General features: G+C 36.7%; 4 protein-coding genes across 7 annotated transcripts in view; all 4 read left to right on the top strand.

Moving 5' to 3' along the window:
- Positions 1-1668: 1668 nt before the first annotated feature.
- LOC137403849 (rab-3A-interacting protein-like) lies at positions 1669-16894 on the top strand. 4 transcript variants are annotated; one of them, XM_068089925.1, is made up of 12 exons: positions 1669-1746; positions 3472-3609; positions 4696-4808; positions 6526-6605; positions 7316-7393; positions 8743-8833; positions 10133-10287; positions 11359-11487; positions 11818-11894; positions 13844-13946; positions 14824-14893; positions 16053-16894. In XM_068089925.1, exons 2-12 carry the CDS (start codon positions 3557-3559, stop codon positions 16118-16120), a joined length of 1017 nt encoding a protein of 338 aa, XP_067946026.1. In that variant the 5' UTR covers positions 1669-1746; positions 3472-3556; the 3' UTR covers positions 16121-16894. The 4 variants fall into 4 exon arrangements, with proteins under 4 accessions (XP_067946026.1, XP_067946025.1, XP_067946024.1 ...); XM_068089924.1 differs by having other exon boundaries at positions 1682-1746; positions 2993-3609; XM_068089923.1 differs by lacking the exon at positions 1669-1746 and having other exon boundaries at positions 2149-3609.
- A 5297-nt stretch (positions 16895-22191) lies between these two features.
- LOC137405147 (serine-rich adhesin for platelets-like) lies at positions 22192-33104 on the top strand. Its single transcript, XM_068091372.1, has 7 exons — positions 22192-22282; positions 24044-24096; positions 26103-26189; positions 27154-29502; positions 31303-31365; positions 31823-31984; positions 33039-33104. Exons 1-7 carry the CDS (start codon positions 22192-22194, stop codon positions 33102-33104), a joined length of 2871 nt encoding a protein of 956 aa, XP_067947473.1.
- Positions 33105-33128: 24 nt separating this feature from the next.
- LOC137403587 (dynein axonemal heavy chain 5-like) lies at positions 33129-105440 on the top strand. The gene is made up of 76 exons (XM_068089547.1): positions 33129-33244; positions 33730-33913; positions 35170-35335; positions 35677-35869; positions 36165-36346; positions 36739-36947; positions 38659-38867; positions 40390-40653; positions 40967-41262; positions 42630-42781; positions 43415-43622; positions 44144-44358; positions 45052-45149; positions 45543-45698; positions 47442-47645; positions 48187-48267; positions 49354-49613; positions 50015-50159; positions 50843-50961; positions 51320-51481; positions 51572-51709; positions 52091-52331; positions 52576-52775; positions 54408-54561; positions 54941-55104; positions 55595-55796; positions 56143-56310; positions 56645-56869; positions 57344-57516; positions 58348-58526; positions 59061-59248; positions 59708-59902; positions 60256-60390; positions 60855-61074; positions 61438-61625; positions 62665-62811; positions 66374-66583; positions 67218-67385; positions 68188-68316; positions 68792-68932; positions 69834-69978; positions 70779-70988; positions 71604-71730; positions 72626-72773; positions 73861-74095; positions 75340-75488; positions 75798-75952; positions 77141-77294; positions 77835-78022; positions 78442-78607; positions 79119-79275; positions 79913-80058; positions 80451-80613; positions 81450-81637; positions 81787-81926; positions 82320-82485; positions 83696-83815; positions 84376-84632; positions 86127-86358; positions 86520-86702; positions 88026-88281; positions 90115-90254; positions 93160-93313; positions 94135-94277; positions 95053-95217; positions 95588-95723; positions 96933-97072; positions 97483-97647; positions 98937-99131; positions 99693-99843; positions 100190-100301; positions 100694-100850; positions 101750-101962; positions 103865-103993; positions 104229-104355; positions 104765-105440. Exons 1-76 carry the CDS (start codon positions 33131-33133, stop codon positions 105046-105048), a joined length of 13278 nt encoding a protein of 4425 aa, XP_067945648.1. The 5' UTR covers positions 33129-33130; the 3' UTR covers positions 105049-105440.
- Positions 105441-108494: 3054 nt separating this feature from the next.
- The window catches only part of LOC137405146 (excitatory amino acid transporter-like), a 23208-nt gene continuing 12650 nt past the window's right edge, over positions 108495-119052 (top strand). The window contains exon 1 of the mRNA XM_068091371.1: positions 108495-108580. The gene's annotated coding sequence lies outside the window, so the exon portion shown is untranslated. The remainder of the gene's footprint in view (positions 108581-119052) is intronic.

The raw sequence follows: 119052 nt of genomic DNA, 5'->3' as shown, positions 1-119052 counted from the left end.
GCATCCAATGTTATTAATACTAGTACAGTTGTCAGTCCTGTGCACTGAGATATAGTCATGAGTAATCAGTATATAGAGAATTATCACATGAAGCGGTGGTGCCCTAGGAGTGTAGTGGTAGTGTGCTCGCCTTTGAATCTAATGCCTTGGGTTTGATTCCCGTGCGAGGTAATGTTTTTCCTAAACGCTCTTAGCATGGTTTTGGATGGACAGATACTCTAATCATAGTAGAGATTATTGCTGGTTGATGGCTCAGTTTGCCTGATATTTATGGACCGCTATAATGACTTTCAGTACACAGATGCTCGACTGGAAATTCTAATTGGCAGTTTTAGATTTTATTGAAGTTATCTTTTCCTGTCTAAAATTAGTTTAATAAAATCGAGTGGTTACAATAATCAACCAAAGTAAAGATATTTGGTGTAATCACCTTGATGAACGATTAACAAAGGTAAAGCTATCATTTTATAGGCTAGTATCTATAATATCCGACTACTCGCATACTGCAGTATCACAGGACTTGAGGAACTTAGTGTTGTAATGCTGATGGAAGCTTAAAATAGCAGATTAATATATGACTTCTTATTACATGTACTGTTGTCAGTCTTGCCATCTCAATGGCTGGCTTGGCTGTGTGAACTTTACATACATACCCATACTATATCTCTATTAAAAGGTTACTCATATCCTTTCAAGAGAAGCGTATAGAAGTATTAGGAATAACTAGTTCTCACCTGGCCCATGTATTTGTCTCCCCACGCATTTGTCTCCCCATGCATTCGTCTCTCCATGTATTTGTCTCCTCATGCATTTGTCTCCCCATGCATTTGTCTCTTACTCATCTGATCAGCTTCTTTATTCCTCAATACATTTTTTAGTAATTTAATGTTTGCTTGATCCTAACTTACAAGTAGAATTTCTTGAGCTCTATCCAAATTCTTGTCTGTAATATCGTAGGTCTATACAATTGTTGGAGTTGTCAGTATTATTAGCTTGAAGGGAAAGGGAAGACTAATTCAATTGCATTCATCTGGTAGATCACAGGATATGTAGATAGTTCTTTACGCGTGAATCAGATACAGCACCTGTGCCTGACCTAAAAAAGTTGAGTTTTTTTTCTCATTTCTCATGGGAAACATATGTTTGTCATTTGTCGTATCTGCTCTTTTGTCATATCCGCCCTTTTGTCATATCCGCCCTCTTGTTGTATCTGCCTTCTTGTCTTATCTGCCCTCTTGTCATATCTACCCTCTTGTCATATCTGCCCTCCCGTCGCGCTTGCCCATGCGAAGGGTCTGCCTATCTGGCATGTCGGCTCATCTTGTAAATTGCCTGTAATTATTTTGTTCCCATCTAAAATACTAAGGCTAGCCCGCTATCTAACCGATTGTGTAGCTTTTTTCTATCACAAAACACATGGTTAAGTTTGACACCATTGATGAATCATTGACTCACCACTCCATTATGCGCCCAGTGAACGAATGTTTACTCGCTCTCCGGTCTCTCTGAAGTTAAAGGTGAATATCACACTCCCTTTTGCCACGCATAGGCATATGCGCTGACATCTAGTATTAGCTTTTGGCAGCAGTAGCAAAGGTCAAAGGTTAGGTCAAGTTGTGCGTAGAGGCTGACAGCATCCTATAGTAGTTGAGGTAGTTAAGGTTGAATATTCTCTATCGCTGTTACTTTACACTGTCACCGAAATCTAATAGGTATGCACTGAGCTTGGCAATGGCTTCATGAGAGGTTTGGTTTTATCGTTTCATGTACTTGTAGTTTCTAAAGTTGTCTCACCATGCAAGAAACTTTAGTTTGTGCCCTTGGTTGTTCTTTTTTTCAACGAATTGGTTTTGATAACCGTGCCACATGAGAATGTATACAGGAGGCTAGAATCGTATGCCTATGCTGACTCTCATTTATACACTAGGTAACCCAGCTAACTGTTGACACCTGTCATACTGTTATTAGTTTATCTTATCCCAGCGTGCAACTACAGAGCATTATGCCGCAAATTTAACTTGAATTTTATTTTGATTAGTTTCGAGAAGCTTGTCATACATAAAAGTTCTGACTAGGCATTGATAGCTTTGTACAAGTATAGCAAAATATACTAGCCATGTCTAGTATTGGTCAAAGGGTGAAGTAGCATCGGAGAAGCTTTGTCCACTTGCCTATCAGTATTGACAAGGATTGTTGGCTACATGCCAGTACTTAACCTTGCCAGTGCTGGAGAAGTAATGTTAGCTATGTCCACAATGGTATCCGCTGTTTGGCCCTGGTTTTGAGTTTTTAGTGATTTGGTGACTCAAAATTTGTGAAGACCATCAAAAAGCTGGATTAACATTTTTATGATTTTAAGCTTCGATCGTTTAACACTACTGGCTGCGAAACATACTCACTTGTTACAGGAGTTAAAGGGTACCATCAGATTCTCTAGCTGTAGAGGGTACATGTTCGCAAACACGTGAGACCTTCGGTTTTCTATTGTTCAACTCTCACAATTTGTAAAGAAATATGATAGTTTTTACTTTGGTTGGTTAGGCCTTTGTAATGTCTTTACGATAACCAATTTTTGCCTTAAAATGAATACCTTTATTGTATGATAAAAAAGATAAAAAGATTCATTGCATTTGCTCGCTTTTTAAACACGCTATGTAGAGGGTAACATCAAGTTTATGGATACGTATATGCCTAAATCACCGCTCCTCTATTCGTTTTCATCGCTGTACCTCCTACAACGGATGAGGGCAACCTCACACCCCTTGTTTTGAGTGAAACAGAAAAGGCTCAAAACAATGAAAAACTTACATATTCGGAATCTATGAAATCAAAATGTTATTGGAAGGTAATTCTAGGGAGAGTAATGTTCTCACACATAAAAAACAGCTCACTTAATGTTCATTGACTGTTTTCGTGCTTCTATGTGATTATGTGATCCAAATGTTATTATTAGGTTCCTTGTGGGTGAGTGAAATTTGCAAACAATTTTCAGGATTGACGGGGCTACGATATTTATTTTTGATGTACAGAAAAGATAAAAATGAATTCCTGCATCTCCTCAAGTAGCACTATGGGTGCGGGCACCCCTAATCAAGTCGCCCTGGCCTAAACGAATACTTTGATATACCGTATCTTGAATTGTGTTCAACTGATGCTATTTTGAGATTACCATTCTTAATTTATGCAATTGCCCTGATAGCCCGTAGTCATTGTCAAATTTTATACCAAGTTTATCCCATCAAACACTGCTGATTTTATGGACAAGGTTAGTTACCTCTTAGTAATTTCTTTTATGTAGTGTTTTTCATTAACACACAATAGTGAAGAGACTGGAATCTTCATGTCGGGATGGGTGTACACGCACTGACAGATATGTAATCTGCTGGTATTACGATAGCAGATAAGATATTTGAAGGGTCCCCCCTATAGACATAGTTTTTGGCTCTTGGTCTTATCTTTCAATATCACCAGCGGGTGAACTCATCACCGCTGCACTAGTTACTCTAGTAGCGGCCGGATTGGACCAGAGCTGTGTAATGTTACTACTTCATCAGTGATGTCATCCGTACCAGAGACACTGCTGAGAGGTTGGAGTTTATCTAATTCTGGGTGAGTGGCTTTAGCTATAAATAGCATTAGATTTTAGTAAGTCGTTGCTTGTTTCAATTTGGTGTTTGTCTAGTTTTTAACAGTTTAGATATATTCCCTTTAAAAAATTATCTAGTTATCCCAAATGCGAATGATCTTATAAATGGCTGGATAACTAAAACTTCAGTTTGGTATTTTTATGCATAAAAGCCTCGTTACAGTTGAGTGCTTTTGTGAGGTTGTTTACCATTGATACTACAGGCATGCACCTATAGCTTTTGAGAGACTGTGTACCATACTACAGGTATGCACCTATAGGTTTTGAGAGACTGTACCATACTACAGGCATGCACCTATAACTTTTGAGAGACTGTGTACCATACTATCGGCACACACCTATAGCTTTTGAGAGACTGTGTACCATGCTATAGGCATGCACCTATAACTTTTGAGAGACTGTACCATACTACAGGCATGCACCTATAACTTTTGAGAGGTTGTGTACCATACTACAGGCATGCACCTATAGCTTTTGAGAGGTTGTGTACCATACTACAGGCGCGCAACTACGGCTTTTGAGATACTGTGTACCATACTACGGGCATGCACCTATAGGTTTTGAGAGACTGTACCATACTACAGGCATGCACCTATAACTTTTGAGAGACTGTGTACCATACTATCGGCACACACCTATAGCTTTTGAGAGACTGTGTACCATACCATAGGCATGCACCTATAACTGTTGAGAGACTGTACCATACTACAGGCATGCACCTATAACTTTTGAGAGGTTGTGTACCATACTACAGGCATGCACCTATAGCTTTTGAGAGGTTGTGTACCATACTACAGGCATGCACCTATAGCTTTTGAGAGGTTGTGTACCATACTACAGGCATGCACCTGTAACTTTTGAGAAACTGTACCATACTACAGGCATGCACCTATAGCTTTTGAGAGACTGTACCATACTACAGGCATGCACCTATAATATTTTCCTACCAAAATGAATATTGTGTAGTTAAGATCTGACCGTTCTCCTCAGCACGAGTATACAAAATTAATAAACAAATTTTGATTTTAGTTTTTCTATTTTGAGGACAGTGAGCGTTATGGCTGGACGAGGCGAAGTGCCTCATTTGTGGAAGTTAAAGATCAAGCTATTCAGAAGCTACAGGATCAGCTCCGTCAAGTTGGGCAAGAGCTCAGGCTAAAAGGTCAGGGCAGCTTCTTCAGCAAAACCACTTTTCTAGTATTTATATTTATTTGTGTTGGCTAACAAAGTTTCTGTTTCACTCCAGTTAATTGTTTTATTTTATTTTTTGCAATTTGTGGTAGAAACTTGTTTGTAAATGCTTACATCATTTCTAAACCTTCATTGTTTGTTTGCTAAAAGGCTTTCAGGTTTTGCATCTGCTGGGGCTTTCTCTTGCGTTGTCTTTACACACCAACTGTATCTACTCTTCTTTCGTATGTGGTTGCTTTTCATATCTGCTTTTTTGTCATATCTGCCCTCCTGTCATATCTGCTCTCCTGTCATATCGGCCCTCCTGTCATTTCGGCCCTCCTTTCATTTCGGCCCTCCTGTCATATCGGCCCTCCTGTCATATCGGCCCTCCTGTCATAGCTGCCCTCCTGTCATAGTTGTCCTCCTGTCATAGCTGCCCTCCTGTCATAGCTGCCCTCCTGTCATAGCTGCCCTCCTGTCATAGCTGCCCTCCTGTCATAGCTGCCCTCCTGTCACATCTGCTCTGTCATATCTGCTCTGTCATATCTGTTTTCTTGTCATATCTGTTCTCTTGTCATATCTGCCCTCTTGTCATATCTGCCCTCTTGTCATATCTGCCCTCTTGTCATATCTGCCCTCTTGTCATATCTGCCCTCTTGTCATATCTGCCCTCTTGTCATATCTGCCCTCTTGTCATATCTGCCCTCTTGTCATATCTGCCCTCTTGTCATATTTGCCCTCTTGTCATATTTGCCCTCCTGTCATATTTGCTCTCCTGTCATATTTGCTCTCCTGTCATATCTGCCCTCCTGTCATATCTGCCCTCCTGTCATATCTGCCCTCCTGTCATATCTGCCCTCCTGTCATATCTGCCCTCCTGTCATATCTGCCCTCCTGTCATATCTGCCCTCCTGTCATATCTGCCCTCCTGTCATATCTGCCCTCCTGTCATATCTGCCCTCCTGTCATATCTGCCCTCCTGTCATATCTGCCCTTCTGTCATATCTGCCCTCCTGTCATAACTGCCCTCCTGTCATATCTGCCCTCCTGTCATATCTGTCCTCCTGTCATATCTGCTCTGTCATATCTGCTCTGCCATATCTGCTCTGTCATATCTGCTCTGTCATTCCTGCTCTGTCATATCTGCTCTCTCTCATGTTTGCTATCTTGTCATATCAGGTTACATTTACCCATCTGACACATCTACCCATCTGACACATCTACCCATCTGACACATCTACCCATCTGACACATCTACCCATCTGACACATCTACCCATCTGACACATCTACCCATCTGACACATCTACCCATCTGACACATCTACCCATCTGACACATCTACCCATCTGACACATCTACCCATCTGACACATCTACCCATCTGACACATCTACCCATCTGACACATCTACCCATCTGACACATCTACCCATCTGACACATCTACACATCTACCCATCTGACACATCTACCCATCTGACACATCTACCCATCTGACATGTCCACTCACCATCCAAATACTTATACTTATTATTTTGCTTACTGCTCACCTGTTGTATCTACTCAAATATTAGGCCTACTCGCTTATGTGTCTACATGAACTTTTTACGTCTTGTCTTCTTATCTCACCACTGCCGCTGACTTGGCCTGTCTACTCTCCATTATTCATTCTCATTTGCCTGTAGTAGTAGATCCACTCTTTGTTTAGGAAAGGAACAGAAACAATTGGAGTCACTTAGAGATCAGCTGGAGTGTCAAATAGATGATCTTACAGCCAACCTTTTTGAGGTATAACAGTTGCAGACATTGTTGAACTCTTGAACTATGTTTTGTGGTGGCTGATGTCTTTTTCTTGTAGCTTATCGATCGAAAGGGCTTGACATAAAACTGGTCACAACTCATTTGTAGCATGTTAGTCGAAACCTTTCATTAATTAGAAAAGCGCTCAACATCAGATGAATAAGTTTTGGGTCACGTGTCGTCCTAAGCTAAAGGCTAGTTCACACTATATTGCCGTATCTTGGCGTTGATGTCACAATACTTCGGTGATCTTTCGATGATAACCATGTTCACACGATCACAAACCCATCCGCGTTCACATCAGCAAATACTCCGTGACGTAGTGTTCTCATTTTTTTTTTTTTTTTTTTTGCGAAGGAACATCTTTGCTTTCGCGTGCTCGAATCAAATACCAGCCTCACAGCAACTATCATGAACAGAAATAAATAAATCTATCAGCAACCACGAATAACATCGCCAAAATGGTTCACATTTTACAGGCTGTCATCGATGCTTGGCGAAATATCGGGAAAGTTTTACAGCTGCAAACTTTTCTGACATATCCGCGTTGCTCCGTCGATGCCATCAGTTTATGGTTCACATCGTCGACGATAAACGCCGAAAAGAGAACGCCGACATACGGCAATATAGTGTAAACCAGCCCTAACTTTTTATGCGTTAACATAGAACAAGCCCCACAGTGTTATGTTCCTTTGTAGAAAGCTAATAAGATGGTGGTAGATGCCAATGTCACAAGAATGGATGCGGAAGAAGAGTTGAAGCAAGCTCAATCAAAGGTTTGATAAATCTCTCGTGGGTTTTTCTTCTGTGGTTGAGCATAGGTTGATCTGTTTGTTTTTTAAAGCATCTTTCTAGACCGAGTTATGCAGTATCAGAGTGATTCACTAGAACTGTTTACTAGTAGAGATTGTCACTGCTAGAAATACTCGAGAGTCATTTGGTTATTAGTGAAACTGGTCATGAACAAAACTAGTTAGCAGGCGAGTTGGTCATTATTAAGACTGCGAATAAACACTGAGAGCTATGCACTAGTAAAACTATCTATTGGTAGATGTATATGGAGAAGGGAAGGATGGCATAGAGAAAGGTCATAGAGAAAGGTCATAGAGAAAGGTCATATGCTAGCAGAGATCAAGTAGTAGAGTAGAATATTTGTCTTGGAAGCTCTAAGCTAGTATCTTTTTTGTATAGTAAGATTTGTCAGAATGCTTTTATATTTAGTCAGTACAGAAAATCCTAAGAACATGAAAAAAGAATTTTACTCTTAGGCTTCTTATGGTTATTTGAAAATTCTACTAGCTGTTGGCTGGAACTATGTATTAGCCCATAGCAGCTACTGTAAGTGCTAATCAGCTACCCATTATAGCTACAGGTGCTGTTATGGCCCTCTAGCTATAATTAAATATGGTTACCGTATTTGATATTTATATTCACTGAGTTACACAGGATAAAAATTGGTTCGGTGCAACCAACACACGAGAGCTATGAAACTTTCTTTTGGAAAAAGTAAGAAACCTCCTTTCGCTCCAAAAACCTCTTTTTTAGTGGAAAAAGGTTTTTGGAGCTATTGTGAAAATTTAAATTTAGATGAATACAAAAACCTTCACTTATTTCTTGTTGTAAAATACTTAGTGGCTCACAATATACCAAATTGTGTTGACAGCTCACTCTCTGTAAGCCATGCAATACCAAACTGTGGTGGTTAATCAGTTTGTTTTTCATCACCACCAAGCTCTACCCCCAACAAATCAATTTGCACAAATTGCCATAGATCAGTATTGATTGAATGATCTAGGATCAAAATGGGCATAATAAATATAATATATACATGCACTGTGAATTTAGCTAACTCTCTCAGCCAACTAAGTATGGAGTTAAGGAATGTATGAATTAACTAAGAAGAATTAACTACAGAACTTACTTCAAAACCAGAAGACTGCCACGATGTTTCTAGTACAACCTGCGCATGCTGCCAAAGCGCATCATGATGGCTCTCTCAGGGAACTAACACCTTGATATGAAAATTATTTCGTTCTGCATTTATGACCAGTAACTTTTAAGATGTTCTTTTTTCACATATGGAAATGGTAGTGCTTTCTATTGTAAGTTGACATGTTGTTAACAGGTGCTGCAGCTACAGACTGACATCCTGGCCCTGAAAACTCTCATCAGCTGCAATACTGAGCCGGAAGTTCAAGAGGCCACATGTAAACCCCGTAGGTGTTATTATTCCTCTTACAAAAGTTACCCACTCTCTTCAATCCCATATTTGTTCATATCTGGATTCAGGTCTGAAACTTTTAGATAGATATTTCGATTTGGATGTTTTTATTATTTTAGTAGGCTTTTGGCTTCTTATTTTCCTGCTCTCGATGAAAATATCCTTAGATAGCTCTTTTGAAGTGGAGACCTTTTATTTGAAATCTTTTAGGTATAATTCTTGAAATTTGTATTGTCCAAGTCATGTGTTTAAAAGTAGCCTCTGAACATGAAATCTCATTAACATCTTGCAATTCTGGGAAGTTCATCAGCTGTTCCCCCCAAAAGCTCAAATTAAATGACTTCGAAAATCATGGTTTCGGGCAATTGTGAACTGGTATGAGCTAGGTGAACTGCTGTTTATGATGTAGAATGTAGTTACACAGTCACTCTACATAGCTGTTTATATAGCAAGTCTTGTGTCCTGTCCAACAAACCAGGATAGCTGGATGCATATGACGATTAGGAAAGCTTGCCTTTACAAATCCGTCACAATCATTTAGTTCTTGTCAATTGCTTAAAAGGCAGTGGTGGGACTTGAAATATGCTCTCTACTCTTGTTGGATGTTTTACAAGTGGAGGTTGAAATGTTATTGGTGTAATTCAGTGTCATCTACCAACTAATATTTGTTTACTGTCATGCCTTGAAAGCCTAGGTTGTATATAAACTTTATCATTACAAAATGTGCCATAACCTTTCAGGCAGCACTGATTCTATTTGCTACTAATTTTACCATCTGTCGATCTTGCCAGCTACTCATCTTACTAGTTACCGACCTTACTAGCTACCGATGCTCCAAGCTACCGATCTTGCTAGCTATCGTTCATGCTAGCAACCATGCTACTAGCTACCAATACTATTAGCTACCAATCTTGCTAGCTACCCATCTTCCTTGCTACCGATGCTACTAGCTACTGATCATTCCAGCTATTAATCTCGGTAGTTACCAATGCTTCTAGCTACCCATCTTGCTAGCTACCTATTTTACTAGCTACGATGCTTCTAGCAACCAATCGTTCTAGCTACAGATCTTGCTAGCTACCAATGCTACTAGCTACTGATCCTGTTAGTGCTGATCGCACTAGGTACTAATCTGACTAGCTGCAGTTTCCTCGAGCTCCTTGTAATTGCTGGCTGCCATTCCTACTTGCTATAGATTATGTTAATTCCTAATTTTGTCAGCTATTGATGTTAAGAGCTATCATTCGTACTAGTCACTTATGTTATTAGATACCTTCATATGTTACTTTTCTAGGCTCATCATCTTCAGTGAAAAAGAAGTTTAGTTTTAAGAACATGACCAGGTTCCCAAAAAACAAGAGCCAACCAAACATGTCCCTTGACTCTCCTAGCTCTGATGGCGAGAGTATGGGTTTACCTTGCTCACCCTATAGTCAGCCCAGTCTTCTTGTTAGTATTTACCTTGTTAGTATTTACCTTGTTAGTATTTACCTTGTTAGTATTTACCTTGCTAGTATTTACCTTGCTAGTATTTACCTTGTTAGTATTTACCTTGTTAGTATTTACCTTGTTAGTATTTACCTTGCTAGTATTTACCTTGTTAGTATTTACCTTGTTAGTATTTACCTTGTTAGTATTTACCTTGTTAGTATTTACCTTGTTAGTATTTACCGTGTTAGTATTTATCTTGTTAGTATTTATCTTGTTAGTATTTATCTTGTTAGTATTTATCTTGTTAGTATTTACCTTGTTAGTATTTACCTTGTTAGTATTTACCTTGTTAGTATTTACCTTGTTAGTATTTACCTTGCTAGTATTTACCTTGCTAGTATTTACCTTGTTATTATTTACCTTGTTATTATTTACCTTGTTAGTATTTACCTTGTTAGTATTTACCTTGTTAGTATTTACCTTGTTAGTATTTACCTTGTTAGTATTTACCTTGTTAGTATTTACCTAGCTAGTATTTACCTAGCTAGTGTTTACCTAGCTAGTATTTACCTAGCTAGTATTTACCTTGTTAGTAATTACCTTGTTAGTAATTACCTTGTTAGTAATTACCTTGTTAGTAATTACCTTGTTAGTATTTACCTTGTCAGTATTTATCTCGCTAGTATTTACCTTGCTAGTATTTACCTTGCTAGTATTTACCTTGTCAGTATTTACCTTGTCAGTATTTACCCTGTCAGTAATTACCTTGTCAGTATTTACCTTGTCAGTATTTACCTTGTCAGTATTTACCTTGTCAGTATTTACCTTGTCAGTATTTATCTCGCTAGTATTTACCTCGCTAGTATTTACCTCGCTGGTATTTACCTCGCTGGTATTTACCTCGCTGGTATTTACCTCGCTGGTATTTACCTCGCTGGTATTTACCTCGCTGGTATTTACCTCGCTAGTATTTACCTTGTCAATGTATAGTTGCAGCTTATAGTTAGTCATTTTTAATTTACCAATTTAGATACAGACGATGCATAGAAGGTAAATGAACTTGAATTATGACTTGTTTTGCATTGCTAGGAAAACATGGAGGGCTTGGATGAGTTTAAAATGTGGAGAGAGTGTCCAGAACTGAATGAAAGCTGTACATTTATTGCTCATCTCATAGCCAATGATGTGCAACCTTGTCTCAATTTTATATCATCAGAGGTACTTGCTATAGTTTATATGGTCCCTTCAGTTACATAAGATGAATGCAGTTGTCTGAGCAACCATTCTGCATATTTGCATTTTGTTAACAAGTGACTGTATTGAACTGACTTGAATACCCCCTCGTCATTGACTCATTGTTGTTGATGTACATTATACCTTTTCCCTAAAGACATTGAGGAATTTTCAAATATACAGACTGTAAATTTAGCAACTTGTGATATCTCTGAACATGAAAGCTTCAGTTGCTTTTAGATTTTTTTATAGATTTCACAGTTCTCTTTTGAATGTCATCAAACATCTTTACATGGTTATTTTATAATCTTTTAGCTGCAAGAGATCGTTCTAAAAGATGTAGTTTCAAACAGTCTTTCTATTGAGCCTGTTAAGGGTGAAGGTCGCCAAAGGTCAGTCATCAATTATTTGCTAAAAACAGTTTATTGCGCATCATCATGCACATCGTGAACAATGCAACTGGTCGCTCGGTATGACTTTATTACTCAAGCTCATGATGTTCACGGTGTAGAATGTACTTACACGTTTATATATAACTGTAGGCTATAACTGTATATATAGTGAGTCTTGTGTCCTGTCCAGCAAACCAGGATAGCCGGATGTATATGACGATTAAGAAACCTGGCCTTTACAAATCCATCCGTCACAATAATTTCTCGTGTTCAAAGTAGCCGGTTGCTATCTTTTATTTAATGTGTTGCTCTTTTAAAACAGGTTTCAAGCCTTGTCCAAAATGCTTAAATTCTAGCCTAATTTACAAAATTTTAATTTTAATCACGCGTATTCACAGCATTCAAAAGTAAAATGGTTTATTTGAAGTAGTACTATTGTATTTACCTGTAGGCCTAAATGTTTTCCTGAAAAACTGGGCACTGAAATGAAAATCATGAATCCATCGTTAGGTTTGGAGTAGATTTTACCAACAATTTTTTATTATTCTATCAATTTCATAAAGTGAATTTACATCTTTTTTAATTTCCAGATTTAAATAAATCTCAGACGCTAGGTCTAAATAACCTATGTACTAATCAACACAAAAAGCATATTTTCTGAATGATGATCTGCTGTGATCACTAAGATCACTTCCTTGCGGGTTGTTTTAACTGTTTTTGCCAAATGCCGATGTAATAGTGGTCTAACTACCTGACGTTCACAGAATGAGTCTGAAATTACATCTAGCAACTGTAACAGGCTAGTGGCTACATTTTGGAATGTATTTAGATTTTGTGATGGTGACTCTTTGAAGACTCTGAGAAGATATTAGCTTCCAGTGTTGCGAGCTCCAGTGGGCAGTCAAACTGTAACATCTTTTTGGTTCACCCGCTTTCACCCACCGTTGGAGAATTTACACTTTGAAGATAAACTTACATAAAATTTCAGTAGATTCCATCTGAAAATACCCATATTTTCAATTTCATTGCCAATTTTTTTAATGTTTGAGGTGTTCTGACTGTTAGGATGTTTGAAGATTAAAATCTGCAAAACCTCATTGCGGTTAAAAAGCTTAGGAAACGGTATAGTTGAAATGATGTCGCTAGCTGCGATCGTTGCTATAGCTGATATTGGCTATTGCGTTCGAGTTGCAGCGTTATGCATCTCTATTTGAAGCATTACGTGTCTCTATTCTGTCAATCTCTTTGCAACTATAGATGTCCTTGTCTCTATTTCGCTTGATCTGAGTGTTTTAATCACAATCAAGTTCAAGGCAGATCAACTTTTCAAACAATTGGAAATGATGGAAAAGTACCGATACTATCTGATAAACCTACTAAAACTTGTGGAAGTTCATCCTTGAGACAAAACAAAAATGGTTTGACATTGATTTTTAAAGTGTGGTAATATGACCTTTGCTCTTTTACTTTTGTGACAGTTTTTAGCTTGAACTCTTCTCTGATTCTACTGATAACAAATAAAGTTAATACAGCCTCGGTTACTCTGGCTCCTTACTGCATAAAACTATGCTTCAAGCCTAAGGTTGCAATATGTTGTTCTAAAAATAGTGCAGCTATCGGTATTCGTACATTATAAACTGTCAGCTATCCTTTCACAATTTTTCACAAAAATGTTTTTGATAGTTGTATTTTATTAAATCTAAAAACATTTGCTTAGCATTCTGCTGTCTACATGGAATTGCTGCTTTTAGAGGCTTTTATAGCAGAATACGGATATTTATACTTAGAAGTGGAAAACAAAAGTTTTAAATAAGTGACGGCTTCTTTTTATTTCATGACTTTTATAGCTCTGTTTAATTGCGTGTGATTTATGTCTGAACCAGTATGAGACCACTCAGTGATGTTTTGGCAAGCTTTTCTTTTCATCTCGCTTATTGTTTGATATACAGTAGATACTGTGAACTGATCAAAGCTGAAGTGGATTGCTCTCATGTTGTGAAAGTGAGTGGTCTGGAAAACTCCCTATATATAAATCAAGGCATGCGTGACAAGGTAAAAGCACAGTATCGTTAGTCAAACTCTTGTGACATCACTTTTTTATAATTTCTGAGATTTTTTTATATATGAACTGCTCGCTACTCTGCACATATTACTAATATGTCACTTTTAATTGATTAAACTTGTTGGTGTCAGGACATGCAGCTGTTTAAAACTTCTGTGGTGGTTCCATAACTGACATAATTTATATATTGAGTAATTCTAACTTTTGCACAGTTATTGTTGTGTTCCTTATTTGATATCATTAATTTTTGCGCATGGCTGCTACCCAAGCGCTGCACAAGCACCTGTTCAAACGGCACTGCAATACTGTATGAGCACCCGCATGTATGACACGACACAAACACCTGTTCACATAGCACTCCACAAACTGCACACAATCAAATTGAAACAGACACGTTATCTTTCATTTTTACTTGCTGCGTATAATACATTTGTTTGAATGCTAAATGTAATCACCTGAACTATAGATCATCAGTTTTACCTTAAAATGATTGAAATAAATAATGTATGTTGTTATTTGCTCCGACACGCAGTGAGTTTGACATACAAATAGAATATCTGAATGGATTAACTTTGAATGTTGAAGATAAACTACAATTTAGAGCTACATGTCTAATCATTATCTGCATACATTTGCATAAATTCAATTTTTCTAGCTTATCTTATGTCAACTTCTGATGGTCATTTGCATCATCACTTGTAAATATCTACCTGCTGTTGTTGTAAAGTTAAATTTCTTTTATTACTTTTAAATGGTTTGGTTAGTTTCCTAGATTTAAAAATAAAGTAAAACTCTGTTCCTAAGTCATTGTGAGATCAATCTTGTAAATACTCAAGTACAAGATAACTCCTCAATTCCTTTTTGTAGCTGATATCCGTCTGTGAGCTCTTCTTCTACTTGAGCTATGTAAAACAGGGGCTTATTAGGAGCAGCAATGGTAAGTGAAAGCGTAGACCGACGTACTACAGAGCATGCATTATACAGAATATACCGCAGAGAAAACGATTAGTTTCATGAGATGTATTTCTAACACCAGCTGGCGCTGGCTTCCAATGAAAGCAACTACACTTGTAGATTCTGGAAAGCATACTTGAAGATTAATTGTCAGAATTTTAAGATTACATCTAGTAATATCAATATAAGCATGGTATTTCGTTTTTCAGCAATGATTTTTAGGGTACAAAATCAAACAACCAGTTTTGGAGACAAAAATGTTTGCGATGCAAGCTTCAAGCTGTGCCATAAGCAGGTCATTTTTTTGGCAAAATTGTTGTATGGTATTCGATGACAATGTCGATGATTAGCCCTTCTGTTGGCTGCCATTCTAAGACAACGCCATCTTGTCACCTTCCTACATATTTTAGTTACACAAAATGGCGGATAATTATAACCCAAGGTCGAAGCAGATTGCACAAATACTAAAAATGTTTGTGTCATACATGTATTTATACGTTCCTTATGAACTTTACACCTGCTGTTGTAAATTACATCAAATACATCCATCAGCTTGTGCTTAGATCTTATGGAATGCACTAATAAGAAATTCTTACTTCACACAAATAGGAAATTTGATTGTTCGTAAAAATCAACAATATCAGTCAATATCTTTTACGCATGCTCCACTTTTATGAATAAGAATTGTGAATAACCAATTTTTAAACAATGTAGTCCAAAAATGTGCGATTTTAATATAATTATGTTGCAATGCAGGTGTTTTGAGTTGATATTTTGCAAAGAATGCGATTCTTTCTCTCCATTTTTGCATGTTGATAAAATGATGGAATTTGGTTGGAATTATACAAAAAGATTATTGAAACCCCAATCTGAAATGTTATATGCTACTGTTAATAGATTAAGATTTGTGCTTTCAGTTGAAATTTAATAATGGTTAAAAAGTAATGACTTTTCAGGAGTTTGCTGCAATCTGACTTTTTAGATACTTGCTGTATAGCCTGACATTTCAGATGTTGACTGTAAACACTCAGTTTGCACCACCAGGCGCTAAGATTTTTGACATCAACACAGTTCTTCTTCTCTCTACTATGTCACCTTTCGACTTTCATGTCAACGGAGTCTTGTTTGATTTGTCTTTACAGATTTGGAGATATTCGAACAAGTTCAGCTGTTGAGGAGACATATGGTTGTAAAACGACTGGGTTTTTAAACCTCTTAAATTCACAAAAGCTTCCGAGTTCCCAAGCCTATTTATGCCAGAAAGCCTTCGAGATCTGGACATCTCTGTAGTTCCCAAGCCTATTTATGCCAGAAAGCCTTCGAGATCTGGACATCTCTGTAGTTCCCAAGCCTATTTATGCCAGAAAGCCTCCCGGGCTCTAGACATCTTTGGAAGCCTATGAGCTGTGGAAAACTTATACTTTGTAGCTAATAGGTGCTCATAGCTTTCAGATTTTGTGAAGCTCTATTTTGGCTCAGGGTATTTCTGGTCTGCATTCCGAGGCGCAGCTATTTGTAGAACAAACTGCAATTAATTAGATAATCTATAAATCTTATGTAGTAAATCTTATCCTTCAGGTTAGAACAATATCCTGTTTCAGATTTGAATGACTTTTTGACTAGAGGTGATCTAGTGGTGTTGCCTGTAGATGAATAAGGACGAAACATAAAGCATGTGGCCACAAGTTCAAAGTTGTAGACAAGAAATAGGAGGTAGTTGTAGTAATTTGTAGCGCTCATTCAAGCCATTTGTACAGTATTAATCAGAATAGGATTTATTCTGGTCTGGCTTGTCCTGAGGTCATCGGCAAACAAACTTGTATGCAAACTATAGTGCAGCTCACTACTATAAAGTAATATCTAACTTATGATATCATTTACCTGTTTATCTTCCTATTTACTATTTATTGGACTATCCGTGTCATTTAATTTTGATGATTAACCTGTTAATTTACAATACTGCTTATTAAATAAAATATATGGTTAAAATTATCTACATGTTAGATTGTTTGTTTTCATGTCTACACATGGGAATTGGGAGTTGCTTGCCCATACTTATTAGGCTGCCGAGATATAATATAGCAAAATACTAGCTTTTAAGCATTCATGCTTATACCAGATTTATGCACAAGTTTGCGGTCTTTAGAGACTAGCATGTCCCTTAGAGACCTGTCAACAGTGCTAGAAACGCGCCTACAATCTACAAAGATGTCTGACTCGACTGATTCCTAGTTGCATCCCACTGACAGGTTAGCAACATGACTTGAAGAGTTTGTTTGGCAGATATGTCAGGTGTTTAATCATGTTTTGTGTGGTAGCAGAAAAGTCCAATTTATGATAAAGTGGCAAGGGAAAATTTTTAAGCATATTTTTATTATTGTTCTATCAATCGTCTGAAATAAAATTAGATTGTTCTCAATTTTTCATTCATTGTAAAGAATCGCTGAAGGTGGGTTCAAAATGCTTTTCTAATAATCATAAGAAAATGTGTATAGTTTACAGTGGTGTCAGTGCAAATTGTGGTGGCTGTTCATACACTAATCTAAGGATCGTTCTCTTCTTTCACAAGAGAAAATAACTCGCATGCAATCATTATTCCATATACATGTAATGTAGTTGACTAATCTGCAGATTTTGAGAGCTAGCCATTATCATATTCTAATGTCATAGCTATGAGCCCTCCTTAGAAGTAGTACATCTTTGCTAACTTGATCTAATAGTAGTGAGATCCCGCTTGCACAATATTGACAAATTTGTTTTGCCAATTTAGTGAATTTATACTAATCAATGCTTTCCACCCTGCTGATCAAAAACTCCCATTTGTAAAATAATTGTTATATACAGTATATCAGCTGGGTAGAAGATATGTGGTCTAGCATCACCTGTTAGACGCATTAGCTAGCCTCTTCAACTCACTGACTGGCACATGCCTCAGGGCTGCCGTAACTATAGGCACAAGTTTATTTCTGCTCAGGTAATTATTTGATTTGGATTAGGTTGTGTCATGTTATTGTTTGATTGATTCATTACAGGTTTACTGTTACCTTAATGGCCTGATCAATGCCGCAATCGATTTTAACTTGAGATTCTTTGCAAGCCATTGATATGTCAAACCAATAACGGAAGACCAGTATAGTCAAACGTGAACATTTCTTATTAGCGCTCACAATACACCCACCAGATGCTAAGTTATTCTCAAACATCTCAAAATATAGGTAAGTCACGTATATAGGTAAGTCACGTATATAGGTAAGTCACGTATATTTCTAACCGTTTTAAACTTATACTTTTTCTTTCTAATTTCTAAATCTGTTTTTTCTTATCAGCTAATCAAGCGTATGGGCTGGTGGAGCGATTAGACATGTTGTTTATAAACAGATACTTGGTTGGCGGCTTGACATCCATCATTTTTATTGGATGGAATAGAGGATGAAAAGATACCAGGGAGATTCAAAGATCGTATTATAAAATTAGGAAACGAACCGAAAGATTTTTTAAATTTTAATTCGATTCCTAAATACATATAGCAAGACAAAGAGAAATATTGTGTCATTTAGAAATGTTATGTGAATCAGAGTATTCTTTATTCTGTATAGTTTTATTTTTACAAATAAAGTTGAGAAAGCGAATGTTAGGTGACCTTTGCGCTCAAAACAACACAGATGTATTACTATGATTGCATAGCTAGTCGAGTAATGTCTGGTGAGCAGCCTTCATTCTAAGAAAGCCCAGTTTATGACTTGCAATTATTCAACATTGCAGGTGCTATAGTTAACACTTTCCACCAGTTATTGTACTTTCTTGTTAGTTTTCTACTCTTTCCTTCCATCCCCATCTTCAAGTTGTTCTGCTGATAGTATGAAATCAAACCTAGTTCAAGAATTATTTGATAGTTTCCCTGAGTAAGTTGGGCTCATCCAGGATCTTTGTTTCACTACTTTAGGGCTTTTAATGCGATGCGTAAAGCTAACTCTATGTTCAACATTTTCTAAAGTTGTGCCTCCATCTCCTTGTATCATATGAAACAATTCATCGTTTTTTGACGTCATCACCCTGTTTGCACATGTGCTCGTCCACGAAAAAGCCGCCATCTTTGTAGAAAAAGATTGTCATTCTCTTGATTAATAGTATTTTTCGGTGTTGTTTTGATACTGAAATTAAAAATTTGCAAACAAAAGCATTGTTTGCAATAATTAATTGCAGAAGCTTCATGTTTTTAATAATAAAAGTTGTCCATAAAGATGGCAGAGAACGATAGAATGACGTCACGAAAAAACGAAGGATAATGCAATAAATGAATGTGTCACTTTGTTTCTTATACGATTGGACTAAATTTTTATCAGTTTGTCAAGTAATACTATACGATCTTCACCAGGTTTCCATGGTAACAGAGTTTAATTGCTGAAGACATAATTGTCTCTAACTCTATATTAAGTTTTTACACTATAGGTCATTAATGACAACATTAGCTGAAAGAGCCCCCTGTCTTCTTATGAGTCTATTTGTGTGCTAAACTCTATAATGGGTTGCCACTCTTCATAGTCCAGTTAATGTCAATTTAGCCCAACTGAGCAATGGCTGTCCAAAATCCCTGCTATATTTTATTCAGCTTTACTTTTGTCTAATTACATGGCATAAGCTAGTACGAGACATGTTGCTAGACAGTGGGACATGCAGGCTGCGAGACGATGGCTGTATGCACCCAAGTAGTCTCACCGATTAGCTCCATTGTTTGCATTCTCTGTGTTGCCGTTCCTTTTTGCATGGCACTGATTATAGCTTTCGAGTCTATTGATTGAGACCAGAGGCGTATTATTACCTCTACAATGCCGTTATGTTTGTATAATCTTGTGTACGTACACAACTCGCCAACTCACTGAAAGAAAATATAATTTTTAATTAGTCCACAATTTTAATCGTTTACGTTTTTAGGTTTTTCATGCATCTCAAGGTTTATGTGGTTTCAGTATTCCGAGTCAACACTCTCAACTAAATTAGAAGGATCACTACCCTTTGTGTGTAATAACACTATATATTATCTAAATTATTTTATGTCAAACAACAGATGATTATATGTTATCAAAATATTTATTTCCTATTTGCTATATGTCATTATATTTTTGTTGTATATGGTTATATATTGTTATATATATGAATATAAATTATTAAAATGTGCCATTTAAAAAAGATCTCAATTTAACCTCTAAGTTTGTTTAAATAGCTTTCTTCTCAAGAATAAAACCAAGCCTGGCTCGATTTTGTCGGAAAACCATGTAATTTGTTGACGCAATTAGTGTTTTTATTTGCATGTTTACACCACAGTGGTTCAAAATCACTCAATTGCTCAATTCTATGGAGCTCACGTTCACATGAAGTGAGTGAGCTTTTGTATCTCGACTTACACAACATTGCTGGCTAATCTCCTTAATCAGTCTGTAGCTGATCCCATTATCATCCTTTGGTCAATGCTATATGCAGATATCAGCAATCCGGTTAAAATAATAATTTTTCCATTACTTTAAAAAGGGATAATTTTTAACAATAGATTACTTATCTTACAAACTTATCACTTCAAGAACTTTTTGTATGTTCATATTGTTTTAGCGTTACATTATCTTGCTTCAAGACAGACTTCATCATACTTGAACAATTTTCTTTCACTTGGACACTTGGAGAGTGAAATGTATTGGGGCAACATTTTTATAAACGTTACCTCTATTGAATTCATTCAATTTAATCAACTTACTCCATTATTAACGAGTATGTATAAAGCTTTTAAAATTATTATTAAAATATTGTATGGAGTCAAATTGTGTTCCTTTCAGAGTGCTTAGTTTGAGTGTGCCCATAGCAACGATGCATATGTCTGACTCGTGAAGGCCAGCAAACACACACAACAGCTCTTGACAGGCTGTGTACTACTTCTTCACTTCAATTTCTAGGTAGGTTTTACATGTTGTTCAGTATCTAGCACTGTCTAGGTAGGTTTTACATGTTGTTCAGTATCTAGCATTGCCTAGGTAAGTTCTATCGGCTGTTTGTCTGTATACAGCGTCTGCTATATAAGCATGTAAGAGCTATTAGGGTATCGGCTGCCTGTATGTACCCAAATCCGGGCATATTTGTAACGCGGTCGACAATAGTTACACGTTTAAGAAGGAACTTTCGTTGTCTCTCTCACAGTCGGTTGTTTTGACAATGACTGTCTATGGTTTTGGTTTTATCACTGACTTCCATGCAGCTCTGTTTTCTGCCTTCTCTTTCCAACTGTTTGTGTCTAGTTCCTTCAACTTCACGTTACGCTTCACTACATAATCATTACACATAAAGTAGAAGTATTGCTCTAAAATGCTTTATTATAAAGTTGTGTGAGTTCAGATTCAGAATAAAAATTCCGCAAGCATTAGATAGTGCTACTGATTATGACAGTGGCAGATTATATTCACGCAAATTTTCCACAACCTTGAATTTAGTGACCTAATCGACAAGAGTTGCTGCCTTGTTCGACACAAGGGCTTTTGAAACGTGCGCCACCAATGCATATTTCTATTCACTCTGCTCAACTAAGGGTCAATTTTGTCTTGGTCTTTCGTATAGCAATTACCTGTTCTGGTGATTGATTGCTGCGGTGTGCGCAAATATTTCTTAAAAACCTTACACGATGGTCTCTCCGCAAGCAGATGTCTAAAGTTAAAAGCCATGTGCTACTAGCGCTGGAATACATGTATTAAAAAGATTGTAATATAGATGTCTCAATCTTTAGTGTCCTTCATTTTCTTCATCCATATTTACGAGGGCTATTATAGCCCCACCCTGGTATGTGAACTGTTCTTCTCTAGGTGTCACTCTAATAGTCTGCAGTTTATTATTAGAAGGCAGTCGATGAGTTTGCTCAGTAATAATATTTGTTTTATACTATTTTCCATATCAGTGTGGGTAGAATCAGCTGTCAGATTCATCATAGTGGAAAAGCTTTCTGAGGCATTTGCTATCCACTATCTACAAAAATAAGGCACTGAAAACAAATTTATTGAATTGCAGTGGGATTTTAGTAACTGTGAAATAGAGAAACTTTTTCGGTCAGAACTAAATCAATGAATTGTCTGTTAACGGTTTTCAAATACAAAACTCAATAGACGATGTAATCAGCTAGCAGTTTCATGTTTCACTTTTAAATACGTATACATCTGAGGCATTGTGAATCAGTTTTTGAACTTCCGCAGACAGAGGCACTGCACACTGGCAAAATACTACGGGAGAAGAGGAGGTAGATAAAACAAAATGGCTGACTCGGAGGGTCAGACTAAGGAAGAGACGAAAGGAGGTTCACCGAAACCTGACACAGACGTAGCGCCACCTCTAATATCTAAACGTAAGACATATAGCGTATCATTAGTATGCACAATGCATAGCTCTACTGTTAGACTTCTTGAGAAAAATAAAAGCTGCTAACTAAATCTTTTTACATAATTATTAATTGTTTTATTATTTAATATAATTTTTTTTGTTTTCAAACTGTTAATGAGGTAATTCTGGATAGGAGTAATGTTCCCATAGCCTTTTCGGTAATAATGGTACTACAATGTCTCATCTCTATGCCTGCCAGCTTTCAATAAAAGAAGCCTTATCCTGTCACTTTGCAGACCTTTCATTTTATAGAAAGCCTAACATGCTAACATTTACCCGCTGTATCGCTTGTGTTTGCTGTTCTCGCAGTGAAAACAGCGTAAGTAGAATTACACATAACTGACTAGCAAGCGTAATGTATCTTCCAATCTCGGTGAACTTTCGGCACTCCTGAGTTTTCTGGATGTTCGAGATGCTGTCATAGGGAAGTTGTTATATTTTTGCTAAAGCTGGAGTACTAGCTGGAGTACTGTTAGCCTCAGTGATGAAGTTTTACTTGTAATTGTGGTGCAGCATAACTTAGCAAATGGTAAAACATCAGACAAGAGGCTTAAGAGTTTAAAAATTTTTAAATGAAATCAAACTCAGATATTTTTGAACTGAGCATTTAAAGCCAGAGCTGTGCTAAGTTTAGGGGAGATTATTCTATTATTTGATGTGACTGGTCTCTCGCATTTTCCTTCAGTGAATTTTGTGTTCCACATTTACCAGTTTTGTATAAACACTGACAGATGCATTGAAGAACACACAAGAAAAGTACGTCAGAACTAATATTTCAAAATATTGATTTAGTCAAGGGCGATAGGAAATATCAGTTGTTCGATGGTGTTTTCAGACATAAAACATTCTTTTTTTCTTCTGAATGTTATATATGCAACCTTTTATTGAGCTATTCATAATTATTTTTATAGAAAAATGTTTTACATATGGTGCCAAGAAAAAAGATCAATAAATAAAAAAGTATTGTCATATGTTGTCATAAATGCAAAAATAAGATTTATACAAGGAAGAATTGAAACCACTAAGTTTTGGTATACATCTTATTTCTTTCGACAGAAGATCCAAAGTATGAGCAATACAATTGTTGAGATGCGATACGATGTTGATTTGCAATATAAATATAACTAGTCTACGCACATTTACAGATCTTTCACTGTATTGATTTCCTTGCTACATACTCATGTCCGATGCAGTACAATAAAAGTTTGTACCTAGATATATATATATATATATTTAAGAACAGAAAACTTTTAAAACTGTTTACTAATTAAAGTTTCATGGTTGTTACCATTCATCAGGTGAAATTAAAATGATATATATATATGTACATACATACATATATATGTATATTTATGTATATGTATATATATTCACTTACAAGCCTTCTTGCTTGTCTATAAGGAACCAACATAAAGATAAGGTTTTATGTTTGCTGTAGATATGTGCACACGCATATCAGTTGCAGAGCAGGATGCATTCCCTAGTGATATTATCTTTGTGTCAGGTGGAGAGTTCACTACCCTCATAATGTACAACTCAAAGATATTTTAGTATTATTACTTATTTTTTGATTGTGTATTATGCAGTGTGCATCCATGACATTGGTGATGATCTTGCTTACCTCACATCAATCCTATACAATATACGAGAGACAGACAGTTATCCATCTCTTACCATTAATGCAGTTTGAAATTATTCAACCTTGACATATATTTGGTGTTTGTAGAAGAGGATGGAACAAAAAAGAAGGCCGGCGCTAAACCAGTTCAGTCCAAGGCTGTAAGTGTAGTAAGCGTGACCATTTTTCTAGCATCTGCTCTTCGTTTAAGTTTGGAAGGTCCACTAGCGTATTCTAGCATACAACAATGCCCGTGCGCAAATGCTAATTATTGGATGTTTCTTGCTCAGAGAATTTCTTGTAATACCAGGTGTAATACCGGGTGTAATACCGGGTGTAATGCCAGGTGTAATACCGGGTGTAATACCGGGTGTAATACTGGGTGTAATACAGGGTGTAATACCGGGTGTAATACCAGGTGTAATACCGGGTGTGAGCTTGTTCAAAGTAAACCTATAAGTACTGGGGCTGGCCTATGCTTATCATGGACATGTGGTAGCAATGAACACCTGGTGTGTCTCTGTACTACAGTCTCAGTAGTTGATGGAAGATTAAAGATGAACTTGCACCAAACTTGTAGTAGATTTTATTCGAAAGTACCATTATTTTACTATCATTTGCGATTGTTTTTGATGTTTGAGGTTGACGGATTGTCAAGATGTTTCAAGATTGAAATCGACACAACCTGATCATGGTTAATGCTCTCGGAAGAGAAATATGTGCGAAATGACGTCACTAGTTGCTCTCCTTGCTATAGTTGATTTCGGCTATTGCTCAAATCAAAACAATCGCAAATGATTGAAAAATGCTAATGCTTTCTGATAAAATTTGCAAAGATTTTGTACAAGTTTATCTTTAAGGGCTGTAAAGGCTTTAAGCCCTAGTTCTACTTGTCTAGAAGTGATATGAAAGTGCTAGACATTTCCCCTAATTATCTAGCATTAGCTAGTATTCTCTATACCAACCAGCTACATCCTGCCACATAAATTTGCTACTCAACTCTCTCTCCGAACAGCCAGTTGAAAGAGGCTAGCTCGAGAGAATTTCGATGTCAAGTTAGTTCACCAGAGTCATCCAGCTGACCTGCTGGCTTGTTAGAACTTTACAGTCATTAGCCATTTAGCAAGTCAAGTATGTGCTTTAAAATTGAAACCATTTGATGTAAAGTTTGCTTTTGTTCTAGGTTTGTTTAGCTAAGAGCTGGGGCTAATGGTCTATTGTAACAGAGGCCTGTGTGGGTCTGCTTATTTAGCATAGTCATTTCACCTTACTCGGAGAGTTCATAACTTTGTGCTGCTGTAATGATGTAACAGCTGCCGTCTGACTAGCCGCCATTTCTCTTTTCTTCCTACTTGATATTCAAGATTCTAAGCATTCACATCAGCTATACTTGCTGCACCGGGTAGAGCTGGTCAGCGGGCTGCTGCCATGCTAAAATTAGCTGACTCATTGAGAGTAAAAATGAGATTTTATGAATGTCAATCTATGAGCTTTGCATGCACACGTTGCCACAAAGTCAAAGCATAAAGTATTATCTTTATGGGTATGGCACTGAGGTGCCATTTTGTATGAACACAGCAATTAAACGCCATTTTCTATGGACTCTTCCCTAAAATCCAGTTTGGTGAAGCACCCATAGAACCTTTACCGCATCTTATATATTATCTTATATGTTATATTGGTACAGCATTAAAATACAGTTTTGTATGGGCACTGCACTAAAATTGTTTTTTATGGACACACCCAAAATACCATTTCCAGTTTCTTGTAACTGGCAAATATTTAGGCTATTACCTTAGCACTTTGTAACTTATTAAAATCATTTGCTATCTGCCAGCAGGGAAAGCCTGAGGCACTTTTTGAGCAGCGGTGTTCATTTCAGCTTTGAAGTTGTGCCATTTTCATATTATCTATCAGCTCAGGTTTACGCTGTTAGCTCATTCTAAAGTTGGCTGTTTTGTTGGAGCTCGCTGTTTGATGTATTTCCAACTTATACAGTAGGAAATTTTTTTTTCTGCTTTATATATATTTTAAAACAACTCATTTTATGTAGATATTTGCTGCACACGCTGAACTTCCTCTAACATATATGTACAAACTATAAACGTATACACATAGGCATAGACATATAGACGTACAAACTAGCCGTCATATATGTTTATTGCAGCCACCAAAGAAAAATGTGCTCACAGGAGAAGCGATGAAAGAACTACAGGCAAAGGCCAAACAAGAAAAAGAAGATCGAAAGCGAATGGTAAGATTGCATTGCGCTTGATTGAGCTTGCTAGTAGGTTAGTCTGAACAGTACTGATGCTGCGGCATGTCATAACGTAAAGTCTTTCATTATCACCTTCATACAAGTGCTAGATACTGAGTGGCAGGTCATTCAATATTGATAAACTTATTGAGCTCTGCTCGCTGGATGTATTTTTTGTCAGATATTAGTTGAGTTGCTAACGAGAACTGTCATTCTTAATCTCTGTTGCTATATTGCTATAAGCACTAGGTCTAACTAGGAACTTGCCTATCTGAGAAATAATAAACAAACATAAATGATGTTGACATACAGTTATTGAGACACAGTCCTTAAGGCAGTTAATCAATAGCTCTTTTGCGTTTCTTGTTACTCGTTGTAGAATCACATGCAGTTATCATGTTGCAATGATGATCAGTTAATGAACGATTAGATACCTTTCTTTAATCCTAATTTGTGTTGGCAAAGCCCTGATTTTGTTACTTTTTAACTGCTTAGCTACATGTACATGCTCTTCGTGCTTACATTCTCTGTATGCTTCCGGTTAGTTATGTTGTGTATATGTAGCGGTGTGCTAATATTACTGCATGATTCACAGGATACAAGCGAATGTTTTCATATGTTAATGATATTTACCTTCTTTAAAGAGAATTGAGATACTAAACCTTTTGTAAAGCATATAACTGGACAGTTGAATCAGTTACAATCAAATGCAAAATGGCGAGTTTCAAATGACATATTTCTTCACTACTTTATAAATTTGCTATAGTAATAATAGGCTACATACAACTCATTGATTTCCTGTGTAATCCTTTGCAACTAGCAGGTGTTGCAGTATATGAGCTTTAATAATCCGAGTCAGGTATGGATTCTTAGTCTTGCATACCTTTATTATAATTGTAAGATATTGTGTGCCATCTAATCTAATTGGCTAGTTAATATAATTTCAAATTCTTGTACGGAGTCTCCATTTTACAATCAATACAAGATATTCAGCAATGAACAAGAGAACACTTCATTTCTAGCCGCGATAGCGAAATGTAGTGAACAGGACAAAATGGCTTCTCAAAAAACTGAACTAAACTTGGAAAAACCTTTTAATAGTCATGATGGAGATGGTATCATGCATAATCTTGAAGATGCAGAGACAGGAAATCAGAGTTTGAGTGGAATCGATGAAAGTGAGCCCGAGAGGGATAGAAGAGACGTTATCCTAAATGGAGGCGAGGTCTTCATAGAAAATACGAACTATTCAACGTTAAACCGAACATGTTCAGCTGATTATGGAAAACTAGAAGTTAGCAGAGACAAAGATTCTCAAGAAACAGACCTGCAAGTAGTGGATGGTCAGCCTTTGGAAGATGAAGCAGTTGATATTGCTTTAGAATACTCTAATACATCTAAAGAAGTCCCTACTTCGTCAGAAATATTGAATGCACCGTCAAATGGTAAAACCGACAAAACAGCATCAATAGATATTGCATTGGTCAGTGCTCAGAACTGTCCTATTGATCTCAAAAGTTCTGATACTCCAGTGCATGACAGTGTTTCTTCAAATGCAGATGATCAAGAACACCTGATTTGTAGTCAGAATGATGTTGATGCCTGTCTTCTCAGAATGGATAGCGTCGGAGAATCAATAGAAGATGCTGCTCGGTTGGAGAACCTAAACAGTATGTGTGCTTCTGAAAGTAAACTAAGCCAGATTAATGAAGATGTTGGAGCTTATCATAAAAGTTTGAACAATGCTGACGGAATATATGAAACTTTGGAGTGCAAGGAAATAGACAGTCCAGATGCAGTAGGAGGAGCCTTCGAAATAAAAAGCTCAGAAAGTATACATAGTTTTCCAGAAAGTCTTTCTGGGGTTCAGAAAGACATTGATGAAACAAGACCAAGTGAAAAAGATGGTACTGAAACAGCTGTAGCTTTAAACCATATTACATCTTTTGATCAGAGCTTAAATTCTGATACTAGCTCGAACCAACTACTTACCTCTGAACTTATCGAATCTCAAAGCGATGCTGGACAAAACTCACAATCATTTGTTGAGAATGCAGACACATCGAAGGCAATGGATGACAAAAATGAAGAAATGCAGAAAAATAGTAACAGCTACCCAAACATCTCTTCTAATACTGAGACCAGTAGCCCAGTAAACTCAAAATTATTCATCCGAAAAGATGCCACTTTGTTAGAAGCAAATGTAAAAATACACTGTATAGCTAGTGTGCATGCCGAATTTGGACCTGATGAAAATTGTAGTTCAGAAGGGGACGGAGAAGACAGTGAGCTTGATAGTACGAATGCTTGTTTAGCTTTAGAACCAGAGCAAAACTTTAACCACGGTGATAAAGATCAGGATTCACCGATAAGCAGCAACCAAGTGGAAAAAGAGCCCAAAATTTTAGACGATTCAGCCGCAGAACTTATACCTACAACTCTACAAAGTGAATCATTTGAGTACTTGAATGGCTCTGGCTTTTCAGAAACAACACAATCGCCTAACAGTTTCTCATCAGATTTTGCTGAACAAGGTAACTCGAATATTGACGGCGGTTCATCTGCTCATATTCCAGATATTGAAAGAGCGGAAAGTCAAAAAAGTATAAAAGGCGCTCATTCTTTTGATAGTCAAGATTTCACCAATAACCAAACTCTGTCAACAAATAGAGGAGAATTAATTGATAATGATCACATAGTGAAGAAGGCCGTATCTGAAGATGATACTGATACTGAAGAATCCGCGGTCGAAGAAATGGGTTCTATTGCAAGCATGCATGACATCTACCGCTCAGTTGATGACATAAATAAATCTATGACCTCAAGGCTAAAGTCTGCATCTAGTCAAAGCCTCTCCACGCTTTCATCATCGCTTACCGAGCAAAACCTGAGTTCTGAAGTTGCTGAAACTTCAAACACTGCGAACATTCTAACATTTGAAGAAAGATTCAAGAAAATTAGTTTTAGTTTGCAAGACTCAAACAATAAAATTATAGAGTCCAAACAGGAGGCTTCCACGGTAGAGTGTAATATTGAGACAAAAAAGAAATTCAGTTGTGAAGTCCCCGCTATCAAACCAGTTTTGCTTACTAAGCCACACTTGTGCAACCGGCGTAGAATAAAAGGTTCTGTGACTCTCGGTACTAAGCCAAACGAATCGTCTCCAAACTGTGCAAAAATGTATCGGTCTTTGATTTCATTTAAAAAAACACAGCAGGAAAGTTCCTTTCAACATGTCAGTTCTTCTAAAGACACTGAGCTTGCTACTGTTTCATCTGTTCAAGCCATGAAAATCAGCAATCGAGTTAAAGTAAGCATAGACATCCAAAGCACCTATCTGTGATAAAACACAGCGGTTTAGTATGAATCAAAAAGTCAGTGTACCTAAGAGTTAACGATACGTTTGGTGTTTATGTGTACATTTAGCACTACATAAATCAATGAGTTTTATAGATGGTCATTTAGTGAATGCAAACACAACGCTTCTGATATATTGACTTGGGTATAGCTAATTATTGTGTCATGCTTGTGACTTGTAAATTAATCATTGCATATTCTAAGCATCTCATCACTATTCTGAACATACATTACCACAAGACGCATAGCGCTGCTCTCGTCTGTTTTTGTCTTTCATATTATCAAGTTTATCGCAGGTGTCATTGTTTGTTTTAGGTTGATGAACGATACAAATTCTTATTTGGAATTGTAAGTATTACTAGCTATCTTATTCAAGCTGTTAATAGTAGTTGGTCAGGCAACACTAATTATAGGATATTAACTCATTGACTTACAGTTTAATTCTACTTAGATGTGTAGATAGATATTTATATTTTACTCATACCCATAGAGTAGTAACATACAGTATGAGAGAGAAAATGCTGTTCTCTGAGAGTCCATAGTTGGGACACCTTAATTTCTTTTCTGTAGGCAGAGCTAGAAATAAGGTTTTTTCTTATGTTAGCATTGAAGGGAATTGAGTAAGTCATTTAAAAAAAAAACTTAACACTTCATAGTAAGTCATGTGTTAGTAGGCAAGTTGTTACAGACCCTCTCAGTACGTTATATGGTCTGTGTGGGTTTCCTAATAATTGAGAGAGCAGAAGTGGGTATAAAAGTTGATCATTCTAGAATCTAGAGCATAGATAGGGCCTGATAAGTAGTACCTGTAGAATTAATGAAGACCAAACATTGGCATCAAAAAACCATAGAGCTGATGGGCTGCCTAAACATTGTTAAGCTAAAATTATGAACAAAACAACAACAAGATGGTCCACATAGTATAATTTTTTGTAAACAGACATTTTTTAAAAATCAATATTTTATTCCAATGAATATTTATTTACTGCACTTGCTTAAACTTCAATAAAAGTTTTTTACTGTTACACGATTATAATAATCAGAATTAAGAAAAAAACCAATATACATTAACATCCTTATGTCTATAAGAAAATCTCCAAATTGTGATTCAGTTTGTCCAGCTATAGCTATTAAAATCTTGGAATGGAGAATGTGTATCGCAGAAGATTAGATTTCGGAGCCTCCCCTTCTTCAGACAATATTTTAAACCATTGGGCTACACGAAATTGATGGATTCATTGGGCGAAATATGTCGCTATGTGGGTGAAAATTCCTATGTCGCTCTGCGTTATGGTGCAACGTCATTTTATGCTTGCTCACGGCTCTAATTTGTAACTTTTGCAATACTAGTTTACTCAAATCAACAATTGGCATTGTACCAGGCTAATGGTGAGTGGCATGCAACTGCATTACCTGTCACCGTTTATTAGTTGATTTTAATACCCATGCAATGCCGGACATTCCGCTAGTATGTACATAAGACTAGCAAAGTAGCTCAGAGGGTTAGTACTAGCTTTTTTAAATAAATGATTGTTTTAGTAGAATGCTTAAAACTAACCTGGTCGCTTCAGCTCTCTCAATAAAACATTGAATGCCTTCAAAAAGTTTGAGCTGCTGAGTGTTGGCAATTCTGCTGGAATTTTGTAAGGTAAAGCCCATGATTAAAATAAAGCTCTTATAATACGAGCCTTGTGAACTACTTTTGTTATTTTATTTAGATGATATTTATGATATTTTGATATATTTATTACAGATTGCTGGATATCTCAAATTAGACATTTCTGTCGTGGAGGATCAAATTGCGTCATGTGATACGGTGAGTATATACCATTGTAAATTTCATGGTACTTTTTACGCAGATGCCATGCAAGTATAGCTTAGAGCAACAATGTAAAAATATGTTTTATTTAGAACATAATGTAAAGTCAGCTAACTATAATTAACAAGGCATACAAGCATTTAGTTTGTGAGAAAACAATTCAGTTGTCATTCATTGAATGCTTTTTACAAAGCATATGAAATTGGGAGGTAAAATCATTGCATTTACTAACATGCCATACAAGTAGTATTTTTGTTGAATGCTACTCCCTAATATTGTGTTAAGGATACTCTAACTTCTCTCCATAGATGTGTACATTGAGCTGTATTTGTCAAATAATAGAGCGTTGCAGCTCTCTGGTCTTCAACTAATACTATCAGTACCAGTAACACTAATAATTAAGAATGCTGCTCTCTCTTTTAAAGGCAGATTATATTAATTGATATTGTTACAGTTTGATCTGATCGAGAAATTTCTGTGCGCCAAAGGTACAAGGACTTTGCAGTTTTATTACCAAGAGCCACCCGCAAGGGAGCCGACACATCGGTCTGATTCATCCAGTATTGCCACCACCTCCATGTCAAAACGCATCATAGTGACAGACGGTTCCCATGAGGTGAGCTTTATGTTTAGTAATTATGACTCACTAACTAACAAAATAATGTATTGTTTATCAGTAATTGGCCAGCTGATAACCACTTAGTATTCTACTAAAAACGAACAGGATACATACCAGGACAGGTTTTCTAAAGAACTCTTTATGTATAGATGATAGCTTGTGGTCTTGGTTTTGAATTTAAACAACTAGTTAAGTTTAGAGGCTGTTAAACAGTATACCTCGCTCATAGTATATTTAGATTATATCTATATCTACCGCACTCACGGTATGTCTGAGTTATATTTAGATCTACAGCATTCAAAGTTTATTTAGATACAATCTAGATCTACCGCACTCACATTATATCTAGATTATATCTAGATATAATGTGAGAGTGGTATAATTTATAATTGTTTACATGCTTAATATCGTTCATAACTTCGAAACAGTGTAAATTGGGACCGTCGTAACTGAAGGACTCCCTGTATATACATACGGCGAATAATACGCAATCTAGAACTTTTTACATGTCTCTTTTCCATATTTTCAAATGGCAAAGCTACTAAGACTTTTTATCAATTAACTTTTTGTTCTTTTCCGGGGCTAAAAACTTCTGCTTGGCATAACCATTTCATATTTCTTAAGATAGGTCTATTCTAGTAGTCTCCTGGTTGAAGGATCAACTACATGTAATTTATCTCTCATAGTCTTCAAACTTGTTGTCTTTTACTTTATCTTTTGCTCAAAATGACTGTCTTTAGTTGATCATTTTATCAACACCTCAAAGGATGACCTTTGATTCATACTTCCATATTTGCTGTAGCTGTTACTGTGTTAAAACTAGAGTACTTGATAATAAGGTAACTCCATGATGCCCTAGGGTTCTAGCTGACTACTTCTACCCTGTTGTAGTCATATGAGCTCACTCGTATTAATGAAATTTATTATAATGGAGCGTTGTTGGTGTTGGCAGCATAGACCAGGTTTATAGGCAAAAACAGCTAACTCAGCATGTGCTGGTGCACAGTCGCTGTTTAGGCGCAAACATCTATTGTGTATATTTACCGTATAGTCTAAAGCAAAAGTCCTGCACTCTTTTAGTCTCTGCATGGAATCTGTGTTTGGTTCTGCCGAGTGAATGTCGAAAAAGCCATTACACCCAACATGCTTGGCAATGAGATTAACTTTGGCTACATGGATTGCTCAAGCGGAAAGATTCTCAATGGCTTGGAGAAGTCATTGGCTACTGTTATGCTTCCAGTTCTGCAGAACCAAGAGGTAAAATTTGTTTTACTCTGGTTTGACACTTAGCCTCTCCATCACATTTGTCGAGAGACACAAATTGAAACAGTTTTTGTTGGTCTTTTAAAAAACTTCATCTTTTTTATACTGTTTACTTATATGTAATGTTCTAGTCTTTGCTGCATGAGTTCAGCATACACTGAACAGTCCATTGTCCTAGGTATGTTAGCTAGTAATGTGTACGAAACAAGGAAGACAACCGAGTGCCAGTATAATCTATTGTAAAATTTAGTGACTTACTACCACAAAACGTTGAGCAGTACCATTCATTTGAAAACGAATCTATTTTCTGTTTTGAATGAATTGAATGTAATAAAAAACTTTGCGGGCAACACAAACGTGCGAGTTAAACATTATACTAAACTAATCAGATAAACAGATGCCATTACATCAGAAGCTCATTGTGACAGGCAATATTAGATAATCAGGTTTTTAATTGATCCTTGCATCTCCCACTGCAGTCCTGGGGAGCGCTCGCTGGCTCAGGAAACAGACAGGTAACAGACTTTCTTGAACAGATAAGCAACTTCATAAATCAGCTTACCTCAGCTCAGGGCAGCCTTGATGATCAGATATATCTGCATGAGTGTGATGTGGAAGCAGCATTATCCAAGATGAAGACCCTTGCTGACTATCAAGAGTGGGGTGAGCTAGCCAGCATGTGATATTGACTGATTTTATCCCATGAATAATGTTATATTAACTGATTCTATCCCATGAATTATGTGATATTAACTGAGTCTATCTCATGAATAATGTGATATTAACTAAGTCTATCCCATGAATAATGTGGTATTAACTGAGTCTATCTCATGAATAATATTATATTAACTGATTCTATCCCATGAATAATGTGATATTAACTGAGTCTATCTCATGAATAATGTGATATTAACTAAGTCTATCCCATGAATAATATTATATTAACTGATTCTATCCCATGAATAATATGATATTAACTGAATCTATCCCATGAATAATGTTATATTAACTGAGTCTATTCCATGAATAATATTATATTAACTGAGTCTATTCCATGAATAATATTATATTAACTGATTCTATCCCATGAATAATGTTATATTAACTGATTCTATCCCATGAATTATGTGATATTAACTGAGTCTATCTCATGAATAATGTGATATTAACTGAGTCTATCTCATGAATAATATTATATTAACTGATTCTATCCCATGAATAATGTTATATTAACTGATTCTATCCCATGAATTATGTGATATTAACTGAGTCTATCTCATGAATAATGTGATATTAACTGAGTCTATCTCATGAATAATATTATATTAACTGATTCTATCCCATGAATAATATGATATTAACTGAATCTATCCCATGAATAATGTTATATTAACTGAGTCTATTCCATGAATAATATTATATTAACTGAGTCTATCCCATGAATAATATTATATTAACTGAGTCTATCCCATGAATAATGTTATATTAACTGAGTCTATCCCATGAATAATGTTATATTAACTGAGTCTATCCCATGAATAATGTTATATTAACTGATTCTATCTCATGAATAATATTATATTAACTGAGTCTATCCCATGAATAATGTTATATTAACTGAGTCTATCCCATGAATAATGTGATATTTACTGAGTCTATCCCATGAATTATGTGGTGTTAACAGATTCTATCCCATGAATAGTGTGAACATTCATGCAACTAGGCAATCCTTTTAGAATAAGATGGTTCTCTAAAGCTGCATGTATAATGTATGCCTTCCATTATTTGGTTTGCACTACAGCATGCTACCGCTAATGTTAGCTGGCTCTTCCATACTCTCCTTCTACTACTCAATTGAAGATACACTCTGTCTTGTTACTAAGTACTCCTGTTAATGTTAAGGTTCAAACATTTTTTAGCGATGAATGGCGACTTTGTTGAAAAACTTGAGGAAATTCTGGCATCTTGGGCAAAACAGATAGAACAGGTTCTTACTGAGAGTGAGCAAATGAGGAGGGAGGCTGATGACATCGGCCCGTCTGCTGAGCTAACCTACTGGAAAAGCAGGATGGCTAAATTTAACAAGTAAGAAACAAGCAGTGCTCGTCGGCAATCAATAGATATAAGCTTTGAAACTAGACCACGTTGTATATGTAGACTCGCTCCGAGTAGCTCTATAGGCAGTTCATATGACTAGCTATGGTTTGACTGTGTTCATATTCAAACCTTATGTTCATCTATTATTCATAAAGTTACGTTTGTCACATTTAATGTGAAATGGATAGCTCTGTCACTTATTGTTACTATGTAATGTGTACTTTCTTATTTGTATTATTTTTATATCGAGTCGTTTCTCCATTAGTAACTCAATGTAGGGAGGAACTTATAATGTCACACAGTCAGCCTTAGATGTTTTCTATATTCAGCTTGCTGGAGCAGATAAAGAGCCAGAAATGCAAAGCAGTCGTTGGGGTCCTACAGGTGGCCAAATCAAAGTCGCTGCTGAACTGGCGTCAGCTCGACATCCGTATTACAGATGCTGCCAATGAGGCCAAGGACAACGTCAAATATCTTTATACACTAGATAAATTCTTTGGACCTCTCGTTAAGTGCAGCCCAGTAAGTAACCTTTGGTTAACTAAAATTTTGTGTAGGAATTGCTTGCTCACATTAGCAAAACGAACTGTCCATAGTGTTTTTGTTTCACTGTCACCAATGAACTCATGTTGTCATGCTACTATATTTGCATTAGGCACCCTTTTATGTTCTTGAAATTTTTATTCAATTTATACCTTGAACAAGTTTTTCTGGTCAATATGGTAAACAATATTTCAGTTCTTCAACCTCCATGTATGTCACATAAAATTGTGTGAAACTACAATTTCCAAGTTTATATATATCATTTATTTGATAGGGTGATTTGACGGATCAGGTGCCAGGGCTAATGAATGCCATCCGTATGATATACAGTATCTCAGGTTACTACAACACATCTGAGCGAATGACCTCCCTCTTTGTCAAGGTCACCAATCAGATGATCACCACATGCAAGGCCTACATCAAGCGAGATGTTTCTAGAATCTGGGATCTCCCAAGGTTGCTCTATACTTTTTGCTCCTATTAACTCATTCAGGAACACTTTCAAATTTGTAGTTGTCAAACCATGTTTGCTCAATAACAGAAGTTTACATACTGGTGCGAAAACTCACCGTGAGGCTCTGTAAATTTGTTTCTTCTAATTTAAAGTTAAAGGGTGTTTGTACAGTAGTAATTTTTACAATATATAGGTATTAGGTTAGCGATAGTTTGTTTATTCGATTGCCCTGAAATCATATGTCTGGAAAAATAATTCTAGTATAATACGCTGGGGGAACATTCGGATTTAAAAAGGTATAAAGATCTTGGTGAATGAAGACTGCTATCGCTACCCATTGCCAGTTTCTGCTTACCTAGTCACAGGGAAACTAGTTAGTACACTCTGTTTGTAGGCCGGTGCTCTTGGAGAGGATCCGTGACTGCATGAAACTGAACACCGCTTATCAGAACTGCTTCCAAAGAACAAAGGAGAGACTGCAGGAGAATCCGAATGAAAGACAGTTTGAATTTTCAGAGAACTACATCTTTGGAAAGTTTGACACATTCTGCAGACGACTAGAAAAAATCAGAGACATGATGAACACTATTGAGGCATTTTCTGGTAAACATATCTACTTAGTGTATTTTCATTTCTTTTTGCTGGTTTTGGGTGTGTTCAGCCACAGTGGGCAGTACAGGGCTTAGAAATTTACAATATCAATCACTCTCAAAACGTTGTGTAAGGCGAATGTTGGTGCAAGTCAGAATATCATAAAGAAATTATTCTGTATTGTATTATAGTAAAATGTAACAATCAATATTAAAAAGTACATTATCATAAACAAGAAAACGATTCCTTACCACATGAATTATAGTAAATTTTAATAAGATGGTGGAGAATCTAGAGTAATAGAGTCATAATGAAGGTCAAAAAGTATAGACGATGATGAAATATGTGAGGGAGAGAACCAGTGTACACAACCAAAATGGCATTTCATGGAAAATTTTTGACACAACCAGAACATCTGCTGAGGGAGAAACTAGTTTGCAGCTGTTTACATTGCTTACGAAACAAGTAATAGGATGATAATATCATTCATAACCTCAAAACAGTGTAAATCGGGATCATCGCAGCTGAAAGACTCCCTGTATATACATACAGCATATAGTACACAATCGCCTCTCAGAATAGACCTATAGTCATAAGCAATCATTTATATGCATAGCAAACAATCTATAGAGTACATATCGTACTATGAAAATACTTACAGTTGACCATAAACAACTGCAGTTGTCGATCACGGGCAAACTACAGCTAAAAGTTATTAAATTGTAAAGTAATTCTATAAAGATAAATGTATAGGATGTTTTCATATCTTCTATATAATATTCTATTTGATACTGGCAAAACTTTTTGGATTAAAGGGTCTCCGCATGTAATAAAGGGTCTCCACATGTAATAAAGGGTCTCCACATGTAATAAAGGGTCTCCACATGTAATAAAGGGTCTCCGCATGTAATAAAGGGTCTCCACATGTAATAAAGGGTCTCCACATGTAATAAAGGGTCTTCACATGTAATTAAAGGTTTTCACATGTAATAAAGGGTCTCCACATGTGATAAAGGGTCTCCACGTGTAATAAAGTGTGTCCACATGTAATTAAGAGTCTCCACTTGTAATAAAGGTTTCCACATGTAATAAAGGGTTTCCACATGTAATAAAAGGTCTCCACATGTAATAAAGGATCTTCACATGTAATAAAGGATCTTCACATGTAATAAAGGGTCTCCACATGTAATAAAGGGTCTCCACATGTAATAAAGAGTCTCCACATGTAATAAAGGGTCTCCACATGTAATAAAGGGTCTCCACATGTAATAAAGGGTCTCCACATGTAATAAAGGGTCTCCACATGTAATAAAGGGTCTCCACGTGTAATAAAGGGTCTCCATGTGTAATAAAGGGTCTCCACATGTAATAAAGGGTCTCCATGTGTAATAAAGGGTCTCCACATGTAATAAAGGGTCTCCACATGTAATAAAGGGTCTCCATGTGTAATAAAGGGTCTCCACATGTAATAAAGGGTCTCCACATGTAATAAAGTGTCTCCACATGTAATAAAGGGTCTCCACATGTAATAAAGGGTCTCCATGTGTAATCTTTTGATAAGCTAAAATGCTAATTGATGGTATGCTGTAGATGGTCATCAATTTGTTATGTTTTTTTAACTAAATATTTTGGCTGAGCTAAAGTAGTAAATACTTTACTAAGAGATTAAGCTGTAATTCACCGTTTTATACCAGCTATTGCAGACAGCTGTTTGTGTATGCAGGCCTCGCTGATGTGCGTATCGAAGGAATCGATGCCATTGCCATGCGTTACAAAACGATGGTTGACACATTCAAGAAAAAGAACTATGATTTGCTCGACCACAGAAAGCAGGACTATGACAATGATTATGTTGACTTCCGCACACAGATTGAGTCACTCCAACAGAGCCTCCAGGGCTTCATGGACTCATGGTTCACCAGAAATCTATCAGTAAGTTTATAGCTGAGATGCAGTTAGCATTCCACCAGAATTTATACAGCTAAAATGGTAAAATTTGAAGAGGGTTTTGGTCACGTTATCTAAATATGTTCTTAGTGAACAAAGTCACTATGTCAAACTGAATTTTGCAATTTTAAAATACTTTGTTTTCGTATCAAATGTTGCTTGAATATTCTACATACGTTCATGACCATTTGAATTACTTGCCTGTCCATTCAATGATACTCAATTTTTATGCCAACATTGGCTTCCGGAGCAAGTACTTACATGTACTTACATATCCTTAATCCATGGTAAATCTTACAAACTCTTCATTGCTCATTGTGTTTCAATCATCTAGTTAGCTAAACCTAGCACACTCCTACTTGTATCAGAATGCTAGGAGAAGGCAACTACCTAAAAGAACACTTGGTTGCGTGTTTCAGCATAATACAGTGAGTGGAAGTACTAGTAACCCCGATGCAATAGTGCTGTATCCTTAGCTTCTTAGTCTTCCTATGTATGTGAATCTTTTCATCTTTCTTTGCAGAGAAGTTCTTTCAAAGTTGGTCACTTCACTTGCTGTAGTAGTTAGACTGATTATAGTTTCAACTTTTTGGCTTTTATCATCTTTCACAAAAACTGGAATGTATTTGCACGGGCTGACTGCTTTACACTTTTTCTAAAGCATTGAATAATGTCCTGTAGTATTTTATTAATATGTTACCGATTCTATAAAATAAGTTTAATTTTTAAAAGGCAAACGGTGCGCGAATAGTTTTTGTTTACTATTGGTTGCCCTTGGTTTTCATTGGTCAGCTTGCGTTGTCGTTGGTTGTTCATCACTTTTGGTCACTATTAATGGCAAGTAGTGTTATTGGCTACAATCAGTTACTGTATGAAAATGGTTGATAATCATTGGTTATCTCTGATTATCTTTGGTGATCACCAGTTGCCATTGAACAAAATATTTTTCTCTCGGTAGCTTTTTATGCACATTAAATTGTTTCTAGAAACCTGTGCAAGCAAGCATTCCAGTTTGAAGCTTTCAAACTTTGTATACGCCAGCCATCGGTAATGCTTGTGTCTTGTTTAATGGCTATGATCGATATCAGATTTTGTTCTATCTGCAAACCAGAGTATATAGATCACTATCGCTGCCATCTGCTTGTGATATACTAGTTGTAGCTGCTCTTCATTCTGTTTCTATTGTTTGCTCTTTACTTGTTCTTGGTATGCCAGACAGATCAAAACTGTCTGGACAAATAAAACAGGTGCTGCCCTAGCTGCGAGTTTTACCTTTGATAGTTTCTTAACCAAAACAATCAGTGAAAGAAAAAGATATATATACACATAATAATCTATTGCACATTACATTATTGCATTTCATCAATGTATTTATTACAACATTGCGTCAGTTCTGCATTTAGTTTTGCGTTGCATCAGTGGTAATTGTAAATGTGCCGTTGCAATAGTAAAGCTACATTAAACTACTAAATTCCTGTACATAACTCATGTTGCTCTGGTTCTTCAGACTGAAAAAGCGCTCATTCTGCTTGGAAAGTTTGAGCGTATCGAAGGAGCTCAGCTCAATATTACCGAGAAGTATCAGAAGCTGCTTGGCAGCTATGGCAGAGACCTCGAGGCTGTCAGAAAGCTTTACCAAAAACTTAAGAATGAGCCGCCATCAGCTAGGAACCTGCCTCCTGTTGCCGGGCGCATCGCGTGGGCCAGACAGCTCTACCGGCGCATTGATGGGCCAATGAGAGTCTTCAAGCAGCACAAGGAGATTCTGAATGTGAGATCATTTTGTCAACTTTCAGAGCTCGTACTAATTTGGTTCACCTTTTTAAACGTTAAAGATATTTTGTTGAAGCTGTTTGCTGTGCGGAATTTATAGGGTTTTGCTCTTGCTTTTCCTGTTCTAGTTATTGATAAGCTAGTATTTAGAACATTACATGTAAAAACTGCTGAGTAATATGATGGTAGCCAAATGAGTTTGTTTTACTTGTTCTTAATTCTTGGTGAGAGTATACTGATCTTGGTACAAGCCATATCAACACTTTGCTAGTTTTATGGACTAATCGACCGCTTATGACTTTTTTCTGTAGACTCCAGATGCTAAGAAGGTGGTTCGCAACTTTAACAAGATGGCTTCTGTTCTCATGGAGTATGAGATGTTGTACCACAGGTCCTGGTGTAGGGCTGTTGACACTGTCAAGTCTGGCATGCATGCTGCCCTTCTTGTTAAGCATCCAGAGACCAAAGAACTCTTTGTTAACCTTGACCCTGCCATTCTAGAGCTCATACAAGAGGCCAAGTATATTCAGAAATTGAGTCTGGAAGTCCCGGCTACGGCTGCCAGTCTCTGCTTGCAGGAAGCGAAGCTTATTGACACCCGCAGCAGGTGAGTGAAACATTGAGACAAGCATAAAAACTTAGTCGCAAGTTTTAGGCTCCATTATGGTGTTTTATAATATATATACATGTATATATATATATGATTCTAGTAGTTTGCATGTCTACACCACTAAAGTCTAAACTTTAGCTGAACCTTCAAGTGCTGTTAGATGATTATTTGAACACATGTTAAAACAATGTCTATATGTATATGTCTATACTAGTTGCCTTACAGCAAAATATCACCTGAGTTATTGTAGGACTTGAGTGATTAAACGGAGTTGAAAGTTTATCTACCCGTAGTTACTAAACCTTCGTCCGTTTTCGTAGGGTTGTAACAAACATTTAGAAATATATTCTAGTTCTCTCATCATCATACCATATTTTTTACTCATGATTATCTGCTAGCCATATGCTACAACACTATCAGTACATGTTTATGTTACAACACTAATAGTACATGTTTATGTTGCAACACTGTCAGTACATGTTTATGTTACAACACTGTCAGTACATGTTTATGTTACAACACTGATAGTACATGTTTATGTTGCAACACTATCAGTACATGTTTATGTTACAACACTGATAGTACATGTTTATGTTGCAACACTGTCAGTACATGTTTATGTTGCAACACTGGCAGTACATGTTTATGTTACAACACTGACAGCACATGTTTGTGTTACAACACTGACAGTACATGTTAATGTTACAACACTGGCAGTACATGTTTATATTACAACACTGTCAGTACATGTTTATGTTACAACTACAACACTGACAGTACATGTTTATGTTACAACTGCAACACTGACAGTACATGTTTATGTTACAACTGCAACACTGATAGTACATGTTTATGTTGCAACACTATCAGTACATGTTTATGTTACAACACTGATAGTACATGTTTGTGTTACAACACTGACAGTACATGTTAATGTTACAACACTGGCAGTACATGTTTATGTTACAACACTGATAGTACATGTTTATGTTGCAACACTGTCAGTACATGTTTATGTTGCAACACTGGCAGTACATGTTTATGTTACAACACTGATAGTACATGTTTATGTTGCAACACTGTCAGTACATGTTTATGTTGCAACACTATCAGTACATGTTTATGTTACAACACTGATAGTACATGTTTATGTTGCAACACTATCAGTACATGTTTATGTTACAACACTGATAGTACATGTTTATGTTACAACATTGGCAGTACATGTTTATGTTAGCATGGTATATAATTCTAGGCAGAAATTTAAGACTTCCACACTTCCAGTCAAGAAGACTTGAAGTCTTCTCAACGAGAAGCCCAAGAAGTGTGTAAGCCTTTAGCTATAGCATGTGTTCACTTTGCAGACTCACCAATATGCTTGAGGAATACAGACGGATGGTTGCACCAATCCCTGTGGCTGTAGCCCCCATGTTCCGGCCCTTCACTGACAGAGTTGACGAGTTTATCAAGCCAGGCCTCGTCTCCCTTACCTGGACCTCTATCAAGATACCCGAATGTATGCAATCGTATCATACAGATAATAATACTAGCTATTTATATTTCTTTTGGAAAATCAACTTGCAAAAAATTATAGTAGATTTTATCAGAAAGTATCTGTATTTTTCTATCATTTGTAATTGTTTTTGATGCTTGAGGTGATCTGACTGCCAGGATGTTTCTAGATTAAAATTGACAAAACTTAATTGCGGTTAAAATGCTCAGATCAAAGAAAAGTCTGATTATAACAACTCTAGTTGTAAAGAGACTGATGGAATAGAGATGCGTAGCGTTGCAATTTGAATGCAACAGCTGATATCAACTATAGCGACTAGTAACATCATTTTGGTGCATATTTATCATCTGAGCGTTTTAACCGTGATCAAGTTTTGTTGATTTTAATCTTGAAGCTCCCTGACAGTCAAATTAACATAAACATAAAAAAAAATCGCAAATAATAGAAAAATACCAATACTTTCTGATAAAATCTACTATAATTGTGTGTAAGTTCATCTCTAGGTATTTTCTATAAAAATAGAATTTGATAATCTTTGTTCAATATGTTTTGATTCATGTTTTATGAACGCACTCATTGCAGGTTTGTTTCAGAAATATATGATGTTTCTAAGTTTTACTGATTTTTGTGTCTCAGATCTGACTGGCATCAAGAAATCACTAACAGAGCTGTTTAACCTCATCAAGGCTGTCTCAGACATCTGGGATTGCCGCATTGAAGCTGTGCTTGAAGAGATGTCTGTGATTCCTCTGTGTGACCTACCGGATGAGGATCCTCTCACCGTCACACAGTTCTTGGAGAATACTCAGTCTAGATGCAAGCAGAGCTCTCAGACACTCGCAAAGTATGCGATGCGTTACTTTTTGCTCATGTTATGTGTCACCAGGATCTTCTACGACCTGTTTATAGGTTTAAGTAGTTCAGCAGATTGTCTGGAAATACCATGTCATTCGGTAGCTTTTGACAATGAATATTTTTATAAAACTGTGTTCTGTCAGCGAACTGAACAGCACTTTACATAACAGTTACTTGTAAAGCTGTAGCCAGAGTGAATAGCATGGTATAATGGAATATAATCTTTATCTTTTGTTACTACATTAAATGGTGCAGATGAACAATATCACTGCGAAACAACCTTCAACAAAAGCAACGCAGCATTTCATAGCAGTCAAGTTTCTTTTAAACTCTAGAATGCAGATTAACTTGTTTGAAGTTTACATGTATTTTCTATCCACTAAGCAATTTTGTTTTATGCGTTCTAGAGAGTTCTAATAAAATTGGTCTGTAGCTTTTTTGTTTTCTGTGAATTTGGATACTATGCTGTAAAACGGCTTATTTCACTGTAAAAGCTATGTACCTTTGCAGACAAAGCGCCCTCGTAGAGTCGGCCATGTATGACCTAGTAAATCTTCTAAAGGGCAATTTACTGGAGGAAGAGAAGGTTGGGCTAAGCCCTGAGGAGCACTACACCTGCAACAACCCTGATGCCAAGAAACAGAGATGTCAGGAGTGCCAGCCTTGCTCATACTATGCCATGCTCAACATGGTCACTCAGAAAAACACAGAGGCTCTTGTCAAATGTGGGTAGCCTTAACAGGTGTCTAACTGATCTAAACAGGTGTCTGATCGTGTTACTCATGGACAAACACCTGTTGGTAATAGAGCTCTGTCACATGTTACTTTGTATTAGTAAAGCACAAATTAAGGAAGTCCTACCAAAATATTAAAATAAATAAATAGTGGTGTGTGAAATAAGCTGGACCCTTTTATTGGAAAATGAAAATTCTCTTTTATAACAGTGCTACTCATGGCAAATTGATATGAATAGCCACATATTATATATTACACTAGTCTTCATTTTGTCTTGATTTCAAATATGTAAACCAAACAACGTCACAATAATGTTTTGAAATGATTATGTAGGCTAAATTCTGAACATTTCATTGTTTTTAATGGTTGAATATAGCAATCTGTGAAGAAATGATTACGCCATATGCTTTTCATTTGCGTGTTTCAAGTCATATACATGTATTTAAGTTTCACTTCGCCTCCAGTCTTTGCTATAGAATGGCTACTGGCACTCATGCCTTCGACCAGACACCTGGGAGTTTCATCACTCGACTCAAAAGATATTTTTCATTGCAAATGTGCACTAAAGCAACTGATTGATAGACTGATAATCTGATGGTTTGGTGTTACCGCCCCCAATCCTCTTATGAACACTGGTTTAACTGATATTATTCTGAAGTTGTCTGACTTCTCTATAAATACAGGTACCAGGCTGTCACTAGATGCACTGAAGAGAAGGCTATATATAGTAAAGGCGTATACTAACCAAGATGTACAGGAAGAGTCACCGCCATTCTTCAAGGTACAGTGATTATCCATATGGTAGAGTAGATTATCTTATGGCAGAATAGATTATCCATATCGTAGATTAGATTATCTTATGGTAGAGTAGATTATCCATATGGTAGAGTAGATTATCCTTATGGTAGAGTAGATTATCTTATGGTAGGGCAGATTATCTTATGGTAGGGCAGATGCTTCAACCTAGTTTTCTAAATAGCTTATTCTTTTCACTTCTTTAAATGCTGTTACCACCCTTCCTTGTAACACGGAACTAAAGCTTCTTAAGTTTGCTGATTCTTCTATTAATGCATTAGTACTAGTATCAAATACATGGAGCTAAAAATATCTACGAGTCGCTAACTTTAGTCAATCCCAATGAGAGATATTTTTAAAAGTAGCCCTGGCGTTGTAGGCGGACATAGTTCTTGAGATTCCAAATGTGACATTGAAGCCTTCAATAGATGACATTCAGGGAGCCATAAACAAGGGCACTCAAATCATCCTCTCAATGACTTCCGACATTTCTCAGTGGGAGCACCAACTGCTGCACCAGCGACTCCAGCATAAGGTAACAACAGCCTATCCCGTCTCTTTTTAACCTTTTTCAAAGCTCTCTTCAACATTTTTAATCTCTTTTTAGTTTAACAATTTATTGAACAAGAATGCTTTCAATGTCAGTATTTAAGGTTTAGTAAATATAACTCAACAATATTAATCTTATTATTATGCAGCTTGTCTATTCCTAGCCTAATATCACTTGAGGGTTTGAAGTTGTCTTCTCGATTCTCTTAGCAAACGTTATTTGCATAACGTTTGTACTAAAAAAAAGTTTTTGATGCCAACTAAAAGTGGTCTGATTACGAGACTATCTCATGTATGTGGTTGATCTTTAATCCTGCAATGAACTTTTATACTGTATTTTTAGACTATTCTAAACTTGCGATTAAACTTAGACTCATCTTGTTTGAATTCAGTCGCATCGTTTGTTTTGCCAGGAAACGCGAGCTTTTGAGTTGATGATGGGTTTAAGATTGGTAATCTTCATCAGAAATTTTATTACTAGTTTTTATACATTTTATTCTGCATGTCAACTATTCCATCGCTTAAGCTCTCCATTGAATCATTATAACACGCATCGAGTGTTCAAAGCACCATTTTTTGAACGATTGAGATATTTGCCTTTTAGCCCAAAAAGATGGTAAGCATACATATTGTTGGACGCATATTACAGTATTAGGAGCCCTACCTGTCATGATTTTGCGTGACAAAATTATCTCTTGTGTTCCTACAATGAGCATGCTTCATCTTCGCTCATGTGTTTGCCTATTTCATCTCTCCATAAATACATATCTGGTTAAATCTGACTTGTTTTGTCTCTCTTTTGGTACATCTATGCTTATATCTGGGCTCTTTCTTCTCTTTATGGACATAACCTAGTATTCGTGTTTTTATATCGATGTATGGTATAGTCTGGTCTGTCTTGTTATGCTTTGATTGCTGTTTCCTTAATTATGGTAAACGGAGCAAGTCTAGGACAATAGCGTAGTAGATTTCATATGAATCCACAGTAAGAGCCTGCTATTAGATAGCCTGAAAGCACGTAGACACCCCTGTCTACTCAGGCATGGTAAATACAGTAGTTATGCATATAAGACTGGTGATTATTTTCCATGCTATGGTTCAGGCTGTGAGAACAAGCTAACCATAAATTCTTGACCTTTTATACCAAGAACTTCCTATTCAATTATAGTTTTTGATGAATTTTTATGTTAGTATGATGCTCGAGGTTTCGAACAAGCATCGCAAAACCATAGCTTCAACATTGCATCGCTTGTTCATTCGAGAACAGTAGATATCAGCAAGTGTCTCAAGTGTTTCAAGTGTCTCAAGTGTTTCATGTATCTCAGCATGAGTTAATAATGTTGTTGCTGGGCGTGAAGTGGAATGGTATTGTTATTACATTGCTGCCGTTTTTACAGAGTCAATAAAGATACAAATCTGAGATAAATCAAACAAAAGAAACTTTATATCAAACAAGATTTTGTTTCAATTGCGGAAAATGCTCAAAGATGGTAAACCACGCTACCAATTTCAGGGCTTTTAATTGTTGCTTCTAAATTGTTAAATAAATAATTAAATGATGAATTATTATAGTAGTTATTAATAATAAATATAGTAAGTTAGCTAGAGACATTAGTCAAGTGAGCTCTCGATACCTGAGTATTTGAAATAGTTTTTTTTTAATTCTTACTCTATTTTAATTATTATTAATTATTATTATTATTGTTTCATGCGAGTGGATGCATTTCAGGAGCATCATGATACGGCGACGGATGAGAAAGCTGATGACAAGGCCATGCTTGGAGTTGTTGCTAAACCACTGCACAAGCAAATAGCCGAGCATAAAGACGTGACTAAAATTGTCATACAGCTCAACGGTATTCTATCTGGCATGAAACCAGATGTTACAGAAGTGCTCAAGGAGTTCAAGTGCTTTGAGGAGTTGTGGGCGTCTGTAAGTTCCTTAGCTAACCTTTATGTAATGTTTCTAAAGCTGGTGAGAAGGGCATGTCTCGCGGTTATCCTTAAGTGATTTGTAAAGTTGCACAAAACATGTAGAGCTCATCAGCAAGTTTTTCAGATAACCGGTTAAAAGTAACTACATACAACAATGGATAAAATTCAACCATCATTTATAAACAACTTTTTGACAAATGTCTTAAAATTTTGCTCATGCGCGGGAAATGTTGATATTTAGATGACCTTGTAGGATTGTGCACAGACCAAAGTTGGTTGTGTCATAGAATTGTGTCATAGAATTGTGTCATAAAATTGTGTCATAGAATTATGCCATAAAGTTGCTAACCCAATTTTGTCCAAGTATTTGCTTTGATGTCATACGCAAGCAGGTTTAGTTTTGTCTCATTAGGTGGAATTTCCTTATTTCTGCTTAGAGCCAAATCCATTGGTAATTTCTTATCTTATAATTGTATGTGGTATAAGTATTTTTATTTTTATTTGCAAAACTAGCCTAAGTTTTCATAATTGCTTTCTAGGATCCACAAGAGAAGGTGACAGAGTTCATGGCTGCCAAGCCTATCCTTTCTGAGGTCGAGGCACAGATTCGGCATTATGTGGTAGGCTGTATTCATTGAAGGCTAATTTTACCCTAGTCCCTTTTGCTGAATTTGTATTTTTAACCTTTGGCTGCCGGTCGTTCTGGCTGGCACCATAGTGCTTGTTCTGCCATTGACCTAAGTTAGCAACAAGGAGCAATAAAAACTCACTTAAAATTTCAAAGTTTTAGTTTTATTCATCATGTATTAAAGTTTATTACAAACTAGTGGACTTATTCATGAGAACAGAGCATGTATTGAAGTTTATTACAAACTAGTGGACTTATTCATGAGAACAGAGCATGCATTAATAGGCTTTTAACAGATGAATTCTGAGGTTATGTAATTTTTGTGACAATTATTTAATTTCTCTATTTTTATAAAGGAAGAAATATGATACTATTGCACTCTAAAAGATGCATGCATGACCCGATTAGTGTGACTCTATAAGAAGTTATAGAGTTGCACTAATCCGGTCCAACATTAACTCTATGAAAGTTAATGTTGGGCGTATAAATATGGTGCATTTTTGGTATTCGGTATCTGTGGAATCTGCTTTGGCCATCAGCTATAATTTTCTGCCATGTTGGACAATAAATACGTGGCCTGGCGACTAGATGGGAAAAATTATTGAAATGGCGGCCAACAAAAGCACTTCTGTCTCATGTTCTGCATTGACATCGTCTATCATATGTCTATGTTTTGCCACAGAAACGACCTCCTTACCACCTTATCCTTACCTCCTTCCCTCCTTATCACAGTCTAAAGCTTGCATCACGAGGGCTCTTGTTTTAAAAACTGTTTTTTGTTGTTTAACATCAAAATCATTGCTAAAACTGAATTATCATGATTATATTGGTATAAATAGATGCAGTTTTAAAATTCTGTCAGTTAACCTTAAAAGTTGTTCTTTAATATTCCATGATAGTAAAATGTTTTTTAGTCTTACCATTGATGTGCTATTTGGCCTTTATGGTGGTAGTTTATACTTCTAAACAATTTATAAATATATTCAAATGCTATGGTGTAATTTCTTAACTGGTTTAAAACAGTTTTACAGCAATGATAGCTCACTTTCTGGCAGTTTCTGACAAAATGGTTTTGTAGCAAATGGAGACAACCATCGAGGAATTTCAACCGTCGTACCATGTAGGACCCGTATTATTTGTGACGGCTGCGCTAAAGAGAGCCCTCATCACTGAGGCTCAAACATGGAAGTTTGCCTACGGCAAGGCTCTCAATGAGAAATGTGCCAAGGAGATGGATGAGCTACTCGAGTACATGGATAGCCTTCTCAAAAAGCTCTTGCGTCCCACATCTGACCTTGATGATGTCCGAGCTCATATGGGCTCTCTCGCTGACATTAGGTGACATATGCGAGCACAAATATTTTCGGTTATGGCTATTTCAGCCATAATATTTGAAAATTCTATTTCACCGTGTTATAGCAGTTCTAAAATGATATGATCGATTTTTGTTAACCAATATCGTACAAGGATATACCACTTCCTATTTGCCAGGAAATTTCTAACGAGATATAATTTCAAATATCAATAGCCAATGTCAAAAAATATTTGTTTTGCCATGTTTGTATTTAGGCGATACCACCTTCTGAACTAAATAGATGCACCGCCACTACTGTGTGCTGTGCTGACTTCTTATCTATTGGGCCCAGAAAACAGCTTAGCTGTTCGTGTGATTTGACAATATATTCAATCGCTGTGGCGAATGGTCAGTCGTTACCAACACTCTCTCTTATGTAATGCAGAGAGAATCAGATAAGGATAGAGTTCACCATGCAGCCAATAGAAGAAAGCTACGCTGCCCTTAACAAATATAATCTCATCTTTAATGATGGCAACGCTGAGAGGGTGGACTCGCTGAGCTACGGTTGGAAGAAAGTGACTTCTCAGGTAAGGCTGCGCAATAATTTAAAGTTCCACACGCTTCCCTATTACTAAGTTTCCATTCAGCGATGGCGTAGTGAGACACTCCCATATGGCACTGAAATACTATCATGGAAACAACTGTGTCACTCACACTTTGTTATAATTCATTGTCGCTGTTTGGAAGTGGAACAATCGCGCGCTGCGCCATTTTTGTGTCGTGGAAATAGCATTAGCGACCAATGGCGTCAAATTTGTGCGTGCGCATAGGTTTTGCTTTACTGTGGCTTCATAAGGCGTCTACTATGTGCCATATGGAAACATTATCTGCTTGTCAACCCAGTGTAGCGCTTCGGCTCTGGTGCACCGAGGTGTCACTACAGTATCGCTGTATGGGAACTTAGTATGTGCCTAAACCATGAGAGCCACACACTGTAATGGTATCAGGTGAGCTGGCTATAGCTTTTCTACAGCTATCACTCAAAATATAAAATAGTGATTGAAACATTTTCTTAGGCGCTTCAGCAATAAATATTTGTCTCCTTATGTAAGACATTTTCTGAACTCTTAAATTTGGAGTTATGATCTCCTGAAAGTAAGACAGGCCTAAACGCTAGTGATAGTGTAAGACAGCTGTTAAGGTTGTGATATTAATACTCTTGGTTTAGTCACTCTTTATCACTCATTGACGTCCTTCATGTGATTCACAGGGCAGGGAGGTGCAAGATCACTTGCTCAAGATCCAACCAACCTTCAAGTCTGACCTTGTCAGCGGAGTCACGCAGTTCATCACAGATGTTAACAACTACGTCGCTGACTACGATGAAAAGTAAGCTCAGTTCTTGTATCCTCTTGTCAGTGTTAGAATGATCTTGTGACCAACATGCCTTATATACACAGTATGTTTACCTCTGTCATTCTATGAGCTGTTCTTTCCTTGAACAAAACTGATCTGAGTGTCCCGGTAGTCTTAAAATAGTAACTGCATGCAATGAGAGCACAACTCCTATTTCATAGTTGGTATTGTCCAGTGGCAATCCTCCTTAATTTTGTTGCTCAGAAAACGTGAACTATATTTTGGTTCTCTGACACAGTTTAATCAAATTAAGAAACAGCAGATTTGTTTGCATTACACAATATATATCCACATGGTACTGTGTGGTTTGAGAAATCTGTTCTATTTGCAGGGGTCCTATGGTAGATGGTATTGCACCGAGAGAGGCCTCGGACAGGCTCACCATATACCAAGCACAGTTTGATGAACTTTGGAGAAAGTTCCAAACATACTCTGGGGGTGAAGAGCTGTTTGGTCTCAGTGTGACCGACTACCCTGACCTCCATAGAATTAGGTAAATACAGGTTTATCTCTACTTTTGATAGCCTGTTCTAGGTCCTGGCTTTGCTAGTTGTTAATAAAAAATTTAAACGTCATATTACAGAAAAGAGTTGAACCTCCTCCAGAAGTTGTACAGTCTTTACAACGCTGTCTTGGAGACTGTCAATGGCTACTACGACATTCCCTGGACAGATATCGATATTGAGGCCATCAACACACAGCTTCTCGACTTCCAGAACAAGTGAGTACTAAACTTGATCGTACATGTTGTTGTATTGTAGCATTAGAGGTGGAATCGGGGTTGCTAATGATGTAGCAAGCATCAATTTTTGTTTCTGTGCTTGAGCCTTCTTGTTTTTATTTTTAGGCGTTTGGTTTTTATGTTTAGGGCAGTTGTAGATAAAATATAGTTTTTGTTGCAGTGTTGATAAATTTTCGCACGCAGCTATTAATTTTTATTGATAATTATTATTGATCATCAGCTGAAAGCTTAAGCTACTAGGCTATGAGAATAAAATCATCAACCATGTGTTTCAGTTAGATTTTGTTTTTAAGTGAAATTTAGTTGCCTAGAGTATTAGAGTATTCATTTGTTATTGTTAACTGTTACCTTACTTTTCAGGTGCCGCAAGTTACCCAAAGCACTCAAAGAGTGGCAAGCGTTTGAGGAGCTGCGGAAGACGATTGATGATTTCAATGAGACATGTCCTCTACTCGAGCAAATGGCCAACAAGGCGATGATGGCGCGTCACTGGGAAAGGATTGCGACTACAACCAGTCACACGTTTGATGTAGAGAATGAAGGCTTCCTCCTTCGGAACATTATGGAGGCTCCACTGCTAGAGTTTAAGGAAGACATTGAGGTAGCTACCTCTACTTTATCTTATTTTTATTTTTTAATCTTTTCTGTAACATGTTATTACTGGTCTCAAAGTAAAAGGCACAATGTTTTGTCATATATAGAAATGCCCTCATTCTCAGTGAATTGATTGCTTTAGTATTGCAAGAAAACACTTTTATTTTTTTTGCATGAATGTTGGCCAGTCAGTGTCAGTGAGTAAAAAGTCTGTGTTAGAAAGTGCTCTACTCCCTGCGTACCGTTTGCAGGATATCTGTATATCAGCTGTCAAGGAGAAAGATATCGAGGCTAAACTAAAGACAGTCATCAATGACTGGAGCGCCTCCAACTTCAACTTCAGTCAGTTCAAAAATAGAGGAGAGCTTCTGCTCAAGGGTGACACAACTTCTGAAACTGTGGCGCTCATGGAAGACAGTCTCATGGTGCTGGGAGGTCTTATGAGCAACAGGTGACTGCGAGTGCTCATCCGTCGGTGATCTAATCACATGTTTTAAAAAGATTAAAGCATAGCTGTTCAAGTGGTAAAACAGCTTGCTAATGCGTTTTATTATTTTCTAGCAGTTTGAAAAAAAATCAGTTTACAAAATGCTATTTTTTGATCTTAAGTAAGATAAGTAAGAACCTAGACCATTTATATGCCTTGAATATGTCTCTTTTAGTTTTATGACTACCTAGAGTGTGTTCAAATAGATTACCACGGGTTTTATGACTCTACCTAGAGTGTGTTCAAATAGATTACCACGGGTTTTATGACTCTACCTAAAGTGTGTTCAAATAGATTACCACGGGTTTTATGACTCTACCTAAAGTGTGTTCAAATAGATTACCACGGGTTTTATGACTTTACCTAAAGTGTGTTCAAATAGATTACCACGGGTTTTATGACTCTACCTAGAGTATGTTCAAATAGATTATCACGGGTTTTATGAATCTACCTAGAGTGTGTTCAAATAGATTACCATGGGTTTTATGAATCTACCTAGAGTGTGTTCAAATAGATTACCACGGGTTTTATGACTTTACCTAAAGTGTGTTCAAATAGATTATCACGGGTTTTATGACTCTACCTAGAGTGTGTTCAAATAGATTACCACGGGTTTTATGACTACCTAGAGTGTGTTCAAATAGATTACCACGGGTTTTATGACTCTACCTAAAGTGTGTTCAAATAGATTACCACTGGTTTTATGACTACCTAGAGTGTGTTCAAATAGATTACCACTGGTTTTATGAATCTACCTAGAGTGTGTTCAAATAGATAACCACGGGTTTTATGACTCTACCTAGAGCGTGTTCAAATAGATTACCACGGGTTTTATGACTCTACCTAGAGTGTGTTCAAATAGATTACCACGGGTTTTATGAATCTACCTAGAGTGTATTCAAATAGATTACCACGGGTTTTATGACTCTACCTAAAGTGTGTTCAAATAGATTACCACGGGTTTTATGACTCTACCTAGAGTATGTTCAAATAGATTACCACGGGTTTTATGAATCTACCTAGAGTGTGTTCAAATAGATTACCACGGGTTTTATGACTCTACCTAGAGTATGTTCAAATAGATTACCACGGGTTTTATGACTCTACCTAAAGTGTGTTCAAATAGATTACCACGGGTTTTATGACTCTACCTAGAGTGTATTCAAATAGATTACCACGGGTTTTATGACTCTACCTAAAGTGTGTTCAAATAGATTACCACGGGTTTTATGACTCTACCTAGAGTATGTTCAAATAGATTACCACGGGTTTTATGAATCTACCTAGAGTGTGTTCAAATAGATTACCACGGGTTTTATGACTCTACCTAGAGTATGTTCAAATAGATTACCACGGGTTTTATGACTCTACCTAGAGTATGTTCAAATAGATTACCACGGGTTTTATGACTCTACCTAGAGTATGTTCAAATAGATTACCACGGGTTTTATGAATCTACCTAGAGTGTGTTCAAATAGATAACCACGGGTTTTATGAATCTACCTAGAGTGTGTTCAAATAGATTACCACGGGTTTTTGAAATTACTGTAACAACTCTAATTTCTTGATACGAATGATTCAGTTTATGATTGACAGGTACAATGCCCCATTCAAACCTAAAATTCAAGAGTGGGTACAGAAGCTTACTGGCACGACAGAGATCATAGAAAACTGGCTTGTGGTGCAGAATCTCTGGATCTATTTGGAGGCTGTGTTCGTTGGTGGAGATATTGCCAAGCAGCTTCCACAGGTATTCCTTATTTTATCCTGTCTTAGTCATCCATTTGCGAGTAGCTTTGCTGATTGAGCTCTGAAAGTGTTTTATTTATTTAGTCATTTGATGTGATTTGTAGTCTGTGAGCATGAAATTGAGAGCAACAGCAAACTACAAATTTACTCATTCATTGATTTTGTTCAGAACAAACTTGCTATTATCATTCTATATTCTCCACAAGAGTCACTGTGTCTGAATTGTCTGATTATAAAAGTAATGTGCTCTGATTCTCTCCTTTTTATTCAGCGGCAACCATGTTTGTAAAATCCAGCTTAGCCTTTGCTCCACTAGAATAAAAATTGTAAACATTTTACTAATGCACAAAAGTGAACAAAACATTTGGTTCTAATTTCAGGAAGCAAAGAGGTTCAGCAACATCGACAAATCATGGCTAAAAATAATGCAGAAGGCCCATGAAAACCCTAACGTGGTCATCTGCTGCATGGGAGATGACACTCTTTCACAGCTCTTACCCCATCTGCTTGAGCAACTTGAAATATGTCAGAAGTCTCTTACCGGGTAAGAATATTTCTTTTATTTCTTTGACCTTTTAAGCATAGGCTGCCACGGCATCGTCTTGGCATATGCCGAGTTGGCAGCCATGAAATCTATTTGAATAGGTTTCAGTTGAATCATGCTGATATTCCTAGCTGTTCTATTTCATTACTTTCAACTAGTAAGCCACAGGCATGCAGCTCGTAGTTTTTAAGATTCTATGCCGTTAGTATTTTATACTAATTCTGTACTAATTTTATACTAACTCTGTACTAACTTTGCCAACTCTACCAACTTTGTACTGACTCTAGGCTAACTCTGTACTGACTCTTTACTAACTCTGGACTAACTCTGTACTAACTCTGGACTAGCTCTATACCAACTCTGTACTGACTATTTACTAACTCTGTATTAACTCTGTAGTTGAGTTTTTACTCTTAGAACCCTTTTAAGGCATAGAATAACCTTCACAGGACTGCCCTCCTTTAAACCTCGTTAATAATATTCGTAACAGATACCTAGAGAAGAAGAGACTCGTCTTCCCACGATTCTTCTTCGTGTCTGACCCAGCTCTGCTTGAGATTCTTGGACAGGCAAGTGACTCACACACCATCCAAGCTCACCTCCTCTCTGTGTTTGACAACACCAAGACAGTCACCTTTGACGAAAAACAGTATGATAAGATCCTAGCAGTCAACTCTCAAGAGGGTGAACAGGTACTTGATAGTACTATTGTGCAGATGGTCTTGTAAAATAGTTAATTGTGAATTGTCTTATCTTGGTCACATATTTGTCAGTTTTTCAGCATTCTATTGAGTATTTCTAAGTTCGGTTTTGATCTGAAAAAGTCATAGTTTTCGTCTTTTGAAAATAATCTCCCTTCTTGCATAATTGACTCACTTAATATTTCAAGTGTCATTTTCATTAAGTGCATTGCTTTTAATCAGCCATGCAATGTAATAAGCCTGCAGTACAACAGGGTATTATTAATGCTTTTTCGTACAACTCATACAATATTATATTATTTGTTTATTCTTTAAAATCAATCTGCTGACTACTTAGATCATGCTGGATGACCCTGTGATTGCGAGCGGAGGTGTAGAGATTTGGTTGGGAGACTTGCTGAGGACAAGCAAGAAGTCTGTACATTCTGTCATAAGGACAGCTGCTGTCGCCATCGATGACCCACAGTTCAAGCTTATCGAGTTTGAAAATACATTCGCATCTCAGGTCAGACAAGGACCACGTTTGCTTTGGAAATCATAGCTTTTCTTTTTTGTTTTTTAAATGTTGCAGCTGAAAATACGTACACACAACAACCCTATCTTATCGCCTATTTTATGGCAGTTTAAACAAAACTTTAAGCGAATGTCCTGCAAATTTGGTATAGTGTATAAATAGCGAGTTTGAAATTATGAGCTCAAATGGATCAATACTGTCTAATTAACATTGCTGACATCACAATAAAATATCACTATTATGCATAATATTACTACTATCTTTAGCATTCCGATAATGTAGATCTGGCTGATTTCATCGATCAGCAACATTTTATTTTGCACAGATCGGTCTTCTCGGCATTCAAATGCTTTGGACACGTGATGCTGAGGGAGCGCTGACCCAGGCCCGCTCTGATAAAAAGATTATGGCCAACACAAACCAGAAGTTTCTTGACATCCTCAACACACTCATTGAGATGACAACAACCGAGCTCACAAAGATGGACAGAACCAAGTACGAGACACTCGTCACAATTCATGTGCATCAAAGAGATATCTTTGATGATTTGGTAAGATATATTTTCTTTTTTTATCGCTTGAAATCTCACACCGAGGCTGTGTCAATGGTTAGTCATTTGTTCTAAAGTTTAGCTGTTAGCCGCACTGTATAACACTGGAATGACAGGAAGTGCATTACTAACTTATTCACTCATCTACTTGCATTAGGACAAGACAAGTCATGGCTTAATTCTTATAAAACGTAATTTTTACACCATGGAAGATTTTACTACACTTTTGCAATTTTAAAATCCAAAATGTAGTGAATTGTTCAAACAAGTAAAAAGTTTTCATCTATAGGCCTATTCAATGCCATAGATGCCTATTCAATGCCTGTTCAGAAGCTTTCTCCACTGTCCCTCCAGTTTTATCTAGTTAGGACGAGCTTACTTTGCTCACTTGGTTAGAAATCTTTTTTGTTTTGCCTGCAAGTTATTGTTTGTACATTGCTTAATATGTTAAAGTTAACTTGCTGTTTGTTGTAGTGCAAGATGCACATCAAAACACCAGGAGATTTTGAATGGCTGAAGCAGTCACGATTTTACTTCAAAGAAGATGAGGACAAATGTCTCATCTCCATCACCGACGTAGACTTCTCTTACCAGAACGAGTTTCTCGGCTGCACTGAAAGACTTGTAATCACACCACTGACTGACAGGTGAGGGAATGTCGGTTAAATTGGCAGATTATTTTGAGGTGAAAGAAGAATTCGGTGAAAAGTAAAGTGTGTCTAGATATTATTAGGTGTTAATCAGTTGGTGTACTGGCTGCTAACATGATACCAGTGTTATTATATGTCACATGCTTTTAGGACAGCACAAAGAGGCAAATGAAAAATTTTTTATTTATGAAGCTGTACAGAAAGTTGATGTGATTAGCTTATCTGCCTTATTAATTTTAAATACATGAAATTTTTAAAGAAAATCAGTAAGTTTTTTCAAACCAGAACTCATGGAATGTATCCTTTTAGTGTAAAAATTTAATTACTGCATTGGCTTTGCACAGAAAACCATTCTGATCTCTTATAAATCGAACAAAGATCATGAATATCTTTATAAATATCTCTACATCTTCAGTATCACTTTCTATCGGAGAGCTTCATCCAATTTTTCTTACATTTGTTTGTTAGTTTTGTTCTATTGAAAAAGTATATAGCAGTTAGAAATACCAGATAAAAGGTGCAATGAGAACCCACATGCTCAGTAGCATAGCTAGTCATGGTGCTCTACTCTGGTTAGAACTTAGTTAATTAATTAGATGGGAAATTAAGGCACAGCGACTACTTGAGTGCATCAAGGCAGCGTTGCTTGACACATGATTTGAATCATCCAAAATTGCTTATCTGGCGAAGGCCAGTTGACAAGAAGTTCCCTAATGTCAACACCTGAAACTAACATAGTACTGAATATGTTCGCTCAAGACCTAGTATCCTTGCAATAGGTTTAGGATTCTAGAAGTGCTATTTTTCTTACATAATACTCTTCTGTAGGTGCTACATCACCTTAGCCCAGGCTTTGGGTATGGCTCTGGGAGGAGCCCCCGCCGGACCAGCCGGAACAGGCAAAACTGAGACAACAAAAGATATGGGACGTTGCCTTGGAAAGTTTGTGGTTGTGTTTAACTGCTCTGATCAGATGGACTTCCGTGGTCTGGGTCGTATCTATAAGGGTAAGTGTAGAGTGCAGACGTATCTATAGTCAGCACTACATATGCTGATATAGACATATAGTCGTAGGCATATTGACATGCATCTAGCCAATACCAAATATGCTCACTATTATTTATGCTGATACTAGATAGAGTTGTAATAGGAATAATAAGAGTGGCAAGTACGTTATAATAGAACTGTATGGGCTCTCCTCTAATGATAATAATAAAGTGCGAGTTCTGATACTTTGTTTTGCCTTTTATATGTCACAGTCAATGTGTAAACTCAGTCACTTTGTAAAACGAATAAAATTTTCAGTCAATTTACAAATTGCCTGATTCACTTAGTCATTTTACAAAATGGCTGAGTGAGTCAGTCATTTTAGGGAGCAGCTTAATATGTCTGTCTGTATTTTTATTTTCAAATTACAGTTTCAAGCGATAACCTAAAAAAGTTTGAGTTTATTGAATTTCTAGAAAATGATTCCAGGCAACACCAATAAATGAATCTTTAAACTATTATTTGGGTGTTGAATTTAGTGTTTGTCTTCACAGGTTTGGCTCAATCAGGATCCTGGGGATGTTTTGACGAGTTCAACAGAATCGAGTTGCCTGTACTGTCTGTCGCGGCTCAGCAGATCGCTATTGTTCTCTTGTGTAAAAAGGAAAGAAAAGCTAGTTTCATATTCACGGACGGTGACAATGTGGATTTGGATCCAGAGTTTGGTCTCTTTTTGACGATGGTGAGCAGCTTACTTCTGCTTCATTTAACATTTGTATGTTATGTATGTATGTAGTCTCAAACCTTATGCTTTTAGAGTTCTCAGTAAAAAGGAACTGCATATGTTGAACAGTTACTAAAGGAATCGCTTGCTGTGAATTACTTTGACAAAGCCAAGTTTTCTATCACAGGCACTTAGTTTTAAAAATAACTCTTGTTGGTGGATAGAATTAGGTCAGAGATGTTCAACACTGTTGATATTTTTTTGCATTCGACAAGATCTTATCTAACCAGGTGCGAGTATGAAACTTTAGACATAGTTAATGTCAAGGACTGACAGAATATGACTTAAATTATCCTTTGCGTTTTTTATTGCCATTTGCATTATTTTGCCTGTGTACATGAAAAGAGGGAAGTTTAGGTTGGTGTAGCTCATTTATTAGATGTCTGAATGTAAGTGGGGATGTCACTGATATTGTAGAATCCCGGTTATGCCGGACGACAGGAATTGCCTGAGAACCTGAAAATTAACTTCCGTACGGTAGCTATGATGGTGCCCGACAGACAGATCATCATGAGAGTCAAGTTGGCCGCTTGTGGTTTCCAGACTAACGTTCCGCTCTCAAAGAAGTTTTTCACTCTCTACAAGCTCTGTGAGGAGCAGCTCACTAAACAGGTTATTGTCTTACATCTGCTTCTCTAAAAGCTTTAAAAATACTGAAAATCCATACAGCGATGAATCAGTTTTGTTTTCAAGTTTTCGATCAGTTTATAAACAAGATTTCGAAACAGAACATTATTGATACTACCTATTAAAATTTGAAAAAAACTATATTTTGTCGTACCAGGTATATTTGTAAATTCTCAAATACTGTGAAGGTGAGAACTGTACTTCCTGCTAAACATGGAGAAATTCAGTAACAGAACCCTTAACTCACTAGTCGGGTGCAGAGTAAAACTAGACATGACTGACTCACTTGTACTTAACATGAAGTAGCATGTATCATACGTGATTCTACTGTTTCTTAGGTGCATTATGATTTTGGACTCCGTAACATTCTGTCCGTACTCAGAACCCTCGGAGCGTTCAAGAGGTCGAATCCTCAGGATGCTGAGCAAGTGATTGTGATGAGAGTTCTGCGAGACATGAACCTCTCCAAGCTGGTAGGTAGAGACATCCGCTCTTCTACTCTAAGATTTGTGGAAGCTTCTTTTTTAAAGCTATTCCGACTTGCTATAACTCATTGGTGAACTTATTTATCCCTCCTTGGCAGCTGGATGTTATTGCTGGAAAAATTGAATTTCATTTTAAGTTGAAGTTCATTAGCTGCTTGAAGTTTAGCGTCCTTCTGGTTAGAACTGAAAGTTATGTTGTAATTTCGTGATTGTGGTAACGCCAGCATTAACAGCTAATGAAAATAGCTTGTGTGTTAATACATGTCAGGATTATTTTGAAAACACGGACCACCATGACAGTGCAACATGTACTCTAGTATACACTGTCAATCTGTAGATACAAACAAAAAGTAAAAAAGCTGTCATTTTGGCATAAAAAGAACAGGATAAAAGTGCTATATGCAAACTTGGTATATAGAGGAAGTCAAAGCTGGTAATATGTGTGTCAACAGGTAGATGAAGACGAGCCGTTGTTCATGTCTCTCATTGATGACTTGTTCCCTGGAATCACCCTCGACAAGGCTGGCTACCCTGAAATGGAAGCTGCCATTGAGAAACAAGTGAGAGAAGGGGGTCTTATCAACCACCCGCCATGGATTCTCAAGCTTATCCAGCTGTTTGAGACACAAAGAGTAAGGCATGGCATGATGGCCTTAGGTCCATCAGGTGCAGGTTGGTATATAACGAACATTCCAAATCCTGTGTTATTAGTAAGAACTGTAAAATAGTTCACAGATAAAATTAAACATGGTACTTCCATTGCGTAAATATATCGAGTCAACTTTGAGAATCTGCGGTTAAAATGTTATGTTGTATTATTATATTGTACTGACTCATTTCATCAACCAGCCCACCAAAATTTACTTTTATCGTTGTTGATGTTAAGTGTTATATGACAGCAGATTGGCACATTATAGCAGGTGATCCAATATCAGGAACAATTATATCAAGTTATATCAATAGAAATGTAGAAATATACTTTGGCATCAGTGAATACCAAAAGGTACTGCAATATCACTGGGGATTTCTATACAGGCAAGACTAAGTGCATAGGAATGCTATTGAGAGCTATGACTGAATGCGGACAGCCCCACAAAGAGCTGAGAATGAACCCTAAGGCTATAACAGCTCCACAGATGTTTGGTAGACTCGATGTGGCTACTAATGATTGGACTGATGGAATCTTCTCTACACTCTGGAGGAAGACACTTAAAACCAAAAAGGTTGCTATATCTCAGTGTTGAAGGCTTCCAGGCATTCTAGTCATTGCAGCTTCAACCAGTTAAATACTGCATTACTTTATGAGATTGCTGCAGCCAAATCCAATAATTTTTATGATAGCGCTTTCTTAGATGTCATACAGCTTGGGTACAAAGGCAAGGTTGCAACAGTGCCGATGGTCATGCTCATGAGTAAACTGGTAAAATTATAGCTTAAAATCAATTCAGGGAAGTAAATCATGAAAGTTGTCTTGCTGCACCCATGTATCTTATTATTTTAGCTGCAAAGTAGATAGCCTTTTGTGAACTATTAAAGTGGGCTCCTCCGGTAATAGCTCTATTAAAGTGGGCTCCTCCGGTAATAGCTTTATTAAAGTGGGCTCCTCCGGTAATAGCTTTATTAAAGTGGGCTCCTCTGGTAATAGCTCTATTAAAGTGGGCTCCTTTGGTAATAGCTCTATTAAAGTGGGCTCCTCTGGTAATAGCTCTATTAAAGTGGGCTCCTCTGGTAATAGCTCTATTAATGTGGGCTCCTTTGGTAATAGCTCTATTAAAGTGGGCTCCTCTGGTAATAGCTCTATTAAAGTGGGCTCCTTTGGTAATAGCTCTATTAGAGCGGGCTCCTTTGGTAATAGCTCTATTAAAGTGGGCTCCTCTGGTAATAGCTCTATTAGAGTGGGCTCCTTTGGTAATAGCTCTATTAAAGTGAGCTCCTTTCATAATAGCTCTATTAAAGTGAGCTCCTTTCATAATAGCTCTGCTCATAAAGACTGCAATTATCTCAAAACTAGTTCTGCATTACTAAAATTATATACTCGTTGTTATTATAATCTAGAAATTTTATTACTAGAAATCAGAGTTTTGAAAGTGGCACACTAATAATATATTTAAGAAATTGTACCTCCACGTTTGTATCTTAGTAAATAGTCCTAAAACCTACTCGCAGGGTAACTATATACGTGTACTAGTAAATAGCTTTAAAACCTACCTGCAGGGTGACCATGCATGTGTACTAGTGAATAGCCCTAAAATCTACTCATAGGGTGACCATGTCTGGCTAATTCTCGATGGACCAGTCGACGCCATCTGGATTGAGAATCTTAACTCGGTGCTGGATGACAACAAAACACTGACTCTGGCTAATGGAGACAGAATCCCCATGTCTCCCAACTGTAAGATCCTCTTTGAGGTGAGGCCACTTATTAACACATGTCTCCCAACTGTAAGATCCTCTTTGAGGTGAGGCCACTTATTAACACATGTCTCCCAACTGTAAGATCCTCTTTGAGGTGAGTCTACTTATTAACACATGTCTCCCAACTGTAAGATCCTCTTTGAGGTGAGGCTACTTATTAACACATGTCTCCCAACTGTAAGATCCTCTTTGAGGTGAGTCCACTTATTAACACATGTCTCCCAACTGTAAGATCCTCTTTGAGGTGAGTCCACTTATTAACACATGTCTCCCAACTGTAAGATCCTCTTTGAGGTGAGGCTACTTATTAACACATGTCTCCCAACTGTAAGATCCTCTTTGAGGTGAGGCTACTTATTAACACATGTCTCCCAACTGTAAGATCCTCTTTGAGGTGAGTCCACTTATTAACACATGTCTCCCAACTGTAAGATCCTCTTTGAGGTGAGTCTACTTATTAACACATGTCTCCCAACTGTAAGATCCTCTTTGAGGTGAGTCCACTTATTAACACATGTCTTCCAACTGTAAGATCCTCTTTGAGGTGAGTCCACTTATTAACACATGTCTTCCAACTGTAAGATCCTCTTTGAGGTGAGTCCACTTATTAACACATGTCTCCCAACTGTAAGATCCTCTTTGAGGTGAGTCCACTTATTAACACATGTCTCCCAACTGTAAGATCCTCTTTGAGGTGAGTCTACTTATTAACACATGTCTCCCAACTGTAAGATCCTCTTTGAGGTGAGTCCACTTATTAACACATGTCTCCCAACTGTAAGATCCTCTTTGAGGTGAGGCCACTTATTAACACATGTCTTCCAACTGTAAGATCCTCTTTGAGGTGAGTCCACTTATTAACACATGTCTTCCAACTGTAAGATCCTCTTTGAGGTGAGTCCACTTATTAACACATGTCTTCCAACTGTAAGATCCTCTTTGAGGTGAGTCCACTTATTAACACATGTCTCCCAACTGTAAGATCCTCTTTGAGGTGAGTCCACTTATTAACACATGTCTCCCAACTGTAAGATCCTCTTTGAGGTGAGTCTACTTATTAACACATGTCTCCCAACTGTAAGATCCTCTTTGAGGTGAGTCCACTTATTAACACATGTCTCCCAACTGTAAGATCCTCTTTGAGGTGAGGCCACTTATTAACACATGTCTCCCAACTGTAAGATCCTCTTTGAGGTGAGGCTACTTATTAACACATGTCTCCCAACTGTAAGATCCTCTTTGAGGTGAGGCTACTTATTAACACATGTCTCCCAACTGTAAGATCCTCTTTGAGGTGAGGCCACTTATTAACACATGTCTCCCAACTGTAAGATCCTCTTTGAGGTGAGTCTACTTATTAACACATGTCTCCCAACTGTAAGATCCTCTTTGAGGTGAGTCCACTTATTAACACATGTCTCCCAACTGTAAGATCCTCTTTGAGGTGAGTCCACTTATTAACACATGTCTCCCAACTGTAAGATCCTCTTTGAGGTGAGGCTACTTATTAACACATGTCTCCCAACTGTAAGATCCTCTTTGAGGTGAGTCTACTTATTAACACATGTCTCCCAACTGTAAGATCCTCTTTGAGGTGAGGCCACTTATTAACACATGTCTCCCAACTGTAAGATCCTCTTTGAGGTGAGTCTACTTATTAACACATGTCTCCCAACTGTAAGATCCTCTTTGAGGTGAGGCTACTTATTAACACATGTCTCCCAACTGTAAGATCCTCTTTGAGGTGAGTCCACTTATTAACACATGTCTTCCAACTGTAAGATCCTCTTTGAGGTGAGTCCACTTATTAACACATGTCTCCCAACTGTAAGATCCTCTTTGAGGTGAGTCCACTTATTAACACATGTCTCCCAACTGTAAGATCCTCTTTGAGGTGAGGCCACTTATTAACACATGTCTCCCAACTGTAAGATCCTCTTTGAGGTGAGGCCACTTATTAACACATGTCTCCCAACTGTAAGATCCTCTTTGAGGTGAGTCTACTTATTAACACATGTCTCCCAACTGTAAGATCCTCTTTGAGGTGAGTCCACTTATTAACACATGTCTCCCAACTGTAAGATCCTCTTTGAGGTGAGTCCACTTATTAACACATGTCTCCCAACTGTAAGATCCTCTTTGAGGTGAGGCTACTTATTAACACATGTCTCCCAACTGTAAGATCCTCTTTGAGGTGAGTCTACTTATTAACACATGTCTCCCAACTGTAAGATCCTCTTTGAGGTGAGGCCACTTATTAACACATGTCTCCCAACTGTAAGATCCTCTTTGAGGTGAGTCTACTTATTAACACATGTCTCCCAACTGTAAGATCCTCTTTGAGGTGAGGCTACTTATTAACACATGTCTCCCAACTGTAAGATCCTCTTTGAGGTGAGTCCACTTATTAACACATGTCTTCCAACTGTAAGATCCTCTTTGAGGTGAGTCCACTTATTAACACATGTCTCCCAACTGTAAGATCCTCTTTGAGGTGAGTCCACTTATTAACACATGTCTCCCAACTGTAAGATCCTCTTTGAGGTGAGTCTACTTATTAACACATGTCTCCCAACTGTAAGATCCTCTTTGAGGTGAGTCCACTTATTAACACATGTCTCCCAACTGTAAGATCCTCTTTGAGGTGAGTCCACTTATTAACACATGTCTCCCAACTGTAAGATCCTCTTTGAGGTGAGGCTACTTATTAACACATGTCTCCCAACTGTAAGATCCTCTTTGAGGTGAGGCCACTTATTAACACATGTCTCCCAACTGTAAGATCCTCTTTGAGGTGAGGCTACTTATTAACACATGTCTCCCAACTGTAAGATCCTCTTTGAGGTGAGTCCACTTATTAACACATGTCTCCCAACTGTAAGATCCTCTTTGAGGTGAGTCTACTTATTAACACATGTCTCCCAACTGTAAGATCCTCTTTGAGGTGAGCCCACTTATTAACACCCGCTGTAAATACATTTATATTGTTCTTTATCTGAGAAGTTGTCCTGTTTTTGCATAGTTTTTAAATCGTCAATCAGTTTCACTTCACTCAGCAAATTCTTTTGATAGCTCATTCAAAATTTTATTTAAGTAATGACGGAACAAAGAAATATTTACACTATAACACCAGATTTTTAGAAACCAATCTACGTTTACCGTTATTTTATACTGCTTCAGGTCAAAAGACAATCGAATACAGTGTACCATCACAATGGAACAGTCTTCCAATAGACATACGCAAAACGTCTGCATTTACTAGTTTTAGAGTTAATGTTAATAGCCATTTGTTAATCCTAGATTAATTCAGACCGGCTATTTGAGTTTGCCAATTCCATGTGGGCCTCATCATGCCTTAACAAGTAGGAACTAAGCTTTCATTTATCTTGTTTAACTTAATAATATAACTATATCTTCATTTTGCTTAATGTTATATTTCTACTAATTGATGAAATAAAATACACACACACACTTAGTGCAGCCGTAATAGTAATTGTTTTCTCTTAGCCAAACCGGATGAGTTTGTTGTTTCAGACGCGTTGTGTGGCTGTTGTAGGTACATAACATCGACAATGCCTCTCCAGCCACTGTATCTCGTAATGGCATGGTTTTCATGTCAAGTTCAGTTCTAGATTGGCATCCTATTTTGGAAGGTTGGCTGTTGACCCGTCCCCCACAGCAGCAAGACATTATCTTGCAGTCTTTTGAGTCTGTTTTTGGACAGCTCTACACATTCATGATACAATCACTAGAACCAAAGATGGATGTAAGTTATATTGATGCATCGTATTCATTATCATCCATAAAGTTTTGTATAGAAAATTGAAGGACTCACTCAACTCTAGTTCACACTGTTTTAATTAGTGTACAAGTCGGTGTTCCTTATTGAAATAAATATGGCCAAAATAAAACATTATATTTCGGCACAGATCTTTGTTTCTGAACCAAATTACTGTAGGTTTATATATATTGCTTATGTATGCGTTGGTGTTGCATTATCTCATGATTTCTAACACTGCCAATGAACCCAATTGGTTGAAAGTCAGATATGCTGAAATAAAATTAATCGCCATTACTTCAGATCATTTGCTGAATTCAGTTTAGAGATGTCAAAACTACCTGTTACATCCTGCCAGTCACATCTTAACTTGTTAGGAATGCCAAAACTGACTATCCTAGCCCATCAGCCACGTCATAACCTGCTAGGTATACTATAACTGTCTTAGCCTGCCAATCATATGAACACTTGCTAATCATATCAGAACTGACTGTCATAATCTACCAGCCAAGCCATAGCCTGTAGTCCTATACTATAATTTTTTAGCTTGGCCACATAGTTGCAGTTATTCGTCTATCCAGGACTTCCAGTTTTGCTGTAACATGTTTCTAAATTATTGCAGCTGCTACAGTGCAACTATATCAGACAGGCAACTGACCTCTTGGAAGGCCTCATTCCCATGTCTGATGATGGAAAGAGTGATGTGCAGAGGGAGCACCTGCTCAAAATCATTGTCATGGCTATCATGTGGTCCCTTGGTGCCATACTTGAGTTGCATGACAGGAAAAAGGTAACAATTACAGAAACTCTATTTTAATACAGAGTTGTCGTCTCTTTGCATTTATAGCTGTTTAAGCTTTGATGTGTAATAAATTTAACTTTGACATATATTCACGTATTGCTACAGCGCTTTAACAAGAATGGTATCATTAATAGAGGCCAACAACATCCTGTTTTACATAACAATTATGGTACCTTCTACAATGGCTTTAATTCATAAAGATTATATTCTGTGTTGTTTTTACCCATCGGCCAATAGTATTGGTAGTAGTTGCCAGTTCAGCAAGGTATTCTATTAGCATACTAGAGTGTTTGCTAAAGTGTGGCTGAAACTGGTCACCAGTCAAATTCCGTAGAAACTTTACTGCTTTTTATGTCTTGGAAAGTTATATTTTCACACGCATATAGAGTTTCTTTTGGCTGTCTTGATTCAGCACTCGTCTAAACCTTACTTCTACTTTCTTACCAACATTCACAGACTAAGAAATTTTCACATTAATTCTTTTAAATGTTCATGATCAGAACTTTCATGTATAATGTACTACTCAAATACTATTACTACTCAAATACTAGTACTACTCAAATACTATTACTACTCAAATACTAGTATTACTCAAATACTATTACTACTCGAATACTATCACTACTCAAATACTAGTACTACTCAAATACTAGTACTACTCAAATACTATTACTACTCAAATACTATTACTACTCAAATACTAGTACTACTCAAATACTATTACTACTCAAATACTAGTACTACTCATAATACTTAGCCAATTCCATACATAAAATTTTTGTTTTGTCAGTTGGAGGAAAAACTGATTGAGCTTGCCAAGGCTGCCAGCCTTCCCATGCCGACCATGCAAAATCCTGACGACACCATCTTTGAGTTTGTCGTCAATGAAAAAGGACAGTGGGAACACTGGGCTGACAGAGTATGTTCAGTTTTCATTATTTCAATAATTTACTTTTGCAATTGATTTCTGTCGACAATAGCAACTGCTTCTATTTTGTAATGTGTTGGTTTGATAACCCTAATACTGATAGTAAGTGCAGTTCATGGGCGAACAACTACTTAGAAGCACTTCATGTGAACAATCAAGAGGGTTACATGTTTCAGTTTTAGATACCAGAAACCAGTTATTGACAAATTGTAAGAAGGCTATAGGTAGCGTGTGAAATGCATAGAGGTATGCATAAATGCATAGAAGTAGAAAAGGAGAATATTTTATGTTTCTTTTGTAGGTTCTGTTTAGTTTTTTGTGTTTTTATAGTTGTTGTACACGTAGCCTTGCACAACTGCTAGCTTTTGGTTCATTATTTCTTATCACTCACAATATAATTAAATATAAAATATGTTTGTTTACATGGCGAAGTTTCTGTACAGATCTTACAAATGCTTTTGTGCAGGTGCCGTCATACGAATACCCTGCTGATAGCATACCAGAGTACACATCCATTCTCGTACCCAATGTTGATAACACCAGAACAGAGTTCCTAATGAATGCAATTGCTAAGCAGAGCAAGTCTGTTCTGCTCATCGGTGAACCTGTAAGTTGTAAAGTTAAACCTGTGCTCACCCGAAGTCTTGCTAGCACTAGTGTATTTATCATCTAACACACACGTTTTCAGCTAGAATTTGTAAAGGTTTCAACTGAGGCAGTTGCCACAGCTTGAATGGTGTTAGACACGATAAAGCTGTGAGCCTGTATTCATTAATAAGATATTATCAGCTTTTCTAGTGTAAGACAGTTCCTTTCTAAAAGCTTCTATGATATTAAAATAAGCAAGTTACCATCTCCATACGAAGCACTAAGTGTGCGTATATAGACAGCCTTAGCTATAACAGAGTTTATTTTTTGCCACTTCACAGGTCTTTTGCATGATAATTGTACTGAATCCTAATTTTTATAAAAGATAATTAACTTAACACGAGTTTAATTTAAAACCAAAGCCATAAAAACTGTCTACTATTAAAACCTGAGATATAAATAGCCTTTGAATCACTGGCTCTGTATATTGATGACAGAAAAATAAAAAACCTTTTCAACTGTGCTCACCAGTTTTTTTTAGTTCGTGAACTTACATTGGATTTGAAGTATCAATGAAAGTTAACTAAAATATGTGAAATTTATCTAGCTTTTTGTTCACATCCGCCGACAAGTATAGCTAAGTGGTTCTCAATTTAAATGCTGATGCATGTACTTACAACTATTTGATAATGTTGTATTGTCCATCTGAATGACTTCCATTGTTACTAGTTATTATAGTCAATCAACAATTTACAAAGTTTACTAAATAATATTTTAAAAATTTAATAAAAATGTATGTTGCTGTAGTCCTATTGACTGGCCTGATAACATACAGTAAACATCTTTTAAGCGCTGACTGGTGCTCTGCTCTGCTGCCATGTCAGTAGCTATCAGCTAATAACTGTCTGGATGTTGTTTAGGGTACAGCCAAGACCGTCATGGTGCAAGGCTACTGTGGCAAGTATGATCCAGAGGCCCACATGTTTAAGTCGTTTTCGTTCTCATCTGCCACAATTCCCACGATGGTGCAGAGGACAATAGAGAGCTATGTGGACAAGAGAATGGGTACGGCTTTTCATACTGCTGCTCATGGTGTTAACACTTGCTGTTGTTGTATTAACATTTGCTGTTATCATGTTAACACTTGCTGTTATTGTGTTAGCATTTGCATTTATTGCGTTAACACTTGCTGTTATTGCATTAATACTTGCTGTTATCGTGTTAACATTTACTGCTATTGTTTTAGTGCTTGCTGGTATTGCATTAACACTTGTGGTTATTGTGTTAACATTTGCTGTTATTGTGTTAGCACTTGTTATTGTGTTAACATTTGCTGTTATTGTGTTAACACTTGCTGTTATCGTGTTAACATTTGATGCTACTGTGTTAACACTTGCTGTTATTGCATTAATACTTGCTGTTATTGCGCTATGGTCTCTCTATAATTTGGTTTTTCTTATCTGGAACATTACTTTTTTTTCACTCTCTGAGCATGGCTTCATTTTTAGATATAATTATAGTCTATCTGTTTTGTTAACTTATCAAGTTTGATATAAATATTAATGAAGATCTATAGAACCGATGTTGACTTAGTTAGGATTTGATAGTTTTTGCCTCAAACGTGTTGCTCGCTGCTGCTTTTTATCTCTAACAACTTCCAGCCTGACTAGTTTAGTATTTTTATCTGGAGATATTAATAGAAATTTAGATGGAAATTTGTTAGATGTATATCATTAACAGTTACCCAGCAGCATTTACTGATTAGGCAGACGGCATTCTAGTCACTTTCTATATCCTAGTACTAACATTTCTTTTATATAGGTTCTTATAGACTGAGCATCAGCATTAACATCTCCACTTTTTAGGTACGACATATGGACCCCCGGCTGGCAGAAAGATGACAGTCTTCATTGATGACATCAACATGCCCATCATCAACGAGTGGGGAGACCAGATCACCAACGAGATCACAAGGCAGCTTATGGAGACTCATGGTTTCTACAATCTTGAGAAACCAGGAGAGTTTACTAATGTGGTGGATATACAGTTTGTGGCAGCTATGATGCACCCAGGAGGTAAGTTTGCTCTCTTAGTATTCCATAGCAAATATAACTTCTTTTTAATGCTGCCAATTTGCTTCAAGTGTTTTAAGTGCCCCAAAATTAGAGTTACTTTTGCACTAACTCTAGTAAAAATCTATACTACATTCAAATCTCTAGTTATGATTGGCTACTACATTCAAATCTCTAGTTACGATTGGCTACTACATTCAAATCTCTAGTTATGATTGGCATATAAATTTGGCAAATGTATAATTGATCTGTTATACGATCTGATATTTGGTCTGATATTTGATATGATATTTGATCTGGTATATGTATATGACATTCAAAGTAGATCAAATTTATTGAATTCCTAAAGTTCACTCCAAGAGGTTTACCTGTATGTTTAGGTTGAAGCACTGCATGAGACATAAGGAAGTATAAATCTGGTATAGGCAGCTTTTTAAAACATAGTCCACTGTAAATAAAATAATTCTTACCAATTGTTGCAAGGTTCGTGTATAATCTTTTGCTCTTGAGCACTATTTCCTGTAGTCATCTATTGCTGTTGTTGTAACTGCTACTAGGATACCAAGTTTAAGAATGTGCAACTACAACTGCATGCCTATCAAAAACTCTTTATTGCAGGAGGCAGAAATGACATTCCTCAACGTCTCAAGAGACAGTTTAATGTGTTCAACTGTACTCTACCCTCCAATGCGTCAATTGACAAGGTCTTCCGAGTCATTGGCTGCGGATATTTCATTGAGAAGAGGTACCCAGTGTATTCAGTTGTCTAATATTACCCTGCTTTTGAGTCTGCACATATGACATATGACAGTAGGGTCGTGGTGCTTCAATAGTGCTTCTACAGTCTCCTACCACTGATAGAATTGTATATGGTCATTATTCTTATTTCTTTGTTTTTATGATTCTTATATATATATGAGCAATTTTTATTGGTGTAAAGCATTAGCCATATTTACAATACATTTTTCACAAAGTACTTCAGCAAGTAAATTAAATATCAATATACAAAATTTAAAAAAATTAATGAGTATATAGTAATATAATATAATAATGAAGGAATTAAAAGCATAAAATATGTTAAAAGCAAGCTTTAGGATTGATATGAGTATTGTTTAAACAAAAAGTGGCCAAGTATAAGCTCTGGTAATATAGCTATCCCCATCTATTACAGCATATTTCTAGTTATAAAAACAAAAATATAATGCAGAAATGTTAAATTAGGTGAGGCTATACGGTGAATGCTATTATTAGTCACTCAAAGGATAGTAGGTGTAGTTGGAGTTTGTGTTTTTTTCTTAAGGGTTCTTTGTGTTCAGCATATTTATTATATTTACTAGGTTGAGCCAGTAGCTTAGCAAACAACATTAAGATCACATCTAACATGATATTGTTATGTTGCGATGAGATTGGGTAGTTTATGTTGTTACTTGGATATGTGAGTAGTGTGTGAATAATTTTAATGTGATAACACGTGTTATACTAGTGTGTAAAGTTATTGTATTGCTCAGCGAGTTTTACTGCATAAATTAATTGTTTATTTGCATAGTGATATATTCTATACACTTGATGTCAGTTGTCCTCTCTCTACTGATAACTAGACTGAGAGCTAACAAGTAGCAGCATGTAAAATACTGTTACAGAGGATTCAGTGCTGATGTAGTTGAGGTGGTAGGCAAGCTGATATCAGCCTGCAGACGTCTCTGGCAGAAAACAAAGAATAAAATGTTGCCCACACCAGCAAAGTTCCACTATGTCTTCAACTTGAGAGATCTGTCTAGAATCTGGCAGGTAAAAACTATGACATATGACTAGACCCGCTGTGCAGTAGAATTATTTTAGCACAGCTGACTATTAAATTACAAGTAAATTAGTTGGTGAAATTTTAATTTGCATTAATTTTAAAAGTTTCTGGAATATAACACTGTTTTTCAATGACTTCAACAACCATGCGGACACCTCATGTTTTCAGTTTGCTATCATGGTAATTGATTAGTCTATGCGGTGAACTGGCTGACAGGTTTCTTCTTTTTTAAGAATTATTTACGGTGCATTTTGAGATGAAACCTTTTTTATCAGCCTTAACATTTGTGATAGTACTTACACCAGGGGCTCCCAACCTTTTCATTCAGTTCCCCCTTATGCCTTTTCATAAATTTGATTCCCCACCCACTTTTAACTCACATGACTAAAAATAACCGATACAAATTATAATACCATTAAATTGTACATTTCTAAACATATTATTAATTTTTATACAGCACGCATACAACACACAACAATACATGACCTTCGGCATGGTGGTGAAATGGTTTATGACTAGGTTCACTTAGTATCCAATCAAAATCTCGATGGATTTGTTCACATATATCTTGGTTCTGACTAGTACCTCATTATTAGCAACTAGTGATATAAATAAAACCAAAATGTTAAATGATGAAATCCAAACTCACATGGCACTCCAGGACATAAATTAAAAATTTAACAAATCAGGCACTTCTCTGTTCCCCCTTGTATATTCAAAATTCCCCCTAGGGGGATATTCCTCCCTGGTTGGGAACCCCTGACTTACACCTAGAGCAATTACTATCTGCATTTAGCGACTTCCATTGATTTAGTAGCATGGCTTGTAAGACAATCTACAGATTAAGTATTGGAGCAATTGTAATAGGTTTTTTAAGACCATTCTGATTTTTCTGAACTCTGGAGCTCTCACCTGTACAACTGTCAGTCAAACACACAGCTAAAGTTGTTCCTTAGTAGCAAATCTGTCCAAGATATTATCCTCATCTAAAGTGTGTTTGTTTGTCAAAGTCTGTTTTGTTATGGTGTTGAATCTATATATACTAAGTGTTAATGGTCAGCCGGTTGCTTGAAGGGGATGCTCATCTCGACAGCAGAGGTAATACCTGACCCCGGCATACTCTTAGCTCTCTGGAAGCATGAGTGCTTCAGAGTCATAGCTGATAGGTTCACGACTATGGAGGACAAGGACTGGTTTGAGAAGGAGTGTACAAAGACAGTCGAGGAGGAGTGCGGGGCTGTGTTAGCCAAGGAACTCGCCGCTGAGCCTTATTTTGTTGATTTCATGAGGGATGCACCAGAGCCAACCGGTATGGTATTTTAATTTAGGAACAGATGTTATAGCATTGCATAGTGTAAAGAAGAGAAGTTTTCTTGTATATAAATATCCTAGTGTAGAAAGAATTTCTTGTTTTGTATTCATGAATAGTAAAAGTTCCCATCATGCAACTGTCTGTTAGTTACTGTTACTTACACGCAGCAGGTGAAACTGAACCCACACTGAACAACTGAACACTTAGCTTGATCAAATTATATCAAATAACTAAAAGTTGTCACTTGTTTATTAACACAAACATGACAGTTAAACTAGTTTTATTATACTCTATAAACAGGTCTTGTAGTATTTCCTGTTTTTACGTATAAGATAATATATTGATAAGTTGTAAGCCAGAAATTTTTAGCATGAGACCAACCTGGTACCACATAAGGCCCTTGTTCTCAAACTTTTAAAAACCGTTTGGTCAATGCTTGTTCATATTGGATAGTTGATTGTAGTATTTTGTTCAAAATATTTGCCTGGTATTTATTATACTTCCTCCATAACAACTTACAGTGGCTGAGTTGATGGCAGCCGAAGGCGGTAATTATTTCTTTCTATGTTTACTCATCAGTTATGCTCTTATTTTCTGTAGTCACTCTCGTAGTTTTGTATATAATTTGCTTGCAATATATTTTAGTAAGACATCTATGAGTGGAATATTTTGGTGTGTCTATAAATATCTGTTCTAGTAGGTTACTACAAGCAGAAGTTACTAACTGTATTTCATATTAACCTCTCAAGACTCTTTAAAGCTTGTAAAGGATGCCGGAAAGACTCCTTTGCGGCATCAATCTCCATCAACTGCACAGTTGCCACACCATGCCAATCTTGATCAATTGCACAGTTGCAGTCAAGAATAGTATATATGTATTTGCATACATTACAAATACAGCAAAGCTCATATGCACATATGCAAAGGTGCTCTGCTTGATCTGTGCTTTCAGCTCCTTATATAGGTGTCTTCACTAGGCAGGCTCCGCCCTTTTGTGTCCAGCTCTTTAATGGTAGCTTAATCGGGTCCAGCAGAGTTGATTGACTAGCTTGAACACAAGGCCGGCTGGCTCCACCGCAAGCCGGTCTTTCACATCAATGCTGTCACAAACTATCATCAATATTTATAGAAGCAATAGTATCATCCAGTAAATTTATTAACAGAATATTATTTTTGACTTCATATACCATGATTTTAAGTTCTTCTCTTTACTCTGTAATTAATTTAGAAATTGGTTGCAGGGGAAGAGGCTGATGATGCTGATCTGGATGCACCGAAAGTATATGAACTTGTTCCAACTTTGGAGGACCTCGACAAGAAACTGAACCAATATCTACAGCAGTACAATGAGACCGTACGAGGTGGTCAGATGGACCTCGTCTTCTTCAAGGTGAGAATACAGTGATGGAGTTTTGAATCATTGCTTGCAACTGCTAATCGATCGTAACATCTGCTGTTTTTTACAAGAGAGAAGCTCGTGTTTATTAGTCAATTGTAGCCATTGTTATGAACCTAATCTGACATTATACTCAGATTAGCAGTTGTTAGCGCTGCTTTAAACTATGTTTATTTTATCTATAAAAATAATCTTTTGCAAGAAGTCGCAACTCTCTATGAAATGCATTTCTTTAGTAACCCAGTTTGAGCTATACATGCTGCCTTGCTGTTTCTATGTCTTATCTGATCCGTTTCTTAACAGGATGCGATGACACACTTGGTGAAGATATCGCGTGTCATTCGCACTCCACGTGGACACGCCCTTCTTGTGGGTGTTGGTGGATCTGGAAAGCAGTCACTTACAAGACTCGCATCTTTCATTGCTGGTTACAAAACATTCCAGATCACCCTTTCAAGGTAATCTCTTACTCTATGCTAGTAGCAATTATATTATATAGTTGCTAGAGTATGTTTGTTAGATGCTAAATTGTATGATTTGTTTTTATTGTATCATCACGCTGTTACAGTAAATATTACATGTTTATGGTGATGATACTATGTTAAGGCATATTTGCTTGTATAGTGTCATGTGTGAAACAAAAGGTATACAGTACTTAGCAATGTAAAAGGTTGTGGCAGGGATTAGTGTCTTCAATTCTTAATTTTCCTTGTAAGGCTATGATAAGGTTTGCTAGTTATATTGTAATTACCAAGCTTTTGTTTTCTACGTCATCCATGATCTCTGGAATATATTGCAGTGAATTTTGGTGTTTTCAGATTGTGAGTTTTTATTTTAATGGTTTAGCCTTTTATGGATAACCATTAATTATCTTGTTTTTAGCAAGTAAGTTTGACTGGGTCTGTATATGACTTGTCTTAGCTGTGCATGTTGTTTCTGCCATGTTTTATATTATCATTTATTTATTATTCATTGTTATGTTGCTTATGTTATTTTGTTTGGTTTTAATATTTAGCAATATCAATTATGCTTTATTATTACTGGTTAATAGGTATGAAAAATTGTTTCTTGTTGCGCCCTGTACTTGTATTGTCTATCACATTCTAAGGTAGTGTGCATCTGTTAAGTTACGATATACGCTGTCATCTAAGGATAGTTCAAAGTTGCTCATTATGACAACAAAAATTTGGATAAGCTTTAGTCGACCTATTAAAATGGGCATTCTGCAAAGGTATACAGCTCATCATTCTAGTATTAGGGTGAGGGGTTGATCTGTTCTGTAATGTTATTCTCTATAGACATTCATTCAACCATACGTTGATGTAATAGCATGGATTACCCATAGACCTGTTAACTATTAACTGTATAGTTGATAGGTCTATGGGAATACCACACAGTCATGTTCCTTTCTTTGAAGCTGTGTCAGATTTTATGCTGCTTCTACGTATTTTGTCACCCATCATTATCACTTATCGAGTGTTGCAAGCATGTTATTGGTGATACACAAAGAACACCCTCTTATAATCACAACCAATGCAGCTGAGCTTTACACGCATCTATGGTAAGACGAGTTTCCTTTGCGGGAAGGTTCTTGTTGTTACTGATCTGGACACTAGTGATGGAAACGTTTCCTTTTCACTCTTCAGGTCGTACAATGTGGGAAACCTCATGGAGGACCTTAAGTATTTGTATAAGACAGCAGGACATGAAGGAAAAGGCATCACTTTCCTCTTCACTGACAATGAGATAAAGGATGAGAACTTCCTTGAGTATTTGAACAACATGCTGGCCTCTGGGGAGGTGAGTGACACATCACTTGAATGAAATGTTGAATGTGTTCATAGAGGATATGGATATGTTTATAACGGGTAGTTGATATAGGTTGACGCGTGTCAATAGGTACGCATTTTGAGGTTTACGGAAAAGGTTTTGATAGTTTTAGTACAAAGACATACATGTAGCAGTGGTTCATATATCAAAAGTGAAGACAGGACAATATACAATTTTATTTGACTCCTAATGCCTATCATTGTCATTCAGTCCTTCTTATCAAAGGCAAGTCTTGTTATCAACACATAACATCAGTTTCTCTTGAATGAAATTAAAAACAACGAGTTGGATCTTGTCAAAAAGCTTATAGCATGAAGATTGTAGTACTAAGGTGGTATGATATGACCATCTCTATGTGTATGCTTACAATAATTTATTGAAGGACCAAATAATTTCTTGTTTAAATTGCTCAGCGCTAACCTGAACATTCCACCAAACCAGATACTATAATTTACACAGCTTCCATTTCTTCTGCCATTATCTCCATAACGAGTCATTTGATCTAAACAGGTGTCCAATTTGTTTGCCCGTGATGAGATGGATGAGATACTGAATGAGCTGATAGGTCCCATGAAGAGGGAATATCCAAGAAGAGTACCAAGTCTAGAACAACTCTATGAATACTATCTGGAAAGGTGCCGCCAAAACCTGCATGTAGTTCTCTGCTTCTCCCCTGTTGGTGAAAAGTTCAGAAACAGGTTAGAAAATCTGCAGTTGAGTGTTCAGTTTTCAACAGTCTGCCTTCTATCTGAAAAAGCTAACCAGCTAGCTGGCTTAGAGCTATGTATCTGCTGGCGTCTGCTGATGTTGGCTGGTGTCGACTGATGTTGGCTTGGCTGGTGTCAGCTGATGTCGGCAGGTGTCGGTCGGTGTCTGCAGAGGAGGGTTACATGGTAAGACTAACTAAAATTGTTAGTCGATATGCAACATGTAGTTTTGTTAGTCAGTCATAAGCTCTGATTTCCTACAAAAATCTTAGCTTAAGTTTTGCTAAAACTTTGTTGCTAAGTCAAACTGTTTAGACAATTTAGCTAAAGTTATGGTATAGATTATTAAAAGTAATTACTGTACTAGTGTCTTCTCTCACTCAAAATCTCTAGAAATATTTTTTTTCTAGGTCCCTCAAGTTCCCTGGCCTTATATCCGGCTGTACTATGGACTGGTTCCAGCGTTGGCCTAAAGATGCTCTAGTCGCTGTCTCCTCCCACTTCATATCAAGGTTTGATATGAAGGCTACTCCTCAGGTGAAGACAAGTCTGATGCAGGCTATGGGAGAATTCCAGGTAACATTTTATGTACTTTTGCTATGTGCCATTGCAGCCCACACTGCAAATGAAATATAGAATAGCATACTTGTTGCTGTTCCTTGCATCATTTTAATGACTAAAACAGCTTTAGTCAAAATAATTTTACATCCCAATATATTTATTGACTTCATCATCTTATTTTTTATCACAGATTTACAACTGAATGTTACTAAACTACCAACTAAACCATACATCTGCACACTCCTGTGTCATCTGCATCAAATGTTGTTATCTAAAGCAGAGAAAACTCAAGTACCTTTAAAAATATGGCTTTAATACTTCCAGTACAATTTAAATTAGGTCAGCTAGCGCAATAAACTACTATTTAAAAATTTTTTTAAACATACATGTTGTTTTATAGAAAGAAACTAGACTAGTGGATTTTTGAAAACCAAGTACAAACCAAGTACAAAACAAGTGGAAAATGCAACTAAAAGACAGGCTTTAGCATCAATGCATTTAGAATACATTGTACGGTCTTTTACAGGATCTTGTGGCAGAGCTCTGCACAGATTACTTCCAGCGTTTCCGTCGACAGACTCACGTGACACCAAAGTCCTATCTTTCCTTTTTGGCTGGCTACAAAACTATCTACAGCTTCAAGATTGATGAGATTGGAGTGCTTGCCAAGAGAATGGATACCGGTAAATTGTACCATCTGATAAATTGTACCATCTGGTAAATTGTACCATCTGATAAATTGTACCATCTGGTAAATTGTACTGTCTGGCAAATTGTACCATCTGGCAAATTTTACCATCTGGTAAATTGTACCATCGATTAAATTGCACTATCTGATAAATTTTACCATCTAGTAAATTGTACCATCTGGTAAATTGTACCATCTGGTAAATTGTACTATCGGGTAAATTGTACCATCTGGTAAATTGTACCATTGGGTAAATTGTGCGGTAAATTGCACTATTTGGTAAATTACACTTTTTGGTAAATTGCACCATCTAGTAAATTGTACTACTGCCAAATTGCACAGTTTGGTAAATTGTACCATCTGGTAATTTGTACTATCTGGTAAATTGCACTGTCTGGTAAATGGGACATTTTGGCAATGAAGTTTCAGCAAAGTTTATCTCCAAACTATGAAAACTTCTATTCAGAAAATAAAGACTTCACGGATGCAGTAGTTAGTGGAGTGTGCCAATAAGTAACTATTGACTGTGTCTTTCTAGTTTCATATTTCTTATTTTACTGGCAAAGTTGATGAAAGGCTAACAGACATGGTATCTACATTCATTCGCCATTTAATGGACTGAATGTTGGCAGGTCTAACAAAGCTCCTGGAGGCAACAGAGTCAGTCAACCAGCTCAGCAAAGAGTTGGTGGTGAAGGAGAAGGAGTTGGCTGTAGCCTCAAAGGAGGCAGAGGTCGTGCTCGCTGATGTCGCCGTCAAGGCAGCATCTGCTGAAAAGGTTTTGTTTTGTAATTAAATCGTTTGGTTGTCCTCACTAACTTATTAGTTGCATGAACTTTGTAAAAAAAATTTCCTGATGTCATGGTTTTACTCAAGTCCATTTTGTGCCTTTGTTTGGCAACTAGAATGCAAGAGTATTTCTTTAGCTTGCAATTTATATACATCTTCTATGCCCTTTTTTAACAGGTATACTGCTAATATTATATTTTAGTTGCTAAATACAATATAACACTTTTAAAATTTCATGAAACTTATAGTTAATGATTAGAAATTGATGATTTACATGCATTTCTATTTTTACAATATCATCCGACGCAGAGGGGCAGCGGATATAGTTGCTCTATCATATTCGATTTACTCATGTGTAGTATTCATGCATTGCTATTACAGGTAAAGGCGCAGGTACAAGTTGTCAAGGACAAAGCTCAGGCAATTGTGGATGCCATCACTGCAGATAAAACTGTTGCTGAAGCTAAATTGGAGGCTGCTAGGCCAGCCCTGGAAGAGGCTGAGGCAGCACTTCAGACTATCAAACCTGCTCACATTTCTACAGGTGCTAATTTTTTTATTTGTACATTTACATCTAGTAATGTGCTTTACTTTAGAGTAAATACCATAAGTTTGTGACTAGGTGTCTATGTTATTCACATGTTCAGGTGCAGTTCAATGCTATTGTGTCCCTTTGTTTTTTAAACTCATGGGATACATGTATGTATTATGAGAATTCATTGTATGTTGTTGGATTTTCTAAATGTGTGTCATAAGTCTAAAGCGGTAGAAACATGTTGAATAAGTTTAGTTAATAAGATACATTTTCGGACTAGTGCTCCCCTCTGAGAAAAGATGCACTTTTCATTTTCGATTTTGAAAAAGTTTAATAGCCTATATACTATAGCAATTTCAAGGCCTGGTCATGGAGCGTTGGTGTCAAGTGCATTTTTACATTAAAACAACTTTGCACATACAAAAAATACAACTACGAGGCTGAAGAATATTTCCTTGATTTTCAATGGTGGAGTTGTGAAAGCGAAACAAAATTTTTTTTTTTTAGTTTATATCAGAAAATTGTTCATGGTATATTAACAGGTTATTTCGAAAGTTCACTAAATTGTGACCTAAATTTGCGAATCATTTGGTTGTTGGCCACTCGCTCATTCGCTGTGCCATGCTATAACAAAGCCATTGATCAACCTATGCTAGTTTCTAGAGCAAGAAGTTGCTATTAGCTTAGTTTATCAAGGAGAAACCCATCTATAGTAGTTCAGTCACAAGGTCCAACATTTCTCAATCAGCAAATGTTTTTACTGCAACTCTAGAGTGACTAAAATCAAATAACCATATCTCTCTCATTTCTCTGGAAATACTTGCTACCGTTCTCTCTTTGTGTAGTACGTAAGCTGGGTAAACCACCACATCTCATCATGCGCATTATGGACTGCGTGATTCTCCTCTTCCAACGCAAGATTGATCCAGTACAGAAGGATCCGGAAAAGGAAATGCTTAAACCATCATGGGGAGAAGCTCTAAAACTCATGTCGAGTAGTACATTCCTTTCTGGTCTCATGGACTTTCCGAAGGTGAGCCTTTCTTATTCAACTTGCATGATGTTAATGCTGTGTTTTAGGTTATTAAGCAGTGTTAATAATCTCGTTCTTGCAAGGTCTGCTTGAAGATTTCGTAATAAGTTGAAGCTTCATCTGATCACAAGAACGCTTTGCTATTGCAGGACACGATTACTGAAGAAACAGTTGAGTTGTTGGCCGCATACCTTGATCAGGATGACTATAACCTGGAGACAGCAAAGAAAGTGTGCGGTGATGTTGCTGGGCTTAGTTCTTGGACTATGGCTATGTCATTCTTCTTCGGGTAAGATTATAGTCAACCATTTAAGATAGCAAACATGGTTACAAGCCTGCTTTTTAGAATGTTTTAACAACTCATAGCTTACCAATATTTTTCTCTGAATTCTATAAGTCAATATATCTCTATAAGTCAATATACCTCTATAAGTCAATATATCTCTATAAGTCAATATATCTCTATAAGTCAATATACCTCTATAAGTCAATATATCTCTATAAGTCAATATATCTCTATAAGTCAATATATCTCTATAAGTCAATATTTTCCAATCCCATTCTGTTTTTGGTAACTCTATTCGCTGTCTATGAAGTTATAGCCATCATGTTTACCTCTTTATAATCTACTTGTATCACAATGTACACAAGTAATCATCTTATCCTCACATTATCTTCTCAGAATCAACAAGGAGGTTTTGCCTCTGAAGGCAAACTTGATTGTACAAGAAGCTAAATTCAACGTTGCCCAGGGAGATCTGAATGCTGCTCAGAGTCAGCTAGATGCTAAGCAGAGAGAACTGGACATTGTGCAGGCTACCTATGACGCTGCAATGAAGAAAAAACAAGTAACGTTCACTGCCATACTGTATTAGAATCCTTCCTTGCAATTGACTTTTGACAGACATTGTCCATGATGTCACTACAACTGATCCCATCAATGCATTTTAGTTACCTATAGCCTGATTCCCATATACGCTGCAAGCACCGGCGGCAGCACCGCCGAGGTCTCGCAATCGATGTGGGAACCAGGCTTGACTTTGTAAAGGTTGACTTACATCAAAATTCACATTACAGTTATTTGGTATCAAAATGTTCACCATGTCTTACTCGGCTGTGTTGTAGGTGCAAACTATGTGGAAATGTGATTACAAGCTCTTGAAAGCTCAAAAATGAGCAATTAATCGCAGCCATCACAAAATCGCCGTGGGTTCGAATCCCTCTCCATAACGGCTCAAATGTGATGTAGTTGAACACGATGTGCTTCTGTTCACATTTTCATGCAACCTCATTCGTCGAAATATTTACACAAATATACTTCACACATTCAATAAAACCATGTCTATTGTTCTTACGCGTCTATTTCATTATCATTGTAATGCTGTCACTTTGAGCACTGATATCTCAAAACCTAGCCTACAAATTAGTTTAATTTTTTAACCTTAGCTCGAATGAGTGCATATCATCTGTGATAGTCGAAAAATGCTGCAAAACTTGTTCGCGCCATTTGGCAGGAAGTATATTTAACATGATCAGATTACAGCTAGATAATTAGACTAAGCTGAAACGAAACTGTAAAGTAGTGAGCATCTATATTTGATACAGGCTTTCCGGTAGAACCCGAAGGGTTTGTCATAAACTATTGCTACGAGATGTGTTATATTGAGCCTTTTATTAGCCTTTCATTTCACGTGATAACATCACGCGTCAAAGCATCAACCATGTCGAGTTGAGTACGTCATCAAAATAAAGGGACTCTAACCTACAGCCTTTTTGTGATGGCAGCGATTAACTGTTCGTTTTTGAGCTTTTAAGAGCTTGTAATCACATTTCCACATATTTTGCACCTACAACACAGCAGAGTAAGACATGGTGAACCTTTTAATACCAAATAACTGTAATGTGAATTTTTTTGCAAGCAAACCTTTAAGATAACAATTTGTTGTTACTTTGCCTGTTGTGAATAACAAAGGGGTTGTTGAAGTGGCTACTCCAATTACAATTACGTGACGATGGTTATATGATGTACATCTATTGTCCCTTGATTTCTGCTATTAGGAGCTGCTAGATGATGCAGAATCATGCAGAAGAAAAATGTCAAATGCTACCCAGTTGATTGATGGGCTGTCTGGAGAGAGGGTGAGATGGACAGAAGCAAGCAAGTCCTTTGCTGATCAGGTTAGTCTATAAGTAGCCGCTATATCTTGTTTAGGTCTGCTGTCTTGTGGTTGTAGTAACATTAGTTATTTACTTTGAGAATTAATACAGTGAATAAAAAATTTTATTATTTTTTATCTATACTTTTATTTCGAATAAGAATGTTTGGCATAATGATAATGCATTGTTCTTTGCAAAAACATAATTATGTAATATGTTAGCTTGCTAATTCATTAACTACTAACTGCAACTACTTGTACAACTACTAAATGGAAAGCAACAACAATAAAAAACTGATTCAACACATTAAAAATAAATACATTTTATCTGGCCATAAAAATACAATAAACAATATTAACAAAAATACCAACTTTAATGCTGTCAATAATGGCTATGAGATAAGACTTTTTGAATATTTTTTTTAAAGGATAGATAGTTTTTTTAATCAAGTATTGATTTATAAAATATATTGCATTTTAGAACTAAACCATTGATGCTCTAGAGTTTATTAGAAATGTTTTTACAAGTCATAAAAATCCCATCGCTGACAAAAATTTTTAGAACACATTTTCTTATTTCAGATTCATAGGCTAGTTGGAGACGTTTTGCTTGGCACAGGCTTCCTCTCCTACGCCGGTCCTTTCAACCAAGAGTTCCGGTCACTCATGTTGAAGACCTGGCGTAAAGAAATGTCCAATAAGAAGATTCCATTCACTGATGATCTAGACATTGTGAAAATGTTGGTTGACAACGCCACCATCGCTGATTGGAATCTTGAGGGCCTGCCCAATGATGAACTCTCCATTCAGAATGGTCTTATCGTCACTAAGGCTACAAGGTGTGTGTGTGTTACTACATGGTGCAGAGGCTAAGCACCTTACTGGTCACAGGCTGTTTTTTGTACAAAACTTTCGACTAGGGCTTCCAGGAAGATGGAAAATATGAGAGATCATGTTAGCTAGATTAAACATACTGCAGTACAATGTGCTGCTTCCTCCACCAATGATGAACAGTGAGAGTATAAACAGCTGTCCCTAATTCGCTAAGGCACACCCTTTAGTCACAGCTCGCAAGTAACTGATCAAACTCGTTTTTACCCATACAATTTTACGAACTACTAAGTTTCACTGTGTGACATGATTAGAGTTTGTACTGCACTAGCTGGACATACGTTAGTTATGGGTTATTATATGCAGCTAGTAAGCAACTGCAGTGGTTATCAAATATCAATGTATTAAAAAGGTGACAGAATAGTGGTCACACTATGTTACAACCCTGTGTTGTAACATAGTGTGTTGTAACACTCCTAGTTCCTTGACTTATGTCTTCTTGTACAGGCTCAACAAAACCTTGATCGTATATGTTGGCTTATATCACTTTTATTAGATACTGCGTGCTATTCAACAGAAAGTCAAAAACTGAACTGGGTGGGAGCTGCCTCCCTTTATATAGCATCCAAAAAGAGAGCTTTCTAGAATGTCATGAGTCATAAATCATCATGTGATTATAAGCTTTTCAGTATTTATGCATGGTGGTTATGAAAAAAACATTTTAATACAAAATTCTACTCGCTATTGATTGTGTAATTCTAGGCCAGAAGCTAAGGAACAGGATAGGATATTGTATCATATAATGTAATCATTGAGATGCTTGTCACTATTTAATAAATATTTGTATAGATGAAAACATTAGAATGTCTGCTGGGTGATCAGCCCGACAGTGATAGCTGGTGCAATACAAAATCAGCTTCTACATGCTCTGCACTTGTCTGACAACCTAAACAAGGTGGTAATTTCTTGATATCATTTATTTTATTCTCTAAGCTAAACAAGTATGACAAGATCAGGGTACTTCAGCCCACTGTATTGACTACTGGCTATAGCACAATTAAGAAAATTGCGTGTCCAAAAAACAACCAACGTATTACACGAAGCAAACCTTTTTGTAATATAATAGGTATCGCTATATTCAATAGGTTAGTATTCTTTAAGCTTGCAAGAGGCATGTCTGAAGTGGTGCTCATAAACAAATTTGTTATTGACTTGCAACCAAAACAAAAATTCAACAGGTGTTATGTGTACGTTTGTATGTGGGGAGCTTTTCCAAAATCTTAATGTAGTAAAAGACAGTCATTCAACCTTGCAGGGCTAATATATAGCAACTCAGGCAGGATGATCTTGCACCCGAAACTTGCAGGATGTAACTTTCGGGTACAAGATACATTTTTCTATTTGAATAGCCCATCGAATGGGCAAGTAAATACTTCTTCTGTAACGTTGTGTAAGTTTGTTTGCCTTCTCGTCAATAAAATCTTCAAGCATATTCTTTGTAGGTTCCCACTTCTCATTGACCCACAGATGCAAGGAAAGACTTGGATTAAGAACAGGGAAAAGAATACGGAGCTTCAAGTAACCTCTCTAAACCACAAGTACTTTAGACAGCACATGGAGGATGCTCTCAGTCTTGGTAGACCGCTAATCATAGAAGATGTCGGGGAGGAACTGGACCCAGCCCTCGACAATGTGCTTGAAAAGAACTTCATCAAGTCTGGTTCTACGTTCAAGGTAAGTCTCTCCTAGTGTCTCATACAAGGGCTCTAGTCGGGGCAGAGTTCTTTCCAGCTGCGCAGTTGCCTCTTTATATACTTATATATATATATATGCATGCATGTACTGCTTAATGGTCCTAGGTAGTTCATGAATGCAATGTTTTATTTTAATTGTAGGTGAAAGTTGGTGACAAAGAAGTAGACGTGATGAATGGATTCAAGTTGTATATAACCACCAAGTTGGCCAACCCAGCTTATACGCCAGAAGTGAGTGCTAAGACATCCATCATAGACTTCACTGTCACCATGAAAGGTCTCGAGGATCAGCTGCTTGGAATTGTCATTCTCACTGAGAAACAGGTTTGTGTTTGCTTTTCGTTACATTTCCTCATTCGGTGCAAAGTGACACGGGTGGGCTTGTGGTTTCACACAATCTATTTGTGGCCAACTCGTGTTAAATACCATGAATGCAGTCGACCTTTGTCTTAGAAGGAAAATTAACTAGAACATAAATCCCCAAAAATAAGAGAGGTTTAAACCATTTTAACGAGGATCTAGCAGAAGTTATCTGCTTGGCAGTGCGTTGCTCACCGATTGTATCCGTATTAGTTTTATAATTACTTTACTAGTACCATGTCAGTCCGGTGTGCCATGAGAGATTGTCAGGCGTGCTGATAAAGCACAGAGAATAAGTATGTGTACAAATATTCACAAATCTTGGAAGGCAATTGATTCGTGCAGGTGGTAGCCTGCTAAGCTGGTAAGCCGAATGTCAGGACTTTGAATCTCATACTATGCAATCTTTTTCCTAACCTCCGACTGTGCCTTCGGACAGACAGACAGACATGGCTCTTAATACAGTAAAGATTGTTTGTTTTATTGAAATTTACTGATGGAGTCTTTAAACCTCTAGATTTAATCATGATCTATTGTAGTGAAGACTTGCATAACATGCCCTAAATGTTGAACATCTACTATAGCCTCAGATATTAATATATATTCTCCAATTCCTAAGCGCGTACTTTTCAGTGCAAAATATTTTACTGTCTGTCTTTTTTGCTTCCCTGCTGCAAGGTTTTCTAATAAGTTTCAATTATCAATATTATTTCAACATTTAACAGTATTTCAACATTTAGATCAATAATAAATAGTATGAAATATGATTAATGTACATGTATGTTTACTGGGTTATTAAGCAAACAGCGGGAAGCAATGAGTGACATACGATATTCAATAGCATCGAAAATTTACAACCACTAGATTCACTGTGTAAACACCTTCAGCTAGACCACCATTTTAGTCATTAATTGATTCTAAGCTAAGGCAGAGGTTCACGTATATGCTCTGAGGATTGAGACAGAGTTTCTCCTTGGATTGTGTGTATTTGGTGGGGAGACGCAATGCAGTTTAGCCCAGCCAAGGGTAAAAGAGATTGCCAAACAACCTACCGATACAGCCAAGATGTGAGGTCCGCAGTTATATAAACAAGAAATATCGTGCCATTTTATTACAATATTATTATTTTTATATCATCATAGCATGTTCTTTCGTATCTCAGAAACCCAATTTGCGCAGATCTTAAGTTCTTATTTTACACATGTAGGAAGATTTCACTCTTCATGTTAATTTATAAAGCGTTCCAAATAAACTACCACTACTATCATTATTATCTCACTTTCACAGGAGCTGGAATCTGAAAGAACGAAGCTGCTGGAAGATGTTGCTGCCAACAAAAGGAAGACGCAAGAGCTGGAGGACAACCTCCTTTACCGTCTCACCTCCACCGAAGGTTCACTTGTTGAGGATGAGTCGCTCATCCAGGTGCTGCAGACAACCAAAGTAACCGCCAAAGAAGTCGAAGAGAAACTGACCATCGCTGCCGAGACTAATATCAAGATTAACTCGGCAAGAGAGGAGTTCCGACCAGTCGCTAGCAGAGGTAGAAATATAAGCTAAATCACATTGAGTTTTTTTCTGTAAAATGCAGCTCATTTGGTGGATTAATAGCTGTTACTTTCAAGGTGGTTATATATCAGCTGCTATGAATGAAGGGAATATGTAGTGGTTGTCACAGTATTGCTATTTGTCCTTTCAAGGTGGTTATATATCAGCTGCTATGAATGAAGGGAATATGTAGTGGTTGTCACAGTATTGCTATTTGTCCTTTCAAGGTGGTTATATATCAGCTGCTATGAATGAGGGGAATATGTAGTGGTTGTCACAGTATTGCTATTTGTCCTTTCAAGGTGGTTATACAGTGAAACTCGGATAACTCAACCTTCAAGGGACCGAGCAAAAGTGTTCGAATTATCAGAGTGTTCAAGTTATCAGAGCACTGTCACAAGTCCATGTATTCACTTATTTATTAGTAGATACATGAACATATACAAACTATAATATAAATCAAAAGCACAAATGGCTTGTTTCAAATTAAATGCTTCTAATGTAAAGTTTAAAACGTTTTTATCAAAAAGTATAGAGATTTTTCTATCACTTGAGATTGGTTTGTTGTTTGAGGTGATGTTATTGCCAGGACGTTTTTTAGATTGACATTGGCAAAACTTGATCGTTGCTGAAATGCTCAAAGAAAAGACATCTTTTTCTTTTGAGCGTTTTACCCACGATCAATTTTGCCGATCTTTCTTGAAGTTTATGGAAAGATTACCTTACTTTACCTGGGATTCGTTAAGAGCAACACTCCGAGGCAGTTCAATTAAAAGTTTTACGAGGTTTAACGGTACATTGTATATCACTCACGCTTTTTGAATGGATACTTATTGAATGTACACACGTATTCTGTGTTTAGGTCAAACGATGAATAGTTTTTTAGCTAAGAAAACGTATATGTTTAATAAAAACAAATTTTAAGACGTTTTAAACATTCAACATTCCGACGTTGATTCAACACGGAATCAACATCGGAAAAATATTCGTCACGGGCTAGCCGGGTCACGCACTCAAGGATTTTCGCCACGCACATACAAAACAACATGCGATTTTTGTTTTGTATGTGCGCGGCGAAAATCCTTGCGCCCGTGGCCGGGCCAGTCCGCGCTATTCATCGTATAGCAGTATAAATCAAATTTCACTAAACCTTTAGAACAGTCGTTGACAAAAATATTTTGCCGATGGAGGTAATAACGACGCTTATGAATTACGAAAAGTTGAGGTTTACCTCTATGGCTTGGAATAAAGTGATTTTCTAAAGCGATAGCAACCGTTTCGGTAGCCGTTGGGCAAAAAACAGTTCGTTATAACAGTGTTGAATTCGAGTTATATAGAGCCATTTATCATTGCGTGGGAACGGACCAAGCAAATCCAGTCGAGTTAACCATGTGTTCGCTATATCCGAGGGCGAGTTATCCATGTTTCACTGTATATCAGCTGCTATGAATGAAGGGAATATGTAGTGGTTGTCACAGTATTGCTATTTGTCCTTTCAAGGTGGTTATATATCAGCTGCTATGAATGAAGGGAATATGTAGTGGTTGTCACAGTATTGCTATTTGTCACCTGTAGTGTGTATTATTGCAAAATTAACACTAGCAGAACTGTACTAGCAAAGCTGAGTAATATCTACAATGGTACTACTAGTACAACATGTAGTTTTTATTTCTAGTATTACCAATAGCAGTAGTAGTAGTATGTGTACGTTTTAGTAGTTTTAGAAGCGCTACAGAGTGCTACTATGTAGTAACAGGATTTAAAGTATTTTAGTCTCAACTGAGTTTCCTCGCAATTTTTAAATACTCAATTGTTATGTCAACCACAGGTTCCATCATCTACTTCTTGATTGTGGAGATGTCAATGGTCAACACCATGTATCAAACATCTCTTAAGCAGTTCTTGGAAATATTTGACAAATCGATGGCACGATCACAGAAGTCACCCATTACTAGCAAGCGTATAGTGGTAAGTCATTACTTTTGGGAAGGGTTTGATGTAAAGAGTGCTTGCAATATATCTGTATACAGTTAGTACGCAAGGAAAAAAGATAGCAGAGAGTGGTTTCGATCCACCGACCTCTGGGTTATGGGCCCAGCACGCTTCCACTGCGCCACTCTGCTAACGCTGGAAGCGCTGATTATAATTTGTTACTAATTCCTATATCCCTGCAGTTCCGCTCAATACAGCGATTGACGCTTAATGTTCTTTCGCTATTGGTTGTAACTTGATCCATCCAATCATAGCGCAAAGACTTTTCTTTACCGTATATCCCCGAATATAAACCGATTCTAAAACGCTAAAGTATTTCTTTACCAAACTAAAGGTCCAGCTTATACACGCGTAACTCTGATTGAAAGCAAGCGCCATACAATGACATTTAGCCTGTCTTGACAAACTTGTTTTTGCAGAGTTGTCCCTGTTGAGGGAGCGAGCAAAACAACAGCTTGTCACAAGACGCGCTGCACCTGATGCATCAGCTACACTGAAAGGGAGTTGTTCTCTTCCGTCTATGCGCTTGGCTGCGATGTTATGTCGGTAGCTCCATTAGTGATCATAATGAATTTCCCGCAAAAAATTATGTAGAAACAATAACATGAAGACGTTAAATTAGAAACCTGTCTTTGTGGTAAACTTTAGTAGAACTTGAAGTTTGCAAAATGAGTTCGGACAAGTTTCGTCTTCTTCATACTATCTTGCTTGACAAGATAAGCATGTTACAAGTCAGACCAGTTACCACTATTCCTATAGCTCACCGCATTATTATTATTGTTAAAAATAAATACTCGCTGTCACTATTACTACCATTGCCCAATAGATAATCATCAGAAGTCAAGTGACCTACAATTTGTGAAACAGCTGTAATGCGTCTGTAATGCAAATTTAACTAAGGTAAGCATGAGGCACAATCATAGTTTCTAGTAGAAACTATGATACTTGAAACTATGAAACTTTCTACTGGCTCAACGAAAACAAGCGTTTTCCTTTCGAATCAGAAGAGACGCAATTGGCTGATTATGCAACTACTCACCAATCATAAACGTTTTGTACTAAGCACCCAAAAGCTGCTAGATTTCCCCAACACTTTACTTTGGTACGTACGGCGTGTTACGATTTGTAGGGTCGGCGTATACGGTAACCTGGTGTTGTACACGCTTTTGAATGCCCGGATCGGTTTTTGGTTAGCTTATATGCGAGATAGGCCTATATTAGGGGACATACGGTACAATAGTTATTTGGCACGCGGTTACACGATTTGCTTGATAGATTTGAAAGGTAATTGTAGTCCACCGTAGGCTTATATGGATTTTGAATTGTCCTTTTGTCAGTGAGCTTTGCAGCTTGTTTTACATGGCTCCTATTGACGATTATTCAAACAGCTGCTTCAGTTTTGGCCATTTTTAATGCAAGAACGATTAACCTCATGCCAATTCCCATGATACTGACCTAAGGTATCATGGGAATTAGCAAAGTTCTACTATGAACCAGTTGATCTATTGACTTTAGGTCAGTAGACAACTGGTTCACAGAAGAGCAACAACAATGACTATAATGCACTCTCCAATGGTAACAGCAACAAAACACTTGCTCTTAAAATGATTGTGAGCAGGTACTGATATTTGACTGAAAGTTGAGATCACTATTTCTGGAAATAAAGCAATCATTCTAGTTCATTCAATTTGTATCTCAGATCTGAGGGCGGTAGAGGTGGAACAAGACAGGTTTTTTACGTTCGACACGAGACTCGAGACACTGTCTTGTAAACATTCGAGAAATGAGACAGTAAAATAATGAGCTTTTGGTGACGATTTCACTACACAAGGACTAGCGCACTTGATATATGAAATTGATAAACCTCTTTTTGAATTGAATTTTCTCCTGGTGTAAACGATTTAAATACCGGTACAACATTTTAATAGTCAAATGCATGTATTTTTTGTAAACAAAAGTGACACAAACTGCTCTAAAATAGCGAAGTTATGTATTTCTAAGAATTTTGAGCTTGATTGATAATAATTATTATAAACACATTGCTTTGTGCATGTATATTTTTACCATCTGGTGAATAGGTCTTACTTTATATATCTAGTTGTTGTTGCCGCGAAAAGATTTCTTCTTCTGCAGCCATGTTTTAACAGTCATGCGCAGGCCCTTTAGTTCTATTTCCTGTCTCGAGTTTGGCAATAGTTAGGTTGAGACGAGATCGATCCGGGATGAGACAGGTCGATACTCGAGATGTCTCGTGTCTCGCTCCACTTTTAGCGGGCAATTACTATCAGCATAATTATATTACAATTATTTTATAACTTCGATCTTTATATATTTTTAGTAGGTGGCAATTTATAGGTGTACAATTATGCCAATGAAACCACAGATATGTTCATACATATACTTACATGGGGCAGCCATGGTGCAGTGGTTAGTGAACTGGCATACGATCAATGTCTCAGTGGTTTGAGTCACAGAAGGACCAGTGGTGTTAGGAGGGGCATTCAGCCACAGTTGCTCCTGCACCAAATCCCATGAGCAGATGATCACAGTATATTTAGTTCCAGGACAAATCGGATTTGGTATAAACTGCCATACATGCAGCAGAGAGGGAATAAATCTTAATAGTGAAATCACCTAAATATACTTTGCGTATATACACATGTGTGAGCAGTGAACTGTACGTCATTTATTGACCATTATCATGAATTTTCTTCTCATGATTGGCCAAAACATGAGAACTCTCGTCTCTGTAGCGATCGCAGGCATTAAATAAAATGTAAAACTGTTGATCCATTGCTGCTATAACCAAATTTGGTAGGCAAACATGACAATATGGCGAGAATTTTAGCTGATTTTGTTGAGGTTGCACTATTTATTGTAGAACATCATTGACTATCTTACATTCGAGGCCTTCTGCTACACGACTCGTGGTCTGTATGAGGTCGACAAGATGACCTTCACAATCCTGCTTACCCTTAAAATTCAGCTCTCACTCGGAACCATATCGCACAGCGAGTTCTCTGTCTTCATCAAGGGTGGGTTACAGCTTTTCTCTTAATTTTTAGGGGCTAGCCTAAGGTTTGGTTGTCTGTTTGCTCTATAACCAAGAGTACTACTAAATATTGTATGTGTAATTATTCAGCCTTTGCACATCTTGATTAGTGAGGAGACAAATCTTGATTAGTGAGGAGTCTCCATGACAAATCTTCTTTCCTATAAAATCATATGTTTATTAATAAGTAACAAAAACTACTTACTACTCTTCTGATGCCAGAAGATGCTTGTATTATATTATTCAGTGTAATGTTTACACTTAGATAATACTAATAACACTCATTAATAAAAATAAAAACATAACAAATAAAAACAAAATACAAACCAACATGGAGTATTACTCGTACAGCGCAGTTGGAGCTTGCTGACAACTGGCACCAGTTTGCTTTCCGTATTATTTTAGTCAGCTTATTGTCAGCTTCAATCAGCTTAATTGTGTAATTATTTACTTATAAATGCAAAGGTTATGATGTCATTCATCGATGGCTTATTATTTCTCTGCTTCTCTGAATTCAGGTTTTAATTTATAAATCGTTTGAATAAAAAGACAATTAATCAAGAAATTAAGGATTGTACATGTATATAACATTTAGATATTGAATGCTTGTACATACAGTAAAGAAAACTTTGGTGAAACCAAGTGAAACCTTGTCGTAGTTTATCCTTATTTGACCGCTGTCTCAGGCCGATGTTATATCTTAGCATTTTGTATGCCTGCCCCTAGTTCTTCAAATTTATAGCCTGAGTACCAAAGTTCAGTCAAGTGGTCATCTTTTGGTTCACTGTTAACTCATATCTTTAGGTGGTGCTGCCCTTGACCTCAACTCTGTTGAAGCCAAGCCAAAGAAGTGGATTCAGGATATGACATGGCTTAACTTGGTTGAGCTAGGACTCAAGCTAGCTCAGTTTAGAGACCTGACGAAGCAGGTGGCCAATGGTGATAAGGTAAACACTGTCGACTATTGTATAGAGTTTTCCGGCTCATGATTTTTGGTAGATCATGGGACACCTACATACATGTATAGGGGAATCTTTGTTCCACAAACATAACTGGTATTGCACCAGCTGGTGGTTAGTCAGAGAGTGCTAGAGTACTTGCATAATTATTAGCATGGATGCTTCAGAATCTAAATTGCTTAGAGTGAGTATAGACTAAAGAGTTGTCTCCACACTCGTGAAACGAAATAAACTTTAACCGATACTTCTTTTGAGCATTAATGTTGACTTTATGGCCTTGTGTTGACCTTCAATGTGTTACATTGCGTGACACACCTTTTTTCTGCGCTGTCAAGCAAGTGGCTTTGAACATGTTACTAGCAGCACAAAGAAACCTTTTCTCAGGTTCTGGATTTTTTTTATCTTCGTAAGTAGACAATATTATAATAATTAATATATTATAATAATCATTATATTATAATAGTTGGTATATTGTAATAATTTTTATATAGTGGTTTTAATTGTGGATTTCTAAAGGTATCTATCGGCTTTCGCAAAAGTATAGTAACTACTGTGGACTGAAATGCTTCCCCATATATATTGACTCTTTTCTTTGCATCTTGGCTTCATAGCTTTTCTATGGTCATATTGATACTGTTGAAGTCTTAGTTTTAATAGTTTTGAATAAATGATGATTTTTAAGCGACAGAAGCAGTAGATTAGTAGTAATTGTTCACAGCTTTCTTAAAGCGTGTGCCAATATGTTGCGTACTTGTTCACACAGAATTGGAAAGCGTGGTTTGACACAGACGCCCCTGAGGAAGAGTCCATTCCTGATGGCTACAACAACCTCAGCTTGTTTCACAAGCTTCTCCTTCTCAGAGCCTGGTGTCCAGACAGAGTCATTCCCATGGCTAAGAAGTACATCGCAGAGGTCATGGGTCAGCGTGTGAGTAGCACCTTTTAGCTAAATGTAGAATAAGCTGTGTTAAGACATCCATAATGAAAAGTGATTTGTCATAAAGTTTTTGTATTGCATGTTGTCCTATGCCTCATTTATTTTAAACACTTGCAAAGAACACTAACGTTAGCAAAAGACAAGGCTTACAAAATTCACTTTTTTCAATTGGCTACACCAGAAAGTCAGATAACTTCTCAAATTATCTACTTCCCGTGTATGAGCTCACCTGCAAACTAGTGCATACCAACTAGTGACTGCATAGCTTACCTACAGTCTACTAAAGTGTTTTCATGTGAATAAATTTGCTTCCGTTCGTGCTGCTATTGTACATGAATACCATGCCTTACCACACTGACAGTTTGCCAACGCTGTCATCCTGAACATGGAGGGAATGGTGGAGGAGTCAGACAAGAGGGTTCCACTCATCTGCTTCCTCTCAATGGGTTCTGATCCAACTGAGAACATCAGTAGCCTTGCAAAGAAGATGAACATCAGTGAGTACTTTATACCTCTCTTCCTATTTTGCTATCAAATCTCTCTTTGTGCTAAAAACTTTTTGAATAGAACAACGTGAAGATACCAAAGAGTACCTGCACATAACCTGCCGGCTATTGTGGCAATTACTGTCAAGTGTTTCACTTGTTAAGTTGGGCAATTTTTCTCTCGTTTGTTTTTTTCTCCAGCCTTATTAAGGCCGGCCGATTGCCAGCCTTAATAAGGCTGGCAATCTTAGATCAATACTATTTAACAACATTCTACTCTTACATAAGTCTAACTTCTTTGCACAACATTAATTAGTTGTGATAATCGCTTTGTCCAAATCACATATAAAAGCAAATATTTGATAAGAGTTCGCTTAACTCTGTCTAATTCATTCCTTAGCTCAAAGAGTAATAATGAACGCTTTGCATAATTACATATAGCATTAAAAATAATACTGTAGGTAAAGATTAGTATAGATAATATAATAGGTAAATGAGTAGTATAGATAATAGATAATACAGTAGGTAATGAGTAGTATAGATAATAGATAATATAATAGGTAATGAGTAGTATAGATAATAGATAATATAATAGGTAATGAGTAGTATAGATAATAGATAATATAGTAGGTAAAGGAGTAGTATAGATAATATAGTAGGTAATGAGTAGTAATAAAGCACTAGTCAGTTAAAGGAGGTTCATATTGCTGCTCTGCTTTAAGGACAAGTGAACAGGAATGTAGGTTCAGTAAGGCGTGTTTTCACTGGTAGAGTGAGAGATACAGTATGTTCACTGGTAGAGTGAGTTATATGTTCACTGGTAGAGTGTAGGTTCAGTAATGCGTATGTTCGCTGGTAGAGTGAGAGATAGAAATCCATGGCGTAACTTACTTAATTTTGCACTAGGTATCACTTACATGTATATTACATTCATCTACGTTACTTTGATTGGTTTTACGTCATATTTTTTATTTCTGTCAGCTTCCTCGCTTTTACTTACAAAAGTATGATATTGTGAGACATTTCAGACATTGTACGTTTAGTATTTGTTCAAATTATACTTTATCTGTTAAAAAATTTAGTATGTAAAAGTTTGACAAGAGTTATAATTTTTTGTTTGTTTGTACTGTTCTCTTTCATTAATTATACCACTGAATAGTTTGTTCTATGATAGTCTTGCGCTGCATCAAATAGGTGTACGCACACTTGTGTAAATTTTAGAGTGTGGAGCCATATCGATGGGTCAAGGACAAGAGGTACATGCCAGACGTCTCATAGCACTTTCAACTGCGGAAGGTCGTTGGGTGCTCCTACAGAACTGCCATCTTGGTCTCGATTTCATGGATGAACTTCTGGAAACAGTAAGTTAGATTAGTAGGCTAAAGCGTCTTTATCAGTCTTTCAGAGAAGTATTCCATAGAGGTGTCCCATAGAGGCATCCCATGGAAGCATTCATAGAAATGGCTAATAAAGGTCGTCCATAGAGGTGGTTCATAGAAATGCCTTATAGCAGTGGTTCACGTAGGTGCCCCATAGAGGTGGCTCATAGAGAGGGCTCATAGAGAGGGCTCATAGAGAGGGCTCATAGAGAGGGCTCATAGAGAGGGCATATAAAAGTGGCCCACCAAAATTTTCCATGAGGCATATTTGGTTCAAATACATTGCATCTTATGTTGTCTTAGTAGTGTGGCTGGAGTTGCCTTATAATTCTTTGTGTTTTTCTGTGTATCTTATATGGTAGACATATAATCCCCCCTTCTGTTTCCTTTAGGTGCAGACGCAAGAGGGAATGCATGTTGACTTCAGGTGCTGGATTACCACGGAAGTGCATCCTAAGTTCCCTATTAACCTCCTCCAGTCATCTATAAAGTTTACCAATGAACCTCCGCAGGGAATAAAAGCTGGCATGAACAGGACCTACGCCGGAATAACTCAGGTCTGTCTCGTCTATCCACTTCTAGTAATAATTCTAGCTTGCAAATTATAGCAGTCCTTTTTTCATAGCCCTCATAGCTTTTTTACATTCATATAATTTCCTGTTGAGATTTTAAGCTAGCACATCTATCGTTACAAACACAGGGATAGGGTGATTCCTATTGTAAGGGAAAATATAGCAGTAATTTTATCAAATAAAATTACAGAAAGCTCATTAAGCTTAGGTGGTTGAGCAGTTTCCCATTTGCTGTTGCAAGATGCCATGTTTCACATTTTTGTCTTATTAATTAAAGCTTATGTTGAGGATTGTGAGTCAATAAGTTCAAAATTTGCGTTTGCTAACTCGCTGTCATGTAGTTAAGTGTTAACTCGCTGTCATGTAGTTAGGTGTTAACTTGATGTCATGTAGTTAGGTGTTAACTTGCTGTCATGTAGTTAGGTGTTAACTTGATGTCATGTAGTTAAGTGTTAACTTGCTGCCATGTAGTTAGGTGTTAGTTCCAACTCAACTAGTTAGACTTAGCAAAGTTTAGGATGTTGTGTCAGAGCAGTTTATACAAAGCGTTGCTTAAGACGGATAGTGTCACATTGCATTGGGAATGTTTTCTTAGCCTTATTACGTTCACTGTTATTTTTATCTCACTGTCGCAATGCATCCAACACTTTACAAGCTGGCCTAGATTGATCTCTTTACAAGAGAATGTTCTAATGTGAGAAATGCATAAATGGCGGTTCAACATTATTCATTATCCAGCATTATTTTTGAAAGTGTGTAGCTTTTTAAACTGCTACTGTAATGTCCATAAAACATGATTGGTGGACATTTCCATGTCAATAAATCATAAAACATCATCGGTCATGCAGGAGCTACTCTTGTATGTCCTCACATTCTGTCAGTACTTCCATCTACTATGAACGGCTATCATCTGTGTTTATCTAAATGTTGATATAATTCTAACCACTCATCAACTCATGCCAAACATGACTAGTAACTGGGTCAATGTATCAGCCTATAAAATCATCGTTCCCTCCTTAGTTATGGCTCCTCTGTAAGTTTCATCACGCTAAATTGCCTTGCAATATCTATTCGAACTGCTCCCAAAAACTTTTTGTACCCCCCCCACTCTGCTATCAGATGAAACATAAACAGCATGCTAGATTTGATGCCCTTGTTTCTATAAGTGGGCTGATAACAGTAAATGGCAGGTACTTCAAATTGCTGTCAAAGCAGTTTTAGGAATTATGGCTAGCTAGTGAGATGTACCTCTATATGTTATTTGACCCCATTAGGATCAACTAGATATCAATAACCTGCCTCAATGGAAGCCACTGCTCTATGGAGTTGCCTTCCTCCACACTACTGTGCAAGAGAGAAGAAAGTTTGGACCAATTGGCTGGAACATTCCTTACGAGTTTAACCAGTCAGATTTCACTGCTACAGTTCAGTTTGTACAGAACCATCTGGATGATATTGACCCAAAGAAGGTTAGATCATAATTATATGTGGCCTGGGTTTTAAATACCCTAGCATGAGGTGTTTGTCAAATTCTTGCACAAATGCGTAATCAACCATAGAATTAATGAAGTGTTTATAAAAAATTTTAGCTGTTTTATGATGCTTATCATTTCACTCATCATTAATTTAGTAAATGTTTAAATTTAAATATTAAAAGCATTTTTATTTACATCCCATTCAACTAGTTTCTCTGTCTCAGTTTAGCCTGTGATCCTAAACAATCTTATTAGTTGAGTAGTTTTTATAGAGCAGCTGTAAGATTAAAGCCAGCTTATATGTGACTCATTTACAGCAATTTTTGCCACTTTTAGGTGTAAATTGCTGATTGATTTTTTAGCATAGCATTAAAATAGGGGTTGAAAATAAACTACCTAGTTTTCTTTTCCTTGTCCTATTTTAATAAAATGAACTCAAGCCAGTACTTGTTTTTTTATAAAAATTCTCTCAGTAGGTTGACCTTGTGCTACGGCTAATTTTCTTGTGTCACTAGCGGTGCTTGTTGTAAGACACTGAAGTGGGCATACTTGTAGGGCGTGTCCTGGCCTACTGTCAGATACATGATCAGTGAGGTACAATATGGAGGACGTGTCACTGACGACTACGACAAGCGTCTCCTTGTGTGCTACGCCCGTGTCTGGTTTGGTGAATTTATGTTCACTGACAAGTTTAACTTCTACACAGGTATCTCTATCATGGCTTCAAAATATTTGTTAAATTATATCAGAAGTTTTCTCCACTTGTCACTATCTCATCACTCATCATGAAGTCACTTTGTCAAAATAGTTAAGGAAATAACAGCTGTAAAATTAACACTAGTGCATCACCATCCTGTATTTATGGTAATATCTCGTCAGATTTGTACAAAAAGCAGCTCTAACTCAGTATCAGTATCTTAAAGGATGCAAATGTCTCACAGGAGTAAAATGCTTATAGCTGCATGATAAAATACAATGTTTCACTTGTTTATTGTTAACATGTTTTGCTTGTACTCTAGTATTTTATGTTAAGTATTCTCTGTGATTTACAGGATACAAGATTCCAAAGTGTGCCAACTTAGCCAGCTACAGAGAGTATATAGATGCTCTTCCGCTCAATGATTCTCCTGAGGCATTTGGACTCCACCCGAATGCCGATATCACGTTAGTACTCATAGCTTTCAGGCTATAAAATGTTCTTTTTATCTTTATTTCTTTGTAGTTTAATAGTCTTATATTTGCATTAGTAGTCCTCAGTGTGGCATATCAAGTCAGAAATAAGCATAATTTTACCAGTGATTGTTTTAGTTTAGGTACTATCTAAATTGGTTGGCAAGCACCATTCGACAGCTGTCAACCTACTTTCATTGTGTGATAAGAATTTCATTGACAAGTGCTCCTTCTACAAGTATTTTATTAATACAGGTAGCTTACACCTTGTACAGGTATTCTACAAGTGCAGGTAACTTACACCTTGTACAAGTATTTTACAAATACAAGTAGCTTACACCTTGTACAAGTATTTTATAAATACGGGTAACTTTCTTCTTGTACAGATATTCTACAAACACAGCCAATGAAATGCTGACTACAATTGTCAACATTCAACCCAAAGATAGCGGTGGTGGCGGTGGAGAAACTCGTGAAACTATTGTGCACAGGCTAGCCTCAGAAATGGAGGAGAAACTTCCTCCCGACTACATTCCATTTGAGGTAAGCCTCAGGCTAGACGCCAAAAGAAAAATATCTTGCAATTTCTATAAAGCGGTTTACATAGTTTCAATGGATGTTACATGTGCAGTGTTTAGTTTGGCCGATTATGTCATGCCAGCCACTATTGTTACTAATCACTTGTTATCAGTAGTTAGCCATAGGCAATATTGGGATAGATAAATGCTTACATTGAATTATAAAAGTAACATATAACATGATACATGTGTCAGGTATTGCCAGACTCGCTGGTTGGTTGTCAATTAATTTCTTGCGGAATCTATTAGCGCATGTACTGTAAGTTAATATTGTCTGGCAATGCTGTGATTACGTGCAAAGTTTTGTTATCAGCAGGTGTATGGATTTCACCACAATCAATTACTGATACCACAGATGATGAGTTTACAGGAACACATGTACTGCACATTTACTCAGCAATTTGTTATGTTTTTTTCAGAATCTCATTTAATTTAAAAGTTTTATTGAAATATTTTATATGTACCTTATTTATATGTACCACTGGTTATTAAAATGTTGACAAGTATTTTATATGTACCACTGGTTATTAAAATGTTGACAAGCATTTTATATGTACCACTGGTTATTAAAATGTTGACAAGTATTTTATATGTACCACTGGTTATTAAAATGTTGACAAGTATTTTATATGTACCACTGGTTATTAAAATGTTGACAAGTATTTTTGAATTGCATAAAGGGAGTTGCTCCTTGCTTATCAAAACGCCGCCAAGTATGGACAACTGTTGGTTTATTCGTCAGCGTACCTTGATATAGTCTATAGCCTTTTGACTCTACACATGTCTATGGTTCATTTATTCTGCTCTACACATGTTTATGGTTCTTTTATTCTGCTCTACATTTAGATATGTTTTTTTATGTAGGTTAAGGAAAGGCTAAGAAAAATGGATCATCTCAAGCCTCTCAATATTTTCCTCAAGCAAGAAGTAGACAGGATGCAGCGAGTCATCTCTACAGTCCGCAACACCCTTAGGGACCTGAAGCTAGCTATTGAAGGAACTATCATTATGTCGGAAAACTTGAAGGATGCCCTGGACAATATGTTTGATGCAAGAGTTCCGAATTTCTGGAAGAAGGTAGCTACTTATATTTTTCCCTCCTTTTTACCTTAATCAACTATTATTAGCAAGCAAATTGGTTGATTCACAATTATTCATTAGTTATCCACAAGTTATAAATTACCTATCAGTTATCTAATGTTATCTAGAGTTTATCTGCTAGTGATCTGCTACTAATATATTGGTAATCTATTGGTAATCTATTGGTAATTTACTACTAGTATATTGGTAATCTGCTGGTTATACACTACTAGTCTATTGTTAATCTACTACCACTAGTATGTTGATAATTCATTAGTAATCTACTGGTAGTATACTACTATTCTATTGGTAATCTTCTACTAATGTATTGGTAATCTACTGGTAATCCATTGGTAATCTATTGGTCATCTAATACTATTTTATTGGTAATCTATTACTAATTTATTGGTAATCTATTGGTATTCTGCTGTAATATATTGATAATCTGCTGGTAATATACTACTTATCTACCGGTAATCTACTACTAACTTACTGGTTATCTATTGATAATCTGTTGGTAATCTACTGATAATCTATTGGTACCCTACTGATAATCTACAGGTAATCTATTGATAACCTGTTGGTAATCTACTACAAATCTATTGACAATGTACTGGCATTATTTTGGTAATCTTTCTGTTAATCTTTCTGTTAATCTTTTAATGGTCTAATGATAATCCACTAGTAAGCTATTGGGTATGCTAGTCTATTTTCTGTTTATTTACTTGTTATCTGATGCCATCTAAAGGTAAGTTACTGGCTGTTCATTAGCTATTCACTGGTTATTCTCTAGTAAGGTGAAAGTGAGGCAGATTTTATTATCTTACACATACATACAGACATACATACATACATGCATACATACATACTTGTCATTAGCTAACTTGTTCAGCCAGCTCATATCTGGATAACTTGTTCAGTCAGCTCATATCTGGATAACTTGTGCATTCAGCTCATATCTCAATAACTTGTTTAGTCAGCTCATATCTGGATATCTTGTTCAGTCAGCCCATATCTGGATAGCTTTACCATCAAAATTTATGTTTTAAATTTAATGGTGTCTAATCAGCCATGAATATTTTGAAGCTGTGCAAGGCACTGTTCAGCCGATGTAGTTATCTTATTGGACATGCATAACAAAAGGCATTGTTCTGGTGCCACATTTAGTTGCGATGGGATGACTCTGACACTTCAGTAATTGTGCTTTTTAAATTTAACAGTATTGAACAGTATTGAACAGCTATTTCTTTTTCTATAAATTCTCTCTAATTCCCTATTCATTCTCTAGATATTGTAATTTGTTTCATTTGATAAGTTTATCCGATGTTGTTACATGTGGCTGAGCCATTTAAGTACCCTACCAGGTGCTAACCACTTTTGTTCCTCCTATGCTCGTTGAGTCTGAAGGCCCTAGCTAGACTAATTGAATTAATGCTGACTCGTGTGTAGAAGTAGGTCTATCAAGAGGGCTCTGAGCTGCCATGATGACGTAAGTCAGACCGAGATACACTTATTCGAATGTGCACTTAGTCTGTGCTGGATTGATTGAGTTTGTCAAGTGATTTATTTTGCTAGCTCATCATCATGTCTTTTTGTTTAGTCAACCAGGAAAGAGAGTTATGCTATATTTCCGCTAATTGCGTCAGCTTTAGGTCAAAATGATTAATTTATTTATTCTATTAAAGGATTGTATTGAGGCATTGACCTACTAAACGTCATACGGCAGTTGTAGGGGGTAGTGTCTGGTGTAAGTTAATGAAGGTTAGTTTAAACTAAGGGTAAAGTTAGTGCTGGACTTGAAATTCGTTTGTTTTGATCTATCACGGCAAATACGCTATTGATGTACATTGCTATGTATAAGCTCTAACATGTGACACACTATCTCCTAATATCTTCCAGATATCATGGCAGTCGGCGACCCTAGGTTTCTGGTTCACAGATCTGCTTGATAGAAATGCCCAATTTTCCACCTGGTTGTTTGATGGCCGACCCAACAGTTTCTGGATGACTGGATTCTTTAATCCTCAGGTGAGAAGTCAGGAATTGGTTTCTAATTTATCAGCGTGCATTTACCGCAGGGTTTATATGCTATATTATTTGACATCAGTATGTGCTTTTAAAACAAACAATTTGGTGGCTACATCAAACCAAATAACTCTATTGGAGAACTGCTAAAACCGCATACGCTATGCAATATTGTAATGTATCATTAGGTATTTAAAAGTTTGCGGAATGTGATGTCATGGTTGGTTGACTATTTTAGGGATTCCTGACTGCCATGAGGCAGGAAATCACTCGTGCTCATAAAGGCTGGGCCCTCGATTCTGTTGTGCTCATGAATGATGTGACAAAGATGATGAAGGAGGACATAACTTCCCCTCCTGGTGAAGGTTTGTCTCATTTATTCCAGTTGTTTACTCTCTGATCAATTTATAGGGCCGCGTCAAGGCCTTATTTTTTAACTTTTTCATGTTTTTGTTGTTAACCATATAAATAAGTTATTTTCTTATATTCACTCACAGAGTATCTACTGTATAATCTCAAATCAGCTGTTTAAATATCAGTTACTGTATAATCTCAAGTCAGCTGTTCAAATGTCAGGCTTTTATCATGTTTGTTGTGGCTCGCATTAGCAGCAAGTTTGGCTTTAGGTTTTTTGCTCGCAAGGTTATTTTTTCTTTATAGCTCTCCCAATTTTATTAAATTAGGTATGAGAATGGTGTTACCTATTTTTAGTGAACTAATTTTCATGAAAGTTAGTCATTTGTCAAATAATAGTTTGTATCTTATATTTTACAGGTGTCTATGTTTACGGCCTTTACCTAGATGGCGCTGGTTGGGACAGGCGTAATGCGAAACTTATGGAGCCTCAGGCTAAGGTACTATATACCTTGCTACCTGTAGTGCATGTCTATGCTATAAACTATGAGAGGCCTAAATCCAGCAACCTCTATGAGTGTCCTGTCTACAAGAAACCGAACAGGACCGACCTTACTTACATCTTCCCGCTGCTGCTCAAGACAAGCAAGGACCCCGATCACTGGATTCTGCGGGGAGTTGCTCTACTCTGTGACATAAAGTAAACCGCTGCTTTATGGTTTATTGGATCATACTCTCACATTGCTCAACAACTTCATATCATGTCCGATAGTGAAACTTTTAGGAGTTGTTCTCACTCCCTAATAGATCTGAAGTTACTTGAGTTCTTTTGTTTAACGCGCCTATTCAATGGTGTCTTTTTATTGTCATACCTAGTTTTTAACATGATAAAGATCTATTTAGCAGTTATTTATAGTGCATTGTTCAGACATATAATTCCGGACAAATGTCTGCCTGCATAACACTTTGATTGTGGTTCTTTCTTATTATCAACCTCCGTCCAAGATTAATTATTATCTTTAATAGATTTTCATGCATTTATATTTATTAAATGGCTCAATATTATACTAAAATATATGTTATTGTTTGAAACGCATTACTTAAAACTAGCTTTCATGGTGTCATTGGGCTGATAGCACTATTCTATGGTAATATGCCTACAGTGGGCTATTCACAGGTAATATGCCTACAGCGCGCTATTCCAGAAACGCTTCAAGCTATTGTATGTTGGATGTGATGATGCCTTTTATTGCTGATCAACATTGAGCGAGCTCGAGACGCTTAATTCCTTGAAGCTGACTGATTGCTGTCACAAGCATTTAGTAAAGTATGACACAAGTTACTCTGGTGTTACTACGTCGTTAAACTCTGCAGGTCAGCAAGCATGTGTGGTGGACAGCAGGTGATTAGATTGTTAACTGGTCATTTGCCATAGCACCAAGCCTTAGAGTCTTAACTGGCCATTTGCCATAGCACCGAGCCTTAGAGTCTTAACTGGCCCATTGCCGCAGCGCTGAGCTACATTTATTTGGTCAAAACTGTTGCTTTATCCATTTCAGCTCTAACTCAGAGAGTTATCTCCACATACGCTTTTGCCGCTGTTAGGCTAGTTTCTGATGGTCAGCCTCTCTCACTGTGTTTACTCCACTTTATACTTTTGGGTTTAAATGGTTAAAAGCGCTCTATTGTTCAGCATAATTCAGGCATTATTATGAGATTTCAAAGAGCGCAGAGCCATCCTATCATCTTCTTTAAAGAGTAAAATGGTTGTTGGGCTATCGGGGCTACATTGGGCTAACCGTTCTTACAGGGAGCATGAATGACTCACCCAACTAGATATACTTTTATTTCAACAACTTGTGTCAGGAAAGCTATTTTTTATTTTACAGCATTTACTGACTGTAGAGATGCTCGTATATGTCTCATAATCAGTAGCTTGTCTACACTTACATGTATCCAATGACATGGCGAAGACATAACAACTAAAGGCCTTTACCCTTACACAGCTGTTTCTATCGATTCTTAATATGACAGAATGCCGTTATTGTCGATTGTGTAATTTATTTATATTAATAATAACAATTATTATTAATGCTATTATGAGGTAATCTAAGATGAGCAAAAATTTTTTACCATTTTTAGGCCACAACGCTGCACATTTTATACTGTTAAGTCTGTTGAATTTAGTGTTGCAATTTGATGATAATAGAGTGATGCAATGCTACAGTAAAACATGCAGAACTGCGCTAGTTTGTTTCTAGTATATACGGTGCGTAGAAGCTCTTTAAAGACCATGCTTTTTCCTTGAGACTTGAAATAAAAAATTCCCTTGATGCTACTATAATAGACAAGGTCACTGTAAACAATTAAACATTCGTAGGGCCACACGATTTTATATTCATCTCTTGTGTATTCATCTTTTCCACAATTTAAACATTCAAGTATGGCAGTGCAACAGACTGAACCTGCAGAAGTGGCATGCATTCACCAACAATCTTTGACATGCTGATGTCAACTCTCAGGTTTCTATAATACAATATCTTACTTCGCTTCTTCTGACCGGCAAATGACACCATGACAATTTATGACAAGTGGTTGTAAGTTACGCATTTCAATTACACTCTATTTGCTCCATCACCTATGTTGACACTTCAATTGGCTTAACATTTATACTACTTACCCATAGAATCAAACGGAAGGTGGTTTACAGCCATTTGTTACTACTACAAAGGTCACGGGCTTATAACATAAATACCTTGCTTGAAGCAAAAGATTAAAGGTCAAGTCTGCTTCCTGGGCACACACCCAGTTTATGCCTGACATCAACTATGCAATTCAGAGATCTGCCACTTTATTTACTTAAATACCTGCAGCTCACATATCGTGCTATACTGGCATTGGCAGACTTGTCTCATTTATGCTGTCAGCAAGATGCTATTTCTTAATCCATGAAAATTTGTTGCAGAGTAAATAGGTAAGAAGTTCTCTTCTCTTACCGCAACACTACCAAACGAATGCCGTATTTCTATTGGTCAATGAAAGTCTAACGTCGTTATTTAACTGGCTAAGAATAATCTGATTACAGAAATGCTCATGCTTTAATCTGCATTTATGTTTCTATTGCCTGTCATAAAAATTAGAAAAGCAAAGATTGTTGGCTTTCCTTTGCAAGCTCTCAACGATATTGTAAGATTTCATTTACTTGTAGTACAATGCATAGTTTTGTAATATTATGTTAGTTACGGGCATGTATAGAAGATTATTTGTAAAAGGTTATAGTACTTGTTAGGTTTTAAGTAATAATTTGTATCACGTTCATGCTGTAGTGACTAGCGATACGCTAACCACTGAACACAGGTTTGAGGAGAATGCAGAATAGTTAAAAGGATTTAAGTACAAGGAATTATGGCAATGCAATCAACTTTTATACTAAAAGCGGCTGTGTAGAACTATCCTTGTCTGTTCACTTTCAAAGATATTACGTTAGTCGATCCTTGAAACAATACTGAGTGGCTTTGTTACATTTGACAAACCAGAAAAATGGTTTACATTGGTGAATATCAGATACAGTTTAGAAGCTATTGGTATATAGACCTTTATTTACTATATACAGCTGTTGTTCTTATTTTCATGTTTACCGCTTGCTGCTATTATTATTATGTTTACTACATACTGTTACTATTGCTATTATTATGTTTACTACACACTTGCCATTATTCTTACTATACCTAATCTGCTAAGAAAATTGCTGGCCTAATACCACAGACGCTTTTGTAAGCCATTTGTACAACTCGCATTGATTCTGGTGTGCATGGTAAATATTACCTCCACCCTTGAATAAGATTACTATAATGAATGCACAATGTTAAAAACAATCTTTTAAAATAGTATCTTATTATATGGAACAATTAAAGAAATGCACATCTGACACGCGTGTCAGTAGTTCTTGCAAACTAGTGCTACATTACAGGGATATTTTTTTGTGACGCCATGCAAATGTTAGCCGTTTTTAGCAAACAATATGGACAAAGCTCAGGGTATTAGGGTAGGTTATAATGCCATAGCGTCGTGTTGCTGTCAATAGCTTATGTTAGTAAACTGAAGCTGTGCAAAGGTTTACAATCTTAAATTATTCTCTTTCCTATAGATTCTGACACGGACATTTCCCTTTGACTACGGACAGCATGTGGAGTAGCTAGCCTTGCTCACAGCCTACAATACTCTCACTTATATACGGTTGGTCCCATAATTTTTTTTATATAATCTAGAAGCCAAGGCTAGAAGTTTGTCTTGTATTTTGTAGAATATTACTGTAAAATCATGTGGGGTTCCTGGCGATTGAGATAAATTTATTGCATGATGCAAGGAAGAATATGTTGATTATTAGAATTTTGCGTCAATTGCCACCTATAATTTACCTGAAGGTAAAACATTTAGTAGAGGGGCCAGTCCTTCAACCTTTCTAAAATTGAATTCCCACTCAAAATTGCATCAGGAAATGCTTTCATTTGTTATCACTTCTCTAGGAAACAGAAAATTTTAGATCAAGACAAAAACAAACACATAGTCAGGTCTTTAAAAAGCAGCGTCATAAAAGCTGAGGCTATGATCAGCTTAGTTGTTCAGATTTGTCTCTCCTATTTAAAATGTAGTACCTGAGGCTATGATCAGCCTAGTTGCTCAGATTTGTCTCTCCTGTTTGAAATGTAGTAGCTGAGGCTTTGATCGGCCTGGTTGTTTAGATTTGCATCATCTGTGTAAAATGTAGTTGCTGAGGCTATGATTAGCCTGGTTGTTAAGATTTGCATCATCTGTTTAAAATGTAGCGACTGAGTATTGATTGACTCATCTAGAGCGCTAAAACTTATTGTAATTCAGAACTGAAGGCCTGTGAATAAAACACTTGAGGGACTTTACATCTCTTACCCTTCATGCATCCTATCGGTATTAAATAACTGCTTCCTTCCTTATTGCAGTTAGCCACCGAGTCTATATTTGTAACCTTTCAAGGATAGGTTTATTCGAAAACGTAATTTTAAGCATGAAACTCTATCTACAATTCATTCACTAATTGTTAAGGAATAGCTATAACCATAACTTATTCAGAGATGAGGAGTACGTGCCTGGTACTGCATTCTTTTAATACCTTAATGGCTATAATTCAATTTGAAATAGAAATGTTTTCCCAACGCTATTTACCCTGAATGCTGCCCCTGAATATCAGCAGATAGCTAGCAGGGTGTCAGCACTATAGTATGCGATGTATGTATATGCAAATATATCCAAGAAAAATTTATTTTCATAAATGCAATTACGAACATAATTTAAACTAAAGAAACCAAAAATTACAACAGATTTAACTTCAGGGAAGGGTACGTTCTGAATACCTCTGAAGCATTTCAGCAGAAAGTTAAATATAGTGGTAATGGTATAATTATAAGTGTGTCAGCATGATGACAGTAAGTATGATAGGACAGTAAGTATGATAGGACAGTAAGTATGACGGGACAGTAAGTATGATGGGACAGTAAGTATGATGGGACAGTAAGTATGATGGGACAGTAAGTGTGATGGGACAGTAAGTATGATAGGACAGTAAGTATGACGAGACAGTAAGTATGATGGGACAGTAAGTATGACGGGACAGTAAGTATGATAGGACAGTAAGTATGATGGGACAGTAAGTATGATAGGACAGTAAGTATGATAGGACAGTAAGTATGATAGGACAGTAAGTATGATGGGACAGTAAGTATGATGGGACACTAAGTATGATAGGACAGTAAGTATGATGAAACGGTAAATGGTTGTTTCTGCACAGACAATGATACTGGTTTAATACAAAAAGGATAGTAATGCAATGTGGACAAAGTCTTTAAAATTTTGTCACCAAAACAAAAGTATTTGCAGAAATATGGAAGAGAATAAATGTATAGATGATGAAATTCAAAGTAGTTTTTGCTCATTATTTCTTTAGCATTTATCTCTTGTCAAAGTTTTGTTAAATTTCCCCAGCACATAAAGGAATACCTTTAAGTTTATCATAGATTTAAAACTGGATAATAGTCAATGTTTACAGTAAATCAAGTTTTTGCCACTCATTCTGTTTATTTTTAGTTAAAAGTTTGTAAAGGTAGAATGTTAGATGATTGAGGTTTAGTGTTGGTTTTGGACTGCACTTTACACATTTTTGGCTATAAATAACTTTGTAATTTATCACTTATCCACAGGAAGTAATATAATTTCAGCAAAATGGTTGCTATAAAGCAACTCCTTGTAAAAGTGCAACTTTTTACATAAAACCATTCGGTCTACCACGGCCATCATTACCTACAACCTCTTTTTGTAAGGCTCACAGTGATCTTAAAGAGTTGCACACACAGTATGAATGTTTTATGAATTACCAGGGGGCAGTAAGAAGGTACATGTATGTATCATAGAACACTTTATTAATATGCACAGTTTTCTTCCAGTGCGTCCAGGAAAATTTCAAAACTCTCTACCAACATAGTTTAGAGTTTATAGGTAGATATAACCTTCATCATCACTGGTTAAGGCCGCTCAGAGCAAATTAGACCATGACACAAAAATAAACTAAACATTTTTAAAATAAAGCATACATTTTGGTAAAGGTTTATGCATAAAGCATTATTTTATATAATCAGTAGTAACACTACCACCCACTGATGCAAGAAATACTATTGCCTTGTCCCAATATCAGTTCACCTAGCTGACACGTGATTTAATAATTTGATCCAAACAGCCTCTCTTCATCTATGGACAGCATCTTCTGCATTCACTTATTAACATGGGAATAACATATATTTGAAACATTGTTAGGTTCACAGACTAAGAGCTAGCAAGGGCTGAAGTAATGGTGAGAGCGCTTTTAAGTACTAGTAAACCAATCAAACTACTAGTCTCTAAGAAATGTGGTGAACTCAGGCTAGTGTAGCCTTAGAGGTAGTGTAGCAGCTGCTGATTTATAAGCAACTTTAATCTTTGTTCAGAATAATATACATAATATCTACAAAACATAGCATTGATGCGCTGCGAGCTTTCTAACCACCCAACTAAAGTAGAATGGCATGTTAGTGGTTTAAACACTGATTGCCATTGTTAAACTAACAGTACCAGTGTTACATTAAACTAAAAAAATATGCTAATAACTAACTTCTATGTGATATTTTGAATGCTTTGCGCAGTTGTGAAAAGACACAAATATACTGTTTAGTCCATGAATATATGAATGAATGTGGTTTATGAATGCGTGAAACTGAATCTACACCAATATTTTTGTATCGATTAAAATTGAATGGCTCAAACCACAGCTAGTTAGCTTACACGGTTGACAAATAGCTGTCATTAGCTATTGTTACTTTCACGTTTCAGAACTACTTTCCGTTTGGATGATTCAAGAACACATGAAAAAACATGTTAAAGATGTGATAGCGTTCTTTTGCCTTTATGCAATTAGCTGAATTTTGGTTGAGAAGCTGATTTGCTAATCTGGTGCCAGTAATTTGTTCTACACTAGTCATTTGGTTTACCTGTAACAACCTCTGCCCAGGTGGTCTCTGCCCAGGTGGTCGTCATCTGACCAGCAAAGGCCTAGCATAATCGTGGAGACTTTACAGCTTGTAAACTACTACTGTTATCGTGAGAGACTGAGCAGGTACAACATTTTTAAAATTAATAAGGTTTAAAGACAACACGCGCTATGGAATTGTGTCGGAAACTTTACACTTCATGAAAGGTCATGGCACTTCTTGCTGCCACTACCATGACATTGGTCTTTCATAAACAACATGTTTGCCAGCATTTTTAAAGATTTTCATAGTAGTGAAGCTAACCAATAAACTCATCTTAATCAATAATCAATTAACTACAGAACACGATGTTCAATGACCAATAATTATTGGTAAAAGCCAGTTAGATCAGAACAATATACCCTGTAGAAGGTTTATTAATATTCATATAACGTTTAGGTATATTGATATTGGTAAATTTTAGTTTAAAGTTGCCATTCAGCATTTATCTTTCTCTGGGACTAGTAAAATTTACATATCACTATGCTCACATGTCTCCGTGATACCCACATCGAGAATGAATTAAGGCACAAGTGGCCATGCAGCCACTTGCCATCATATGCCATGAAGTATTTGCTACTGCGGCATGTTTATTGAATGCTCATCGGGAGGCAGATAGCAGTCAAACAGCTGTCCTGACAAGTTGGTGAGAGCTACCTTGTCTCTCCTGCAAGACTGATACGGTAATAGACTAGCACACCTACTTACACTTACTCATCTGACTACGTCAAGTGTGCTTGTGTATCACCAGCTGTTCCTTTATTAGTCTGAAGTTAGATGAGCTGAATTTGATTTTATGCTTTAATCACTTATTATATGCCTGCGGCTCTTCCCCAAGGCCAGAACTTATTTATTGATACTCATTATAACATGAAAGGCAGTTTATAGACTAGACTCTGATGGATTCTCAAAACTTTAAAAGAACTGTTTAGAATACAATGGAAACTGAATAACCTTCCGCTGACTTGGCTAGAGTTAGCGAGTTTGCATCTCTTGTCATTCGATCGGCTTCATAGGGCTTGCACAGAATTAGTGACATAGCATAAACTTAGGTAGGAATTATAAAACAGGAAAACCTTCACTAAGCTTAGGGAACATCTTATCTGTTTTCATGCATCAAAATCACTAACTCACTATGTTTCCATGATTCGCATGATGTGCATATTTGAGCCAATCCACAAGTTAACCGCATTACGGAAACGGCATAAATCTGTAAGTTAGGTGAGTTTAGCGATTCGCAAACTTTATTGAATCCATCTTGTTTGCGAATAATGGAGACAGCACTTAGGAGTTACGCGCATTAAAATACCGCGCTAGCTATTCAATTTTAAACCTTTTCAATACTTCCGTTCGACCTTTCTCGATCGAGTTTCATATGTTTGACACGCTAACACGTGCGTCGCTAACTATTAGCTCATAGCATACAATTCCTTACCTTTTTTCAAAACGGCGCCAGAGTCAACGCGCATCATGCGAATGTGCATAGAAACATTTAATTCCCACGGTAACACAACTCCAGATCCTCATGATGTGTGTCATGCGCGCCATGGAAATATAGTGAATAGGCTGCTTATTATGCAATGTTTTGTTATTTTTCTTACTCTGCCATTTTGCTGCCTTTTCATGTTTTTCATGGGCAGTTTAAGCTGCTCATAGTAACGTACATACAGTGTTGTTAAAATAAGGAAATCTTTAGAGATGAAAACAAAGAGTAAATACCATTCAATTCACAGCAGGAGCACTCATCTCGAACAACAAAAGAAAATATGAAAAATGAAGCGAAGAGGTTTTTAATAAAATATAGTTTTTCATAGTTAATAGTTGCGCACCCAGTTATCAGCTGCCTTTGCACGGCACGGCACGTGCCCATCCGAGCAGACGTAATATCTCCAGGCCACTTCCTTAAGATGCCTGGCTGTCACAGCCACAGCGTGATGCCATGCGCAAGTGCTAGCACTCCCAACCTTGATAAGTTCTGACTATTGATTGAAGTGCCTATATGTGACTCTCTAGTGGTGATTGTACGTAATAAGCGAAGTAAATGAGTGGAGATAATGGATATGTAAGTGCAGACAAATCACAGTAAAGTACCTATTAAATGATTTAAACATACACTTATTGGGGAAAAGATGGTCGGATTTCATCCAGCCAATAGCTCTTGATTAGCTCTCAGTTGTTAAGCCTTTGCTAATCGTTTAATAGAAATCCTACTTAACTTTCTAGTAATTGAAACTAGGACAGGTGTACTCGAAGTTTACTGTAGGTGGTGTTGTATGGAATGCAAGAGGTAGTACTATACGTAACTCCTTCTAATGTTTACTAGTATTAGTTTATCACTAATAAAAAGGTAATCTATCACTAATGCTGCTTGTCTGTGTTCATGATGACTGTACCGTCACTGTGTTAGCTCCTTTTTTGACCATGTTAGCAATATTGGCACTATGTCAGTATGTACTGTGTTAGCACTGCTTTAACACAGTGCAAGTATTGCTTTAGAACATTGTTATCATTGTGTTATTGTCGTATTCGCATTATATTAGTGCTGTATCAGCAATGCGTTAACACTGGGTAAGTACTGTGTTAGCACTGTGTTAACACTGTTTACCATTGTGTTAAAACTGTTAACAATTTCAAATATGCTGAATCCAAAGCGTTGACCGTCTTTTGCAAGTTTAAATTTTTTGATGTGCCAAACAGATAATTTAGGATCTAGACCCAGAACAAACAAAACAGATCAAATAAATGCTGAAAAAAAGTAAAATTATAACTTTTGAATGTTGAGTGTGATTGCAAAAGATTATAAAAGAAAGTTCAATTAATATACATGCGTACTACCAAAACTTTCTGGATAACTAAACATGGCTAATACATGTACATCTAATACCTGAGGAGATATTTATCCAATCACATAAAAGATAAAAAGCACCTTGTTCAGAAACACTTTGTGTCTGTTTTTTATTTAATCAGACAATTTTCAGTATCCAGGCATAAAAGTTATATTATAAAAACAATAAAAGTTAAATTATAAAAACAATAAAATTTGTATTATAAAAACAATAAAAGTTATATTATAAAAACAATAAAATTTATATTACAAAAACAATAAAAGTTATGTTATAAAAACAATAAAAGTTATATTATAAAAACAATAAAATTTATATTACAAAAACAATAAAAGTTATATTATAAAATCAATAAAATATGTATTATAAAAACAATAAAAATTATATTATAAAAACAATAAAAGTTATATTATAAAAACAATAAAAGTTATATTATAAAATCAATAAAATATGTATTATAAAAACAATAAAAATTATATTATAAAAACAATAAAAGTTATATTATAAAAACAATAAAATTTAAATTACAAAAACAATACAAGTTATATTATAAAAACAAAGCCACTTTCATTAAACTAGTTAGTGAAGCTTTTTTCACACAGCTATTACAGACTACACACTGTTACACAGACTGCTATTACAGACTACACACTGTTACACAGACTGCTATTACAGACTACACACTGTTACACACACAGCTATTACAGACTACACACTGTTACACAGACTACTATTACAGACTACACACTGTTACACAGATTACTATTACAGACTACACAATTTTACACAGACTGCTATTACAGACTACACACTGTTACACAGACTGCTGTTACAGATTATTGACACTTCATTTTACTAAATTCTTAAAAATGGTAGTTCACTGATTTCTTCCTACAGTATATATAAAAATTAGTTCCTTCACTCTGTTAATCTAAGTGGGTGGTAATGTCTACTCAATCTCTGGTCTCCAACCAGAAACCTGAGTTTGAGTACATGCCGTAAGATCTCATTCGTTCCCAATAGCGGCTTTTTGCAGGCTCCTTCACGTTAATTGTTACCGGTAATTGGAATAGCCACGTTAGATGTGCGGGTGTTGTTGCACCCAATGCTCCAATGACTACCAGATTACTGTTGATCTTACATGCCAGCACTTTTCAATCTCCTCTCTGAGTGGGAGATACTTCTCCATTATTTCCTTTTTTCTGACTCAATATATTGTAGTCATGGGGTACTGCTATACCTATTATAGTAGCCCTCAAGCTTTTCTTGTTCACTACAATATTTAGCTGGTTTGCCAAGACACGCTTGTCAGTCCGGATGTCAAAGTCCCAGAGGAGCTCAGCATGGTCATTTTCATTGACCTTATCAGAGATTCTCGCTTTATATATACATATATATACATACAGTAGATAGTATCTACATGTATATAATATATATTATTATATATTTAAATATAAATCTCAAAGTTTGTCCTCTGTCGTTTGGTCTGTCCAGCTACAGTGATTAATATCTAGCAATGAAAAATCTGTATCGCAGAAAATTTGATCTCGGAGCTTCCCGTTCTCCAGGCGATTAACTAACCCATTAAGCTATGCAAAATGCAATGGACTATGTGAGCGATATGAATCGTTATGTGAGTTAAAATACGCAGCGATTTTGCGTTACGTTACGGGTAACGTCACTAAAGCTTGCTCTCAGGGCTCTTATTAGTAAGTTTAGCAATATGGATACTGGCTTACTCAAATTAACCAATGGAATTGTGCCAGGCTAATGGCAAGTGGCAGGCTAATGGCAAGTTGCCGGCAACTACATTATTTGTCACTGTTTATAAGCTATTTTTAATACCCGTGCAATGCTGGGCATTTGTCTAGTATATATACATGTATTAATATATATATATAGACATATATATATATGCATATATCCTGTACATATATTCATCGAATATATTCACCCAATATTCATTCAATCGAGTATATTCATCCTGCATATACGTACATATATATACATATATATACAATTTGTATATACATATATGTATGTATATGTATGTATATTCTAGCTGTGCTTCCCGTCATTGCCCGAGTATTAAAAATCAGTTCATAAACAATGGGAAGTAATGAGAGTTGCCTGCCACTTGCTAATAGCTTGGCACATTGCCAATGGAGAATTTGAGTACGCTTAATGAGAGCTACCAGCTTCTCATGACGTTATGCTAAGACCCTGCATAATACGTAAAGCCGTTGGGTATTTGCACTCATATACCGACATATATCAGCTAGTGAACAAGCCAATTGCTGTGGTCTAATTGGTATGGTGCCAAACTTGTGAATGAGAGTGTTTGAGATCAAAACCTCTTTGGTGCAGATTCTTTATTCTAAGATTTTAATAATTATAGTCGGAATGCAGACATATGATATACTCTGAGTAACATAGATATACATATATAATACAATGCATATATGAATATATTTGTATAAATTTTTTGATCCTTCATTGTAGTAAAGCCAGTCAATCAGATAAATTAATTTGTTGCTGGTTTAAAATATGTAAATTAAACTAACAGATTTTCAGTTTCATCTTTGGTAGAATTGGATTAAATGTTTATTTTGCATTGCTGTATTGCATCTATATGAAAAAATTTAAAACTATCATTTGAGATGCTATTAAGAATTTGCCAAAGCTTTGCTTAAGAGTTATCTCTTTCAATTCTAATTAGAGTGCTATTCTCAGTTTGAATTTTTTTTCAACAACTTTCAAATTTGCTTGATAAGTTTGAAAAACATTTTCTATATTTTAATACAGACTCTTGTAATAAAATGATATTTTGTAATGCTCGTGCATATGTCAGGCCAAAAACTTGAGCCCTAGAAATAGCAATACTTCTATAGGATTATATGATAGCAAAATATCGGATGTATATAACGTATGAACAGCGTAATACCTCATAAGAGGTATTGTGTTTCATTAAGCCTTGTCAGTGTCAGAAAGTCAAGCTGGAGATATCAATGAATGCAGCTTACTAAATCACACGGACATCCAAAGAAAGAATGTAACTAGAATGACTAGATAAACACAAAATGCAGGTAGCGACAGAGTGCAGGTAGTGAAAGAGGGCAGACAGCCACAAAGATCAGATGGCTACAGAAGGCAGGTAGCCACAGAAGGCAGATAGCGAAAGACAACCGGTGGTGAGAGAGAGAGAGAGAGAGTGCAGGTAGTGACAGAGTGCAGGTAGTCACAGATTGCAGGTAACCAGAGAGGCAGGTAACTCCAGAAGGCAGGTAACAAAAGAGGACAGGTAGTGAAAGAGTGCAGATAGTAGAAAAGGGCAGGTAGCCAAAGAGTGCAGGTAGACACAGAGGGCAGGTGGCTACAGAAGAAAGGCAACTAAAAAATATTTTACAAAACAAAGTACAGTGAGCAACGCAGCCATTCTTGCAACATATTGCTATTGTTTGGAATCATTACCAGCAATTCATTCGCATCTAAGCAGATTTTGTCATGTTTTTCTCAAAGCGCATAAAAAACAATATAGTAATGACAAAACAATCAAAATGCAACCGTGTTAATCTTAACAGGCCATAAGCTAGTCGTATTCTTGGAAGAGTCAGGTAATATTCAAGACAAAATTGATAAACTGCAACAGTACGCCTACTCCGTTTCATGTAAGACCCAGCGACATAAATAAATCACTTCTTAGCTGTCTTCAATATTAAGATCTTTGTTTTTTAGCCGCTATGATCTTAAATACACGTACAGTCCTCATTGTACACGTACAGTCCTCATTGTACACGTACAGTCCTCATTGTACCTGCAGACAGTGATTTCCCTTTAATACTACTTGCTGAGACTGATCTTGAAAATAATCAACTATTGATTACCACGATCTTTATTCATGCTCTGAACTTGGATAAATATTAGTATTAAAGACTCTGGTAAACTTGGCACGCAAATGATTATCTCTTTGTAAGACTTCGAGTGATGCGCTTTCAAACCAATACTTAAATGCTTGTAACTATGTTCTATCAAGAACTACACGTACATGCTCGACAGCCTTTCATGCAATCACAGAAGAGACAGGAAATTTTAAACTTAAAAAGTTCAACTCGTAAATTGCTGCTTTTGTGAGCGGCAAAAATTAACCTGTCATAATGCAATTATATTTATGTAATGTAAGTTGGGGCTTTGCTTAGCATTGGATCATTTCCTTTTACCATAATTATAAATACCCTGTGTATGCAGTTTATTATGTAAGAAAAACATAACATCTATT

The sequence above is a fragment of the Watersipora subatra genome, chromosome 9, assembly GCF_963576615.1.
Source record: "Watersipora subatra chromosome 9, tzWatSuba1.1, whole genome shotgun sequence".
Classification (NCBI taxonomy): domain Eukaryota; kingdom Metazoa; phylum Bryozoa; class Gymnolaemata; order Cheilostomatida; family Watersiporidae; genus Watersipora; species Watersipora subatra.
Note: the sequence above shows the minus strand (reverse complement) of the source record. Positions and strands in the feature narration are given on the sequence as shown.

Excerpts from the sequence above, each read along its gene's own strand:
- LOC137403849 (XM_068089925.1), top strand. The coding sequence starts at position 3,557 with ATGTCATCCGTACCAGAGACACTGCTGAGAGGTTGGAGTTTATCTAAT. Across the intron at positions 4,809-6,525 it reads GCAAGAGCTCAGGCTAAAAG|GAAAGGAACAGAAACAATTG; the intron begins GTCAGGGCAGCT and ends CTCTTTGTTTAG. Across the intron at positions 11,895-13,843 it reads AAGGGTGAAGGTCGCCAAAG|TAGATACTGTGAACTGATCA; the intron begins GTCAGTCATCAA and ends TTTGATATACAG.
- LOC137405147 (XM_068091372.1), top strand. The coding sequence starts at position 22,192 with ATGGCTGACTCGGAGGGTCAGACTAAGGAAGAGACGAAAGGAGGTTCA. Across the intron at positions 24,097-26,102 it reads AACCAGTTCAGTCCAAGGCT|CCACCAAAGAAAAATGTGCT; the intron begins GTAAGTGTAGTA and ends TGTTTATTGCAG. Across the intron at positions 29,503-31,302 it reads AAATCAGCAATCGAGTTAAA|ATTGCTGGATATCTCAAATT; the intron begins GTAAGCATAGAC and ends TATTTATTACAG.
- LOC137403587 (XM_068089547.1), top strand. The coding sequence starts at position 33,131 with ATGCTTGGCAATGAGATTAACTTTGGCTACATGGATTGCTCAAGCGGA. Across the intron at positions 36,347-36,738 it reads AGAATCTGGGATCTCCCAAG|GCCGGTGCTCTTGGAGAGGA; the intron begins GTTGCTCTATAC and ends CTCTGTTTGTAG. Across the intron at positions 55,797-56,142 it reads ACTCTCAAGAGGGTGAACAG|ATCATGCTGGATGACCCTGT; the intron begins GTACTTGATAGT and ends CTGACTACTTAG.